At 45.3% G+C, this 135,089-nt stretch overlaps 3 protein-coding genes across 5 annotated transcripts in view; 1 reads left to right on the top strand and 2 right to left on the bottom strand.

Moving 5' to 3' along the window:
• Positions 1–35,819, bottom strand: part of Pcp4 (Purkinje cell protein 4) — a 59,796-nt gene extending 23,977 nt beyond the window's left edge. The window contains exons 1-2 of the mRNA XM_031364532.1: positions 35,635–35,819; positions 6,796–6,847 (exon numbers count right to left, since the gene is read on the bottom strand). Of these exons, the coding sequence (XP_031220392.1) occupies positions 6,796–6,847; positions 35,635–35,643 (61 nt within the window). The 5' untranslated portion in view covers positions 35,644–35,819. The remainder of the gene's footprint in view (positions 1–6,795; positions 6,848–35,634) is intronic.
• A 30,188-nt stretch (positions 35,820–66,007) lies between these two features.
• On the top strand, positions 66,008–82,483 carry LOC116086631 (integrin beta-2-like protein). The gene is made up of 15 exons (XM_031364827.1): positions 66,008–66,065; positions 66,254–66,342; positions 67,435–67,615; positions 69,098–69,268; positions 70,163–70,320; positions 71,253–71,408; positions 72,244–72,339; positions 74,199–74,288; positions 75,767–75,907; positions 77,080–77,267; positions 78,055–78,299; positions 78,781–79,000; positions 79,947–80,134; positions 81,901–82,080; positions 82,358–82,483. Exons 1-15 carry the CDS (start codon positions 66,008–66,010, stop codon positions 82,405–82,407), a joined length of 2,211 nt encoding a protein of 736 aa, XP_031220687.1. The 3' UTR covers positions 82,408–82,483.
• Positions 82,484–82,962: 479 nt separating this feature from the next.
• Igsf5 (immunoglobulin superfamily member 5) lies at positions 82,963–133,664 on the bottom strand. Of its 3 annotated transcripts, none has more exons than XM_031364825.1 (9): positions 133,578–133,660; positions 131,243–131,320; positions 124,276–124,593; positions 119,297–119,596; positions 108,675–108,815; positions 103,592–103,616; positions 100,286–100,386; positions 98,784–98,857; positions 82,963–83,355 (listed from the first exon to the last, which is right to left on the bottom strand). In XM_031364825.1, exons 2-9 carry the CDS (start codon positions 131,298–131,300, stop codon positions 83,269–83,271), a joined length of 1,104 nt encoding a protein of 367 aa, XP_031220685.1. In that variant the 5' UTR covers positions 131,301–131,320; positions 133,578–133,660; the 3' UTR covers positions 82,963–83,268. The 3 variants fall into 3 exon arrangements, with proteins under 3 accessions (XP_031220685.1, XP_031220683.1, XP_031220686.1); XM_031364823.1 differs by lacking the exon at positions 82,963–83,355 and adding an exon at positions 92,619–93,362 and having other exon boundaries at positions 133,578–133,664; XM_031364826.1 differs by lacking the exons at positions 82,963–83,355; positions 119,297–119,596 and adding an exon at positions 92,619–93,362 and having other exon boundaries at positions 133,578–133,657.
• Positions 133,665–135,089: the final 1,425 nt, after the last annotated feature.

Below are 135,089 nucleotides of genomic sequence, written 5' to 3'. Positions count from 1 at the left end.
GAGAGAGAGAGAAACAGGAAACACTATTTCCATACAAATTGTAGGATCAGATACAGAGGAGGCTCTGGTCTGGATAATGCCTGCTGTAGCCCAACATGCTTGTAACATGGAAGATGATCCATGTTACAAGCAAAACTAAGGTATCATTTAACTCTAAACAAGAAGAGGGCAGTTGTCAGGCTAGTTCTGGGTACAGAGTGAGGGGTCCCCTCTGTTTTGACCCTTATGGGAAAATTAACATAACACAATCAAGCTACAGTGGTCTCTGCTTGTGTTAGCCCCTCTGTGCTGATCTGCTCACCCAAAGCATGTGCTGTTTCATAGACAGAGGTGGTGCCCAACCCTGGAGCTGCAAATGAAAGTCCATTAAGGTGTCCAAATTATTGCATTTTTTTCTCATTGACAAAATAATTGGTAAGCAGAACTTGAAGCTGCCCTGCCTTCTGTTTGAGAAGGGGATCTAAAGGGTAGAAGTCAATATCTCCCCAGATTATGATTATTTTCTGGGCTTTGTGGGCTTAGAAAGATCTCCAACAGCATCATTTACCACATCAGATTTTTTTTAAAGGCATCTGAGGTGGGTTGTAGCTTCATATTCAGCTGGTCTTGTCTCCATATCGAATGTTCAATGTCAAAAAGGAAAGACGAACAAAAGAAGGGAGGAAAAGAAACAAGGAGAAAGCTGGTGAAGGAAGGAGGGAAGGAAGGAAAACGAGAGGAAAAAAGGAACATAGACAGAGGAGGGAGAAAGAATGAAGTCTGAGAGGTCAGCACGTTCCTCATGGTTAATGCATGTCAAATACACTCATGCCAAAGACGAGAAGCATTGAGTTTCTCTAAGATGCTCCTTGTGTATCGAAGTCACTACACTGCTCAACATGAAGGGCAAAACAGCTTTTTAAAAGCCATTCTGCTAACTCAGATTGATGGCAATAAATCCAGTCAGTACAAATCCCCTCAACAACACTCTAAGTGAGGCAGGCTTATTTGCAGACCCTGACGGTTTAAAGGCCTTGGCTTAATAAGCAATTTCAATTTTATTCTTTCCCCATCTGGATCAATATTAGAAGCAACCTTGGGCATCCATCCCTTCCTCCCGGAATGCAGATTCTCTAGAAAGCTCAGAACCAACAACACAAAGGACTCATCCCTGCGTCTCAAACACTCTCCAGTGCGTGAGTGCGTGCGTGCATTTGTGTGTGTGTGTGTGTGTGTGTAAAGTGATTGTTTCAAATAGAAAGAAGAAAATATAACAAGAAAGCCTAGATGGAGACCAGCGTATCCCGATATTTTAATCCTGAGAGCTTGGTGTGTTTGTGGTACGCACAGCTGCACTCTCAGTCCATCTGCAGGGGCTCCCAGCTTCTGCAGTTGCAGGGCTTGCTGCAGTAGCAGAGATAGAAAAGGCTCGATGTCCTAGGAGACATCACACACTGTGGAAATTGATGATCTCATAGGCAGGTGCAGCCTGAGTTATAAGTGACATGTTTCTGAGGTGTATCTCAGGCTGGTACCGGCCCTTTTGGAGAAGCTCGGATCTCAGCACAGTATGGAGATGCTTGTGGAGCCTGCTCCTTGGTAGGAACAAGTGATCTAATCACCATCAATCTTCCAAATGCACTGATATGCTTTCCCATGCTCCTAACATCAAAATGGCATCCCAGGCAGCTTGTGCCTTGTGTAAAGCCCATCACAACCATATTACTACTCATAGAAGCACCCGGGGTCACAGACATTTTATAGCCTTTCCAGATCATATTCTTTCCTCTTGCCTTCCATGCCAGCCATCCTAGAGACAGACTCAGCATCAGTTGGGCAGCATCTTCCAACACTGGTCTTCTCTCCTGAGCATGGAAATGAGCCCTCTGTCACCTCTTGCCTATCCCTGCATATGAGGCCTCACACCACATACTTGTACAAACCAAATAGTGATGGGTTGAACAGATCCCAGGCACGATCAGCCCACGTCAGTATGTGGGTCTTGATAACCTGTCATGCACCAAGAGCAAAGAGAAGACTGTTGACGGCTAGTGGGCGACAATGAAGCCAAGGGAGGCAAGAGGGCACAAGGTGCCAGGTGTGCACATTTGAATTCTGTTCCTTATTTGAACCATCACACTCAGTTTAATAGTAGTATACCTTTCTGTGTGTGTGTGTTCAGGCAGGTCCCCAGTCACTCTTGCCACCTACTTGATAGTGGAAAAATAAGAAAAGTATGCCCTTGTGTATGGGTGGGTGGATTCCCTCAAAGCTAAGGTAAAATAAACTTGAATTCTTATTGTTTGGATTTTATTTAAATGGGGAGAAGACGGAATGTGATATAACAGAATGCTTCCTTCATTATCACTGACCACTCAATCATGCCAAATCTCACCTTCTTCCTTCATATCTTCACAACTGCTAGAAATTTCTCACTGACAGCATCTACCCCAAAGAAGAGGTGTGCCTACAAGGCACAAGCCTGGGGTGGGGCTGCACTACTTCCTTTCATTAAAACAAAACAAAACAAAACAAAACAAAAAACAAACCCTGCAACCTGAGAGAGAGCCCAGAGTGAACAACATGGCACTGCTCTTCAGAGCAGAAAGCAGCTCCTGGCCTGAAAGATCTTTCCTCTGACCAGGCGGGTTGATTAGCCTTTCATTCTCAAATCAGAGTACTTAGAAACAATGTATCATGGCTCAGTAAGACAGGAGAATTCTGTCCCAGTTTTAGAAACTCAATTTAGCTTGGGCAAGCAGCAGAGCCTTTCAGAAGGGCCATTACTCATAAATCTCTTCTTTGGATAGGAAGGCCCCCGACTCCCCACCCCCACCCCCAGCCCCACAGCCGCTCTTTTCTTGCCATCTCTCAACTTCCATTAGTCAATACAAACATTTAACCAAAGTCTCTCTAAGTGACCAACATCAGGTTACACACACATCAAACACCCAGAGGAGAGAGATTCTTTAGCAACAGTAACAGGTGATTAGTAACAAGCTCTGTGCTTCCGTATTTATAAACATGTTTGGATTTGATTTTGCTGTCTAGACTGCGAAGATCTGTCACTGGGGCCATGAACTAGTGTTTCACTGAAGTGGAAAATTACATCAGGAGCAAAGTTTCCCAGCACCTGATTCAGCAGACAGCCTAGGATGTCTTGGCCACAGAGCCTTGGAAATCTCTGGATCACCCACATTCTAACGTCCAGGCTGAAGAGATGGCTCCTTGGGTAAAGGTGTTTACGGCATACGTGTGAGAGACTGCTGAGTGTAATCCCAAGGACCCATGGGAAAGCTTTGGGGCTCGGGGGTGGTATAGTCTGGTCCACAAACCACTGGGGAGATGGAAATGGGTGGAGCCCCAGGGCTCGCTGGCCAGCTGGCCTAACAAAATCAGTGAGCTCTAGGCCAGGTTCAGTGAAAGATTCTGACTCAAGGAAGAAAAAAGGTAAAGGAGGATGCCCTCCACTCACGTGTACACATGTGCAAGTGCACTTGCACACACAGGAGCATACACACACGCCAAAGAGATCGTAACTCTAATATTTAAAATAAAAACTGCCACCACCATGGGCTGGTGTGGTGGCTCCCTGGTTAAGAGCACTTATTGCTCTTCCAGAGGATCTAAGTGCAATTCCTAGCACCTACATCATGTGACTCACAAACATCTGCAACTCCAGCTCCAGCTGGATCTGTTGCCTCAACCTCTGCAAATACCTACTCATGTGCACAACCCCCAACACACATGCACAGTAAGAAAGATAAAAGTAAAAATAATAAAAATAAACATTTTAAATTAAAATTTGCCACCATACTTTAAATGACTATGCAAACTCTAGCAATATGGGAGTGAAGGCGGGGAGGTACTGGGCTACACTGGGCCGATACCTCAGGAGAATGAAGAGGACTTTGGGGGGATGTTCAGGGCAGTAAGAAATGTATAGGTAACATATTTCACATCAAAAGATGTTATGATGACAGCTACAGGAATCTCCAGAAGCCTGATCTCTAGGCAATAGCCCTCTAGAGACATCCTTAAGTATCAGCATCAGCAGAGCCCAGAAGGGGCTCTTCTTGGTTGCACCTGTGTTTTGTGATAGAAACTGTTCCAAGACCCATAGATCATGTCTGTCGTGGCATTATGTCCAATGGAGGCCTCAACTAAATCCGTATTTAGAACAACAGCATGTTGGCTTGTAGGCACTAACTGGGAAATGCTGCTTTTAACAGTATTAGGGACTTGTGTGCAATGCTCCCGGCCTTTAGCTGCTTCATGCTGCACGTGTCTGCTCTCAAGGGTCCTTGCTCCCTTAACGCATGTAGGCAGCTTTATTGGATATTAACAGGAAACATACATTAACATGATAGATGTCCCTTGATAATTGCTCTGACAGGGTAAAATAACTTGAATTTTAGTGTGATTTAATATTAAGCTAAAACAGAAATTCCAAGATCTAGGAGCTTGCGAATAAGAAATTAAGTAACTTTGATTCTTTGGGGAAATGTGTTCTGATTCATGTCTAGAACATTTTTGGTGCAGTCTTTTTTGGGCTATAGCTAGCCTTTGTCTTTGCTCATTTTTAGAGAGAGAATCCCCCTCCCCAAAGACTTACTAATACAACAATGTATCATATACAAATATACATCAGCAGTGTTTCCTGAAAGTAAGGCATACCTTGTTTATAATAATTAGGATTTAAACAGTGCCATTACCCTATAATTATCAAATAATGTCTAATTTCTTTTTGCCACTCAGTAGCAAATTTCTTTTAATACCTAGGCTTATATAATGAAAGGCCTTATTCACAGCATCTTGAATTTTTCCATTTGATTAATTTTTATACTTCCAAAGGAGGCTCACTCCATGTCCACTGAGGCGAACCAGGCTTTTCATTGGCCAAAATTCCAGCTTCTGAATGGCAGAGATGTGCACCCTCCATACGAGCCAATTGTGTCTGTGAGCACAAAGCTCGGGGCATCTAGACATGCCCCAAAGGACCAGGGGCATGGTAGGAGAAAGCCAGTGTGCAGCAGTGTTAAGTCAGAGAAGACCTGGTGCTAACTCCACCTTCACCATGCCTCCCCGCCAGGCTCCAGGCTACTCAGGTATCCAGGGTTCATACAGGAGCAGGAGGCTCAAAGTGTGGGCCAGGGACAATCTCATAAAGTATATTATAAAAGATGTAGTAGGGTCATAAAAAGTTTTATTCCCTTTTTAAAATCTTGTTCTCTCCCAGGTACGTGGTGGAATTTTCCAGAAGCTACACATCACAGGACATTACCACAGACTGAATGCAGAAGCAGACAGAAAAACCTAGCTGGCCTCTGTTAGCAAGACGTTAGCAAGAGATATAAAATACCACCCCCCTCTTTGTACTAAATATGCTCCGGGCTTTGAAATAGGTTTTAATAAATGAAAATCTCTTGAGTTAACAAGTAGAATGTTTGTTACTACTTACTAATAAGCAAACTTTGAAAACTTGCTCCATTTTCAGTCCATAAAGAGGAGCCATCACTAGTCAAGTCAGAGTGTACTAGAGGTTTGTAAGGTTTTCTAACATTCTTGGGGTTACAGAAAAGTTACAGTAACAAGTTGGGAACTCTGAGGAGTCTTTGAACCGTAAAAGTTATGGTCCTAAGACTGGGAGAGTTTGGGGATTCAAACTTGTCAGGTGGCTATAACTAGGAAAATCAGAGGGAACCTCAATGAGGGCTGCAGAGCATTTGGGACCAAGAGCTCTGACTCTTCCTCCTCCCTTTTAAACTCCATCTTGCTCTCTCCTCAGCTTTCTGACCTCCTTGGCAGTATCCCGCATGCTCCCCAGTCCTGTGCAGGAGACAGAAATGTTTTGGACCTAACATGAGGTATCCTCAGGCTCAAGAAAGACCTAGCATCCTTCTTTCTCATCCCAACTCTGCTAAGGCCATGGACCATACAGCAATAAGATGGCATTTCTACCTCAACAGCCTCAACCCTGACCAGGACAGCACAGAGGGATGATCTACACTCGAGTCTTGTTTCTTATCTGCATCAGTTCTACCAATTTAGAGGCAACAGGGGTTTTCCACTAAAGGAGATCACATTTTGTAATTCATAAAACTTAAGAACATCCAGAATCTTTTATCCCCAGAGCAGTCCTGCAGCCCTCAGGGCTTATGGGCAAAGGGGTCACCACTATGAAGTGTCCTCAGTCTCAACCCAGTCTTCCACGTCACTCTTTAGTTTCCATAAAAATATAGAACTTATTCCTGCAACTAAGGATAGTAATGGAGCCTGGAAAAAATGGGAGGCACATGTTCCAAGTACCCTATGGTTTGATTTGTGGGTGACTGTCTGCAGTAAAAGCAAGAGTTCTGCTTTAGCACCAGCCCGAGACCAGCACTGGGTTCTGAGTACTCTGAAGGGCAGAACCTAGTTTCCCACTTTCCCTCCAGGAGTTGAGTATTTCACAGTTTTCAAAGCACTTATCTCATTTGATCTCATTTTAGCCTCACGACAACTCAGGGTGGATTCTCACCAACCCTAATGAAGGAAGCAGAGAACTATATTTGCACTGTAATTAACATGTTGCCCAAAATGAGAGTCCTCTTCTGGGAGGGAAACTGCTCTTAGAATTACATTTAGCTTGTTTGGCTTTTCTTTTAAAGCTGGACCATAGGGCACACTGTGAGCCGCTAAGAGCCTCTCTAAGTCAAAGCGATGAACGGCAAGCTGATTTGGGTGGAAGCATCTGAAGACATTGCTCAGAGTCCCAGGAGCCCAGGAAGATGCAGATGGGGAGCTTAGGTAGTGGGACTGTTCCAGCCATCTCACCATTATCTCCTGACGTCTTGTCTTTTCCATTGGTCGCTCCGGCACTTTGTCTCTATAAACATTTTAAGAAACAAAAAAGAAATGATCAGATGTATTTAGGACTGTTTTGTTTTCATTTTGGTTTTTTTTTATTTTTTCATTTCCTGCTAATTCAAATGTCTCTTGTGTCATATCACATCCGGAGTCACCATAGCTGACAGAGTTAGATCACAGTGCTGGTGAGACCATGAAACTAACTCCCACGAAGGACCTGCTGGAGTCACCTGCCACCTCCCTCATCAGTGCCCACTACTGGCTGAATACAACTAAGGAGTTGCATAGAAAGCAAAACAGCAAGGGTTGTTGATTGGGCATAACCTCATCTAAATAGGAGACAAGTAGCCAAGGCTGTATGCCAACCACAGGGCTGCTGAGGCTGGCCTCACACCACATTGTTCTCCTGACAGGCACATGGGACTCCTCTGTTCATCATTCTTACCACTGCCGATCCACTTTATCTATCACTGTCTGTGCCTGTCCTGGGTATTTCTATTTGTCCAGTTTGGAAAGAAGTACGGAATGCATTATGAGTTATTTTTAAATATACTCTTTACTATTTGACAGTTTTGTGCAGGTTTAAGGTAAATTTTAGTCATCCCTAATTAAACTCAGTATGAAGAAATAACATTTAAGGTTAGATTTGCATCAATCTGGGAGATTCTGTGAGGAATTTCTGAGACAAATGTGAAAGGTAACATGCATATAATCAGAAAGCATGCCTCTTCTAAGTTTATTATGGGAGTTATTCTGATCCAGGAAGGAAGATGTATCTTGTCAGACCAAGTGTTTGTTAATTGTCAGAATTATCAGTGATCAGAATTAACAATTATCAGAAGCATTGATTTGAAAACACAGGAAGAAACTGCAAGGACTCTAAATTCCAGGAGAAGGAAGTGAGGCCCATATGAAGCATGATCTATCCAGTTGAGTGGTAGGAACCTGAGCTCCTTTCCCAGAAAATGGTGCCTTGTGGAAGTTTTCTCTGTGCCATAACCACAGTAAAGGGGTCTTGGAAAAACAGACAGCCACCAGGAAAGACAAACCACATTAAGTGACCCCTAAGAAGCAATGGCAGCCTCAGAGTTTATACCTGGATCCAAGACTTCAGCCTAGAAACCATCTCCTAGGGGGAGGGATAAGTACCCTTCAACGCTCAATGTTGTCATAAGAAATTATGGGGCACTAGTCAATGGTGACTTGTGGGACACAGATCCAGGTTCTAATCAGTGCAAAGAGAGTCGATGGTACATATGGATGCCAGTTTAGTTAAATATCCTTCGAATGCTTACTACCCTGAGCAAATGACAACCCCAAGAGAACAAACCAAAGGGCACCCCCTCATATTTTATCAATACCCTCATCCCACATCCTTGTGAAGCAGAAAGCAGACATCCACCTGGCCAAAGATGCTGTGCTCTACCCAGTGAGGCAGGCACCTCTCTGGGTGGAATAGAAAGGAGAGGCGAGTTGAGAGGAAAGATCACAGAACTGCCGGCCCCTTCTTCATATTTAATTTGGAACCTTTGAGTTTCCACAGTGAAAGACTTGCCAGCATTCCAACGTCAGCCAGACATCAATTATCTGTGCCATAGCATCTGTCTCCTACCTGGTGGAAGCTGTAACATAGCCAGCTTAATTTCAACCAGATAGCTCATTCCTTGCCTAGAGCAGATGTATGGGCACCAATGGCCATTTCTTTTCATCTGTCCTTAATCTGATGCCACCTCGGGTCCTCTGTCATAAAAAGCTAGTAAATGCGTGTCTTCTGATAGAAATGAACTTCCCAAATCAGGGATGCAGCAGCCACCCTGGGTATGAACAAGCTCACTATCTAAGCCCTTCCTTGAATAATTCATAGATGGGTGAAGATAAAAGGGAAATTGTGCAGCATGAAAGGTGAGATTTTCCAGGGCAGAATAAAGACAAATTAAATGAAATACAAGTGCAAAGTGGGTTCAGGCTCTGCCTCGTCGTCTTAAAACACTTTAAACACCAGTACCTTTCAGATACCACAAATGCCACCTGGCTCCATGAACGATCACTTTTTAGAAACCTTAGGAAGACCAAATAAGATGCTCAGAGAGAAGGGAAAGGAGTCATTCTCTGAGGATTTGTAAGATGGGGGATTTTGTGTCAGCTCTTGTATGATAGAAGCAAAATGGAGCTGATAGTTGTCAGAGGAGATGCTGTCTCGGGTCAGAAAATGATCCTGACAGAGAAAAGCACGTCATTGAAGCATTTCATTTCAAGGACCCAGTGACATTTTCAAAGGAAGATTGAGTTCAGTGGAGGGTGCCCAGAAGTTTCTATATCCCCAGAGTCTGGTCCACACATATGTTCATTTTACTGCCCTACTGTATGGAGTGACAGGTGTCCCTGGATTAAGGAGCAAAGGGTCTAGGCCATGCCCTAGGGCCTTCAGATACCTCCAACTTTGTGATTTCTGACAGTGTCTTTAATGAGGTATGTGTTCTCTCCAGCCTCACTTTACCTATTGCATCCTAAGACACAGAACAGAACTTTGCACAAGGTCACAAAGCTGAGAAGTGCTAAGCCAGGATTATAACCCAAAAACCAAGTGGTCAGGTCCCGCTTTTAGCCATTGTATAGGTGTATCTCTTCATACTTTGTACCTCATCTCTCCTGAGCCATCACCACAGATAGGGAGACCAAAGAAGGGAATTCATGTCTTAAGGCTAATGTGGCCTCATTAGCACCCACAGGTTAGACATATCAAGAACACTTGAATTACAAGAAGAAGTAGCCTGACCAATAACAAAGGGCTGAATAGTAGGATAGTTGTGAGGGTGTTTTTAAGTTTATAGATAGCACAAGTACCAGAGTTAAGCTACACTGAAATAAATGACTATGTGACTGGAAGAATGGATGGATTTATCAATGGATGGACTTGTGGATGGATTGATGGATCCATGGATAGATTAATGGATGTGTTGTGAATGGATAGATGTATAGAATAATGGGTAGATGGATCAATGGATCAAATAGTAGGTAGATCAATGGACTGGTGGGTAGATGGATGGACAGATAGATTGGTGGATGGATAGATGGATCAATAGATCAATGAGTGTGCCAGTGGACTGACAGATAGATGGATGGATGGATAAATAGATAGATAGATAGATAGATAGATAGATAGATAGATAGATAGATAGATAGATAGATGATCAATGGATCAATGGGTGGGCCAATGGACAGACAGAGGGATGGATGGATAGATAGATGAATGGATGGATGGATGATAGATGAGTAGATGGATAGATGAGTGGGTAGATGGATTGATAGATAGGTGTATGGATGGATGAATAGATGGATGAATGAGTGGCTATAAGAATTAATGGATAATAGATAGACAGATGGTTGGTAAATAGATATATGATAGATAACTGGATGGGGAGTAGGTGAGTGAATAGATAAACAGACAAAGGTCATAAAGGAGAAGCAGAGAAAATTTTATTTCTCATGAAAGGACAGAAGAGCTCAGCTTTGGGAAAGAGGCCGCCTTTTCATTCCACCCACACTCTCATCCTCCACCAGCTCTATGACACCATCATCCTGAGACCACTTTACTCACTGAACAAAACATCAAGAGTATAATCTATTATAATTACATCAAGTGGTAAAGGAAACAAATCCAGTGAACAGGCAAATCTTGGCTTCAGATTCAGGAATTTTGAGTCCTTTCCTAGGAAATCAGAAATAGCTCCATGATATCATGTATGCCCCCACTGTTATCCAGCTTGGAGGTCCACACAACTTAATACATTAGCATAGGCAGAAGGCAGAGAAAGGTAACCCTAGCAAATACACAGTTTACCACCTCAATTGCCAAATTACCACAGTTAAAGCCAGGTATTCAAAATATACTTTCAGAGTAGCCCAGAAACCCAAACACTAGTGTGTCTGAGAGTTTTGAGGGCATGTCCTTCTACAGGCAGAAATCTGATTGTTTTCTGGTGTCTCTAGAGTCTTGGTCTAAGGCTGCAAAACCAAGAGTGGGAGGGGCTGACATGCATAAGGATTTGCCCATTGTCTCTTCTGGAGGTAGGGGCAGTGCTTCTAGGAGCCAAAAGTCAGCCTCCACCTTAACCACAACAACACCCGCATCCTTATTAAGGTCCTCTGCTGCTCACTACCTGCCTCATCGCATCCTAGCAAGTCCAAGTTCCAAAATACATATAAGTGGGATCCTCTGGTGCTCTCCATCTCCTCAGATATGGTCCTGTTCCATAGGATGAACATCTGGGAGAATGTCAGCCTCTCCCTCCTTCCGCCATCTGAAGCCAGCATCCCTTCCTTGCTACAGAAGCCAGCTCTGTGACTGTCCTCATCCGATGCACAGCTCCCTCTTCACACACGCTAAAGCCATGACCCTGCTGTCATATGCAGAAACCTTTTCTCGAGTCACAGGCCCTCTCTGGGGTACGACATTCATTGGATTCAGCTTTGCAGTTATCATACAAATAGCCAGGCTACTGGGCTCGTTAGGCTATGTAGTCCTTGAAGCCAGCAATTTTAATATTGACCTTAAGATGCAATTAGAATGTCCTAAATACCCACATGGCTTTAAAAACACACTGTGAAAGTACCCTTTTGCTCAGCCCCAGGTTAGTAGTAGGATGTGTCTAAGAAGTTTAATAAGGGCATAGAAGAACAGGGAGGCCTAGATAGGACAACTGCTTTAGGTTAGCCATCTGCAGACGCTTTCCAAGCAACGGGGAGATGAACTTTTCCTTCCCCACTGGTGCTCACTAATACAAACAGAATATTTAAGAAATTAATGAAGTCTCAATTAAAAAGAACCAAAACAACAATTGCAAGTATCAAAGAAGCTTGTACCTTTAAATGTTTATTTTGATAATTTAATATATTACTAGTATCCATTAAAAGACAAGAGAAGTAGCCTTAAGACATGACTTTTGAAGTAATTTTTCCTGACAGTCTCATTGCACCAAAATCTTTGTGAAATATGAGTGTGTGTGTGAGTGTGTGTGTGTGTGTGTGTCTGTCTGTGTCTGTGTATGTATGTGGTGTGCGTGTGTGAGAGAGGGGTGTGTGTGAGTGATGTATGTGAGATGTTTGTGTATGTGTGAGAGAGATGTGCATGTGGGAGATGTGTATGTGTGTGTGATGCATGTCTCTATGTGTATATGAGATAGGTGTATGTGATATATATATATGTGAGTGTGTGTGTGTGTGTGTGTGTGTGAATTTGTGTGTGTATATATGTCTGAATATGTGTGTGTAAGGTGTGTGTGTGATGTGTGTGGATGCATGTAGAGAGTATATATGTGTATGTGTGTGTGTGTGTGTGTGTGTGTGTGTGTGTGTGTGTTAGCCTGCATTTCCCAGAAAGAAGAGCCTGAGGCAAGTACTGTTTGTGCTATAACTTTTAGTGAAGACAATGCTGTGAATGAAGGGAAGGGTGGGAGGCAGTGGACAGAGGCACAAGCTATCAGGATGCTTTCTCAAACTGGCCATGTTTAGGGACAAGTCATCTTCAAGAGCTGTGTGGGCTGTGAGTGGGGATGAGGGGGACGGGAGGAACAGGAGTTACCACCCAGTCCTTCTTTCTCTCACTGATCCTAGATGCCCCACAGAACACCAATTCCCAATGCCTCTGAACTGTATAGTCTCATCTGGCATTGGCTGATGGGGAAGCCTCAGGGGGTAGGGAGGTGGAAATGGAGGTGTTTGGAGTGGGCAGAAATGATGAGCAGCTACTGTACATGTGCCCAAGCCCACACAGAGCTAGTGGCCACAGAGGTCTTCCCAGGTAAGATCTGTCATTGCACATGAGAAGTAAATGACTCAGCACACAAGCTTAGCTGGGTGAACTGTTGCAGCCGAACCACAGAGCTGGGAATGCTTCATAGTAGCTGGCCACTGTTGAATAGAATACATCAATTTCTAGGAAATAGTTGGCCCTGGGTTTATTTGTCCATGTACTTTGAGCTAATGATGAATATTGACATAGGTCTGACCACTTCTGAGCCACAGTCAGGAGCACACACATTGACAACACTGCCACATATAGAGTAGCAAAGCAAAGTGCTTGAAACATCACTAACACACTCTGTAAGATCCTTGATGATATCTCTTGAAAATCCCAATTATGCTTCATTTGAGCATAATAAACTTGATAACATCTCTGTTCCCTATTCTTCTCTCAGAACTCTTCTGCAAAACCACATTACTTAGAATAACCACCCTGGGCAAGATGAAGAGCCTAGGCTTTGCCTCAAGGACAAAATGTACAGGTACACCAAGAAACTTGGTCATCAAGATAGAAACTTTAATGCAAAGAAATACTTTAATGCAAGATAGATACTTTAATTCAAGAAAGCCAGCAATCCCAACAATTCAGAAAATTACTTACTCCAATGCAGTGCAGTTTGTTAAAACTGCTATTGCATCATAAACCATAGCTACAGGTTAAGAATGGATGCAGCTGCCTCCTGGGTTTTGTTACATGATTTCTGGACTCCCAATGTCACAGCCCCATCTGCCACTTTGTTGTCCATGCCTGTGACATCAGTATTCCATTTGTACTATACACAAGAGGCCAAATTAGCCAAAGTGGTGTCATTATTCATGCTAATTTGCAACTTGAGATACAGGGCCTACAGACACTCATCTGGCTGAGTGCCCACAGCTCCACCTCTGATATGAGAAGTGCATCCTCAGGAAATGACATGTCTAATACTGGAAGTCTGAAGAGTATGAAGCATGATGTGAATTCCCACTCGTTGAATCTGGGGCACAGCCCCCATGTGGGGACATAGTCCTCTAAAGCCAGCACTTGGTAGTCTGAGGCAGGAGAATTGTAAGTCCGAGGTTAGCCCAGTCTACATAGTGAGTTTTAGATCATCTTGAGCTGCGTAAGACTTTGTCTCAAAGAGAAAAAATGGGAGGTGGAAGATATCTGGTAAAGGCACCTTCCAGGCCTGCAGCTCTCACTGTGATTCCCAGAGCCCATTGGAAATAAAGAGAAAACCAACTCTGAAAAGTTGTCCTCTGACCTATACAAGGATACCATCACACACACACACACACACACACACACACACACACACACACACACAGACACACACACAGGCAAGAGGAGGAGAGGAAAAAGAAGAGGAAGGGGAAGAGGGAGAGGGAAAAGGAGGAAAGGAAGGGGAAGGAGGAGGAAGAGGAGGAAAAAATAAGGAAGAAGAGGAGAGGAAGGAGAAGGAGAAGGAAGGAGAAAGAGAAGAAGGAGAAGGAGAAGAAGGGCTTTTTTTTTAAAGAAAAAAAAAAAACCGAGAATCCGTGTTGTAGCTCAGGAATATTCTCTGAAGGTGGGCCTACAGTATTTGTGGGTAAATCAGAATTCTTTAGTTTGCTATCCAATTTGGTGAGATGCCATTTACTTGGGACAGTCATCCTTTCAAACCTCAGTTTGCTAAGAAGGAGCCTCCTGGAGAGCTAAGTACATATAGATCATCCCTAAACTCATCAGGGCTGTACAGACCCAGGTCTCCTGCCTCCTCCTTAACCACCAAACACTGGATGGAGAATTTATCTGAGTTTGACTCTGACAACTTTGGAAAAAGTCAAGTGACCCTCGTACAGGGAACAGGGCTTATAGGGGACAAGGATTGTGTAACATGGAAACATTTCTTCTCAGCTGTGTTGCCAAGCTCCTCATGGGTGGAAGGAAATGGTTCCTCATAGGTATGGTATCGGCTTCTCATTGCTGATTTCTTAGAAAAATCCCCAGTTGGAGGACTTTAATGTTATGCTAGCTCAGGCATAAAAGGTTCATTTTAAAGGTAAGATATCAGGAGATTGGAGACATGTCTCAGGGGCTAAGAATGGAGACAGCTTTTGTAGAGGACGAGGCTTTCATTCCCAGAACCCACACTGGGAAGCTCACAGCTGTCTGCTGTTCTTAGCACCCTGTTTTGCCCTCTGCAGTCAACTGCACACACATGGCATACACTCACAAAGACACACACATAAATTTTTTTTAAGAAAGTAAGCAAGCAGATATGACCATCAAGAACATTCCCTGGCAGGCAAAGCCAAAGTTAGTACACAGCGGGAGCCCACCCTGGGCAGTGAGTGACTCTTCCCAGATCCGTTGCTTTTGCCTTTCCTGAACCAGGCCTGAGTTGGGACCTGGAGATTACCCCATTTTGTCTGGCCCACAATCTAGGGGGCAGGGTTTGGTCAAAGAGAGAGAACCAACCAACTTAACATGTGAGAAGAGTTCTGAGCCCAGAACACCTGAGGTCGAAGGTCTGGGCATAGGTTTCTCATTCACAGAGGACACAGTTTCCTGTCTACAGCAGATTGCAGGCAGAGGGCTACCCACCAGCTAGCATTTCAGTCTCAGTTCCCACCCTCCAGGGATAAAAGATATTCATAGGCAGTCCTTGCTGGCCACACTTCAAGGACCCAGATCTTGAGTGCTGCCATCTATGATGGTATCTCTCCAACAACCATCATCCAGGTCCATCCAGTAGATAGGTTCCCCATGCGAAGAGAATATGAGTTCATGTTGCAAGGCACTCTTTAGCATTTTTGCCTTTCCTTCTTGGTCTCTGGTCTCTGTAGACCTCTACCAAGCAGTTGCATGGATTCTACGTAGGAAGGAAGGAAGGAAGGAAGGAAGGAAGGAAGGAAGGAAGGAAGGGAGGCAGAAAGGCAGACTGACTGACTGACAGAAAGACAGAAAGAAAGAAAAGACAGATGGATAGAGGAAGGAAGGAAGGGAGGAAGGAGGGAAGGAAAGAAGGAAGAAACTGTCTACATCATTGTTCCAATGCCTTGGAAGCTCTTGCTAGCCACTCTGTACCATCCAGCACCCCCCACCCAAGCACACCACTACAATTCTCTTTCTCATTATTTGTCCCTGTGGTACTGTCTTCCTTAATGTCAGAGTCTTGATAATCACATTTCTTAGAGCTTTATGGTCTCTGGCTCCCCTACCATAGCAGCATTTTCACAAGCCATCCCTCTCATGAGTCATATATAAAGGAAGAAGCTCAGATGTGCATGCCATTATAGCATGCCACACTCTGAGGCAATGGAGGTTCAGATATTACAACCTCTCCGCAGCATCACAACCCCACGCTGGAGAAAAATGAGATGAGAAGCCTCTCCAATTATCACAGTAAGCCCTTCTAAGAGCCTCTTCCCTGCTCACGCTTTTGATCACCCTGTTTATAAGGGAACAGAAAGGCGTGTTTCTGGGGTATTACACTTAATGTTTTATTGATGAAGGATCAGGAGCCCCTTAGATGTTCAGAATCTAAATGACCTGAGAAGTAAAGCCTGCGGTGACTGAAATGAGACCCAGAGTGACAGCAGCTGGACCTGCCAGCAGGTTGCTCATGAGCACTTGGGGGCACCTGGATCATTAAGCAAGTGGCTTCTCGGGAACATCAAAAGCATGTCATTAAAGGCACCTTTCCCATCAAAGTCCCTGAGTTTGTGTGAAGAGCAGGAGAGACTTTTATGCCCACATTTTATGACGAGGAAGGAATAGCTTTAATTTCTTGCCGCTGATATTTTTAAGTCATAATTCCTCTAGCAACATTCCAAAAATTGAGCATTAAGAGCTCTGCTAATTTAATCCCTAAAGGAGTAGAAATTAATGTCAAAAGAAAACTTTAGCTGGAAAGGTTTTTCTTTTTAAAAAATGGTTTTAAAAAGAAAAATGAGGTGGGCATGCTCACCTTTGCTGTTCTTTCTCTGTGTCCTGATTCTCAACTCAGAGAAGGCTGAAATTTGCCTCAAATACCAATTCTATTCCAAGCACCTGCACCTGACCTTTGTGTAAGGGACTTAAATTCACACCTGTAGTTCCAGCAAATGCCTTCAAGGAGACCTTCATTTACCTCTGCTCTTGAGTTAGCACTCATATGGTGTGTACTCTATCTCACAGTTTGTGGTTTTTGTCTTTACTTAGCACTTTCAGAGCTACACACACCTTTAAAAACTAGTACTTTCACCACCCCCACCACCAAAATCTTTCATTCTGCCTATCTTCTGTTTTCTATGTGTAAAAGTGGAAATGGTCACTTCGAACTTCCTGGGTTTTGTGTTCAAAGAAGAAAGCGAAAATCTCACTCACAACTCAACTAAGCACAGCCACAGCGATGTTCTGGGGATATCTCAGGATATTTTAATGTCTTTTGTTTGTGGGCACACCTATATTCTCTCTTACTTTAAAGCAGCTGCATGCTATATTGATATCATTTTGCCATGGGTGTGCATTGCAATAATCTAAAAAGAGCAGATACAAGTCGGCGCTCTCTAGGTGGAACTTTCTAATTGCACAGATCTGACCAGGTGAAGAGTCTGGACCATGCCGCCAATCTCATTCGGAGTGCATAGCCCCAAGCTGCCATGCCCATGTGTCTTCTCTGTGCCCATAAAGCCACCTGGCTTTGTTTATTCAGCTTAGCTTGACAAAGATTCACAGTGGTGAGCACCGCCGGTATCTTCACCGAAAAGAGACGGCATAGAAGGATCTGGGTGGTCCTTCATGTTCCATGAAGTTCACCATAATGTTTGCAGCGATGTGTATTCAATGCTGTGTACCTCAGAATGTGAGCTTTTTCAAGGTGAAGGCCTCACGAGAGCTACATAGAGAGGAGGTAATCCACATAGAGCCCAGACCAGTGCCAGTCCCAAATCCCGTTCCATGCCTGCTCTAAGGTGTCAGATGTTTCTCCAGATAGCTGCAGAATGTAGCTACACAGATCTCTGGAGAAGGGGCAGGCGATGAGGTTTCATATAAAGGGGAGGAGCCAGGCATGGCAGCCTGCACCTATGATCCTACTCCTCTAGAGGCTGAGGCAGAAAGATGAGCTCATGGCTAGAATTAAGTAAAGCAAGACAACCCATCAATACAGAGCAGAAGAAACCCACTGCCCTGACTTTGATGGCCATTCGCAGTCAGCATAGCCCTGCTTTTGACGTTCACCACACTTCCAGTATTTCCACTATTCCTTTTGCTTGGGAGGGGTTCAGACGGGGTTTGGGGAAGCCCAGGTTGGCTTCAAACTTGCTTTGTAGTTAAGGCTGCCCTTGAACTTCTCCTGCTCTTGTCTCTGCTTCTTGAGTACTGGGATGACTGGTGTGTGGCCCTGTGCCTGGCTTAACTCCCACTGGTCCTTATAAATCACCATTTGGAAATCGCCGAGGCACAGTCCCTTCCCTGAAGTTTATTCTGGGAGGATTCAGTCACCACTCCACTCCAGTTAACTGAGGTCTGAAAACATTAGTGTAGTGCAATGATAAAGAGACTCACAGAGAGACAGAGGGGGAGAGAGACATACACATAGTGAAGAGCAGAGACACGGAGACAGGGAGAGAGACAAAAACAGAGAGAGATGCAGAGACAAGAGGCAGGGAGTGAGGAATATGGAGAGATAGGGAGACATACACACAGACAGACAAAGAGATACAAGACAAAGACACAGAGACAGAGACAGAAGGAGACAGAGAGATAGACATACACACAGAGAGAAGCAGAGCCATAGAGAGACACACAGAGACAGAGTGAGACAGAGAGACAGAGAGACAGAGAGACAGAGATATATACACACAGAGAGAAGCAGAGATATAGAGAGACACAGAGACAGAGTGAGACAGAGAGACAGAGATATATACACACAGAGAGAAGCAGAGATATAGAGAGACACACAGAGAGACAAAGAGATACGAGACAGACACAGACAGAGACATACAGAGAGAAGCAGAAACAGACAGAGAGAGACACACAGAGACAGAGGGAGACAGAGAAAGACACACATGCACACAGAGAGAGAACCAGAGATACAGAGAGACACACAGAGAGAGACAGAGATAGAGAGCACACATTTACTCAGTCAACATTGATTACAATATATTAATATAATTGCTCTTTTCCATTATTCAGCATTAGTCTCTTAACTGTGCCAGATTAACAAATTCATACAAAGTATGAATATACAGAAAGCATGTCATGCCCAGGGTCCAAGATATCAATAGTTTTAGGAATCTAAACAGGCAAAAATGTCTGCGTAAGATTTAATCCTTCCCAGGCCCACCAAGGTTGTCTATTCTGTGATATTGTAGGCTTCTTTGGGTACACACTGGAGCCTACTTCACCCAGGGATCACTGGTGAAGGGAGAAGGCACTAGACCTAAAGAACAGGGAAGGAAACAACCCAAAACACACAAACGAGGTTTTTGGGAAGATGCAGTAGCCAGGACCTCAGTGATAACTCTGCAGATGTGCAAAAACCATGTTGGCCACACAAGGCAAAGGGGTCGATGCTATTGTATGTAAATTATCTCTTTGAAGGCCTGGCTTTAAAATACAAATGAACACAGAAAAAAAACTGTTAAAACAAAAATGAGGTCATAGACGGCCCAGTGCGACCCAGCCACTCTCAGAGTTGTGACCCTTCAAGGACAATGAACTTGACAGGCCACAGTCTGGTTGTCTACAAAATGGGGACAAGAGGCAGCTCTCTTCTAGTAAGCCATGAGAACTGACGCCTCACCCCACAGGAATCACTCTTTAAAAGGAGCTGCACAGCTTAGAAATGTGAAGCACAAGCTTCTACAGAAGTGGAACTGTTTCTATTCAGTCATATTGCCTTATATTTACAGTCACACAAAAAAAGGGGCGCATTTGACTCTGCCCCTTTTTTTAGTCTCTGGAAGACTAAAAGTGACTATGCATGGCTGAATGAGGCTAAGTGTGAGCCTTAGCAAAGTGGCTTTGTTATCTTGTCAACTTCTTCAAGGAGAATCAAAAAGCATGAAATTCAGCATGTCCCTATGGCTACTGTGAGAATCCCAAAACAGAACACTATCATTCAGTTGTTGATCCAATCAAGTTTTCCTGGACCCTTGATTCTGCCACAGATATGCTTTGGGATCTTGGTGCAATTTACAGATTGTATTTTTTTTTTTTCTAAAAAGGGACAAGGCAGGAGGGAGATGTACCGATGGTCAGAATGCTGTTACCGGTAGCAAACTAGAACAACTTATGGTCCCGTCACATGTGTCCCACTCAACTCAAACTCAAGACTCAAATCTGAGGTTGGAGGAAGGCCACATGAACTGTCGGATTAATCCACCCTTGGCTCTCCTTGAAAACCCCAAGGTTGTGTAATATCACACTTTCTGCATCCAAAGAAACCCTCCCCCTCCCACCCACTTCCCCCATTGATTGCCTGCTTTTGAGTCATTTCCTTAGATCACCCTCATGATGGAGCTCACTGGGATGCTTGTCACAACAGTTTCTGTGCTTGACAAAGGAGACAGAGGCAAGGAGATCCAGAAGTTTACAAATGTCACAGAACATGCAGAAGGCCCCCAACACCCATAGAGGAGAGGACCGACTGGATTTGCTCTCTCTGCCTGCTCTGAGAAATCATAGCTGACCAGACAAAGGGCAGGCATAAGAAAGAGGATAGACAACCGTTAGCATAAAGGCAGGAATGAGGCACACCTACCGCTGTCTCCTTTGAGGACACCTTGTAAAGGTGATAAGGAGGGGAAAGCCAACCGGCAGAGGCAGTTTTCAAGGACTAAGTGAAACCCACACTGTAAGGTGATCAAGACAAGCATCACATGCACCTGTCCCTCCTGAACAGCTGTGATTTCTCTCCATCCTTTTACATTCCTAAGACCCAAGGAGCCAAAAACTCACATGGGTCAACAGAAAGTAGCCAGAGAGAGAAATGCATCTTCTCTTTCCTGTCAATAGTACCATCACCATTCCCTGCTTTTGCCATAATATTCACACCCTGTGAAGTGCTGGGCCCTGTGCACTCAAAGGACAGAGAACAACCAGAGGCCAGTGCATCAGTTACCTCTCCTGTTGCTAACCTGAAGGAAGGAATTTATTTTTGGCTCCCAGTTTTAGGGCTCCCAGTTTGAGAACACAGTCCATCAAGATGGCAGAGGTATGATGGCTGTGGTTTGAGGAAGCTGGTCACAAGGATGGATGAAGAGAAGGATGAACCCTGGAGCTCAGCTCTCTTTCTCCTATTTTGTTCATGGGTTTCACCAGCCCATGGGAGGGTGCCCATGACACCAACATTGACAGTGAGTCTCCTTGCCTTAGTTAACCCAGAAATCCCTTTCTGGATGTGCCTAGAGCTCTGTTCCCATAGAGACTATAATGTCATCGAGTCAAGAACCAAAATCAGCCACCATAATTTCTGAATGAGAATGTCCACACAACTGGGAGAATCTTTCCCTGCCAGTCCCTGAGTGAGTGCCCACCAACCAGGTTGCTGGCAGCTTCATACACAGCTATATCAACCCTCCTGTGGCCGAGCCAACAGGACCAACTACTACACTCAGTTTTTTCATCAGACAAACAAATAAGACTATGAGGAAAGAAAGGACACAAGCCAAATTCATCGCTACCCAGGAGAACCCACAGGTAAGGCTGAGTAAGGGAATCATTCTTCCAAGTCTGGCAAACACATTTTTAATTTGAACCCAACATTCTGTCCTCAGATGCAAATGACTATGTTTTCCCTTTTACAAGAGCATCAGCGCAGCAGTGCCAGCGGAATGGTCCTGAGGAAGGTCTCAGCTAACAGATGCAAAGCTTGAGCAGGGAGTGGTTTGGAAATACGCCCAAAGATGTTACTGCCAAATGGGGTGATGGAATTTAAGCAGACCAGCTTGGAAGTCCAGCACTTGACCCTTATCCTTGACTCTTTAGAAGAGAAAGCTTTGACTTGGAAGATGAAGGTCCTGGCTTTGAGGATGCCCTTCTACCTTCTCTCATACAGATAACTCAGTCTATCTTCATACAGACTGGGGGACCATCTTTGCCCCTTCTTATTTTATCAACAAAGCAACTGCATGGGAATTGCTGATGTCACATATGGTCTCACATGTGGTGGTGTCTGGGATGTTTTAGGAAACAAGACGGGCTAAATGTGAGCTTCTCTTAGAACCCAGTGGTGAAACATCTGTGGGCAGAGTCAGTACGGTACCAGAGTGGCAGGCCTTTGTCATGCACTTGTGTGAACAGGGCCGAGACTGTGGAGCATGGCCTCCACATGCACACATGCACATGAACAAGCACACAGGCATGTATGCATGCACAAAGACTTTGGTGAGTCATGACCTATGGGCTATGAGTTGATGAACCTCATAACTCCCACACGAACACCATTCCTGCAGAGCCAAAGCCTCCTGAACTCTTGTGGAATGCAGACACTTACTTGGCACCATGTGGTGCTAAATGTTCTTCTCTCAGAAGGGTATGCCAAGCTTCCAAAGCAGGAAACTTTCTTTTTTGTATTAAAGAAATCGCCGGATTTTTCTTTCCCCACTTAAATGAAAATAGCTTCACAAAATGGTAGAAGACTGAGGTTGTATACTTTTGGAAGAAAAGAAAATGTTTTGTCCTAAATTAGCTATCCACAGTTCAAGACTTAAAAATTAAGACAGATTAGAGGACAGGCCAAAAGCTGTGAAGATGGACCAGTTAGTAAAATGCTTAGGATGCAAGCAAGAGGACATGAGTTCAGATCCCTGGAGCCCACATGGAGAAGCCAGGTGTGGTGATGTATTTATAGCCCTTCTGCTGGGAGGCAGGGAAAGGAGGATTCCTGGAGCTCACTGGCCAACCAGCCTAGCCTAATTGATGGGTCTCAGGTTGAATGAGGGACTCTGTTTCACAGGAAGTGGACAGCATTCCTGAATATGACACCCAGGGTTGTCTTCTAGCCTCCACATGCACATGAACATGCACACAGGCACGTATGCATGCACACACAGCCTTTTAAATCAATTTCATAATGTCATTATTCAAACAATTCTCAGGGTCAGCCAAGTGACTCCTGAACAAATGATTTTTTTCCTTTGAGCAACACATGCTAGGTTCCTCAGAGTCAGCCTAGAAGTTTCTCCAGACTGGGGAGAAGGATCCTGTCTGCTCCCTTCTAGGGTCATACATGGGTCATGTCAAAGTCTTCCAGTTCACATGGAAATAACAGACCACATTCACACTCTCATGCTCACACACGCACACATACACATACACATACATGTTCATGCACCACACATGCGCACACACATGCACACAAACATTCTTATACACACATGTTCATGTATACATACACACACACGTGTTCATGCATACCCACATGCACACACACATGCTCATGTGCATGATTATGCACATATAAACATATGTATACTATATATACATGCTCATGCACATGCACACACACATGCGCACAGATGCTCATGCACACACATATTCATGCACACACAGATATTCACGTATACCCACATGCTCATGCAGACACACATGCACACACAGGCTCATGCATATGCACACACCTGTGCCTAAGTCCCTTACACAGTCAGCATGACATGATCACATTTCATTAGTACAGCTTCTTTCCTTTTTAATTTTTGTTTGTTTTGTTTTTGCATTCATCAAAAACCCACCAAGACTACTGTGTGTACCCAGGGCTGTTCGCAGGTAAAGTGATTTAGGCAACTGTGTCAGGTACACCCTAAAAAGGAACCCAAATTGGGTCTTGGTAAATGTCATACCTGAGACAGATGGCTGAGGTGCCTATTTAACAAAGTGGACCTGGCCTCCAAGTTCTCCCAGCATCCCTCAGTCCCTACTTGCTAGAGGGTATGACCAGCATACCTGGCCCTCTACCCGCAAACTCTGCAGCCCAGGGCTGGAATGCCCTTCCCCTAGAGCCTCTTCCCTGTAATCCACCCACTTTGGTTACCTGTCCTTTTGTACCTTTGACATCCTGGCTGCTGCATCTTGGCCAAGCTCAGTCTGGTCATGCCCACTCTGGACTCTCCCAGATGTCCCTGACTCTGGCTATGCTCCCTCACACATCTACCATAAACCTTGTCTTCCAGCACTCCTAGGAGCAGCATGTCCTCCCCTTTTCTTTTTGTTTCCATTTTCATTCAGATCCTAATGTTCTGCTATCAGCTGGCAACATTCTTAAGAATGTTAACAAGTGTAACAAGTGCTTTTTTCCCCTTTTCTTTTCTTTTTCTTTCCTTCTTCCTTTCTTTTTTCCTTTCTTTCCTTCTTTCTTTCTTTCTTTCTTTTTTTTTTTTTTCAGATTGTCACTACTCTGATCGCAGTCCTCTTAGATCAGGCTCTCTAGTTGCCCCTACAATACCTCAAAAGAACCATGGGAAGGAAAGAAGGGGTAGCAGCAGGCTTAAAACAGTTGATGTTTTTAAATAGTCTCCTTTCTGTTGGATCTGCTGGTCACTCCCATCGATAGCCCCTGTCTCCCATCCCCATTGTGATTATGAAGGGACCCAGCAAGCCAGAGCTAGGGTTCCCCACCCCTACCCTAGTCCACTCTCACAGCTCCAAAGTAAGGTTAGGCTATCATGAGAAAATCTAAAGTCTTCATCCAGAATTCAACTGTAGAGAAATGTTGCCTGAATCTCTCCCAGAACCGACTCTCAGCAAGAGCTCAGCAGAAAGACGATGACATGGGGAATTATAAAAAGGTTACCTCTGGAATGAAACAGGCCAGTTTGGAAGATGGGAGAGATTAAATCCCAATGTGTGGTGAGGAGGCGGCGAAAGCTATGAACTAGAAGGAGGTATTTGGCAGAGGTGTTTGAAAAATTGCTATATCTATTTTAAGAAATTTATTTCAAAAAAAGGAAAAATAGCCTACATTTCTAACGTAAAGAATGCCACCAGGAAGAGAGAGAGAGAGAGAGAGAGAGAGAGAGAGAGAGAGAGAGAGAGAGAGAGAGAGAAAGTCTTCTGTTGGCCTGAGATTTTCACAGGACTAATGCAGACGCGGGAACTGAGTTATATATAGAAGCTGAGTCCATCCGAGGGCAAACTCTAAAAAGAAGAGAGTACTAATGATGGCCAGGAAGCCACCTGGGGCCCTAAGACTCAAAGAATGCAACCATATGCCTTCCTGAATCAACACTAGTGCTCCTGGAAGATAAACTGTAGACAAGTCTAAATTCACCAGATTTCTCACAATTAAAATGTGTAAACTTTACAAAATAAGCAATGTTAAAATTCCAAGAAAAATACCATTGACTTCGCTCTCATGACCTATTTTCAATGTCTCACAGAGAATTTTTCCCTCTTCGTGTTTCTTAGGTGATGTGGAAATCAATGGAGCTCCAATATTACTAGTAAGAATGTTAGTGTGTACCATGTGTTTTAGGATATTCTTGACAATATGCCTGTAATGATCCATGTTAACTGTCTAGAATCTCTTGGCTAGTGAGTCTTTGCATGTGCCTATGGAAGGATTTGCTGTGTTAATTGATTTGGGAAGACCCATCTCCAACATGGGTGAGACCATTCCCTAGACAAGGAGTCCTGGATTATGTAAAAGGGAAGCAATTCACCCCTTTCTTTCTTGACTATAGATATGGTGTCACCAGCTCCCTTGAGCTCCCTTTACTATGACTTCTGAATTGTGGTGGACTGTATCCACAGATAAACTCTTATAGTCAGAATTCTGGAATTTTGGTTTCTTTAAAGAACAGAGAAATGTCATAAGGATATGTCTTCATTTTAATCCCAGGTGTGGGGATGTGGGATGGGAAAAACAATCCATAAAGAAGCAAAGGCTATCAATGAACCTTTTTTCCCTTAAGTTGTTTCTGTTAGAGCTCTGCATCTCAGCAACAGGAAAAGACACTAAAATAGGGAGCTTAAAAATAAGCACAGCATGACAGCAGGTATGTACCAATCATTCGACATGACTATTGATGGCTTTCAATTGGCTCTAAAATATTCCTCCTTTAAGATCTACTAACTGCTATTGTGATCTTTATCAGGAACAGAGTCCTCACTCCTTCCGTAGGCTCAACTGAACCTTGCCTCTCCTCTTCTTCACAGCCCTGCACAGTGATAAATTACCTACTACTTCTCTGACACTTGACATGTGTCTGGAAGCCATAGTAGAATCAGTCTTGCCTGGCTCTGTCTCTATCACCAACACTCTGAGTGGCAGGGACCATGTCTCCACAGCAGCATCTGACAGGCAACTAGATGTCCACCTGTGGGAGTTCACTGCTGTGTGCTAGGGATTTAAAGGAGTAGAAGACACGGTCCCTCATAATGCCATACTCGTAGGGGACAGGAAGTGATATGACTTATCAAATGTGTAGCTGTTAATGATATGTGCAACAGCTTTGATCAGGACAAGGACCCTTGTTCTCTGGGACTTAAAACATCCTTTCTTACTCAGAGCCCTGGGAGCCCAGTGAGGCATGGAAGTGATTGGTCTAAAGTCAAGAACACTCAGCAAGACCAAAGTAAACTTTGCCCAGGGTCTCCACAAACTATTCCATGGGATAGGAATGATAACATGTGATTTGGACATGGGTGGGGGGGGGAATCAGATAAAAAAATGAACCCTGGAAAGCCATCTAGGGATGTGGGAAGGTAGCTTGCCTTTGTCCATTCTTCTGTGGGGATCTTTTTTGCTTGCGACTAAGAAAAATAGCTAGGACTATGTTATTTCCAATTATTTCTTGCAGAGACTTAAGTGGAAGTGAGACTGGTATAAAAGGTAGTGGGTAGCTTCCAGAATATGACAGAAAATGAGAAATTTAATAGGATGAGAAATGTGGAAGAGAAAACAAGCCTGCTTTTTGCTCAAGAGCACTGGGATTTTCAACAAGATTAATTTCAGGTCACTCAGTTCCCTAATGAAAAATGAATGCTTTCAAACCAGTAGAAAGTGCCGATAAGTCCCAGGTACTTGGAAGGCTGCAGCAGAAGGGTCATTTGTCCCCAGGAGTCTGAAGCCAGTGATATCAAAAGGACCTGCCTTGAAGGTTGATGGATGCATGGATAGAAGATAGATAAACAGACAGACAGATATATAAGTCAATATAGACAAATCATAGATGATAGATAAATACAGATAGATAGATGAATAGATAGATAATAGATAGGTAGATGACATGATAAGTAGATAGATGATAAACAGATAGATAGATAGATAGATAGATAGATAGATAGATAGATAGATAGATAGATAGACAGACAGATGGATAACAGATAAGATGGGTAACAAATGGAAACTTAAATGAGCACATTAAGGATACTGTGCTATTCACATCAGTCAAGTCTTTGACCTCTAGGTATAGCTACAGTCTTACCCTGGTTAGTAGCTTTTAAACTGACATGAAGCCCACAGGAGCAGAGCTACCACATCCAGCTGTACAGGTTGTACACAGCCAACTCTGGGGGCATCACCGATACAGGTCACTGTACGAATACTTCTGGGAGTGTAAGATGAGTCACCATCAGAACCTCTCAAAGTAAAGAGAACTGAGGGTTTATGTTTGTATCTGCTTATGGTGAGAACCGCTAGAGATTACATTTCATAAACTGCTAAAGTCAGGACTAATATGGACTTTCCCCTTTCTAAGGCTGTTGTGAGACTCTCATAACTGGAAATTGCCTTGATACCCTCTCCCTAACGGCATGCCTTGAAAGTATCACTATGCTATATCAAATGCCTCTCACTTCATGAAGAGGACTCAGAGAGTGCAATCTGTCTTTAATTAATCGCACCTCCCTACAGCAGGTAACTGGCTTTTAACACACATATGCCACAGCACAGCTAAACTGTCTTAGCACATAGGCATAATCTGGAAAGGAACAAAACTTAGGACGCATACATTTTCAACATTCTTCAACAGTGGGTTTAACCAGATGGAATATTAGAGACCCCAAGGTCGTGTGGGCATTAGTCTATGGTCCTGTCAGGATCCCCAAGTGGCCTGAGAAATCCAACAGAGCTGTGGTGATGAGAACATCGTTGTTAGGCCTGTAACAGCCAAGTGTGGAAAGTCAGAGAAAGGAGGGGGAGACATGGATGATGGCAACTGGGTCCTCAGACACAGGGACAGCATGGCACCAAACCACCTGGCATAACAACTCTGAGGTGTTTCTGCTCCACTTGGAACCCTTTAAAATGTGGGAAAAGACCAGAACCTTTAAAGGAAGCCTCCATGCTCTCGCCCCGATGGGTGTGAGCAGGTTTCCGTGCCTGCTGCTATATTTTGAACACCCAACCTTCAGCAGTGCAAACACAAGCTCTGGAAAAGGCCACACTCAGGCTCAGGGTGTGACTAGCTTGTAGACTCAGGAATGTCTCTGCATGTACAAGCAGAACAAGAAAACCCCTTGTACAATTAGCCTGTCTGCCAGGCTCAAGGAAGCAACCTCAAATGCAACAGTTACATGTAGACAACTTCCTTGTTAGAGTAGGTATAATTCCTTAATGTTTTGTTTGCTGGCCTCAAAGTTGCTATACAAGCAGAGATGACCTTGAACCCATGGTCCTTCTGATTCCATCTGTCTATCTGGGCTGGCAGTACAGGCATGCACCACTATGTCCCATTTATGTGTTTATAGCAAAGCTTGGTGTACGTTTTCAGGCACTGTACCCACTGAGCTATGTGCCAAGCGCAATCCACTTTTCAATATTGGAATCTTTTCACATGACAGACTTGTGTATCAGATTTGAAAAAGATCCTAGGAAAGGGGAAGATATACTTTCTTATTATATTTTTTCCTATTTTATTTAGTCAAATGTTCATGTGCATTGTCATTTCCAGCAATTATGTAAAAAAAATGTAGCTAGTCACTTTGCTAAGCATTTGGGGGTTACATGACTGTTCTTTGGTCATACTCCTTTAAGACACGTGTCTTAGTCAGGGTCTCTATTCCTGCACAAACATCATGACCAAGAAGCAAATTGGGGAGGAAAGGGTTTATTCAGTTTACACTTCCACATGGCTGTTCATCACCAAAGGAAGTCAGGACTGGAACTCAAGCAGGTCAGGAAGCAGGAGCTGATTCAGAGGCCATGGAGAGATGTTATTTACTGGCTTGCTTCCCCTGGCTTATTCAGCTTGCTTTCTTATAGAACCCAAGACTTCCAGCCCAGGGATGGCACCACCCACAATGGGCCTTCCCACTTGATCACCAACTGAGAAAATGCCCCATAACTGGATCTCATGGAGGCACTGCTCCAACTGAAGCTCCCTTCTCTGTGGTAACTCTAGCCTGTGTCAAGTTGACACACAAAACCAGCCAGTACAACAGGTTTGGATTTTGTTATCGGGAGGAGCTTTTTTTTTTTTTAAGTCAGCTCAAACCCAAGCCTAGTTACTGGATGGTCAGAAACAGATGAGTGGCTGGATGGTTGCAGTGTGTCTGACACCTCACCCTTGTAATAGCCAAGACTGTCTGAAAGAGAAGGCAGAAGCCATGTGGAGAGAGATGCTCCCCTGGACCGAGTCTCAGGACTTTACACCGTGAAAATGGCTTCGTTTGTGTGGTATGAACAATTTACCCTGTTCCCCGACCAGATCTCTGTGAAGGGGTCCTGATGTACATGGGGGCTTGCTTCTACACCCTGTGATTCTAGTTTGTCTCTGTTTTGTTTTGTTGAAGGTGGCAGGTTAAGAACAAAATAGAAAATATAGGAGTTTAGTGGGTGATTGATGTCCCCATGGGCAAAGTCATAAATCTGGGCAAGTGCTTTCCCTCTCTGAATGACCATAGAGATTCAGAACTATTTGTGAGGCACAAACAGGAACGGGCAGATTAATGCCTAACGTGCCACTTAGGCTGAACTGGTCATGTAAAATAGCCCTGAAATGGGTGTTAGATTTATGGGTTTGGGCCACCAAGGGATGTGGTGGGCTAGTTTTGTTTGTAGTATAAACAAAACTATATTTATACTATATTCTAATATTTATACTCCATTGAAGGTAAATGTCTATGTACCTCACTTCATTTTAAAGACTAAAAACAGAATAGCCAGAGTCCAAGGCTGAAATCAACATGGTAGGGGAGTCTATCACAGGGCTGGGGATATGGCAAGGGTACCCCAGGAAAGTACATTTGGGTTGGTCACCTTCCATACATTAATATAGGACTATTTAAGATATTTAAACACCCAAACATATTTTGGTACCTAAAGTAGCCAAATAGGTAGGCCGAGGAGATGACTCAGTCAGCAAAATACTTTGCAAGCAAGCATGAGGACCTGAGTTCAAATCCCAGGCACTCACATAAAAAGCCAGGTATGACAGTAGGTGCCTAAAATCTAAGCACTAGGAGGTAGAGACAGCTAGATCCCTGGGGCTTACTGGCTAGCCAGCATAGCCAAGGTATAAGCTCCAGGTCATTCTCAGAAGTTGGACAACTGAAAAGCACCACTGGAAGTTGTCCTCTGGCCTCCACCATCTGCACACACAAGTACACGCACATACAAGTACATGCACCCCCACACATGTGAACACACACACACAATACTCATAAGGAAATAATAAGTAAACCAGTCAAACATTTTAATTTAAATACCTGTTTTCATTGTCTTAACAATATGATAATTATTGATAGTCAATTTTAAGTGTTGATTAAAATATTTACATCTACAACCTGCTTTCCGTCTGTTTAGACATATTTTTCCTCCAACAATATGCTGTGATTTACATCTTGGCTGCCTGTCTCCATGCCAGCAGCCCTACTATGAAAGATCTGCCTAGACTTTCTCCGTTCACACAGCCAAACTACTTCCCTGTGTCAGTACAGCAGAGCCGATTCCAGCTGGCCCGGGCTCTGCCTGTCTGTGTCCTTTTGTTTAGATTCCATACAACAGTTCTGAAGTGAGCAAAGATTCGGTCTGCCCGCGCAGAACCCCCTCTCTCAGCTCTCGTACTTTTCCTAGCATTTCCCAAATGCTCAGTGTTCTTCCTCTTGAAGATTCCCCCACCTTTTCTCCTTCTCCTTTGTTTCAGTGGGAGCGCGTGTTTTGTGTGCCTGGCCGTACCATACCCCCATTTCCCACTTAAAAGGTCTGAGTTGTACACTCAGGTTTTAGACCAGGAGCAAAGAACAGAATGCAGGCTCTGTCCCCAGCTCACACATCCTATCGCAATATGAAGCCCGGAGACCAGACCTCTGGAACATCAGTCATAGCAGCTGATCCTGAATGCCACTGATTCATTTAGTTATTGGGCACAAACCAATCTCCACCCCTGGAGCTTAGCATCCTCCTCAGCAGGTTGATGGGCCAGGAAGGGTGCTTCCATCCATACAGTGTACATCTAGAGGGGGTTACCAGCATATTGGCTCTAACTGGACTTAGGGAGCCAGAATTTGAATGGAATACAAACCTATACACCCACTGCCTTTAAACTCCTTGCAGAAAGCCATTTGAAATTAGTAGGAAACCCTGAGCCTGAAGCTGGTAATTCTGCCTGTGTGTTTAAATAGTTCCTACACCCCACGGACTGAGAACCAAGGAAGCACAAACAAATTTCACTGTAACAAGACCTCTCGGGGCACTGAGGGAAGAAATTAATCTAAACGCTAACTCGGGGACTGTGTCCATCACAGACTCAGGAGATTTGCCCAACACAAGCTCGGATCTTCTTTTCATGTTGATCACGTCACCACCACTAAACCTTTAATAAAATCAATGGTGAGTCATTTATTTTGCTTTTCTGTCTGGAAAAAAAATAATACTGCACTTCGCCTTCATTCAATCTTAAAATTAAAAAAAAAAAAAAGGAGAGAGACAGAGACAGAGAGACAGAGAGACAGAGGGGCGAGGGCGAGAGAGAGAGAGAGAGAGAACACACTAGGTGCTTTAATCCTGAGCTTAGTTAATGAGATAGAGGCTGGGAAAGTGAGTTTTATGACAATCCATTATGATTACCAGGCCCGAAAGCATGCTTTCGTGTTTGACCTTAGAACCTAAGTTGTAATGACAACCCAGCAAGTCTTCATATTCCCCGTTAGAGGAGAGAATAATGTCCATCAGTGTGTGGTTTAACATGAGCCAAATCCACATTTGAAAATGACAGTGCGAAATCTACTTGTACTTCTTTGTACAAAACAGGCATGGTAATAACATTTTTCAAAGTGGATCTCACTAGATCTTTCCATCTCCCTAGTTCATGGGCTCCCCTAAATGAGGTTAGAATTACATAAGAGATCAAATTGCCATTTGGCCTGCTACTGAAAACACCATAGTTGCCTGTAACTCTCAGAATCCATGCTCAACCACTGTCTAAGCTATGTGGCTCTTGCACAGACCCAATCACACACACACACAGCACTGGCTCCAGCTCGCCTTGGCACTGGGGCCCTAAGAGCCTACTACAGAACTGATTCTCACCTTGGTTCCTGTCATCTGACTCTCCACTGAGATCCCAAGAAAACACACTGTGTGATGCCCCGAACCACTGCTGCATGATATTTGTAACTAGTATCTACATCTGATTGTAAAGCCCATGTATCTTCTATCCATCTTCCCTAGCATTCAAGTGGGAGATGGTCAGTCCCAGCTTTCTTCTTACCTCCAAGATGATCATCTTCAGATGAGAGGCAATAGATCTGTGTTGGTACCTGGGATACATATATGTGTATGCACATATGGCCTTGAATGTCTTTGATCTTGTCTCAACCATGTCTTCACTTGGCATAGTGGTTTCACTGTGGTCAATGTCTAAATGGGCCAAAGATCCTCAGCCCTGACCCTGGGTTAGCCCATCTCACCTAAATCAAAACAAGTGGGGAGCTCAAGACAGAGCTCTGGGAAGGCTTAGGGTCTCATGTTTAAGGCAGAGCTTTTGCCAGACATATTATGTAGTGGGATTGCCTTCTCATATACTTTCCAAACATGGCAGTAGGTCATGTCATGTTTTAAATCCACTCTCCGTTAAAATCTCATTTGTAGCTTTCCTAACTGAGTTGGTTATGTTTTGAAAAGCCACTTCGAAGCTACCCTCAGGTGTGGCTCTAGGGCAGACTTGCTCTCAGGAATCCTCTTCTTCCTTGGGCATGGCACTTTGTAACCTTGGGCCTTGCTAGGAGAACTTCAGATGTGGTTACTGGACTTAAGCCTACATTTTGATTCCAACTCATCTCCTAGATTGTTCCAAGCACATCTGACATTCTATAATATGAATGTGAAAGTCAGGAGCACCCAGACTGTCACCACTCTCATGAGGCCCCAAATTTGGACTTTGTTTCCAACCAAACACTATACTTAAACTGTTCTATTTGACCACTTGTCATTCCCTTGCCAAATACTACTACTACTACTAAGTTCTGAGGTATGAAAACCACATCGCATTAAGTTGTCCAGTTTAAAGCCAGCTTCAGGACCAGTTTACTGTTCTCCCTTCACCTTCAAAGCCAAAAGTCCCCAAAGTACAGAGCTGACCCTAGGGATCATTTAGCCTTTCAGAGTCTTTTCTGCCCAGCCCAAGTTTGTATTGACTCAAGGACCTCTGGACTTTCTGCAGCTTCAATGAGCCCTGAGGGTTCCAGAAGGAGACGTTACACACACACACACACACACACATACACACCCCTTCCTGCTCCAGCCCCAAATAACCCTGAGGACAGAGGAAATCAATGTCTCTGCTTTGACCAACCACTACTCATATAAGCACATTAATGACCGTGTGCGTGCCTCCAATCCTGCCTGGAAGCCATTTGTAGTTCCTCCAACTAAAGAAAACCTTGGGGACTTGGTGCCCTCCCCAGTTCCTTGGCTGTTTGTCCCTTTTATTAAATGTTTAAAGCAGATTTAAGTTTTAGTCTTTAAGGAGAAATTCCTCTTTTCCAAAGAACACCGGCAGCCTAGGGACTTGGAGATGAGCCAGCAGGGGGAGCTCAGGGGCAGTGGTGTGAATGAGAAGCCAAGCTCCCTACAAGGGGAAGTAGGAGTGTAGAAGGACTGGAGACACAGACGCAGGGTCTGCATCTTAGGGAGTTTTACCACAGGGTTTAAGGAATTCACACTTTGGCTGTGACACTAAGTGATGGACAGCTGGGGGAGTGTAGGGAGTTTGAGGCTGCTCTAGCTACAGGGTCAACAGAAAGGAAGTTGTGACCCTAAGTATGGGTTGAACTCTGGGACAAGGCTCCTTCCTGGAGACCCACACAGTCCTCTGCTCAGCTGGGTGCCCAAGGAGGTGCTGGAGAACTTCTCTATACATGACCCTCAGTAAGGAATGAGGGATAGGGCACTGTCTCAGGTCGCTGACTAGACACAGGGAGGGTCCACGTTGTGAGGTCAGTCTGCAAGGCCTGTGGGTTCTGGGCCCCTCCTTGATGAGAATCCATTGAGTTCTGAATGGGAAACATTGTTCACACAACCCTCCCTTCTCCCTGTAAGCAAGGTGAGGTGTCCATAAACCTCATGCTTCTGAAACCTTAATGAACCCAGAAGAAAACCCCTCCCCAACACGTAAAGGAAAAGAGACCTTGTCCCCAGTGCCCTTGGTCTTCAGACCCCTGCTTCCTTCCCCTGGGTTCTCTACCTCCTCCTGCCCCTCCCTCTCCAGCTGTTCAAAGAGCCCCACATGCATTCATTTGGACAGCACCAGGCACTAGGCACCAACTACTCCAGTGTGACAAGGCTAGCCCCAGATCTAGCTGGTGGTCTTGAATCGGTTGGTCTACTTCTCTGTGCCTCAGTTTCCTCCTCTGTCACCGACTGCCCAGGATAGGGAGAAGCTCACAGAAGGGGACACGTGTGGGAGTGCTTGGCACGGCTCTCAGCATTTACACCATGAGGCAACCAATGGCTGCCGCTGTGGCTTCTGTTCCCAGGGTTGCCAGGAGACTCCCATCTCCCAGCCCTCCTCCTCCTCTGAGCTCTTGGCTCTCTCCCAAGTCTTCTGCCTGGGTGCTGCACCACCTTGCCCCTTCTGCCTGTTGTTAGCCGTTCATAGAGGAGAGAGGAGCTGCGAGGAGGCATTGGATTTCTGAAGTTGTTAATTCTACTCTAGACTTCCAAAAAAGGATCACCCATCTGTCAAACATTTTTTTTTTTTAAATAAAATACAAAGAAGATAACAGATCTTTCAAAGTAATTAAGTATCGACCGAGAGGAAATGAAAACAGACTTGGCTGGGCTTCTAGTTGAAGAGGATAGCACTGAAGAACCACAAATCTTCTTGTGGGAGAGATTACAATCTCTTTTAAAAAGAAAAATATGCAAGCCACCAGTTTGCCCCAGCATGGCATATTCTATATACACTTAATCAGAAAAGGGTCTTGGGTTTGAAATGAGCTCTGCCAACACTCCCTGGTGCCTCAGAGGTAGCAGTCTCTGTCTCTCTTTCTGTCTGTCTCTGTCTCTCTCTCTCTCTCTCTCTCTCTCTCTCTCTTTCACACACACACACACACACACACACACACACACACACACACACACACACTCAAGCTTGGACTCCGCATGTTTCCCAGGGCTCTGATTAACTGATTAACTGCAAGCCCCGTCACAGACAATGATTCTGCAGGAGCTGCACCCCAGCACAAATCCTTACCCCCTTCCCCACCTCTTTTCTGAGACTGGATTTCCCAGGTGGCTAGCACTGTCTGCTAACATTCAGATTATGTCCCAAGGAAACACGTGAGGACACACTCCCTGGAAAAAGCACAAGTATTCATGAGAGAATCAAATAACTGGCTTTCTCTTCAGAGGTACAAAACCTAGTCATAGAACAGAAACAATATACCTATATCCCTTTCTCTTTCTAAGCTAATTTCAAAAGTTGCAAACTTAGCAAATTTCTACACTGCATTCAAACCAAGCTATCAGGACAGTCTATGCTCAAAGCAAATAATAATAGGATCCATTTACCCCTCAGCCCCACTGGGCACCCTTCAGGTTTCTGAGAATCCTATAGGGGCAGAGGCGTCTCACTCTGCAGTTTCCTTGTGCGAGTGCAAGGATTGCTCACCTCACTCATGTTGGCCTGACTCCGCTGCTAGGTCCCACAGAACAGCTCAGAAGGCAATGCTCAGGGGTGGCTGCTTCTCTGGTTCTGGCTTTTCTCTTAAAAAGAGCTGCTGGGTGGCATCATGCCTCCCGCCAACCAATGGGATGCATTCACCTGTCTGAACGCCTGCAGACATCTGAGAGCGCAAAGAGCCACCTAGTGGACCACAGTGGAACTGCGAGGCAGGTCTCTGCTCCGCTTCCATTCAGGAACCAAGGAATTTGCGGCACACCAGAGCATCCACCCTAAAAGGATTCTACACCCTACCGCAGAGATACTTGCTCATCCATGTTCATGGCTGCTCAGGTCACAATAGCAAGGAAAGGGAATCGTCCTAGATGCCCATCAGCAGTCAAAGGATAATTAATTAAGCTGCAGCACAGAAGATTTTAAGCTATTAAAAAAAAAATAGGAATCATGACATTTGCAGCAAAATGGAAGAAAATGGGAAAGATTACAGTAAGCGAGGTAAGCCAGACTCAGAAGGACAAATGTCCATGCTCATATGGAGGTACTAACTTTAACTTTTTACAGGTATGTTTATTCCAATGAAGGTAGGTTCAAGGTATGGCGGTGGTGAGGGTAAAATAAGACCTGTGATATGAAATTGGACAGGAAGTACTGGGCGTAGAAAAGCATAAATAAGGAAGAGGGGCAAGATATAGTGGAGAAGAGGGGTGGGGACAGCCAACCGAAACTCAGGATGTTTGAAATGCCACAAGGGAACCTGTTGCTTTGGAAGGTTTTATTTTATTTTATTTTATTAATTGAAAGGAGAGAGAAGCATAACAGCCCCAGGCGCACAGCTGGTCACAGGATTGCCCCTGCTGATGGATTGGAAGGTACAGGAGTCACACCCTCCGGGGCTATATCTTACATGTCTGTAACTGACAGACTCTGTTTCCCAATGAAGAGCAATGGGAAACCTTGTATGGAGTGGTTCTTGTCCCTCTGGGCTCCCAGTTGTTCCCCCGCCCCCTTTGGGGACACCAGCCTCAGACTTTAGACTTGACCACCTCTGTTTGGAGTCCACCCTGTCTGTCTGTCTACTTGGACCCTAGGGTGAAAGGGCATGTGTGTTGTAACCTTTCGAGTCCAGCAGTCTTGAATCCCACTTGGCAGTGACATGAGGGAAATAGCTTTATTCGCTTAGGGTTGTGACAGCCCCACCTAAGGACAGGACCCCATAAAAGGTCTCCTCACGTCAGCCCTGACTAGCCTTTGAGGAAAGCAGCTCTTTTTTACCACCACCCCCCCCTAGTCCAGACCTTGGGAGCCAGGAAGTGTTAGTAGCTTATGTCCCCGCTGATCGTGGTGAACATCAACATGACTAGCAAGACCATGTCCAAGGCCCCCCCCAAAACCTTTCGTGGTGCCCCCAGTACCCATCTTAGTGCCTCCTGTACCCAGAAAGACCTGCATGACACCCCTGTCTACTGATTCCCGCTTCTTGGCTCAGCTGTGTTCTCCTCCTCAAGTTGTTGGCTTCCTGTTCCCAGTTCTAATATCGTGGCATCCTTCTGGACAAGGCCAGAAGAAGCTCTACACACATGTGGGTGTGTGTGAACAGGGAGCAGATGGCCAGAGCCTCACCTACTGCTCCTATGGGTGCCCAACCTCCTAACCCAGAGCCACTGTTATGGACATCATAGCTTCTAAGTGGAAGCACTGGATGTTCACCAGGGTGCATATTTCACAGAGTGAATAGGTGGACAGTATGCTATACAATATGTGAATACATGTATGCCCCTATACATATGTATTACATGTACATATTATATACCACATACAAGTTAGTTGCATGTCCCAACTGTATAAATAAAGACAGCATCTTCGTCATCCTCTCCTTCTTTGTCCCTTCTGTGCTCCCAACTCGTCCTTATGAAGGCTCAATATCATGATATCCTTAGGTATCCCCAAGTCCTGAAAGTGGACCCAAGACCTTAGTGCTAACTGCTCTGCAAATAGCCCAGATAAATGGAAGTTCACTCATCCTCAGAGGAGAACCATGTAGCTCCAAGGATGCAACTGTTCCCTCCTCCCAGGAGATATTGGACTTGGGAATCTGAGCTCCAGGCACCGTATGGTGGAGTACACAACCCCTCAGTGGCAAACCTGACAAAGTTCCATCAGGGTTTTTACAGCCTGGTCTCCTGCAGGGAAGAAAAGCAGAGATGTCACAAAGAGCCAGCCTTTATCTGTTCACCAAATGTTGCAGCAGGCCTGAATTTCCTAACACACAAAAGAATGTATAAGTGCTTACAGCTTCCTGGAGCTTGGGAAGGAGGAGACAGATGCTAGGATTTGAAGAGAAAGGGCTTGGATTGGACACTCCAAGCAGGGCTACAGCTTTGATTGCTCAAATGCACGATTGCTGAGGATTAATATGGCAGAGAAGGTGGGAGCTGTTATGGCCTGAATTGGGGCACTACTTCCCAATCCCCTAGAGCTTGAATCATAGCTGTTTGGGCACAGTCATTCATAGAGCTAACCATCTTAGGATGGCCTAGCCCCAAACTTCTGGTGTCCTCATGAGATAAGACTCAAGCAGACAGAGAGCAACCTTGGGAGGACACAGGGAGAAGTTGCCATCTACAAACCAAGGAGGGACCATGGAGGGAGCTTTCAATGAAATGTCTTGGTACCCAACATCCATCCTCAGTGTCTGTGATGTAAGCTTGCTGCTGTGGTGGTTTGAATAAGAATGCCCCCCATAGACTCATATATTTGAGTACTTGGTTTCCAGTTGGAACCATTTGGGAATTTCTTAGTTGTGATCCACAAAATCCCACATCATTCTCTCTCTCTCTCTCTCCCTCTCCCTCCCTCCCCCTTCCCCTCTCCCTTTCTCCCCTTCCCTCCCCCCTCTGTGTTTGTCTCTGTGTGTGTCTCTCTCCCAATATCTCCTTCTTTCTCTCCCTGTCTCTGTTTTTCCCCACCTGTCTCTCTCTCCCTCTCTCTGCATATCTCTCTGTTTTTCTGTCTCTGTGTGTCTTTCTCCTTTTTACTGTCTCTCCATCTCTGTCTTTCTCCTTTTTACTGTCTCTCCATCTCTGTCTTTCTCTATCACTGTTCCCCTCCCTCTGTCTCTGCCACTCTCTCTGTCTCTCTCTCCCTCTCTCTGTCTTTCTGTCTCTGTGTGAGTCTCTGCCCCTCTTGCTGTTTCTCCACCTCTGTCTCTCTCTGTCTCTGTCTCTCTCTTTTTTCTCTCTGCCTTAAGTTTCTGCCTCAAGATGTAAGCTCTCAGATACTGCTCCAGGACCATCCCTGTCTGCCAGCTGCCATAACCCCTACCATGATGCTCATGGATTGTAACCTCCTGGCACCACGAGCTACAAATAAACACTTTCTTTTCTAAGTTGCCTTGGTCATGTTGTCTTATCACAATAGAAAAGTACCTTGACAGGCACTCTGTTTCAGCAAGCTCTCCCACTCAATTTCATGACATGGGCCCTGGAGGGACTTTTCAGAGAGCAGGAAAGCTCCTTATGGAGGAATGCCATGTCCGTTTGCCACTTGGAGGGCATCTTAGCCTTCCTTAGTAGGACAGCTGCCTCCTGTAAGTGTGCAATTGCACCTATTGTTTTTGATATATACATAAACACACACAACACAACACACACACACACACACACACACACACACACACACACACACACACACAGAGCAAAATCAGGCATGCCCATGGAGGCACAGCTACACTCACCTGTGAAAGTGGAGGGAGTTGCTTGTGAGTGAGTGAGCATCGAGCACACAGCCACCATCTCTGAAGGTGGCCAATGAGACTTTCAGGGCTGTGGGGCCCCTGGAGAACTACCCTTCAGTCTGAGAATTAAAAGAACTCCATAGCCAACATCTCAGAATCTCTGACACTAGGTTTGAGGACTAAGCCTAGCTACACTAGGGCTAGCCTTTCTGAGTGGCTCTAATAAGCAGTCAAATTTGAGAACCACTTGAAGCAATGATAAGAGACAGACACATACTCATGTGTATACACACATGTCCTTGTATATATATATATGCATATATATACATATACATATGTATATATATATATATACATACTCAAACATGAGAACACATACTCAAACATGTTTGCACACATATATGCATATTCATTTCTATCCACATGCACACACACCACCACCACCACCACCACCACCACCACCACCACCACCACCTCCTTCATCCAAACCTTCTAGAATTTCTTCTACCACCCCTGCCTAGCTCCCATCACTCTTTTAGGCTCATCTTCATTGTTGTTTGTTTTTTAAATACTGATGTCCTTCAGCATCCAATGAGAAGTATTTCAGGATTCCCAATGGATGTCAAAATCTACAGCTGTTCAAATTGTCTAAAATGGTAAAGCCTTTGCAGAGGACCCTCTGTGTCCTTTCCATCATCCCCGGGTCCCCTTTACACGATGATAGTTGTACAGAAATTATCAACAAGGAGAAAAAGCCAGAAATCCCCTCAGGTACAATGCTTCTTCAAATAGCCCCATCTATCTCTGCAGATCAGGAGCCTATGGATGTTCAATCAGCTTTGATTTCTCCCCACACAGCTTCTCACAGATCACTCAGCACCATATTACACAGCAGATGTCACAAGAGGCAGGAACTTGAAACTTGAATCCAGGATGTGACAATTAGTTTTGTAAATGACTTTGTCAAAAATCTCTGGTCCTTAGGGTCCATTCCTCTACTAAAAACAGAAACATTAAAACTTTGCCTCTGTTTATTTAAGATAGATAGATAGATAGATAGATAGATAGATAGATAGATAGATAGATAGATAGATTTGCACATTTATGTGTGTATGCATATATGAACTAAGTATATTGAACTGACCTGGGAAATAAATGTTGGAAGAACTTCAGATTTATAGCTTTAAGTGTATGTTTATATTTCACCCTTGCTTTGTTAAATATAGTCAGCTTTTATAATTTATAGTTTATGAAATCTCTTCTCTCTCTCTCTCTCTCTCTCTCTGTGTGTGTGTGTGTGTGTGTGTGTGTGTGTGTGTGTGTGTGTACTCATTCAGTAAAAACATGCTCTTGCCTGAGGGAGTGTGCCACAAAACTGATGAAACTATAGGCATACTCTAATTTTGATTGAGCTTTTAATCAGACTTTTATGCCAAGTGCATCATTTTTCAGACACAGTAGAGAAGGATTTTTTAAGCCTATTTTAAGCCAGACCTCATGTAATTATAGCTACCTGCAAGCCTGTTGCAATCCCAACTTCTTGGGAGGCTGAGGCAAGAGGATGCCAATTTTAAAGCCAACCTGGATAATTTAGTGAGCCTCTGCTCAAAATAAAAAAAGGGGAAAGGGAGTCAAGGTGTAGCTCAATGGTAGATACCTTGCCTGACATGTGCAAGGCCTCAGGTTCAATCATCAGAGAGAAAAGAAGGGGAGGAGGGAGGGAGGAACAAAGCTACCTTGAGTCTCTCTCCCACTTTTGACTTTGCTGCTTGGCATCTTCACGTTTTACAGTCCAGATGCCACCACATGGCCATACAACACTCTTAATCCCTACACGGGAGGCATTGGTACTAACAAAGAATACAACCCATCTTTCAAAAGGACTGCAGCAGGACTTGGCTTATAGCTTCCAGCTTCCATAACACCTCTGCTTTTTCTGCCTTGACTGCTCCCCAGTCAACTTCTGGGACAATCCTGTGCATCTCTGCAGCCCATGAGTCCCAGCATTCCCCACCCTGACAGTGACCCATGGGTTCTCACATGGCTTATCTTTTTGCTATTTTGAATGCTACCAATCTGCAGAATGTTATTGGGCTCCATGCCAGGGGTCTCTTTGGTTCTGAACTCTGCAGAGCTCTCCTAGAAGCAGATGCCATTGGTCATAACATGCCAATGGTGGCCCCTGCCTGCAAGTCTTGTCTTTCCACCTGGGGTTTACAACATTTAAAAGAGGGAGAGGGCATGCTTCTACTGTTCTTATAAGTCACATAACCCAGCAAAGAACAGACACCCAAAGTTATTTCAGAACACATAAACATTCTAGCAGTCACCTAGTGTGAAGGTTAACACAAGAAAGAAAACTCAAGACGAGCCTCCCAAGGACGTGGAAGAATTTTCTCCTTGCAAATGATGAACAAGAGTCTTAAAAATCTCTGTGCTGTTGATTTGGTGGCTGCTTTCTAAAATTTCTTAAAAAAAAAAAAAAAAAAAAAAACTTCTAGTAAAGTGAACTTCCAACCATAGTTTATTGCGTTTCGCTGCCTTTATGAAGAGTTAGCGAAAATAGGAGGCTGTGGCCTTGTAAGGAGTTGGCAGAGGATGTGGCCCAGGAGACTGCTGTCCTGCTCTGTCCTCTGTCTCCACATATTATTGGTCCCATTTATGCACCTGCTCTGCATAATGTGTGTGTGTGTGTGTGTGTGTGTGTGTGTGTGTGTTATTGCTCACCGCAGTCTCTAAGAGTTCATTGTGCTTCTCTTTCTCTGTACTATCTTCTTCACTTTCTCTTTCCACGCCCCCATACCCCCTTCCCCTGGTTTATCTCTTCCTCCTCTCCTTCCTCCTCTATGGCTCTCTTATCTAAAACCATGTACTGTTATGTCCTCAGACTTTCATTGCACCTTGATTCTGGGACCTTTTTTCCTAAGCTACCAGGATCAGGAGAGAAGGGACTGGTTAGGCAGCTGAGGAAGAGGAACATGGCTCCTCTTCCAAGCTCCAGTGCAGCAGACTTACCTGACGCCACTGTCTTCTTAAGCTTTGAATTATTAGTCTATGTTTTTAGAGGAAAAGGTCATTTTATGACCTGCAGTTGCTTTCAGCCCAATTAACTGAGCAAGTCTGTCCTGGAGACTAGGGCTGTCTGTGATGCTCACAGAACCAGCCTGTCACCCCTGTAGCCTTCTCTGTGATACAAAGGTCAGTCGCATTTGCCAAAGCCTGCACTGTGGGCTTGCTGGCAGGACTCCTGATCCCCTGCATCCCTGGCAGCTCGCAAAACTGTGCTTTGTTGAGTTTTAATTATTTTCCCTATCTCAATTGTGGAGCAGGTAGAGTCTTCTAGTCCACTCTTCACAGTGCCGTCTCCCCTCAGCCTGTTCACTCCTGTGAAGAGCCCCTGTTTCTATACATTTCTCTGAATTTCACATGTCAAATACCTAGCCACCAACCTGTTTTTAAAACCAGGACTTTAAAGAGATGAGCCAGATCAAACAAGTCCACAAGATGGGTCTTAGCCCATTATGGCTGGTGTCTTTACATAAGAGGGGGGTACAGACATGCCCAAAGTAATGAGGCTGGTATGAGAAGATGCTGTCTGACTCCTTGACCTTAGAGTCAAAAGACAGTAAATTCCAGCTGTTTGTCCTCCTAACTGTGAACTGACAAGACCGTCTGACCCACAGCCAAGACTAGGTTTTGCCCCAGATTCTGTAGTAGGTATTTCAATCCCCACCTCACATACCAAGGACAGGTTCTCTTGGTGGCTGACAACACCAGCAATGGATTCAGTTCTCAGCTCAGCATCGCCAGAGACTATGCTCAGCTGCAGGTTGCCTCCTGCAAGACACCGTGCCATGTAGAGAAGGTATCTCTCCTCTGAAAGCCTGGCTCTCTTGTCCCAGTTCAAGACAACTCTACCATTCAACACAGCTCCAAAACCTCCAAAGGAAATCAGAGGAAACTGCTCTTTCAGGGTCAGGCCAGCCTTTCATTTACCCCACCCCACCTTTTCATTCACGCGTGGCTGTGAGCCAAGACCCTTGCCATATCATGCTGTAGTCTGACCCCCACTTCATCTTTCCTTCCAAGCAAACAGACCAACATGAGGAGTAACAAGGGCTGAGAGGTGAAGCAGATCCTGAGTCTGGTCATCAACCCAATAGCAGGACCCAGACCCCTCAGTGGTCACAGATAGTGTCCAGGCAGCAGACAGGAGGTTGATTCATTTTCCTCAAGGGAGGAAAGAAGCATGAGAACAATAGACATGTGAAGGGAGCCATTCCAAATCAACATAAAGGCAGAGGGCATGCAGCTGTAATGGATAAGTCTAGAAAACATGATAAATGCATCCCCTTCACAAGGGTCACAAGGGAAACCATGGTTCAGAAGACCAAAGACCAAGACCAAGACAGCTGCAGAGGGAGTTCCAGATATTTGCAAAAGTTTCCCTGGGACCTTTGACTGCACATCGATCTGTACAAGAAAATTCCTCTAGCCAAGGTTAAAGAAATCGCAGAGGGTAAGGGGAAAGCCCCAGAGTAAATCCCAGAGGTTCTAGAGAACTGGAAAACATTCTCTGTGGAGCAGACTCAAAAGCCTGCAGTAAGGTCTCCACCCAACCTATAGGAATGTGCTGGTGAAAGGAGCCATGTTCTTAAGAGGCTTTCAGGGGCCTGTCCTCTGCAGCCAGGACTGGGACCCAAGGGAAGGCCATTGCAGAATTGGCTTCCTGATAGAAACAGACATAGAAAGACTTGAGAATAACAGAGGTCAGGTGACAACACTCAACTATCAAAAATGAGCTGATGGACCCTTCAAAATGAGGGAAAGATTGAAGGCAGAAAGTGGTCTGAGATGGCCAACAGCTGTTAGTAGATACTAAGAGAGCACAAAGCCCATAGAGTGGGATGTATGGGTGGCCATCATGAAGAGCAACAGATTGAGACTAGTAGGCCTCAAAGGAGGATTCTTAGCCCTCCCTAGGGGATTTTTGCAACATCCAGGGACATTTTGGTTGTCATAGAGGAAATAATTTCAGTTGTCAAAACCTAAACAGATCTGAGGTCTCACATAGATCTAATGTGTAGAGACCAGGAATGCTAGTAAATATTCTGTGCTATTCAGCAATGCCCTCACAATCAAGAATAACTTGGCAGTGGAGTCTGAAGAATTAGCTCAGCAATTAGGAGTACAGGCTGCTTTTACAGAGGACCTGGGTTTGATTTCTAGCACCAATATGCTACTTACAACCATTCGTAACTCAATTTTGAGAGATCCAAAGCCCTCTTCTGGGCTCTACAGGCACCAGACACATACATACACATATCTACACAGAGATATAACACTCACTCATAAAATAAGAAGAAAGAGTGAAATAAAAGAAGGAAGGGCTATCTGACTCAAAAATGTCAACAGTGCCAAGTTGGGAACACTGATCCTTAAGAATATGCATACAGAGATCCACAGGAATTTATACAAGAAACCACAGGTGGGTCTCAAGAGACTGACCCAGCTTTAGAAATAAAAAGTAGATTTCCTGGCTTGGTGTTTTGAGAAAATCCATGACAGTGGGGTTGAGTGTCTCTGAGTCTTTTGCCTGTTCTTGAGACCCTTTTTCTCCTACTGGATTGCCCTGCCCAGTCTTGATGTGAGGGCTTGTGCTCAGTTTGAGGACTTATTGTATATTATATTATGTTTGGTTGATGTGCCTGGGAAGCCTGCTCTTTTCTGGGGGGAAATGGAGGGAGGGAGTGGATCTGTGGGAGAAGGGAGGTAGGGGTGGGGAACTGGGAGGAGCAGAAGCTGTGATCAGGATGTATTGTATGAGAGAATAAAGAAAAAAATTAGAACTCCTTTTCAAAAACTTTGTTTCTTCTTCTGTGTATTACTAGTAAATTCCTCTGAGAAAATGCATATACACAAAAGAAAAGGTAAGCTTCCTTGTCCAGTTTTCATGTGGAATCCAGTTTGAAGACCCTGAGGCATCTAGTCAAAAGGTCTGCCAGCACACAGACTACAGCTCTTTCAATCAGTTCTCAAACGACCAATGGCCATTTCACTTGAGTAACGGTAGATCAGAAGAGAAAAACAAGAAAGCATTTGGAAGGCTGCCAACTCACCCCAGAAAGGGAAGTAATGATGGCAGTAAAGTCCAGCCTGGTCAGCCAATGAGTTTTCATGGGGGTTACTGACAGGAATCTGGATGTGGAGTTATTTAAGTGAGCAGAGATCTCTCAAAAGCAGCTATATCACTGAAGAGCCTGTCATGGACTGGGTTGCTTATTTTGTGTGGTGATAAGAGTTCTGGCCTGGTGGGCAAAGAATTTGGTGCGTGACAAACAGAGATGACACAAAGAAGTGTGGTATCTGAGTGCAATTTGTACAAAGTAAAAGTCAGGCTTATATAGTATACAGAAAACAGGGCAAACGACAGAAGTCACATAGGCTCCTGCCACATTAAGGTCAGTGAGAACAAGCAGCCAGGTACAAGGCAGAGGAGCAGTGGTGTCCGTCTTCTTGGGCTATTTTGGTAGCCCCAAGATAAATTCTCTGGGTCTGTCTGAGGCAAGTAGCTGGAGGTCTTTGAGAATATCTTTGGTTGTAACATAGATAATTAGTGACGGAAGCCCTACAACTTTTCTCTGGTTAGTAAAGCAATTTTGCCCTGTGTGGGACTGCTCTGATAATAAGTGCTTGACTGCTATCTCTAACTCTGGAGACACCCTCTCTAGTAAGCTTCTTTGTAAAAATTCCAAGCTAATTACAGCTAGGAAATCTATTAGAATCATTGAAACACTATGGAAGCCAGGAAATAATGTTTAACCTCAATTTTAGCTAATAATGAAATATTTTTTAGGGCACCATTTTGCTTGAATAAAGAAAGCATACAGATCTCTCCACAGGCTTTAGCAGAGACCAATCTGGAACACATCTGAACTAGGAGATGTCAGCGATTGAATACCTCAGGAGACTGACTCCCTTTCAAGCTTAGGCCTCATGTCTGTGATCAGGTTTTTAGGCCTGACACGCAGACATAACTGAAGTAGATGAGTGCTGCATGACAACTCTCCCTTCCTTAATATTTTTTAGACATGGAGCCCTACTGAGAGCCTATTCTTTGCCTGAAAAAAGAATAAAAGAAAAAGAAAAGAAAGGAGAATAAGAGATAGCTTACCTAGCCAGAGCCACCATATGAGAGCCAAGAGCCCACCATAGCATGCATGACAGCTTGAGGATGGCTCACCTCTGGGGCTTTCAGCCCTACTTGCAGCTAAACCAACAGGTATAAGAACATCCTCTCTCCACTCAGGCTTCTCAGAGTCTTCTCCCCAGAAGTTGTTAACTCCTACAAAACTGAGGAGGACCTTCCAGAATCTTCCAAGGTATCACTCTCCCAGATATGTGAGGGTATGAGCCTCCCTCTTCTTGTATGAGCTGCTGTATAACAAGAGTTCAGGTACAAAGAGAGGTACAAATCATCACCCTCCCTGCTAGGGTTAAGGACACTGTGGGCAAGTAGAGATTGCATCTAGCCTGGGGCTGACACAGTGAGCACCCCCAAAAATACACCTGTGGGGCAATGGGCAGAACCTCCACACTTGGCCTATAGCCTGAGCCCTCAGAGTAGAGAGGGTAGCATGGCTCTGGAAAGTAATGCACCTCAACTAGTAAATAAACACTATATACCATCCTCGTGGTCAGTAGCTCTTGATGCCTCTCTTAAACTTAGAAGGTTTGTTTTTAAAGCCAAAGCTGTGTGCACGTGACTGTAAAGCGGTGCAGGTGACAGCTTGCCTGGACTCACTGGCACCCAGAGCATATTAGTTCCTTTCCTATTGCTGTGACAAGAATGCTACTTAAGGAGGGATGATTTAAGAAGAGATATGTCCATTGTGGCTCAGAGGCATGGAGGCAGAGGAGTAAGAGTTACAGCCACACTGTGTCTGCCATCAGCAAGCAGAGGTCACACTGGATTTTAAAACTCAAAGCCCACCCCCCAATGACACATTTCCTCTAGCAAAGTTCCATCTCCCAAAGGTTCCAAAACTTCTCAGGACAACTTTGCCAAGTGTTCCAGCACACAAGCCTGTGGAGGACTTTCCATGTTCAAACCACAGCAAAAGGAAATGTCTGTTCAGGAGTATTAATAGGGAACGTGTGTGTGTGTGTGTGTGTGTGTGTGTGTGTGTGTGTGTGTGTATGTGTTAGGTGTATGGTATGTCGTGTGTGTGTTATGTGTATGGTATGTCGTGTGTGTATGTTATGTGTATGGTATGTCGTGTGTGTGTATGTGTGTGGTATGTTATGTGTGCATGGTGTGTTACGTGTATGTAGTGTGTTATGTGTGTGTCTGTGTATGTGGTGTGATGTGTTATTGTGTGTGTGGTGTATTATGTGTATGTGTGTGTGGTGTGTTATTATGTGTGTGGTATGCTATTGTGTATGTGCTGTATGTGTGGTATGTGTGTGTATGTATGTATGTGTGTGTGTTCAAATGATCTAATATTTAAAGTACCAGTGAAGGGGCTGGGGAGATGCTTCACCAGTCTAACACTTGCCATGCAAGCATGAGAAGCTAAGTTCAGATGCCTGGAATCCACAGAGTTGGACATGGACTAGGATTACATATGTAATCCCAGTACTCTAAGGCAACATGGGAGGTAGAGACAGGAGGATTCTTAGAAGTTCATGGGACAGTAACTCATGTTCAGCAGTGACTAACAAGAGATACTGTCTCAAACAAGGTTGAAGGAGAGCCTACACTTGAGGTCTCCCCTGATCACACACTCATCATGGCATGAACATGTCCACATGTATACATGAACACACAGAGACTGAAAACACACTGATGAACATGTAGCATTGTTGTGGTACTTACCATGTTAGCACACCACTCCCTAGATTCAGCAGCCCCATTCTTTCCCCCCAGGAACACAATTTTTATGCCCAAAGTAAAGATGTTTAATTCTGGTTTATTTCTTAGCTTATGTTGTAAAAAACCACTGCTCTCTCATAGACAGAGAATTTGTGGTTATGTCAGGCAAATGGGCAAGGCAAAGGTTTGGGGGAGGGGTTATGATGTCTGAATGTCTAGCTGCCCATGTGTCTCTGGAGCTGAGGAATAGAGGACCAAGAAAGGGTGGTGATGAAGAATAAACAGCTCTGGATGTTGGCAGAGACATGTCTGACAAGCCTATTGCACAGTGAGGCACCACAGAAGAACTCTAGATGATTCCCACTCTCCAGCCCTAGAGCATATGACAATGAAATGCTGAGAAACTGCTAAAATTGTCCCAAACAAAAGCAAACATGATGTCTAAAGAGAATATCTTACAAAATGATTCCTATTACTTTTGATATTTAAAGAATATAACTATTAGCATAAAGCGTGATGAATGTATTCCATTTAATGTGAATAACTGACTTAAGCAGTTTGAGCTGCTGAATTGTGCTAAAGAACATTATCATCAATGTGACAGTGACAATGACCCCTGTAGACCACACAGCAAAACATAGTGTAGGAACAAAAGTAAGAAAGAAGAAGGGCAGAGGTCACACTATCACCTTCAAAGGCTGCTCCCTAGTAGTCAGAAAACCTCCAAATACACCCTGCCTTTTGAAACAGCCACCATCTTCCAGAAGTACCAGGCTGGAGAGCAGCTCCTAACATGGCCCTTTATGGAACACTTAATCCACAGCACAGCATCCCTTTCCCTGGCCTGCGTGACTTCAGGATGTGATCCCAGAAAAGCCAAGAGGGGATTTACCATGGAACCCCACAGTTGTCAATCAGTCACCCAGTGGCTCCTGGTACCACAAAGAGAGGTTTCAGCTAATAGACACCTTGCATTAGTTTTTAAAACACTCTCATAAAACACTCATTCCTGCATGAGCTAAGCATAAGTAGCTCCATTTTAAATGTGTATATCCCTTTAGTTCAGCAAACTGTGTGTTAGTTTCCTTCTGGGGCCATAACAGGTCAGCACAAGTTAGCTCCTTACCACAGTGCCTTCTTAGAGTCCCAGACATCACAAGCCTGGGGCACAGGACTGCATTCATATAAATAAAAGTAAATCCTTGCAGGGGGTACAGAAAACAAAAACAGATTTCCAGCTTCCCAAGGTCATCCCCATTCTCTGGCCTCTGTCCCATGTTCCTTAACCTCTGTTTCTGCTGTTTCATCTCCTCTTCTGACCTTCTTGACCTTTCTTTTAACACTCAAGGACCCTGGAATGACATTGAGCCACCTGGATAAGCTAGGGATCTTTGTCCATCCCCAAAACCTTAATGTAATTACAATAGTCAATTCCCTTTCTCACTATGTAACAGGGCATGCTCAGGAGTTCCAGGGATCAGGTCATAGGTTTGAGGAAACTATTATTCTCCCAACCACTCGGCCCAAGTCACACAACTTAAGCACGAAAAGGCCAGAGCAACAATGGCCCAAATTCATAATGCTTGAGAGGGTGCTGCATAGAGGTCGGTTATTTCAGTGTCTACACAGAGGTGGGTTACTAGAGTGTCGGCATAGAGGTGGGTTACTGGAGTGTCTACACAGAGAGGGGTTACTGGAGTCTCTACACAGAGGTGAGTTACTGGAGTCTCTGGGCAGCAGCAACACCATCTCACCTCCCACATACCCTCTCCATCTCCCATCACATATACATAGCCAACCAACTCACACACCTTGACAATAAGCTTTAGACTATACTACTATTGAACAAGTCTACTCTCACCCCAAGAAGTACAGGGGCAATGCATGAATGAAGTTATTCTTGTTTTCTTTTTGTAGCTGTGATAAACCTCACCTAAACCCAGGAAGGAAGGATTTATGTTACATCTATCCATTTACAGACCATCCTGAAGGGAAGTCAGAGCTGAAACCTGGAAGTAGAAACTGAACCAGAGACTATGAAGGAATGATGCTTTCAAGCTTGCTCTCCAGGCTCACATCAGCCACCCTTCTTATACTTCCTAGGACTAACTGCTCATGTGTGGCGTCACCCTTCCACATCAATCATTAATTCAAAAAATACTCCCCATAGTCTTCCTTATAGGCCAATCTAATGGAGGCATTTTCTCAATTGAGGTTTCTTCTTCCCAGATGACTAGCTTATGTCCAAGTTTATAAAATTGAAAAAAAAAGCCAGCCGGCCAGGCCAGAAGGGGGTTGGCCATGAATAATTTAGACTGAAAGCTGTGTAAGGCCAGGACTCTCCAGGGTCAGGTTAGGGCACCAAAGAGCTTGGAAATTTCTAGAATGTTCATGAGTCACATTGGAAGTCAACTCTGGGAAGAAAGTTCCGGGAAATTCTCTCTTTCATCTCAAAGAATTTCCCCAAGTATCTGATGAGTTGAGAATCTGATCTTCATTGTGTAAGAAATATAATACATTTTCTTTCTAATAAGTTAAATGTATTATTTTTTGTAATGATGAGATCTGTCACAAAAACAAAAAGAGAGCAGCTGCTGTCTACTGCTCTCAGGGCTTCTTCAGCTTTGGGGCTGGAACTTTCTTTCAAGCCTAATTCTAATAGTCTAGGCTGAAGCAGTTTTGTCTTTGATAAAGTTAAAACACTGATGATAGTTCATCTGGAATAGTTCGGCTTGGAAATCCAAATACAAGGAAAATAACCATTCTTGTCATTCACAAAAAGACACAGGCAAAGTCATACACAGTAAGAGGTATTTGATAAAATGGCTTCCATGTTCTAACTTTCAAAGGTTATTATGATGTTGTGAATCCAGCATATTAAATTAAGATAATAATTAAATGGATCTTGGTTACACCTCCAATAAAATTATGTGACCTGTTTCAAAGTAAGAGTGAAGAAGAAAAATTATGAATTAGGCTATCAGAGTCTAGAGGTGCAGGCCTGACACCACCCTGGCTTAGGAGGCAAAAAGGTTATAAATTCAGTGCCACAAAGTAAAACTCACAAATTACCTGAGAAACTTAGTGGGAGCCTGCCTCAACTTTAAAAAAAAAGTAACAAAAGTATGGTAAGATGTAGCTCCGTAGATCTCTTAGTGCTTGGCTGGAAGGCTTGAGTCTCTAGGTTCAATTCAAAGCACTGAGGTTGGGGTGGGGTGCAGAGTCGGAGTGGCAGGGAAAGAAAAAAGGGAGAGAAGGAGGAAAGAAAAATTTTAATTATTAACAGATTTTGGCTTCACTGAATACTTACCATCTTTTAATTATCACAAATTGAACCTTGAACAATAAAAGCTATATTTTCCTGCCTCAAAACCACAAAACCCCGTGGAGTCAAATCAAGATGGACAGCTTCACATTTGTTCAAAGTGTGAAGTTTAACTTCATTTTCTAAAGAGGAGTTGAAGCCCAGCTCTAGCTCTACATTCTGTCACCTATGAGCAAGGGCAGAATACACAGGGTCTCCTCACCGAGGCTTGCTCTGATTTCAAGCCCAGAAAAGAGTCTCACCTGACTTAGACCCAAGAGAAGAGAGAAGTGACTGGTGGCTTCAGGAAGCCAAGGCTGCTTCACAGGAGCCAAGCCAGCACAGGGCAAGCAAGGGTCCACTGGGCTGGCGGAGCTTCACCTTGAAGTATTGGGGATCCAGAATTCATGAATGTCTGCATCCCTGTCAGCACAATGGTCATCTCAAGCTCTTAGGCTGGATGCTGGAGAGTCGGGAAGCTCTTGGGTGATGGTTTCCATAGAAGCACGTGATTAGGTTTCCCAGAACTTTAGCTGGTGTGCTGAGCTGCCTGTCTGTAGTCAATGGACTGGCTCTGAGCCACAAAGGCACATGGTAGAGTGACTGCCCCAGGGGTCAGTCCTGAGCCTCTAGTGGTTTGTGGAAACCACTTCTCAGGCCTGCTGGGAGCTCAGTGGAGGCTCTTCACAATTCATTCCTGTTGTCTGAAGAAGTCTAGGTGTGTGTGGATGTTTGCTGGAGAGAGAATGATGGGCGCCAGGAGCAGACACTTGCTCCTCAGGAGGGATGTCTCACACATGCAGGATGCTTAGGACTTCTAAACCACCCCGTAACCACCCAAGTCTCCACACCACACACCGTATCACTGGGACCTTTCTCACCTTCCTGTCTTTTGTGTGTCTCACCAGAACACCCATGCTCTCCTCTGGCAATGAATTTTGGGGAGCAGGCATAAATAGTTAACAACTAATCTCTATGCAGCTGAGGGAATTGAGTTTTCTACTGGCTTCAGCAACTATTTCTTGAAGTTTTGAGGAGTAAGGGTGAAAGCAAGCCTCTCTCTTCCATTCCTTCTTGATTTGGGGAGAGCCTGGCAGAGGACAGACATGCCCTCAGTACCTGCTTGCCGGGTCTCTGGAGCTAAGGGACTCATGCCAACTAAACAGAGCATGGATCCTAGCCAATAGATAAGGGGCTTGGCTTGAGGCCAGTCTCGTCTACATGCTAGGTCCCTGAGCGAGACCTATCCTGCATCCCATGTCTGTCTTCCTCTTTCTCGGTGAGACTCCTGAAGCATAGCTGGCAGTGGCTCTACCCGCTCATGCTCACCTCAGGTGGATTTGCTTACAGTTAACTTTTCAGTGAACCATGGGCTAGAGTAATTGCCTAATGTGTACAAGGCTTTGGAGTCTACATCCAGCTTTGAAAACTAGAGATGAGGGGAGAAAAGAAGAAAAAGAGCAGAGGGGAGGAGGAGAGGGAGAGAGGGAACAGGGAGAGAAATTGAGAAAATGGATATTGAAGGTATTCACAGTTACTGATAAAACTTTGGAGAAATACAGAAAATTCCCTAGGTTGATCGCTATATGTGCATGAATCAAAGTAGGCATTGAACAGAGGATATCTGTGCAAACACTGTCAAGCAGAAGCAAAGAATAAAAATAATGAAAAGTCAATAGAACACAGAGGGGGAAAAAAAAAACGTTTCCAAGGAGGAGGCAGTTCTCTGTGTTGGCAGCATAGCAGAATGTCTTGGTGGGCTGCCATGGTTTTTCATGGCTCCTGCTGCCTTGTTTGTACATTCTGGGTATGCCTCACTTTTATAGGTAGACAGTTGACTATTTTCCAGTCCACAGGGTACCAATGTATATCCCAGCACAGTCACCATGGGAACAAGAGAAGCCCTACCAAGGTGCAAATTAAAAGTGAGCTGTTATATCAGACCCTATCTGTGGCCTTGTTCTTCATTTCAATGCTAATCAGATAAAACAGAAGTTGTTGCTATGCTGTGTGAGTGAACATAAGCCACTGCCTGGCCTTTTTTCTTCAGAGCTTTGTCTTCCTTTTCGCTATATTAGACTTTGCTCAGAATCTTTCCTTCATAAAGTAGAAAGAAAAAAAAAAACATTTGGCTTAATGTCTTGAATTCTAAATATTACTCTTTCTAGATTTTTGAAATCAAACGTTTTCAGTAAAAAGTTTCTTACTTTATTTTATTATATTAAGAAGTTAAAGAAAATGTAGGGTTATGTACCCTTACCTGTTCATTAATATCAGAAATTTACCATAGTATTTTAAGAGCATAGTAGGTTCTAGCATACCATGTAGTTCCTACATAGTATTGTGAGAGCGAATTGTTGGAGATGAGCTGCTTTTCATTTTATTCTTCAGTTTCCATTGTTGGTTTATTGCAGATTTGTATCCTATGTCAAATTCAAGGTATTATTGATAAACCTTTTCAACCAGCAGCAAGGAGTTCAAATTTTTTTTTGTTGCTGTAACAGAAAACACAGTATGTATAGAATATTTATGTAACAATAAATGTGTTTTTAACATTAAAAAAAAGTGAGCTGAGTGATTACAAGTTAACTTCTGAGATGCTCTTAGACTCATTTCCAGAACTATCTTTGCCTGCCTGCCTGCCTTCCTTTCCTCAGACAGAAAACTGAACTGGGATGTCTGCTTGAATTATTCAGCCACAGCCAACAAAAAGTAGAATAGAATTGAAGGCTTTAAGCCCTCAGATTAAACATCGCTCCAAGAAAGCTATACCAGATGGGTAGCATGCTCTGGGGTCACAGGCCCCAGGAACTCGGTAAAACATGGGGCAAGAATTTCAGGGAAAATAATAGGTTTTCTTCTCTCATTGGAAGGACTCTGGTGTATGGTTCCTCCTGCCACAGAGGCACCAGACACCAGAAAATTCTAAGGCCACAGAACCAAAGATCAGCCAGGGCTTGAAGTCTACAGGGCAGAGGGCACAGGTTGGTCTCAAAACAAAGGCTATACACGGATGTACCACCGTGTAGACATGTTTGTTTTGTTTTGTTTTGACTGCAGAAATTTGGAGACCATCAGACCTATAGAAGTCTAAGACAAAAAGTCACCTGTGAACCCTTAATTTCTAACATGGTCCCATATTTGCTTACTGGCTTTCTCCCGGCTCCCTGCCCCCCCACCCCACCTCCACCATCCTCCTTGTTGGTGAAATCATTTGGGAGTTAGTTGAAACCATTATAAATAACATCCTATCCCAGAATGGTTCTTCAAAAAAACTGGTTATTTTTTTAATATTTTGATTTTATTATACCCAAGAAACTTAACATGGGCAATAAATAATCTTGCTGAATATGAATATGTAAGTCTGTAATCAAATGCCACAGCTACTGCAAGACTTAATGCAGGATGCTTGATCCTTAAAGGTCTTTAATCTTTCATTTAGAATAATCTTTGGCTACATCTCTTTACATGTTTCCAGGTTGTTTTCTGATTTTGTTTGTTGTCAACAGATTTTTTTTGAGAGTTCTACACAGTCATTTTGTAGACTGCTCTGCAGTGTGGAGTCCCCTGATAAAGGCCTTTGGTAATGGTAAACTCAGGATAGGCCCCGTGTGTCCTCATTCTGAGCCTGGGAAGAAGTACAGAGTCCTGAATATTTGATGCTTAGCTCATCCCTGTGCATCAGAGCAGGCAGCCCATGATGTCAGAATCTCCAGTGACTGACATGCAGACTGATGGCCACACTACTGCCAGATATCTCCACTGATGTGGGAAGCTTCATGCTATGAATAAGCAACTTAGGAGGAGGAGGGATGCTCTAAGGCCATGTGACTATTCTGTACCCCAGTGATTTTCCCCCCTTAAATTTCACCTGCCTTAGTTGTAGCAGTCCCTGTAATGACTGTGTAGTTCCATCACCTTCCATCTGACTCCATCTTTTCTTCCCCTGTGTTCTGTTCTTGTTTCTGTGAGCATTTGTAGAGGGGAAAATCTGTCTCTAGCTGAGGTCATGAAGGAACACCCATGGAGAAAACAGCACCTAGAGATGGGAAATGAGTCCTCAAAGCTGAATTTGATGTTTTATATTAAGAAACATACCCTAAAACCCTACCCTGAGGGCCAGGCCTGCAGGGGAGGAGGGTCTTAGGTATGGAGTTCTCTTCACATCCCAAATTTCTGTGGCTATATGTGAGGTGCTATAGGGAGCCAGTGGGATTATAATTGCATCCATGAGCCAACAGACTGTCAGTTTTAGGTTAGCTCAGGTCTTTTCCCTCAGAGGAGAAGCACTCAATTAGGCTACAGTAACCTCCTCTCTTGACACTGTTGCCCATCCAGGATCAGGAGCCCCAGGTTTCTCAGATACACAAGCAAATCCCAGAGCCTCAATAATGCTTAGAGGCTGGACAAGAATGTTTTATAATAACACAACCAGGAATGTGATTTGAATTCAAATTACAAACAAAATGTTAAAGGAAAACATTCAATTTCATTGAATTTTTGTATGCTTTGCCCACAGTTCCATGCACGGTAAGAACACAGCATCCCAGGAACACAAGCCATCTGTTGCAAAGACAACCTTGAACAGAACTTTAGAGCAAAGCCACCCAGCATCCTATAAGCAGGGAGGGTTGGCCAGGAAGGCCAGTGTTCAGGAAAAAACAAAGGTCTTGGGCTTTCTGCACAGGACAAAGGGGCCAGAGAATGGTGGCTGCATATTGACTTCTTTAAAATCTTGGTTTAGGTATAAGCTGTCGCCAAAGGTTAGAGTGTTGAAGGTTTAGTCCACAGAGCAACAGGCTTCAAAGGTGGCACTTTAGGGAATTGACCAGGTTCCTAATGGCTCTTACCTAATCAATGGATGTATCTTGGTTGATTGTGTAGGATATGGGAAAATGATGCAAATTTAGCAAGTGGGATCTAATTCAGAGGAGTTAGACCCTTGGCATTTGAGAAGTCTAACTCATCATCATCAGCATCTAACTTGCCCCCCTCTTCCTCCCTCCTCTTCCCTTATTCTTCTCCTTTCTCTCCCTCCTTTGCCCCTCTCTCCCTCACCCTCTCTCCCTTTCTCCCTCTCTCTTCCCCTTCTCTACTTCCCTCCTCCTTTCTTCCTCCCTCTTTTCCTATCCCTCCCTTCCTCCCCCTCTCTCCCTCTCCCTCCCTCTCCCTCCCTCTCTCCTTTCCTTCCTCTTCCTTAGCAACACCCAAGAAGGTAAGTAGGTTTCCTCTACCTTACCCTTTCACCAGGTTCTGCCCATCACTGACCTAAACACAATCAGGTGACCATTAACTGAAACCTCTGGAAACATAAGACAAAAATAAATCTTTTCTTGCTTAAGTTGTTTTCCACAGTATTTTATCCTAACAATGCAGAGCTGACTTTTAATTTGCTTTGTATTGTTATGACAACACACTGACCCAAAGCAATGGAGTAGAGGGCATCTCATCTTCACACTTCAAATAATTGTCCATCACTGATGGAAGTCAAAGCAGAAACCAGAAAAGGGAGCTGAAGCTGAGACCACCAAGGAATGCTGCTTACTGGCTTGCTCTTTATGCCACCTAGCACCACCTGGCTAGGGGTGGCCTTGTGCACAGCAGGTCCTCCCTCATCAGTCATTCATTAAGAAGATACCCACAGGCTGGCTGTCTGGCGGAAGCATTTTCCCAACTGAGGTCTCTTATTCCCTCATGACTCTAGCTTATGTCAAGTAGGAAAAAAAAAAATGGAACAGAAACCAAACCAAACAAAACAAAACATTTAATCACCATGATTGATACCTTGTCAACTTGAAACACAAATACATCACTATTAAACCATAACTTCTTATTTCTTGTTTATCCCCAAGACATCACTCACATTAACGTTACAACATAAAACATAGTAAATTTGAAAGTTCCATACTTTTAAAAAATTCAAACACTTTAAAAGTTTAGTCTCTTTATAACATCTAGTATCTCCTTAAAAAGTCCAAAGTCTCTCAACTGTGAGCTCCAGTAAACTTAAAAATAAGTTACATGTTTCCTTTTTTTTGCTTTTTTATTAGATATTTTCTTTATTTACATGTAAATTTCTCCCTTCCCAGTTTCCCCTCTAAAAAACAAAGAAACAAACAAAAAAACCAAAAACAAACCCCAGCTGCCTCCCCACTCCCCATGCCTGCCACCCTACCTTCTCCTGCTTATTGACCCTGGCATTCCCCCACACTGGGACACAGAACCTTCACAGGGCTGAGGTCCTCTCCTCCCATTGAGTTACATGTTTCTTATTTCGACAAGGAAGAATCAGAACACAGTTACAATCAGACTGAAACAAACCCAAAGCCCAATGTTATAAATAGCTTAGTATTTGATATCTGGTACTTACTCAAAATCCTCTGGGTGCAAAGGGTTTTGGACAATCCCTTTTCTCTGGTGCTAGCATTCACAGCAAACTTACTTCATCTAAAAGACTCTACCCTACAACTGCTGTCCTTGGTGGCCATTACTGAACTGGAGCTTCTTTCCTTTACCAGTGTCCTCTCCTGGCCTGTCTGAGAGTGTCAGAACGTTGTCCAGGAAGAAATTCATGTGAGGAGGATTCTGAGTCCTTGACTTCAGCTTCTTCAAAACTCAGAATTGTTCTTGGAATGTTTTCTGTTTCCTCCTAGGTGTAGCGGATAGGAGTAAGTTTACTTCTGAGGCTCTGAAGAAAGTTGGCAATTGCAGGAACTAGTCCTCCTCAATTAGTGGCTCTGTTCTCCTGGGTCCCGCCTCCACTGGAGCAGCAACACCCAGGGAGACTCCAGCCCTACTACACAGTGCCAAGCTTCAGCTGCCCTTCATAACCCTTTCATGCCTTCAAAACAAGTACCACCTGGGAGATTCTTACCAAATCTTGCTGCCAGCTCTAAATACAACCATGGCCTCCATGGACTTCAGATTCTCTGTGCTGACCCTGAGAAAATACACCCCCAAAAGATTTCCCTATAACAATGCTGGTCTCTTCTTAATCACCGCTAATTTCTCAGCCCTGGCTGACCAGCACTGGTTGTCCCATTAAAGCAAAGGTTTAACTTTAGACATGCTGGTCCCTTATCAATCCCAGCTGACTCTCTAACACCATCTGATAAGAAACAACACTCTCAATTTGAAATATAAAATGAATGTCCCTGAGAGAGTCTTCCAGAAACTCTCCAACTTCCCTCACAATCTTCCCAAACCAGGGCTCTACTGTCTGTAATATTCTCAGCATTATCTTTCAAGATCTAACAGAATAACCCATTGAACTTTGAGCACTAATGGATTTTACAGTCCAGAGTTCCAAAGAGTTCCAGAATTCTCTGCAAAACAACATTGTCATGTGTGTCACAGAATAATCCACTCTCTGGTACCAATTTTTATTCTAGTCTGTTCTCTATGTGATATGATACTGACCAAAGGCAGCTTTGGGAGGAAAGGGTTTGTTTCAAATTACAACTCTCAGGTAACAACATTCCATTGCTAAGTAAAGTTGGGGCAAAAACTGAAGACAGGAATCTGAAAGCAGGAGTAGAGACAGTGGTCATGGAGGTCACTGCTTATGGCTTGCTCAGCCTACCTTCTTATACTACTCATGACCACCTGTCTAATAGTGGTGCCACCCACAGTGGGATGAGCCCAGACACATCAATCATTAATCAAGAAAAGGCTTCCACAAACTTGCCTAAAGGCAGTCTAGTGAAGGTATTTTCTCAGTTGATGTTCCCTCTTCCCCACCACTATACCTCATGTCAAGTTGACCAAAAAAATAAACAGCACAGATGACTAACACAGGTCAACATTATAGCCATATGAAGATGGATTTGTGATGAACCACTAACTGTTCTGCTTCCTGTGATATCCTTATTAACAGAAAAGCTTATATGCAGGCTCAGTACCATATCTACACAAATCCAAAGTCCATGGAGGACTGCATCAGCAAAGAAAGGATAGATGATAGATAGGTAGGCAGACAGGCAGGTAAATAGTTGAATAGTTGATAGATAGATAGATAGATAGATAGATAGATAGATAGATAGATGACAGATAGAGATGATAGGTAGATAAGTTATTGATTGATACATAAATGATAGACAAGCAATTTATATGTGATAGATAGGTGACTGATAGATGATAGATAGATGATAGATAGGTGATAGGTAGATAGATGATAGACAAATAGACAGATAGATGATAGAGATGATAGATGATAGATAAGAGATAGATGATTGGATTAATCAATAGATGACATATAGATAGATAGGTGGTTGATTGATAGATAGATGATAGATAGGCAATTTATAGATGATATATAGGTGAATGATTGATGGATGATAGATCATAAATAGATAGTAGATAGATTGATAGATGGTAGGTAGATAGATGATTGATATATATGATAGATAAGTGATAGATAAATGATAGGTGGTTGATTGATAGGTGATTGATAGATGATAGATAGATAGATAGATGGTAGATGATTGATTGGTAGATAAATGGATAAATGATAGAAAGGTGATTGATTGATAAAAGGTATATAGATAGGTGCTGATTGATAGATGATAGATACATAGAGAGATAGATAGATATAGGTAGGTACACAGACAGGCAGATAGATGGATGATAAGGCTAACAGGCAGACTTGAAGGAAGACAGCTTCCTTTTAAGGCTTAATTGTTATGTCCTTACTTTAGAATTCAAATTCTCTATGAAAGAAAATACATGCTCAACAACAATGCTGAAATGTGTTAGCCTAAGAACCCCAGAATTTTATCAGGATTTTGACCTTGGCCCATCATTTCAGGAAGCAGGGCAAAGAAATTAAAAGTTTGGAAAGAACATAATAAGGTTACTGTTTATGGTATTTATAAGAATCAAAGCTCCAAGGACTCAGGCTAAGCTGAGTCATTTATAAACCTGGACACAAGACAGAAGACACATAAGTCCTGTAAGCACATATTTTTATAAAATACAAACTGTAATCATTTTTATAACTACAAACAAATGGACTCCTTTGGGTCTGAGCATTGGTTTTAATTCTAGGGATCTCTTAAATACTGTGTTTACTGACTTTTTGGGACTAATGTTTCAGTAGTGAAAAATATAACGACGTTTGAAAGTGTAGTCTAGGGCATCATACAGTCTGTGTTGTCAGCCATGGCTTTCAGGAGGAAAAGGACCAATGGGATGAATCTATGCCATAAAAGGAATTCATTAGAGGGATTCACACAGTAGGGCTCAATCGCTGTCTACACATTGGCCACTGCTCAGTCCATGAGGCTAGCTGCTCAGCAGTTCTAACTGGGCTTGAAGGTTTGTAGGATTCCTAGGGAGTTGCTGGTCTTTCATCTACACTGGAGGCCAACTCAGTCCGCTCTCAGACTGGAGGGTGGAGATGGGCAGAGAGGAGGGAACTGGCAGAGCTGTGCTGTCTTCATGAGTTGTTGTTCCCTTCCTGGTACTCAGACCTTCCCTATCTGTCGCAGGGATCTTCCAGAACCAGCCCCTGCTCACTGAGCTCTGGATCCCTACCCATCCTTGACATGTTGGGGAATTCTTTTGCGTCTCCAGAGAGTGCTGTCCAAGCAGCTGCCCTTCTGCCCACTGGTCCACTTCCCTCTATGAGAGTGATTCATCACTTTCAGGACCAACTCCTACCTTGTAGCCACTGAGAGCAAGTGTGCCACAGAGGGCTGAGGTAACTAAGGCTCCATGAGTAGGGCAACCAGCCACAAGCCACTCCACTTCCTCCCAGGTGCTGACAGAAGAGGAAGCACCAGGCTAATAAGATGTGTCTGTCAGGCGTCCAGAGAGCTATAAGGAGCTGAAGAATCGCCAGCCTCCCTGAGCCAAGGCCTCCAGGAAGCAAAGTGGTGAGTGGGGGCCCTGTGTCCCTGTGACTCTTACAAAGGACACCTTAGTGTTAGTCTTTCCCAAGCAGCAGGAGAAAGGGTCTATCTGACTCATGGAGTGGATCCTGTGGCCTCTTCATAACCCTAGTCCATGGTGTCTGGAAGAAAACGTATTTGAAGACTACCTAGTCCAGGACCCGTGTACTGATACCCATCCATGAAACCTTCAAGCAGAACCATGGAGTGGGATAGGAACACCCATGGCTGGGGACATGGGGCCAGGGTGGTGGAGAGCAGGCACAGATGCACAGGCCTAGAGCTTTGGGTCCAGGATCTCATACACCATCTGGGCCTCCAGAGGCATGGTGGCTGCAAGACCCAGCAGAGATGGGAGGATCCTCTTGGGGGAAGGCTTCCAAGACCTGGGCTGGAGATGGAGGGTCCAGATGTGACTGGAGCCTTACGGAAGACTTCCCAGGAACGTGTCCAGGACTCAGCTATGTCTCCCTCTTTCTGCTCAGCTGATCGCCACCTCTCTCTACACCTCTATCTCCAGTGAATTTTCCTTCAGACTTGTATGGGGCACTGTATGTCTGGGTGATATGCATGTCTGTTTGTGCATGTGTGCACATGTGCTATGTACATGTGTATGTGTGAAGTAAGCAGGTATGCACACACATACACCTTGTGTATGTGCACGTACAGTTATGTCTGTGTTGAGTATGTATTACATATACATGCCTGTGTGGTGTGTGTATACATGTCTATGGTATGTACATGTAGAATATATATGTGAAGTATGCATGTGTGTCCAGCATGTGCCTTTCCTGGTGGTATTATCACGTGACTCCCTGAGCATTCAGGCTTTAAAAGGGCTGGCCTGGTAGATGTCATGCTAGGGTAAGTATTATGTTTATGGGAACAATGTTGGTGTGGGATTCTGGTCCAGATGGGGCTAGCCTCCCCACCATGGTCAGGATTATAAGAGCTGTTCTCAAGGCCTCTGGCAGGCAAGAGGAAGACTGAAATCATGCCTCTGGCTGCCAGGTTCATCTGGAATCTTCTAGCATCTGAAGCCTGTCCCCTACCCCCATCATCACCCCAGAAATTGGCTTGGCTTATCCCTACTATAAGGCTGGGTTCCTACACTGCTGTCCTTTTAGAAGTGGGAAGACAGCATACATAGCCTCTGTCTCTGATAGCACCTGAGGCAGCAGCCATGACAGGAGGGGACTGGAGTGAACTATGAGAGAAACACACAGAAGCCGTAGTACCATCCACCTCCCTGGAACAGGGACTCCACCCTTGTGACATGGAGGCCCACGCCAGACTGTCAGCCATGAATGGAAAGAAGAGCTGCTGGGACTCTCAGACACTGTCATCAAGCCACCTGATGTAGTGCAAACTGTGGCTGTATAGGAAAGGGTGGCCAGCTGCCAGGGTGGACACAGTGGTACTGGGAACTCTGTTTCTACTGGATCAGTGACCAATACCCCAGGTTGTTCCTGAACCCAGTGGGCCTCCTGTAGCCCCAGCCCTGCTCATAACTTGGTACCACAGGTCTTATCATTTCAGTTGTGGACATGGTGCCAGAGGACAGGCCTCTAAGATGCTCAGATCTGGCCAGTATGAAATGCAGAGACCTCTGTGCCTAAATGCTGCTGTTATAAAAGCATCAAGGATGGTTTTGTTGTTGTTGTTGTTTTGTTTTTTGTTTTTGCTTTTGTCCAAGCCCTAGGCAGAGCTCTCTTTGTGCTCTAGAGTCTGAGAGTACAGTCAGCTCCAGGAGAGCAGCTGGCTTTTAAGTAGCATCCATCACGCCTGGAACATTCGGAGTGGAAATGTGGTGGGAGTGGGAGTGGTGCAGACACTGAAGGGACCAGCAGAGGCAGAGTCTGATAATCTTTAAGAATAGCTAGATGTTTCCAGTCTTGTACCAGGAGAGACCAAAAAGCACCACCTGCTAGAGAGTGAGTGAGCAAGAGCAATTCGGTGATTGATAAGCAGGGGCTGTACAAGTCTATGAGGTCACCGCCCCCACGGCTGCTGATATCATGGTATAAATCTCTTCGGGGACATATATGGTGCATACAAAAGAGCCAATGGGTTTTAGAATCTGCTGTCAAAGGCAATGCATCAGCTAGTACAGAACTGGGAGCTCCTCTAAGACTGGCAGTGGATCAAGCCAGTTAAGGATTTCCTTGTGGATTGGGGCTGGCCTTCCAAGGCCCCACCTCAGCTGAGGAGCTATTGGCAGTTGATGGCTGCAGGGGGCAGGGAGGGGAAGACTGGAAGGTTGCCCACATTCCAGTGAATAATAGCATGGTTGCATGCAAATGAGAAGCACTAACTGAATTCAGTGGGTTAAGAATAATAAATAATTAAAACAGCCATTAAGAATGCTTGCTGCTTGTCTAGTAATCCCAGGTCAGTCCCCAGGGCACACATATACATAACATCTCCAGGGGATCCGACATCCACTTCGGGCTTCTTCCAGTACCCACACACATGCGGCACAGATACATAAGCACATACACATAAATTTAAAAGTTAGGTAAATATTAAAATATAGAGGGAAGGAGGCATGGGGGATGTGCCAGGAAGTAGAGGCAGATATGATGAAGTTACACTGAATATATGTATAAAATTCCTAATAAATAAAAATGTTATCTTTAAAAGATGTCGCTATATACAAAGACATAGAAAACTAGGAAACACAGACAGGATTGCTGGAGAGACTGGGAATGCTGGTGATGTAGTATTTTGTCCCCTGCCCAGAGCTCTGGGGTCTCAGAACTGTGGACCAGTACCCTGAAGCCCATCTGCACCTGGTTCTTTTGTGAATGAGCCAAAGCAGAAGCACCTCCATCTTGGCACTGGGCACGAAGTTGATGTTGGGTGAGCACTGATCATTACAAGCCCTTGTTTTTATTTTCCCTAAGACAAGGGTGGCCATGAGATCCCACTTGCTCTCCCTCCAAACTCCCCTGGGGCTCTCCAGTCTTCCCCCTGCTCACTTCCCTGTGGCATCCTGACACTGGGTACCTCACTCAGGGAGCCTCTGGCTTCTCTGGGGTCTGGTGAGGGATTCTGCAACTAGGGAAAGTTTACAACAGGAAGCCACCTGCTGTTTCTAGTTAGCCTCAGCCCTCCGCCGTGCTTAAATTGCCCGTCTGCTGTCTGGTTCTCCTCTTCCATGGTGTAAGCACTGTTCTTCATAGGAGCATGTGAGGTGGATGGGATCCATTTCTCCTCAGGTCTCATAACCCACATGTTCAGAGCTTGATTTCTCTGGAAGTAGGGGGTCATCATTCAATGCCCTCCTGGTGTAAGGGGAGGGAACCCAGGGCCTCAGCAGGATCTCCACAAAAGGAAAATTGCCAAAGCCCAGAGCAGAGGTTGTGGTCACCTTACCTTCACCATTTCCTGCGAATGTGCTGGGTTGTGCCATTACTTCCCGAGTGAGCCCATAGTCTTTGCTACAGCTTTCCTGTGGGTTGGTGGGTCCTGAGCTTCCTTGTGTGGCCACTTAGAGTTCTGCATTTTCAGCGTTGTGAGGGGACTTCCTGTCATCAGCCTGCAAGGGGAGCCTCCCTGGCTATTCTTTGTAATAGTCACAGTGCCCACATAAGCAAGGGGCTGTGTGGGGGAGGGGAGGCGCAACCACTCCCCACCCTATCAGACTACCTGTCATCAGGATATAGGGACACTACTGTCTGTGTGGGTCACTCTTGCTATAACTTGCGCCTCTTCCTGTGCTCTAGACAATGTAGGGTACACCCAGGTCCATCCATATCCCTGTCTAGGGATACGAGGAGTTTTCATGCTGTCACCAGTGGGGTTCTTTTGGGTTTTGGTTTCTGCTGGGGGAGGGAGGAATCCAGTCAGTGGCCTTGGAAGGAGAATAATTCAAGGAGGTCCTCAGAAGGAACTGGTGTGATCCACTCAGTCCCTAGAAAACAGCTGACTTTGATGCTGTTGACTCTCAGACACATTAAGGACAAGTTAGAGGCTGTCAGGGACGGGGTAGGGGAATATCTAAAATCAGCAGTGATCTACAGCCACCATTCACAGCCTGCAGCATCATAGGGTCAAATGGAGTCTCAACTTGTAGCCCAGGCTCCACACTTTGAAGACTTAACTTCACAAAGTTTATAGCTCTGTCTTCAGCAGTGTGGAGCACACATATGTGTATGGCTGCAGGCTGCATTTGTAACATGTGGTGGGTGTGCTATGTCTGTGATGACATATGGCATGTGCTATGTTTGTGTGAGTGTGTGTGGTAGTATGGCATATGTCTGTATAAGTATGTGCCCAGTACATACCGGGTACTCTTGGTACCCAACCCAGTTTTCTACGCTTGGTGCCCCAGGCGCCTCAATAGGTATATGACCCCACCTTCATCCTTCCCTGAACCTGAAGACATTGTTGTCTGACTTATATGGAAACTTTCTGATTCTTACACCCTGTGGTAGCAAGGACAAGATCCTCTCTACTCTGCCCTCAGTAGACATTTACACCCTGCAGTTCAGACAATTCAGGAGGGGCTCTGTAAGTAGACTCCTAGAGTCACCACGCCCTTCCCCCTACAGGACATGCTGGGCCAGTGCACCCCGCTTCCCATCCTAGCTGGGCTGCTGTCTCTGGGATCTGGTGAGTTCTATGATCTTCACATGAGGTATTTCAGAAACAGTAGGCACACCTAGTGGGCATAACAGCTCTGAGCCACTTAGGAGCTGTAGATCCTGACCTAATCTTTCCTGGGTCTCTTCCCACCCACCCCTATTGACTCTGAATCAGCTGGGGTGGGGAGAACCCACTCACCCAACCTGTCCCTGCAGCCCTGTCCCAGTTGTGTACCAAGGACAACGTGAGCACCTGTCAGGACTGTATCCGGGCAGGGCCCAGCTGCGCCTGGTGCCAGAAACTGGTAAGAACTACAGGGGTTGACTGGCAGCGTGGGCCATCTATTCCTTCTTTATTTCTCTCTCTCTCTCTCTCTCTCTCTCTCTCTCTCTCTCTCTCTCTCTCTGTCTGTCTGTCTCTCTCAGTCTCTGTCTCTCCGTACCCCTGTATCTGTGTGCGTGTTTGTGTCTGTGTGGCTATCTGCCTGTCTCTCTTTCTGTCTTTTTCTCTCTCTGTGTTTGTGTGTGTGTGTGTGTGTCTATCTGACCATCTCTCTCTCTCTTTCTCTGTCTCAATGTGTGTCTCTCTCCATGTTTCTCTCTGTGTGTCTGTTATCTCCCCTACTGTGACTGTCTGCCCTATGACTGTCTGTCTTTCTCCTCTTGGTCTCTCTCTGTATGTCTCTCCTTGTTTCTCTTTGTAATATCCTCTGACGCGACCATGACCAGCTGCCTTATCTGTCTTTTTCCCTTCTGTCTCTACCTGTCTATCCCTCCCTCCTTCATTCTCTCTCCCAATGAATACATGCATCTCTATCTTGTTCAATATTCTGTGACTATCACTTGCCCAATGATGTGTCATAGTCTCAGGCCTGCCCATGGGCCCCTCTAAGCTGCTCTGGATGCCACCAGAATGACTTTCCCCATTTGTTTTGAGTACTTTGAGGGAAGGGAGGGAGGGAGGGGGTGTAGATGTAGATGCATGTGCCCATGCACACAAGTAGAGAAAAGAACAGAAAAAACACTCTCTGCCTTATTCCCTTGAAACAGGATATCAATGAAGCTGAAACTAGGCTGGTGGCCAGAAGTGCTTGTGCTTGTGTTACAGACAAATGTGGCATTAATTTGTAGGTGCTGGGGGATCTGAACTCAAGTACACATGTTGGAGGGAGTAGTTCAGGGGCAGGAAAGGACCTACAGCTCATAGCTCTGCATGACTTGGATTCCCTAAGGAGAACAAGGCTGTTTCCAAGGCCAGGTATTCTTTGGCAGACTGTCCTGATCCACAGAGATTTCTATGCCAAATCTTAAGGGCAAGTGAGGAGGAGATAGGCCAGGGGCTTCAGTCCTTCATGGTCAGTAGCTTCCTCCTGATACTAAATCATTCCTTTCCCCAGAACTTCACAGGGCAAGGGGAGTCCGACTCAGTTCGCTGTGACACTCCAGAGCAACTGTTGCTAAAAGGCTGCACATCTGAGTACCTTGTGGACCCCAAGAGTCTTGCCGAACCCCAGGAGGACAAGGAGAGGGACCAGAAGCAGCTGTCCCCACAAAATGTGACAGTTTTTTTGAGACCAGGTAGGTTGGAGCTTGGGGTGGACCAGGCACATAGCATTCACAGGAGCTTGACCAGCATCCCCCAGGCATCACTGTGGACAAGCGACCAGCATCCCCCAGGCATCACTGTGGACAGGTAGACTGTAACTCAGTTCCCTTTTCTGATGGGATAATAAAATACCTGCTCAGACAGCTCAAAGCAGAGAGGGTTTGGTTCACAGTTCAACAGTGCTGTCCCTCATGGTGAGCAAGTCCAGGCAGCAGAAGCTTTAAGCAGGCAATCACATCACATCTATAGTCAGGAAGCAGAGGGTGATGGGTGCAACCACAACTCAGTTCCCTTGTCTAACTCATAGAGCCAAGGATCCCAGCCAGGGAGTGGTGCCACCCACAGTGGCCAGATCTTCCCACCTCAATTAGCAGAATTAGGATGATTTCCCCCACAGGCTTTCCCAGAGGCCTGTCTCACAGGTGATTCTAGATTCTGTAATGCTGACACTCAACAGGCAGATTGCTGAGCTCCCCAAACCCTCAGAAGGCTGAAGAAAGATCACCTGAACTCAGGAGTTGATTTGAGGAAAGGCACACATGCACACACACACACAAACACACACACACACACCATGCACATCATAATTATATATATATATATATATATATGTATATATATATATATATATATATATACACACACATACATACATTTAATTTAAAAGACTGACCTTGTCCATAGCTTTGCCTCTTGCTGCCTCCAAGCAAGAGAACCCAACCTCCATTGCCTGCAGTCTATGCTGGATGTCTCACCTCATCTCTCTTATCCCTAAATTGTGTTTTTGCTCTGCTTTGCTTTGTTTTCTAGAAGGGAGAACAAGCCATTTGAAAATGATGTTGCATTCATTCTCAGAAGGCCAAGGTACTCTTGGCAGGATAAGGGCTATGTTAAGTCCTGCAGCCAACAGATTTAAACCAGCCTTACCCAATAGATTTGACCATGAGCACAACAAATATTTCAGAACCGGGGCTCCAGAGTTCCTATGAGGCCTGGCCCCAGGGAGCCTGGGTAACAGATCAAACCTTGGGCAGGAGCAAAAGTCTTCACAGGCTGAGCAGCTCACCCACCAGATGGGTCTGGAGAATAGAAGTTCAAGAGCAGGGTGCTCACAGGGAGGGGCGCTGGGCTCCTCAAAAGCCTCTTCGGCCATTTGCTCAGTATCCCCAAATAACAGACAGAGGCAGAAGAGTTCTTGTTCCTACCCCCGCATCTTTTGTTAAGGCAGGGTCTCACCATGCAGCCCAGGCGAGCCTCAAACTCACAGAGTCTCCTGCCTCGGCCTCCCAAGTGCTGAGGTTAAAGGTGTGCAGGCATAGGTATCAGTACCTTTTTAGTGAAGCTAACCCAGGCAGCAATGGCTGATCAAACTAAGGGGACTGAGGAACTATGGGTGAGAGCTATCCATGTGCAGCACATGCTCGGTGGCCCAGCCATGACCTCTTCTCCCTCAGGTCAAGCGGCAACATTCCAAGTGGACTTCCGGAGGACCCAGGACAACTTGGTTGACCTGTACTTCCTGATGGGCCTCTCTGGCTCTGTGCAAGGCCACCTCTCCAATGTCCAGATGCTGGGAAGTGGCCTGCTCCAAGCCCTCAATGAGATCTCCAGGTCAGGCCAAATCGGTGAGGAAACCCACAGCCACTGTAGGCTTCTAGCTTAGCTCTTCCCCATATCCTGGGCAACCCCTGCCCCCACCGACCAGAGGTAGAGATCTGTGGGTTCTCAAGCCATTGGGAGTGTGAGTGGTACTGGGCCTGACTCCCCTCCAGAGGTCATGTCTAGTCACTTGACCCCAAAATTCTGCTATACACTTCTTCTTTCCGCTTTCATTTATCTTCTGGTGTGCTCAAAAAAAGACAGAAGTGCTAAGATATTAATGAGCTTCAAATATGTCTATTTAAGTAGTAATTACGGCATAAAGGTTGTAATCGCAGTGAGCAAGGGTCACAGGTCAAAGGGTCAGCACTCCACAAGCACCAACAGGTTCATAGAACATAGGCTTGTGCACATGCATGTGTGGTATGTACACATAAAGGCTTGTGTACATACATGTGTGGTATGTATGTACACATACCCCCCCACCCCCAGAGCAGCACTCTCTCTTTTCTGAATAATGATGGATGCACTCCCTCGTACTTGGACATATGTGTGTCCAATTACACACTTGTATGTGTGTGCATAGCCAATACACACCTGCAGGCATACTCACACACATATAAGACCAGATGTGCACATACATTCCCAGATACATATCTGGTAACACACATGAACCAAGTATATCCATACCTAGACATGCTCACATACATACAGGAACACACATGTGTGTACTGCACCCACACATATACACAATTTTGGATGTTCACATGTGCACACATGGACAAATACCCACAGGTACCATACTAACCTCTCCCTTGCTTTACTACAAGACAAGTATCTCCCAGGCTCACCTCCCTATCTTGGACCCAGCCTTCTACCTCCCACAACACTGGCCTCCCAGCCTCATCTGTCTCCCTCAGGCTTCGGATCCATCGTGAACATGACCTTCCAGCACATCCTGAAGCTGACTGCAGACTCGAACCAATTTCAGAGGGAGTTGAGGGAACAACTGGTTTCTGGAAAGTTGGCTACACCCAAGGGACAGCTAGATGCTCTGGTGCAAGTTGCCACGTGCCTGGTGAGCCTGCTAATCCCTAGCGAGGTCTGCAGACTTCCTCAAGTCTGGAGCCTCGTGGTGTGCTGCAAGCTCCTTACACTAGCCAGTGTTCTCTCAAAGGTGCAAACCAATGGGCTTTTTGCTTGCTGTCAGCCTGAGAAGAATAACTGTCACTAGACTCCTAGAGAGCCACTGGAGGCAGGCTGGGAGGGAGAGAGGGAAGGAGGCAAAAGGACCTGGAAGTTATCTATAGATTTTACTATTAATCTGTGATGTCACTAACTCGCCTGAAGCCTACGTAGACCTTCTCAAGTGACCACTGTAAGCTGAACCACACCTATGTCGTGAGTCAGGGGCCAATCTCACTTCCAAGCCAAGACAGCAATCCCTGTCCAGAGTTCACTCCTGACTCCTCTCAGACACACACCAGCCTTCCATCTGTCCCAAGTTCCCTTTATAATATCACTGCTGCAGTAAGCTGACTCTGCCCTGGCTCAGCTCTCAGCCCTCCAGCCTCCCTGGGGCCCTGAACATATTGCACTTAGATCATAGGCACATACCTTTTTCATGGTGCCAGACTAGAGCATGCTACAAGCACACACTCCTTTGTAGGGATGGTCCTGGAAGATGTAGTCCTCTGTGGCTCCTTCCCTGAATTCACCTGTCATGATGGACACCACAATATTCTCCTCCTTTTGGGAGAATGTTTTTGGGAGTCTGGTCTTGGAGGGATGGGCTGTAGAAGTTTCAATGTTTTGGAAGCAGACATGCACTTTGGGCATCTTAGCAGACACATCTCAGAGTCAATCCTGACTCCCTCTTTCTGTTGTCTGGATGCAGTGAAACCCCAGAGGAGAGGCAGCTGCTCCCACTCTGCAAGCTGCCATACCTGGCTCCTTGGAGAGCCCAGCTGAGAAAGCACAGCAGGTAACTCCAAGACATTTCTTCCCCAGGGAGAAATCGGCTGGCGCAATGGGACCCGGTTTCTGGTGCTTGCCACTGACAATGATTTCCACTTTGCTAAAGACAAGACTCCAGGTACCAGACAGAACACCAGCGATGGTCACTGTCACCTGGAAGACGGCATATACAGGAGCAGGAGAGAACCTGTGAGAATCCTTCCTGCCCTGGCATCCTCTGGGGCTCAACCCTGCATGACACAAAACAGGGGTGGGGGAAGCAGGAACAAAACAGCCCTCTTACAAACTTGCCCCCATACAATGGAGGGGGAGAGAAGGGGCGGGGTCATACAGGTCTACCTCTCCAGAGCCTTGGAAACCTTTTCCCAACCTAAGCAACATGTTTGAGAAAAACTTCCCATTAGGTCTCTGGATATTGACCTCAGGACAGAACACAGTGGTAGGACACTAAGACACACTGAAGAGAGTCTCCCTGTTCTGCAAAACCAGTGGGAATTCACCAAAAAAAAAAAAAAAAAAAGAGATGAGATAACTGGGGGGCCCTGTGTTCACATCAAGAGGCCAAGTCCCTAGGGGATTGGGTGGGCTGGGAGGAAGAACTCCTGCATACAAGCAACAGCAGGACTAATGCGAAGTTTGGAGAGACTGGATTGGAGGACAAGAGAGGTCTCCTACCTGAGTCCCATCTTAGCATGACAGCTGTAGGTCCCTGATAAAGAGGTTCTGTGGATCACAGATGGATATGGGCTAGGATGTAAGGCAAAAAAAGGGCACCCAGGAAGAATTCAAAGGACCCTGGGTCTGCACCAAGAGGCCAAGCACATTGCAATTTCTGGTGTTTTCTTACCTGACTTTCAATATCATCCATTTCTGATTAATTCTGTTTCACATACTTAAACATCTTGTTCAGAGAAAGTACTGCCACAGGACAAGGACAGCCTGGATTTGAACAGACACCAGAGTTCTCAGAGCCCTAGGCACCTGCTTTGGATGGGCAGCCTGACAGAATGTCTCTTCTCTCCAGGACTACAAGTTGGTGGTCCAGCTGGCTAGCAAACTGGCTGAAAACAACATCCAGCCCATCTTCCTGGTGCCCTCGAGGATGGTGGAAACCTATGAGGTGAGAGAAATGGTCTTGGGCAAGGGAGGCACTTCAGCTGCAGGGTGCAGAAACCCAGCATTCTCACAACATCACCAAAGTTCTGTTTCCATGTGCCAGATTGAGGGCCTGGGGCCAGAATAGGACACATGTCCAGTGGTCTGAGACAAAGAAGATGATGGCCATAATCTACTTGTAAAGTCTGATGACCAGTTCTGGGCCAGCAGGGTCCCTACAGGAGAACCTCAGACCTAAGGTCTACAGTGGGACCACTGGGGACCTCAGCTTCCTCCTCTTTCACAGACAGTGATGACCACCTGAGAGGACCATATAAGGACCCCTGAGCTGATTCATCCAGAAATCAGCTCCTCTAGGAACAAATTCTCCCCATCTGTGAGTGACAACAGTGTCCCCTGACATCATCCATTCTCAGAGCCACAGACATACATTTTCCAAGTCGACTTCCCTTCTAAGGCTGTGCCACCTTACACAACAGGCAGGTGCTGGGCTAGGCTGAGTGTGGACCTGAAACCTAGAAAGGCTGGTAAAGTGACATTTGTTGGCTGTGCATTGCTGAATGAAGACTCAGGGTTGGGTCACATCACAGGTCTCAGGCAATCCTTGGTTACCAGGACAACAGGCAATTCTTGCTGTTAGGTTTCCAGGCTCTAGTGAAAGGAGGCTACTCTACAGAGACACCAAGAAAGAAGAGGAGGCAGCCCAGAATACCTCCATAATGGCCAGCCACAGAGAATAGTGGGTTGGCTCCCCACAGGTTGCCAGCCAGGGGATCAAAAAGGAGACCACTCTATAGTCAGGATGGCATAACCCCTATGTCCTCATCTGTAACAGTCCCCCTCCTCATTGGGTTGTAGAGGGTCCCAACTCTTTGCTGTTGGTGGCAGGCGTCACACTCCCACAGACATCGTGACAAGCAAGGATGCCACAGATAGGAGACTTACTACTTTCTTTGCCTTGGGAGGCCTCCCTAAGTCTGTTTCTTGGAGATTAGTTAAGGCCACAGGAAGCAGATGAGGATGTTACACATAAGATCCTTCATTGTGCATGCTCCTGGACTTTGGAGAGAGCAACTTTCACAAGGCAGAACCCAAATTTTTGGGGGGCAGTAGTCCCAGGGCCAAGACAAGTGATAGTGAGTTGCAGAGGTTAGTGGCTCACATGTAGCAAGCCTTTTGTGCTTCACAGAGAGGACAGACTCCATTCTAGAGAGTCATAGGACAACGCTGGGTAGAGAAGTGGCCTGACTACCAGTGGTTTGTCCCTGGAGAGGGTAGTAACATTCCTTCTTCTTTGTGAAATATACCATCTTTGAATGACACTAGAGCAATTGTAGGGAAGATACCAGCCTGTATGTTATCAGGGGCTCAGGCTAGGCCACCTCCAGGGACACTCTGGAAAGTGGATCATTCCTGCCAGAGCTGATTGTCACAGCGGTGTGTAACATTGTTACCACTGAAATGAGATTGCTCAAACTAAGTCATGCTCAGGACTTCCCTCTTCCTATGATTTCACCACATTCTAGTGTTGTCTGTGACCTTATTGCCCTGTGTGGGATTTCTGCCCACCACACTTACATGGTGAAAATACTGTCCTGTGGTAAGTCAGGTGCATGGTCCCTGTCAGTGACATCATCAGCTTGTCACTGGAACTGACTGCCAGGAACATTTACACCACAGACATGATAGCACTATGAGATGGATGTTGGCACTGGGCAGCATGCTGCTGGTGCTCTTGTTCTGTGACTAGAAGTCAGGAGTCAGTTGAGTATCATCCTAACCACCTGGAGAGTCCAGGAGCCCCTCTGGGTGTCCCAGGCCCTCGGAAACACCAGGTGCCAGCTTGATCTTCTCTCCCTACAGAAACTGACTACATTCATCCCCAAGCTGACTATCGGGGAGCTGTCAGATGACTCCAGCAACGTGGCACAGCTCATCAGGAACACCTACAGTGTGAGTCTCCTGGAAAAACTGCATGAGATGATCAGAACTCCACAGTTAGCAAAGGCCTGACCTGTGAAACCCCACCGTCATCCCCTGCAGCCCTTCCGGGCATCTCATAGTCTTCTGGACAGATGCAGAACACAGGGAAGCTCCTCTTAGTCGTGTATATCACCCCAGATCTCACCTAGCTCTCCCTGAAACATGAGTTCCCAGCCCTACTCAAATGGGGCTCTTCCTTGTCAGCCATTATGGAGATATAAGAGGGCAGATGGCCAGGGAGGAGCACATACACCACAGGATGGCGAGACCTCATAAACCACTTCAGTAAATATGCACCCTGTGTATTCAGCCTTGACGAGGGGGAGTTCTGTCCATTATTCTGTTAAAGAAACTTGGGGGGGGGGAGTATGTTATTTAGCTTAAACCTTGCTGTCTGTCATTAAAGGACAGCAAGACAAGAACTTAAGCAGGAACCTGGAGGCAGAAACTAAAGCTAAGGCCATGGAGGAGCACTGCCTACTGGCTTGCTCCTTGTATCTTGTTCAGATACTTTTCTTATAAAGCCCAAGCCCACCTGCCCAGGGGTGACACCACCCAAAGTGCATGCAAGGCCCTCCTGCATCAATTAGCAATTAAGAAAATGCCCCACAGATATGCCCAATCTGATGGAGGCAATTCCTCCATTGAGGTCGCTTCTTTCAAGGTGACTCTGGTTTGTGCTAAGCTGACAAAAAGATAATCAGCATAGAACCTCACACACACCAGGCCCCAACCCGGCTTCAGCCAAACCCTGAGTCCATCCTCCTCCCTGGTGTGTAGTCTGTACAGCTGCATCCTGGTTCACTCCCTTAGAGTCCCAGGGTGGACACTGGCCATGCACCGAACACTGCTCACTGCTCAGGACCCATTTAGTCCCTAAAGATACAGAAACCCACAGGTGACAGGTATCCCCAAATTCTGACTTAGGCTCCTATGGGGGCTGCCAGCACAAGTGTGTGCTATTACTGACCAAGAGAAGATCTCATTTCCTTCCCTAGCCTTGTGAGCCTCACATGTCTCAAGAAGGCTCTTGTACCTGGTCACTGCCCAGTCATGTCTAGCTCTGTCTTCACAGGGATGACTCCCACCAGAGTCCCACATCATCATTACATACTCACCAGATGTCACCTGTCCCTTCTCCTTGCCCCTGTGTCCCATCTCTCATCGCTTTAGTAGTCTATCCCCCCTCTTCTGCTAACCCTGGAATTGAAGTGGCAGAACCTCGCAGGGATCACAGTTGTGTTTATGCTGGTCACCTGCCAGCAGCCTGTCTCAGAACAAGCCATGGCATCAGCCTGCTGTCCCATCCTGACACATTCACTGAGCTCCCTACTGGTTGGTGTCTGTGTCATCAACACAAACAGGAGGGGCATGAGAATTATCATAGTACTTGGGGACAGGGACAGCTGGAGCTGTGACTCCTGAGTATGGCTTCTGTCTGCTCACAGAAACTCTCCTCCAGAGTCGTCCTGAACCACAGTACCATCCTCAGCATCCTGAAAGTTACCTATGACTCTTACTGCAGCAATAGAACATCAAGTACAGGCAAATCCAGAGGGGACTGCAACGATGTGCAGATCAATGACCAGGTGAGCCTGGGGTTCCCATCCCAGCATGCTACAGGGCCCATCAGATATCTCAGTAACTCAGTCCTGGGGCATATAGGAGGAAACAAAGACTCACACATGGGGACAGGCAGGAGAGAAAGCTATGGTGGCCAGCAGCTAGCTCCTTCTCCCTTTAAACACCACTTAGCAGAGCCCACGTAATCATTGTGGTAATTTTAAGGAGCTGGAGAGTACCTCCCCAGCAAACTTCAGACCCCTCCTGGAATAGCCCAGATACACAGACCAGCCATGCAATGACAGCACCCCTAGGGGCAAGTGATAAACTCACAGAGAGATTCAAACAATACTGGATTGGGTCAGGCTTTCTTACTTTTGTTTCATTGTATCTTTTGATGGAAACATCAAAGCTCAAGGCACGCAGGTGAGCAGAAACACGAACTATTTCCCCACTGTGCCAGATCTACATTTGTTACTCAACCTTTCCACTTTTCCTTTTGCCTATGAACTAACATCTCACACCAGACAGAACCTGTGCTTCTTTGCCAGTTCTTAGCATCCGTCCCTTCCTGCCAGGTGATCCACACAGGAATTTGACCAATTTTATTCTAATTTTCAGATGTTTGCTCTTCGCCTTTATTGACATTTCTACTCTTTCTTCAAGTACCATGTGGTTTAAATTTATTTTAGATGTGGCTTAACTTGGCAAACCAGTACGTTCTGCAGTCAGAGCTGCCCTCCTAGTGCTATGACGTGTGTGTGCTGTTACTGCCTGGGACCCTTACATTTATTCTGGGTTGGATAAAGGATATCACCCTCCCTATGACATGCTGGCATCTTAGTGCCATAGACTTATGGGTACAACCCAAGGGAAAATGTGCTCCACAAATTCACTGTAAAATCTCCTGCTGTGTATATAGTGAAAACTTCAGCTCCCTAGTCTGATTTGCAGTAGAACTTAGATGTGGTTAATAAGGGCTGTGGGTTGGAGCAGGAGTCTGGCCTCCCTACAACCTGGTCTGTAGGTCACCCCAAAATTCAGCTCCCATCCTCTTGCCACTGCTTCAGAGAGAACCCATGCCACCCCTCCCCCGGCATCATTCTGGTTCCTCAACACCTCTGGGGGGGGGGAGGAGCAGGGCTGTGATCCTGGTCACATTAGCCCCCACCTGAGCCCCATCATTCCCCTCCTATAGGTCACCTTCCAGGTTAACATCACAGCTTCACAGTGCTTCCGGGAACAGTCATTTTTCATCCAGGCACCGGGCTTCACGGATTCAGTGACCGTGCGGGTCTTTCCCCTGTGTGAGTGCCAGTGCCAGGAGCAGAGCCAGCAGCACGGCCTCTGTGGAGGCAAGGGTGCCCTGGAGTGTGGCATCTGCAGGTGAGGCAGGCCAACCCATGGAAAGGCATCTGTAAGTGAGGTGGATCTAGAAAGCCTACACCAAAACACCTGCAGACACCTGTCCCAAACCAGGACAGGTGTCTACAGATAAGGCAGGAATGGGCCAGCCTGTGACACACCAGCCCATGGGAAAGGTGTCTACTGGTAAGGTAATCATGAACAACCCACAGCACATTTTCCCACTAGATAGCTCCTAGGCTCCATGGTGTGCGTGTAGCTGGTGAGGAACCTGGGGTTCACACCCCCAAAGTCCTTGCTGTCATTCCCCAACCAGGGTCATCCTCAGCAATCCAACTTCACTCTCTCCTCTCTGGTTGTGAAGGAACTGGCTAACAGGAAACTCCACTCAGGACGAGACAGGGATTCTTAAGCGGGCAAGGACTGGGGACAAGGCAGGTCAAAGCTGAGGTGTGGTCCCTCAGCTACCTGAGATCCAGAGACATTCAGAACCCACAAGTGGAGGACCATTTGCCCCACCTGGTCTGTCTGTATGATTAACTGCATGGCGCCCTAGTAGCCTGTCAGAGCAAGTGTGTTCATGACCCAAAGTCAAACTTATGCTTGGCCGCTCTACTAAGGGCAGCCTCAAGAGGGACCTCAGTGCCTACTGATCTCCTATTCACGGTGCTCAGGAGACCACTGAGGAAAGAGCAGATGTGCTGTGACACACTTTCCAGGTGTTTGGATGTGTACTGGGTCCCAAGGGGCTGAAAGCATCCCCATCCCAGGAGAGATCCTTAGCACAGCTCTTCCTACACTGCCCCAGGTGCAACTCTAGCTACGTTGGGAAAAACTGTGAGTGCCAGCTGCAGGGCCGGAGCAGCCAGGATCTGGAGGGAAGCTGCCGGAAGGACAATAGTTCCATCGTGTGCTCGGGGCTGGGGGATTGTATCTGTGGGCAGTGTGTGTGCCACACCAGTGACACCCCCAACAATGTGATCTACGGACGATACTGCGAGTGTGACAATGTCAACTGTGAGAGATATGATGGCCAAGTCTGTGGTGGCCCAAGTGAGTGACAAGGGCTACTGGAGGTGTGGAGACTTTCTTGTTGGTTTGCACCAGGAGACACTGAGTGGAACAGCAGGACAGGTGGACAGATGAGTGCTAGATTTACTAAGCCATGCAGAAGCAGCAAGCCTAAGTGGGCCTTTTATCTCGGTGAGGGTAGGGCATTGTCCTAGGAGGGTAACAGGTAACAGTCCTGACTTAGGAGCTATTTAGACACCGAAGAGGGCCTGGTCTGGATGAAAGGTGGCTGTGTTGCTAGAGAGGTGTGTGTGTGTGTGTGTGGGGGGTCTCCCTGGTCTCTGTATCTTTGCCCATCTATCCTTGCAAGGTGTTGTGAGATTTTATGAGGAGATACACGTATAAGTAGGCAGCAGAGGACACTGTAAATACAACACTATCCAGCAAGGGCCCAGGATGGTGGGAAAATGATTCCTACCTGCCTTCAGGAAGGTGAGTCATGGCAACCCCAGTTGTTTTCCAGGCAGGGGCGTCTGTTCCTGCGGCCTATGCATGTGTCGTAACAGCTTTGAGGGCTCAGCCTGCCAGTGCCCGACGTCTACTTCGGGCTGCCTGAACAACAGGATGGTGGAGTGCAGTGGCCACGGTCAATGCCACTGTAACAGATGCTACTGCAACCCAGGCTACCAGCCACCATTGTGTGAGGAGCGTCTTGATGGCTTCCTCCGCTGCTCCAAGTACTCGTGAGTGTCCCCACTACCCACACTGACCTCACTGCCAGGCTACCTTGGAATGCCCAGGGACACCACCACACCATAGCCCTCAGCACTTAGTTTGAGGGGAGTCTTACCTCGCTCGGGCCTTCGGATCCAGTCGACTGGCTCTGTCCTTTGTCTCCTCCCAGGACCGATGTCAGTTTCCATCCTCACTTGCACTGCAGGGTGACTAGGAGTCTCACCACAAGATTAACTTGTATGTGGACATCCTCACATGTTACATGCTGAAGATTTTGACAATCCTATGTACCCTGGGATACCTGTTTACCCTTGCACACCTGTTCCCCTTAATCATTAGGGCAGCATGACATGCCGGTCTACAGTCACACACTATGCACTGTGGCATACCTGTGAAGTCTTGCACACCAGTACATACTGATCCAACAGTGCACCCTAATATACAAGTATATACTCACACAGCATGCACCCAGCCCCCCCACATACACATACACACACAGCCTTACACATCAATACAACTTATTCATCAATGTGCCCAGACACACCAGTATGTACTCACATAACATGCACCTTGACAAATTCACACAGCCTTGAACATCTGTTCACCCTGATTCACCAGTTCACCCAAACAGACAAGTATACATTCACATAGCATGCACCCTGACATATACGCACCCTTACACACCAATACACACTTACTCACTAACTCTCACATAGTAGCATGCACTTGTGCATCACTCACCCTAACACACCCATGCAGCCTGACACCTGTATAGTCTTGCACATCTGTGCATCCTGACACACCCAGGCATCTTTGCATAGTGCTGAGACCCCAACACACCCGGGTGTCCTCACACACCTGTGCACCTTGCCCATCCATGTGACATTTGTCTCATGCTCTTGGGCCCTCCCTCACTATCTCATTCCATCAAACTCATTCCCATTTTCTCCTCAGCTCCTGTGCCAGGTGCTTGAAAGACAGCAGTGCAATAAAATGCAGTGTGTGTTGGAGTCTGCTGTTTTCCACATTAAATGACAAGACCTGTATGACTGAACGGGACTCAGAGGGCTGCTGGATGACCTATACTCTACATCAGCCAGACCGGAGTGATATCAATTCCATCTACATAAAGGAAAATCTAGGTGAGGCTGGACAGTGCCCAGATCTGGTGCAGGTAGGACATGATGATGAGAGCTCTGGCCACAGAGGTCTCTGCAGATAACAAGAGGGCTGCAGAGGGGAAGGTCTCTCTCCAATGGATAAGGACACCCAGCAGCAAGAGGAGAACTATCCAGGATACCTGGGCAGGTATATAGTGCAGGGAAGCTGGCATCCATAGCCATACCTAGCCCTGCATTGAGAGATGGACAACAGACAGGGTCCTCTGGGGGTAACCCTAGTATGTGTTGAGCAGGGGACCACTGAAGCATCGCACCACATAGTGAGGGCATCTCCCATTTGATGGGAGGGCCCTAAGGGCTAATGCCTGTTAACTATTTCATGACACCTATGGAGAGCCTCAGAGAAGGAAGGGATGCTTCTGCGCATAGCTCTGTTGGGCCCCACTAAGCTCAGGTCCTTGCCTGCGAACTGGAGATCATGACGTGGTCTTCACGAGGTTCATGTTCCAAAGAGAGAAGACTCCGAGCATGGTCCTGTCAGACAGTGCCCTGCTCAGGGTGATGCTACAACAGCAGTTAAAATGATACAAAGACCCCGTGGTAAGGGGCCCCTTCTCCTAGGGAAAAAAATGGGATCATTGGGACAAGGAGGGAGCACGCCAGGGAGCCATTAGGAGTTCCCAGAAGAAGACCGGCAACATTGTCTTGTTTAATCCAAGCTGGCATCCAGGATGGACATGGCCCTTTCAGTGACAGAACTCTCAGGAAACAAGGTGGACATGATACTGTCAGGGACCAGGTAGATATAGTAGTGACATAGTCCTGACTGGGTATAGGGTCATACAGTCCTAGCAGGAGCCAGGAAGTAGTTCTCTCAGGGTACCAGGTGGTTGCTTCCTTGTCAGGTGTACACTGCCCTGTCAGTCAGTACAAAGTGGGTCTATACTGTCTAGGACCAAGAGGACATGGTCCTGTCTTGAGCTGAGGTAGGCATGGTTCTATTCAGTATGGCTGCTTGGTCAGGACTAACAGATTGGAGATGGACAGGCTGAGTCTGGAAGGATGGGCACTGTACTTGGAGGAAGATGGTAGAATAAGAAATAGAGGACTTGGTAAGAGTTTGAAGATCCAGGTCCTCTGGCAGATGGGATGGGAAGTCTGGGATTAGAGTGGTTGGGAGAAGTGTTAAATAACAATGACCAAAGATGTTAAAGATGCTGTATTTGAGCAAAAATCAAGATGTCCTCATAGGTCTTGGGCGTGTAACCCCAGAATTCTAGTTCCCCGTGCCACCCATGCTTAGAGATCTGAGGGGACAAAGGTAGCAAAACCACTCGGGTAACCACAGAATATGCAGCCTGCAGTACATGATGACTCTTACAGGACAGAGACCTGGAGTCCACTGTTCCCCAACCCTCCCTAGAGTTGGGAACCCATGAGAGTGAGGAGGGAGGCACAGACGCTATGTGGGGAAACTGAAGCTGAGGGCCTACCCTTCCTCAGGCTATAAGCACGGACCTCCCCAGGATCCCCATTTCCACTGTGCAGAGAGATGGCTTAGGGTCCTTCAGGCATGTCCCTAACCTTCTCTGTGAATAAGGGGCCAGGCTCAGTGGCCCTTAAGTACTGAAGGCTACAGGACTGGCCTTGATTCTGATGGCAGCTGAGGCTATATTCTCTTGTCTACCCATGTTGTGGGGTAGTCTCTGGGATGGGGTTCTCTTGAGGACTGGGTATAGACTTTTGGGTAAGAATCACACTATTGATGGCCTGTGCTTTCTCCTTAGTGTGTGCAGAAAGCTCCAATGCCAACATTTTACTGGGTGTTATAGTAGGTATCCTGCCGGCCGTAGGTTCCCTGCTGGCCGTTATCTTCCTGCTGGTTTTCTGTAGGGCTTCCCTGAAGGGAACCCAGAAGGCTGCCAAGATCTCCAGAAAGGATGGGGCTCAAAGCACACTGGCACAGCGTAAGTGGCTAGGCTGTGTGAGCCTATACCCTCCTGTCCTCTGTGACTTCTCACACTGTGGGTTGTGGCTGTTTCTGAAGGTCTGCATACACCCTGCCCCAATAGCTCAGCTGAGTGTGCACACTATGAAATCTCTACCCTTAATACCTAATTGATGGGGAGATTTTCCATTCTGTCTTGGTCCTCAAAGTAACGTCTTTAAACTGGACATCCACAGAGGACAGCCCCAGAAGCCCTCCCTGTACTAACAAGCACATGTTTGTTTTCTCCCCAGAAGAGCCTCATTTCCAAGAACCCCACCATGAGGAGCCAGTGTGGAATCAGTAGAGACAGGGTACCCAATGAAGGTGAGGCACCAGGACCAACTGGATGGGACCAGCAAACCATGCCTTCTCCACCCAATGACCAATCAGGACAATGGCTTACACTCACCACAGAATCCCTAGCACAACAAAGGGTGTTATGGTATTCCTTTCCACAGTGACCAACCTGCCAGGTCTTCTGTGGACTTCTATCCTGGGACAGCATCCCCTATGGACTTATTTCCAGAGACAGCATCACTTTCTGGCCCATGTAGTCAGTCATAAAGCTTGAGAAAGCAACTACCTAAGTCTTAAAAATTCAGACACATGTTTTCCTGTGTGAAAATTAAAAAACCAGTTCAATTAAATATAAGACTAATTTATGTGTTAAATCTCTCTTTGGGGGGTGTATATTGCTGTGTATGCACAGAGTACATCTGAGTGCATGTGTGGGGGGCCACAGGTTGACATTAGGTGTCTTTCTGATTGCCCTGGACCTGGAGCTCACCAGCTAGTGAGACTGGCTAACCAGTGAGTTCTAGAGACCCTCTCCCCAGAACTGATATTACAGACACACACTGTTATGCCCAACTTTTATATGGGTTCTAAGAATACAGGTCACCATGTTGGGAAGGTCATGATAACCAAAGCATGAGGCATCTGATCACAGTGCATGTAAGGGAATCAGGGAGCAGAGATGAATGTGAATGTTCATGCTTTCTTCTTTGTTCCTTTTTTATTCAGCCTGGACCAGCCTACAGGATGGCGTTGCCAATACCTGGGGTTCTTTCTACCTCAGTTACACCTCTTTGGAATTGCCCTTCAGAGTGTCTCCTGGGTGATTCCAAATGTAGTCAAGTAGTCAATCAAGGTTAAACACTACAGGCTACAGCCACATCATCAACTCCCCCTGGTTTTTCAGATTGCTACGGACCTTGGACCTCTCAGCATTCACCATTCCATGAACTGACTTCTTAAATAGAGGAAAATAGTGTAGAAGGAAAAGGGAATAGAGGAAGGAGAGAGAGGGGAGAGAGAGAGAGAGAAGAGAGAGAGAGAGAGAGAGAGAGAGAGAGAGAGAGAGAGAGAGAGAGAGAGAGAGAGAATACCTGTGTGTCTTGTTTCTCTGGATAGCCTATGTAAACACATAGGGTAATGGGAGTCACATGTCTGATCTAATGGTAACTGATGTTTTAATCCAACTTTCATTGCCTGGCATAGTTTGGATATGAACCTGTCTCCACAGGCTCACGTGTTTGAACACTTGGTCCCTAGATGGTGGTGTCATTTAAGAAGGTTGTGTGATCTTTCAGAAATGGGGTTTTGTTGGCAGAAGTGGGAATTTATCATGGGGATGGAGTCTTGAGGTTCTGAAGTTAGGGCCTAATTCTTGTTGACTCTCTGCTTCCTGACTGAGGATACATTGTGGCCATCTGCCTCCTGGTTCCTGTGCCCATGTCTTTCCTACCATGATAAAATGTATCACCCAAATGTGTAAGCCAAAATAAGATTTTTCTTCCTTGAATTGTTTCTGGTCAGGTAGTCTGAGAAAAATAACTAAAATTACCCGATGCAGGATACTTTATAATGAAGCCAACATATTTAACTGGTAATATCATTGAAGGCTGGAAGTCAGGCAGTGAACTCAGGCTGTGGTGAGCTTTTTTGCCTCAACCAAATCATATCAGTATCAGTATCAGTATCAGTATCAGTATCAGTATCAGTATCTCTCTCTCTCCCCTCCTCCTCCTCCCCTTCCTCCTCCTCCTCCTCCTCCTCCTCCTCCTCCTCCTCCTCCCCTCCCCCTCCTTCTTTTTGATTTTTTTTCGAGACAGGGTTTCTCTGTATAGCCCTGGCTGTCCCGGAACTCACTCTGTAGACCAGGCTGGCTTCTAATCCAGAAATCCATCTGCCTCTGCCTCTCAAGTGCTGGGATTAAAGGTGTGCGCCACCACTGCCTGGCTCTCTCTCCCCCTCTTGCTGCCATTAGCATGGGATTTGGAAGTATGAACTCCTGCAGGAATTTGGGGAGCAAACCAGCTTCAAACCACATGTGTACCCCTATTTCCACTGTGTGTTCCAGCCATCAGTGACTGGATTTTACTTTTAGTGTTTTGCTTCCATAGTTCAGTATAGGAGCTAGTACATGATCAAAGCACTTAGAGGGGAAGCTGGCCTTGCAAGCTCCCCCTCAGAAGGTCCTCAGGGATGCTCATCCATGCTGGGATGAGCTGAGGAAGAGTTGATGCAAGGCTAGGCACATTCAAGACATTTCCTTTGACCTCCATTCTGGTTTACCTGCTCCTTACTAGGCCACCTGTCCACTGTTTGGCCTTCCTCAGGCCCACCCTTTGCAGAATGCTGGGTTTTTCTTTCCTCTTTTTCCATGTCTTTCTCCTTGATGATCTCTACCACCAGTGTAGAACAAATACCCAAAAAGTGTTCTTGCAATCTTCTCCTGATTCTATATTGCACATTTTATCTCTCTGTACTCACTAGTTAGGCACTCAATGACAACAATGTGTGTTCTTCCATATAAAATCCTCAGTCTACCCTTGACCGTGCCTGCCTCTCTGAGTCAGCTTTGGTGTCCCAGGATACCCATTCCTTGTCTTATCATAATCTCTTCCTAGATTTAAGCAGACTGAAAGAGACAAATTTACAAAGGATTTAGTACCATTAAAAACAATGTCCCTATTCTCCTGTCTTAGTCGGTGTTGTATTATTGTGAATAAACATCATGACTATGCAACTCTTAGGAAGGAAAGTATTTAATTGGGGCTGGCTTACAGTTTCATAGATTTAAGCCCATTAACCTTGCGGCAGGAAGTATGGTGGCTTGCAGGAAGACATGTGCTGGAGAGGTAGCTGGGAGTTCTACATCCAGTTTGGCAGGCATCAAGAGAAAAGAGCCAATGGGTCTGGCTTGGGCTCTTGAAACCTCAAAGCCCACTCCCAGTGACACACTTCCTCCAACAAGGCCACTATATCTCCTAGTCCTAACTAGTGCTACACCCTGATGATTAAGCATTCAAGTGTTGCACCCAATGGGGGCCATCCTTATTAAAACCACCATACCACCCCAGATCAACCAGTCTCATCACCCCACTCACAACCTTAATACTTGGTAAGGATGCTAAGAGCCTCCTTCTTAAAAGATTTACGTAAACATGTGAGCAGACAACTCTCTGTTATTCAGTCTCTCAGCTCTAATCTGTTCTGTATTTTGGACTTTTAGATGGCATAAACTCCAGATTTGTTTTAGGACCCTACTCAGAACATGCCACTGTTTTTATTTCAATGATAAAATGAGAAGTCAGGAGTCTGCAGCGCTATGCTAAACCACAGCCGGCTCTAGCTCATATTCTTACCATCATGTGCTTGGGGCTTTTAGGTTACGGGTTCTGTATTTTCCAGAGAAGAGGATGAAACCTTGCATTATTTTTTCAGGTCCCTGCTGTGCCTGCTTTGTCCTGAAGAGGTAAATGAGTGTGAAGAAGATCCCTCATTATTTTGTTTGTGTGTGCCATTGCTCCTATGGACCTGTAAGAGAGAGCCCCTGCACATCACCTGCAGTGGACTGCCCACTACTCTCTGGCTTATTGGTGAATTTGTGTCCCTGTAATTGTCAGAATCCAAAAGCAGCTGCAATGTCACACCATTCCTCTATAAGCCACACAGTTTGCTATAACAGTAAAGTCTAAAGCCGCCCAGAATGTGTAGCTTTTCCTGCCTCCCATTTCAGCTCTTCCCCTGATCTTTGTTTGCCTGACCAACAGTCAAATAGAAGAAAGTGGGGAGCCATCCCTGGAAGCAGAAGCACCTGGCTCCCATATCCTGACTCTTCATCTTTCTACCTATGACTGGGGCAAAGCATTCACTCTTTGCACTTTGTAGCCTCTCCCTTGACAGCCATTTTGTGTCTTCTCTCTCTGCTGCAGATGCTAATGCCTCCAGTCAACAAAAATGGAAGACCATCCTCCATGTGGCCTCCAGCCCTTAACACAGACCTGCCTTAGAAGCAGTCTGTATTCCTTGCCACGGTGCCACTGGCTTTGGGCTCACCACACCTGCATTGACAACTCTTACTGCCCCTGTGCGTTATGCTGATAGCCTACACATCTGCATGCACCTTTCCTGTCTCCATTTCCCTACCGTGAGCTCTTCCTTATCGGAACCACCTTCTTTGAAGGAGAAGAAGCTTACACTGCTAATCTCATCAGTCCTGCTACCTTGGAGTCACATAATCAGGACTCTGGGTGGTGAAGTAACTAAACCCAAGTGGCAATTCTGATTCTCTAATAAATTTCACCAATATCTTAAAATGTCCTTATACAGTCCACACACCAGAGAAGCAGCAGCAGGTCACTGTGGCTCCTAAATGCAAATTCACAGAGATGCAACTGTAAACTAAGCCAAGCTTTAAATACTAACAAAACCAACAACTTGGACATTCTATACAAATAGGAATATTCTTTATGTGCAAAAGAAGCTCTGACAAATAGGGCTTATTGACTAACCTTGATGCTTCCGTGAAAGGTCAATGAACAATGGTGCTGAAGCATTTTGGCTTTTATTAGTGTGACAGTTCTGAGGTACCAAAGAGGCTACACCCCAGGGAAAGTCAAGAGTCTATCTCAAAGCTCCAGGCATCTGACTGGGAGTACCTGTGGGTAGCCTTTCCCGAGTGCAGCGCTCTCAGGATGCGACAAAATGTCGCATAAAGGTTAGCTTAAGGGGCATTTTGTAGAGCATGCTACTACTCTCTCCTTGGCTATTAATTTTTAATTTTTATATAAACTTCACTTACAGTATTTGCAGGCTCAAATGACAGAAACATATTTTATTGACGCTTTCCCTTGCTTTCTAAAATAGCACAGATCATTTCAGCAGCAGGCACTTAAATCAACTGTCTTGTACTGTAAGACACATATTAAATATGTTGAAAACTATTTATAGGAGTTGGGCCTGGATTCCTGTAACTTTTGGAAGTATTTTTGGTTTAGTTAGGGGTCTGTTTGCTTTTCTTTAATCATTTCTGTTTTGTGTTTCCTAACCCATGACAGGAGCAAGGGAGAGAGAATAATCAGAATCACTGATAGATTTATAGAGACAAGTCCATGATTCTGAGCATGATTAGTGCTAGGATGTGGCATGTAGGATTTAAATGATGGAGGTGAGATGAATCCTCTAGGTTCACAGATGACAGAAAAGTGAATTCAGACGAGAAAAGACAGAGCAAAGTTTGTATAAATATCTATGAGGAAAGCCACCATCTAGACAAAGGTAGGGGACAGAAGAGGGTGAGGCCAGGGGACCTACATTTCATACCAGCAGATGTCTCCAGCAGATCCTGGCGATTCTCAGTAAATCTTGTTAGCAACTCAGAAACTTCTACGGCAGGGCTGTTAGCTACAGTTTATCAAAAGGCTCAACAGCTTTCCTTGAGGCTACTTACAGCCCCAACCTCAACTCCCCCTTGTTTTTTTTTTTCTTTAATTTAGTTGTATTTGTAGAAAATTCAAACATGTGTGTCCAACATTCTATATTTGTATACACAGCGAGATACGTGTGGTTATGAATAGGCTCGCTGCCGTTGTAATGTCTTTGGGACATAAGATGAATTTGCAAGTATTTTTAGGTGTTCGAGTCAGAAGCTTCCTTCCAAGGAAGTGACTACTAGCACTGTTAATTGTTAAGAAATCTGTCAGGTCTAGTGATACAAGCTTGCAGTCCTGGCTATGCAGGGAGGCGTGGGCAGGAAGGCTGCAAGTTCTAGCCCTGTCTCGGCTGCAGTATGAGTTCAAGGCCAATCTGAGTGATTTAGTGAGACTATGTATCAAAATAAAAAGTTAAGGGGCTAGACAGATGGCTTGGAGATGAACACACTTACTGTTCTTGCAGAGGACTTGGGTTCAGTGCTCACAGTCACCTATAACTCTAGCTCCATAGGAACTGATGCCCTCTTCTGTCCTCCATGAGAATCTGCTTGTCCCTGAATGGATGCACACACAGACCTGCTCACATGTAGATGAATAAATAATAAAGTAAATCTTTAAAGAATAAATAAGTAACAAAAGGTAAAAAAGAAATAGGTGACTGAGCTCAGAGGTCCCATTCTTGCTCAGTTCATGGGGTGTTCTTAGTCAGAGTCACAGTTCCATAAGAAGAAAGGGAAGGAGGGAGGGAGCAAGGGAGGGAAGGAGGGAGGGAGGGAGGGATAAAGAAAAGAAACAAGGAAAGAAAAAAAGAAAGGAAAGGAAGGAAAGAAAGGAAGGAAGAGCAAATATCAAACAATCTTGAATCCACGTGGAGATGAACCAGACCTCTGCCAACGATAGGTCATGTTTCTCAGATGCTCAGACCACACAGGGAGATATCCCCAAGCTCAGTCACTTCTCTCCAGGCTTCCTCTGCAATATGCTCTTGCAGGCCTCCTGACTCCAACACTGCAATAACCTCTAAAGAAACATGCTGCAATGACCACTCACAGGTATAACTTTCAGCCCTGTCTGTCCCCTGGCTTAAGATGCTTTGGTAGCTAAGGACCCAGTGAGTGGCCAGTCCTGAGCAAGCACAGAGATTCCTAAAGCAGCCAAATCACTGCCGAGAAGTAAAAGAAAAAAAAAAAAAGGTTCACCTGCCTTGGAGCTTTTGTAGTGAATCTTTTCTGTGAGTGTTCACTGGTGAGGCAGAAGGTACCTGCCTCAATGCAAGCATCAGAACAGGCAAGGAAAGGCCAATGTGAAGCCTGCCTTCCTGCAGGGTATTGAATAGGAAAACATACATTGAATACAAAAATTGTCCAACATTGCATTTATGCGATTAGCTACCAGCTCTAGGGAGGAGATATATTAACGTGCCAGCCAGGGCTGGTTCAGGGCACATTCCCATGATTTGGGTATGTCTCTCCATTTAAGGCCACAACAACCATAAGGCCTGCTCTGTATAAGTCTAGCCAACTCTACTGCTCTGTTAGTCCTCTCAGGCCTTCTCAGTTTGCCTGCTCCAAGGCCACCAGAGCCTTTCCTTGTCAAGGCCCTTGGTGTGCTCCATCTTCCTGAGACTTTATTTATCATCTCACCCTTGCCTTCTCCCCTCCTCAGCTACCATCTGTTTCACAGAAGAGGGGATTTTTCAAACAGAACGAACTGCCCATCCCCAAGGTGTCCTAAACACTTCAACCTCAGGGGCAAAACACTGATAATAAGGCTCTTATCTACCATGGCCCACACTCACTTTTGATGCCATCTGCTTGCTGGGATCATGCAATACAACTTTTACCTCCCGTAGGACAGACCTCTGAGGTCAGAGCCACACACAGAACAGAAGAGAGTCTCCTAGTTATCCTCAGGGATTGGCATCACCACTTCAGTCTTGTTGCTCTAAGTCAACTACAGGAGGCCCTGGAATGATCAGACAAGCTCAAAACCAGCCAGAAAGTCAAGTGGGGTCATTTCCTAGCCAGGATTTGACGGCACAAGGCTTTGGGGGACACTCTTTTAATTAGATTTGCACCCCCAACAGTCATTCATCACTGAAGACCCTCATCTTTGTTTTGGAGAAACGACCTTGTCTCTGTCATTTGCTGATTGCCTCCTCCCACCCCAGGCCCCTGAGACTGCCTCAGCTGTCTGCAAAGTGAAAGACATTTTTACCATATCAGCAAAACACCATGTTGAGCTGAGAGCTGCCTTGAGGTTTGCAAGATCCCTAAATAGAAACTGGTCGACTGTGAGCTTTCACACTGAAGGAAACACAGAATGTGTTTGTGAGAAAGAGCCCATGACATGTCAAGGTCATTTATAAGTCTCTCTCTCTCTCCTCTCTCTCTCTCTCTCTCTCTCTCTCTGTCTCTCTGTCTGTCTCTCTGTCTCTCTCTCTCTCCCCTCTCTCTCTGTCTCTCCCCTCTCTCTCTCTGTCTCTCTGTCTCTGTCTCTGTCTTTCTCTCTCTCTCCCTCCCCACTCCTCTTGTTCTCTCTCATCTCTGTCCAACAGAGTTTGCTTCAACAATGAAAACCTGTCATCTGACTGTCCATACAGTAGCCACTAGCCATGAGTGACTATTGACCACCTGAAGTGGGCCGATGTAGCTGAGGGTAAAGATCTCGTATCCTGTTTCGTTTTTAAAAACTTAAGTTTAAGTAGTGTTATGTGGCTCTGCAACAAGCAGGAGTGCTGAGTGACAAGGAATGCCATCATGACCCCTGGTTAAATAACTTCACAGAATTCACTAGAATCTATGGTTGGGTAGCAGTCTCCTCCATGATGAACACCTGCCATTTTAGAAGGAAGCTTCTTGAGACAGGACGTTGGCCGAAGGGTGAAACACTCCATCCTGCAGTGAAGCTTTTAAGACATGAAGTGAACAAAAGAGTTCCAAGGAGTCCCTGAAATTGACCAGCTTCACTAGGTCCTCCTTCCCATGAGTATCTAAGCAGTAGAAACTGCCAAGAGTTACCCTCAGAAAAGCCTGCAAGAGGTTCAGGTCAACTGAGCCATCCAACCTGGAAAGGATGCAGCCTCTTGAGCTTGTGTAGTGTGTCTCAAGTTTCCCAATCTTGTGAGCCATCATCCATGCTGAGGTAGGCTTTTGTGATGCAGCTGTCTTAGAGCGATTTCTGCTCATGTAAGTAATCTCTCATTCATAGTTCTGTAAGTAGCCCCAGTAAAAGTCATTGGTCCCCTAAGTTGGACTGTGGTGCTCTCCATGCCTTGGTCGGTTATGGGTTCACTATCTAAGGTGAATAGGCATTTGTTCGGTCTTCACAGGAACAGTCTTGACATATGTCAAAAGTCAAATTCTACCTTACCAGTAGCATAGTTAAACACGGGAGTGATTCTGGCTGGCAGAGAAATCTGCACCAACCGTTTGGATTGCAAGATAATAATGGTCCTGCTTCTGGGCTAAATGTGAGTGCACTAGATGCAGGCAGTGAAATTCACTGAGGATACCTAGATGTAAAGGGGATTTGGAAAGGGCAGAAATCCCATGCAGAATCCTAACCTCCATGTTAACTTTATATGGGACGGGAAGGTCTCCTGACTTCCTTCTTGAAAACTGCTTCATTTCTAAATGCTGTAATTCTTGGAATTACCACCCAAATCTTAACATTGAGAAAGGCAGCACCAGGGCTGGAGAGATGGCTCAGCGGTTAAGAGCACTCGTTGCTCTCCCAGAGAACTCAGGTTCAGTTCCCAGAATCCACATGGCAGCCAACAGCTCTCTTTAACTCCAGTTCTAGAGGATGCAATGCCCTCTTCTGGCATCAATGGGCACCACATACATGTGACACACACACTTTAATGCAGGCAAAACACCCATATACATAAAATAATAATTTTTAAAAGGTAGCACCAACTCTCAGCCTTCCCCAACCAAGGGTATATCCTCATTCAGTGGACAGCAGTTAATACTGACAACATCAGAGAATCAGTCAACATGCAGAGAATAACGGACTGTGGAGTGCTTACCCTAAACAGGAAACTGTATCTTCCCCTCACTGGCCAAGGCTCAGGCACCATCACAGAAGAGGGGATAGAGAGACTGTAAGAGCCAGATATCAGGGAAGACTGGTAAAAAATCATTGCCTTCTGGACCTAACAGGACCGCTGTACTCATGAACTCACAGTAGCCATGGCTGCTGGACAAGGCTTGTGTAAGACCAAGCCAGTCAACATCACAGCATGGAAGGTGTCCAGGACAGTTTCATGTCAACTTAACACAAGTATGGTCATCCAAGATGTGGGAGCCTCAATTAAGAAAAAGTCACCATGAGATTAGGCAAACCTGTAGGGCATTTACTTAGTGATTGATGGGAGAGGGCCCCCAGCCCATTCCATCCCTGGGCTAGTGGTCTTGGGTTCTATAAGAAAGCTGGCTGAGCAAACCACGAGAAGCAAGGCAGTAAGGAGCACCCCTCCATGACCTCTGCATCAGCTCCTGCCTCCAAGTTCCTACCCTGTTTGAGTTCCTGTCTTGGCTTCTTTCAGTGATGAATTTCAATGTGGAAGTATAAGCCCCTGGTACAGTGGACAGCCCCATACCCATCTATATATAGCAGAACTGGTTGAAAAGGAAGAGGGCATGAAGTTGGAATGGGGGTCTTGGGAGATCTGGAAGGAGTCAGAGGAGGTTTTAACATCACAGAATGGACAAAAATACATTGTGTCCATCTATGAACCTCTCAAAGGATAAATTAAAAATACAACAATAAAAAAAGATAATACAAGGTGTTTGGCTTTCTGTTTGTTTATTAAATAGTATATATCTCTTTCCAGCTCTTTCATAATGCTGGTAGAATGTGAGCTTTGTACCTCATCAGGCAGAATCCACACCTAATTCACCTACAACTGGTGACGAGGGAGCACACGGAAATGACAGTCTTTTGGAGAGCATCGGGACATGCGTGCTGACATTGCCTCTCCTCTTATGGCATCCCTGAGCTCCAGTTGCCAGTTCCTTACAAGATACCGTTGATTCTAATTGTTAGGCTTTTGGTTCTGTAATAATGTTCAGTAATGTCCCTATCTGTGAAGCGCACATAAAGACCATATTACCATGGTCTCAGACAACAGAAGCCCTTCTGAAGGTCATGGCAGAATCTTTATCTGTCCTTCATTGCCTTAGCAGGAGTGTCAAGTCATGAGGAATGTCACCATGACAGACCCTCAGGTTTTACTCGTCCACCTTGAGGAATTCACCAAAACCATGATCCATCTCAAAATCAAATTCTTCTTGGAATATAAGAAACTGATTCCTCCTGTCACTAGAATTATTCCGATGCAGCCTCTTTGGCAAAATTGAGACCCAGTCTCAGGATACGGAAGAGAATGGCATTGACATGGTGGGTGTGCACAAAGTACAGCCATGAGAAGTCTTTATTACACTATAGTCACATTTCTGACCTTCTGAGGACTGGCGATGTCAAAGGAAACCCGCGGATGAGTTGCTGGGCTGGGCCGATGTTTATTGAGTTCCTGGTAACAAAGGCAGAAGAGTCAGTGTGCTCACTCTTTGGTCCTCAGGCAACTGTGCTCACCTGAGAGGCGCTCACCTGGGAAGATGCACTAGGGAACAGGGATGAACAACTCTACAGAGACATGCCCTCTCCTTCTTTTACTTCAATAACACACTCTGGGTGCTTTCCACACCCAAAGAACAAGCTCATTCCAAGAATCCAAGACTCACTTTTACCAAACCAAATTACAGATGCAAAGATTCTGTGTTTTGTTTTGTTTTCTAATCTTCCTGTGGAAGTTCTTGCTTTACTTGGTAGGTGTTTTTCTTTTTAAACATAAGATATTTATGGACGTCTTCAAATAACATACATTTGCAAAAGCAAAACGGAAGCGCTGACCTGAAATCCGCCACCCCCGTACCTCCTGCAGCATTGTGTAGTGCTGGTTTCTCATTCAGAAACCTTCTACACTAACCCTGACTCCTCTACAAAGCCAGTGACGTTACCCCAAGAGGATGTGAGTACAAGCCTAACATGTGCCCGTAAGCCCACCACCTGGGAGACTGAGGCAGGAGGATCATGAATTCACACTACTCCGAACCACACAGTGAGACCCTGTCTCAACAGCAAAGAAGTTATGTGCAACCCATTCTCCCTGCCTGCCCTGAGGGTAGAGTTCAGACTGCAGGGCACAGTGAGCATATCGAATATCTTAAATAATGCAGCAGGGCAGGATGAATTATTCAGCTGCAGTGGAACGTTTTGTGGATCTTGAGTGGGAACAGTCTCAAGCTGCTGTGTGGCTTTCATTTACAGACTCCCAATAAGGAAAGGAAGCCTGCATGTTAGGTGGAGTGTCTTGCTGGGGGGTCTCTCTGGAGGGCTCCTTCTGCTGGGAGTGTTGGAGGCTTTTGCAGTCGTTTGCCTCTGTTTACGCTGCTGGGGTTCACAAATGCACTGCCGCTTTCTAAATTTATCACGGGTTTATTTCTGTTTATCTCAACAGGGGGAATGGATTAGTGGGGAAGGCACAAGCTGGCTTATGAAACATTCATATGCCCTCGAAAATGGAATGGTAAAGAGACTGCATTGCTAAAAACCACTGGGAAAGTTGATTGACCGCAAATGAAGGCCCCAGAAGAGGAGGACAGACAACCATTTCTGGTGTGCGCTTATCTAGGTAGAAGGTATTCATAAAGCCCATGGTTTTAGACCAAAGTAGAAAAGGCTCACTTGTCCCATGAGCTGACTGTGATTTGTAGCAAAAATTTAAAGCCTTGTGAGTTCCATACTAAGACATGTCAATCATGGTACACCTGAGCTCCATCTACCACCACAACAAGTTTCTTACTTAGTAATCAGTGGCCATGTTCCATACCCTAACCACACACTCCATCATGACAAGAGCCAGCCTTGAAGAGGGATCATGCTTGGCATGTGTCCATTTTGATAATCTCTCTTTTCCTTCCAGATTTTCTAGACATTTAATGCCTGAGCTAGGCTCTGCAGCCTAAAATCTCATGCTTCTAGCCATATTAAATGTGGTATGTCTTAGGATACAGCTAAAACACTGGAGATTGAAAAAACAAACTTCTGCTGTAGATGGGGGTATTTGATTCTTGAGACCTTGTCTTCATGCTGATCACTGCACCCAGAATAAGAAGCTCATCGCTGTGGGCACACAAGGCACATCGCAGGCAGCCTCCTAGAACTCAGAGAGGACACTGCCTTAAAAATAGGCTGCCTGTGTCTACAAGAACATTTTCCCCAAGCAGGTCACCTGAAGAACATGTGAAAATATAAGTTCTTAGGCCTGCTCTTGTCTAGGCACTCTGGAAGAACCCTAAGGGCCTGCATAAGCACCCCAAGTAATTCTTGGAAATGCTGCACTGACTTAGCAGGGTACTAGGCACGGGTTTCTATTGGTACCATGCATCCCTCATATTCAGCCAGCATTCTTCAGGAATTCCAGCATTTGGAAACACCCCCCACCCCCATGTTTCTATCATGGTATGGCATGAATTAGGAGTACAAATTCCTATGACAAAACGCCCCTGGGGCTGAAGAGATGGTACAGTAGTTAAGAGAATATGCTGTTCTTGTAGAGGACCCAAGTTCCATTCCTTACAACTATATAGTGACTCACAATCATCCATAACTTCACTTCCATGAGTTCTGACGCCCTATTCTGGTCTCTCTGGTGGCCCTGCACATATAAGATACACATATATACATGTGGGCAAAAACACTCATATACAAAAAACAAATAAATCTTTAATATTCCAATACTCTAGGAAGACTCCACATGGGGTTGAACAAAAAGGAGCTCCAGGCAATGGAGGGTTACATAGTTCTGAAAGCCTTTTTTTTTTTTTTTTTTTTTTTTGGTTTTTCGAGACAGGGTTTCTCTGTGTAGCCTTGGCTGTCCTGGAACTCGCTCTGTAGACCAGGCTGGCCTCGAACTCAGAAATCCGCCTGCCTCTGCCTCCCAAGTGCTGGGATTAAAGGCGTGCGTCACCACCGCCCGGCTGAAAGCCTCTATCTTATACCATTGATAGAGGTTACCATCCTCTGTGGTGATCCGCAGCAGCCACTGTCCTCCTTAAGCTTCTGACCACAGTGGCTGGCTTTCTGGAGAGCACACCTCCAGCCCCCTAACACTCTGTCCCTGTGACAGTCGTCACCCTTCTGGAGTCTTGCAAGGACTCTGCACTGAATCTATCAAAAGATGATGAAGGGTTTGACCCAAAAGCATCACCCCCACCCCCATCATGACTTCTCCATGGCAGCATGGACACCAGAACTCTAAACCTCAACTGGAAAGACATAGAACAGTAAAGAGTTGTGAGAGCTGTTCCATCAGAAGATAGGGTCTCCCAGCCTTCCAAAAGTGAGCCTGCTGCAGGGTAACTGCTGGATATAGGCTGTGATTAGAATCATGCCACATGGTCCAGGATGAAGATGCATATGTAGCAGATCTCACCAGCCTGGAGATGGAGACTCAAGTGTGTGGAGCTCAGAGGTACTGGAAGCTGGAAGCACTGACAGGAAACTTCCAAATAGCTCCAAACGCTGCCATCTCTTGAGCTGTACGTAGCCCCGAGCTCCCGCTTGGCAGTTGCCATGCTGTTTACAGCATCAAGCTTTGCCTGCTCCAGGTCCTATTAGCAACAAGCAGGAGCCTCTGTTGCCCATGGCACCCTGTGTCTCTATGGATAAGCCATTTATTTGGCCCAATGAGCTCCCCAGCAATCCAAATGAGGAAGAGTACTGGCTGCAGGCTGGCTTGTAGCTAGAGAGCTCAGTTTAGACTACAGCCTTTTCAGACTATGATCCGGATGAAAGAGGGGTCCTCAAAACAGTACAGCTTGTGGTCAACAAGACCTGAACTCTAACTAGTCAGCATCCTAACCTGGAGAAGAGCCGGAGGCCAGGGCTTGTACAGAAATGCCCTCGTAGTAATATGAGGGGGCCTATGACAAACTGGAGCCACACTGAAGCCTCAGAAGGGAGAGTAAAAAGACAAGGATACACTCTCAACCACCTTTCCTACCTTTCCAGGGTCACAGATCAGTGCAGGGTGGAAGAGGCTGGAGGCTGGAGGGTACACAGACAACACATCCTTACAGGAGACAAAAACACTCTGAGAAACACAGCCCATCACCCTCGGGAGACTCCCAGACTGGGCTGAGATGAGGGACCTAGCCTTCATGAAGTACTTCAATGTTTGAAGTACTACAGTGTTGGAAGTGCTAAGGTGTTCTGTCTTTGCTTTTACCGGGCATTCTGTCAAAGCAACAACAAGAGTATCTTACACATCACACTTGCAGCTGGGTGGCAGGGAGCCCCTCAGCTACCTGTCCTTTTCAACCCGCCTGTGATCCTACCTAGGTCAAGCCAGCAAGACTGGACATACAACACTCCCCACAGCCTGCCCACAGTTCTCTTTAACTGCCACCTCTTGGTTACCAGGTCAGTGCTTCTAAAGAGACCCCTTCTCCTTCCCCTGTTTCTAAAGCTCTAGATCCATCCAAAGATAAACAAGCCCAGGATCTGCTTTACTGAGAAAAAGTGACCTCTTGTTTTCCTGCCACTTAGTCTGAGGAAGTGGCTACAGTGTGTACTAGGAGCTAGTACCCTGTCACTGAGACCCACCTTTATTTGTGCCACAATTCCCCTGACCCCCACACCCTGCTACCTCTTGTATCCTCTGCTGGCTTCCCCTGTCCCCCTAACATGATTTAAGTGTCTAAGCTATATAACAGCATCAGAGTCTCCTACCCATTTAAAGCCTGAAAGGTCTGTGCCACTGGCAGAATATAGGCAGGCAGCTAGATCCCAGAGACAGGGAGACAAAAGACAGTCAAGAGCTGCCTGGAAATCTAAGTCAATCCATGTGTCCAAAAAGGATACTCAGGGACCACAAAGGCAACACATTCAATGCCACCACCACAAGCCAACAACAGTCACTGCAGAGATCAAAGCATCCAGTGAGTGATTTGGAGATCGGAGGCAGCTTCCCCAAAGGGGATGAGAAGAGAATTCCTTCTAACTGGGACTTCAGGGCATGCATCTTTCTAGGAGTTTCACTTGTACAGATCAGAGAAAAGTTGCTGGTTATGTTTTGCCAATCTTTCAGGTATATTTCCTGCATATTAACTCCAACTCACACATGTATGGCAGCCAGTGCTGACTCTGTATTAGAAAAGGAGGATGGTGTGTTCTCACAGTTCCCAGTTGGCAGTTTAATTATTGTCTTGTCCATCAAGTACGACAGACTTGCACATCCAACTGCACACTGAACCTCCATGATGATATCTAATGGAGACCTCAGAAGCACTCTGCATTTGCTCTTTATACCCAAACCCTGTCTCTCAGGAATCTGTCAGTGACAGCTCCAACCTCCAAGAGGTTCCAGACATATTCTTAACCAAGGGCTCTTCCCTTCTCCACCCAAACTCCAGTCTCAACAGGATCTTCCCCACTCTCAACCTCATGGCCACAGACCTTACATACACAGCAAACCACACGTATCCTCCTGTCTTTCAAACCCAGCACCCAGCATCCTTCCATGAGACAAAGGGCCTAAGATCCCAGTGCAGGTGTACATTATGCAGATTCCAGGTAGCCGGACAGCAGAGCCAGCTCAGGTCTTAGAGACTCCATCTTAGAGAACAGCAAGTTGCATGTTGCTCATGACTTTGTTGGCTCAGGTCCATGTTTCCCCAGTCAGAGTACATCCTTTCAAAGCACTTGACTAGACTTACAGCCACTGCTATAGGAAAGCAAGAGATAACTTCCTCTCTGCGTCCCATTCCTGACAGGCTTGAAATGGGTAAGGAAGAGAGCCCTTCTTCCACTGTGAATTTTCAGCATGTGCCTACCACAAGGTATGCATTTTTAAATGGAAGAAAAAAATGTACAAAATGTTCTACATCACCTGATGAGGAAGGCTACTGTTGCGCTGTTCTGGAAGGCTGACTTTGCCAGATTTAGGAGGGATAGAAGCAATCTCTGAAAGAGAAGAATTCTTTTCAATGCAATACATGTTTTTTTTTTAAAGATGTATATTCTAATAATTAGGATTGCTAACTAAGCACATTTGCCCCTATGTAGTTCTGGCATAAAATACTCTCTATAGTTTAGATCTGGAATGTCCCTCCAGGCCTGTGAACTAAAAACTTGGCATTACTAGAAATAAAGAGTCCTTCAGAGGCATAGCCTAGTGGGAAGAGGCTAGGTCATAGAGAAGATGGCCTTAAGGAGAATGTTGGGCCCCTAGCCTGCTCCTGTCTCTCTCTTTGCTTCCTAGCACCACAGAGTAAGCACTCTACTCCAAGATACTCTGCTCACCACAGAGCCAAGCCTGTGAAAGCAAAATGAGTCTTTCCTCCTCATCTTTGCTGTTAAGCACAGAATTCCACAGATGATGCAAAGATGGTAATGGTACTGTGGATATATGGCTATTTCCCTCTATATTACATAAGTCTAGAACCTCAGTGCTTTATGCATGTACTGTAAAAACATGGAAAACTGACTTAAAAACTCAGTTCCTTTCTTTACCACATTGGTCTTATCTAGACACAAGATGGTCCACGGCTTTGGTAGCTGACCAAGGAAAATAAATGCAGGGCAAAGCAGGGGTCGGGAGCAAAGATGTTAGATTTAAGGCATGATTTTGATCATGTTTGTGAAATGCCCAAAATATTAATGAGTATATAATAGCAAGAAATCCTGGAAGAAGCTGGCCGTTTTCAGGTGCTGAAGTTCATGCTTTGGGGAACTTCTTAATGTGGCATAGAATCTCAGATGCACAAGGGAGGCAACCTAAATGAAGTCAAAGAATGGGGATAATGAAAACCAGAGCCCCAATCTCAGCAAGAGCCGCCTGGCTAAGGGTCTTTCCGTGGGTTTTGCCAGCCCACGTGGCTGAGACTCCCTTTCTAGGAGCTAAGGAATGGTTGGTGTCTCCTTCTCTCTCGCTGCCCCCTTTCAAAGCCTACTACTGTGACATTGCCTATAGAGTCCCCACCCCATAGTGACTAGATGCAAAGAGACTCTGAACAAAGACTTCTCAAAGAAGTTTAGCCTTCCAACAATCATCGCATCTGACTGATGGGAAGCAGAGTTCTATGTGCCAGTTGTACTTGAATTGGGTCGAGTTAGGTAGAAGTTACCCTAGGGCCATCTGATAATTTTAAAGAAAAAATACAGGCAAGGAAAAGCCTCAAAGTTTTATTTTTTAACATTCTGAGAGGAAGCTCTTTATTGCTAAACCTATCCCTAGACTACTCTTAACTCTAAACCTTTTCCTTTAAAAAAAAATCCCAAAACTATCTAAACACTGATTGCTCCAGTCTGGCTTTTCCTGCTTGAGAAGCTGGTGGCATCAGCCCACACACCTTCCTCTGTCCATCTTCCTGCACCCCGCCTGGTACTCACGTGCAGCCCTTGCTTCATCCGAACTGTACCCATAGTTTTCCTTTCCACTTTTAAAACTTGTCTCAGGATCCGTTTTGTTTGTCCTCACATTTGCAGACTTCCTGGAATTAGACCATTCTGGTTACAACCTCTGAGCAGAGGTGACAGCCTGTGCATCCATGTGTGCCAGTGAGAGGGAGAGACAGGTTCATCATGGCAGGCCTGTGGCTCAGCTCCACAGTGAGTACTCAGCTCCCAGAAGCCACTAAGTCAAGCAAGGGGGTTGGTAACCTATGACCCCTTCGTCCATCCATTCTGCCATCTGTTGCTGGCAGATGTGACACACAGGGGCACAGTTATCACAGTTTCTGGTGTTGTCTTCATGTCACAACCACACAACTCAGTGGTTGTGGCAAAGACACGGCTGGAAAAACCCAAAGTATTTACTCTGTATTTCTTTATATACAAAGTAGGCTGGTCCCCCAAATAAGGTAGAGTCTGGCAAAGCTTTATAAGGGAAGAAAGGTGAGTAATGGAGAGCCAGATAACAGAGACTGCTCAGACTCAGCTCCTAAGCACATCTGCTGAGGAAACTAACAGTGATACATACAAAGGTATGCCTGAGAGACAGCCCATACCCGAGCCACAGACAACACAGGGGCCAACATGAGTCAGTGATGGACTTCCATGCTGTCCATAAAATTGTGATAGATAAGAGTTCGCTCATACTCAGGGAGACAGTGGACATTGGACTCTCTTGTGATAGATAAGAGTTCGCTCATACATTGGACTCTCTTGGACTCTGGATTCTCTCAAGAAGGACACACTCACCTACCCTGTGGCCTGGCTTTCATTGCTTCAGGGATGGCACAGAACTCTGAATGAAATGGGCACTCAAGTTCTCTACAAGGACATTGAAACACACTGTGTCCAAGCCCCACAGAAAGCTGGGAGAACATGTCCCACATACAGCAAGAACACAGCATTATGTCGTTGGAAACTATTCCCATCCCTGTTACACAATGTAGATAGGCCTCACTGTAAAAAGCTCTGGGAAGGAGGCATGTTTGAATGACTACATGTGACAATCGTCTCTATAACATTTACATGAATCTAATCTTAAGGTGTGGGAATAGATGTCAGAAGGATGTTACCTCTAGGGGACGAGGAGACAAGGCTCTAAGGGAAGCCTGGGAAGAGCTTTGTGGGACTGCAGACTCCCTAGTTGTGAATTTGGGCAGAGACCACAGCATAGGTGCTTGAGGACATCGGTCAGACTGTGTATGTACACTTTCACCCACTTACATTTGTGAGTAAAAATGTCATGAGATCTATTCACTTTGTAAGACAAATCTATACTAATAAAAATGTTTAAAGGTGTTTCAAGTTAAGTGTATATGTGTGCGTCTATGTGTGGGTATGAGCATGTGACTGCAAGTGCTCATGGGGTGTAAAAGGGGTATCTAGAGTTGGTCATGAATGAGCTGCCTGGAATGGGTTCTGGATTCAGGTCCTGTGCAAGAGCAGCAAGTGCTCTTAACCTCTGAGCCATCTCTCCAGATCCGCTAATAAAATTGTTTTAGCTCCTATACAGATATACTGAGTTGTTTATGTTTTTCAGGCAGAAAAAGAGGATAATAAAATGACATATATTCCCCTCATAAAACAAATGAAATAAAACCATCTGAAGAAAAAGAAATGACCAGAGTGAAGTGCTGTTTGTTAGGCAAGTATCTGTAAACAGAAATTATATTCAGAACAGTGTCAGGCAAAAAGAACACACTGTAAGATAATGGTTGCTGTGACAGAGAGGGGGTCTTAGCTGTCATCCTGTTGTCATGGCTACCCATGTGGTTGTACATGCCTATTGCTATTCTTCACCATCTTGCAAAATAACTCTGGGTTGCTTTACTGTGCCTTGAAATCCTGAGAGCTTAAGAACAGAATCAAAGGCTGTGTGATAATTGACCCTGTTCTGCCTGTGGTCCAAGCTGTGATCACCTGGTAACCACTGTCAGGAGAAATGCAAGAATATGCACCAAGATCTGTTTTCTTGTTCGTCCCTAACCTCAGGAAGGCCCCAAAGGGCAGTTTTCAGACTATTGCTGGATGATGCCTCAGAATGTAGCTGCCTCTCTCAGAACTTGTGTTGTTGTTGTTGTTGTTTTAACCAGGACCAGAGGGCAAATGGAGAGAACCTGTCATTTGGTAACCATTATCGATTCATCCATCCATCCATCTATCCATCCATCCATCCTTCCTTCCTTCCATCCATCAATCTATGGGACTATACATAGCCAAAAATTCAAGTTTCAGAGTCCTGAAACTTTATATTATCTAATAAATACCTACTGCTAGATGTGGCTGCAGACATCTTCAGCTAAACTGTGTGTCTAAAACCCCCTGGATAACTCCATGATTCTGGAAGTGCCACAGACATCACAGACTATATTATATCATGTATTCCTATGAACACACTTGCTACCTTGTATTCCTGTGAACACATCTGTTTTCAGATATTCCTGGGAACACACTGGCTACCATGTATTCCTGGGAACACACTGGCTACCATGTATTCCTGTGAATACACTGGCTACCATGTATTCCTGGGAACACACTGGCTACCACGTATTCCTGTGAAGACACCTGTTTTCAGATATTCCTGTGAAGGTGCCTACTACCATGTTTCCTGTGAATATATTCCTGTGAACACACTGGCTACCATGTATTCCTGGGAACACACCTGCTATCATGTATCTCTGTAAACACACCCACTACCATATATTCCTATAAACACACTGGCTATCATGTATTCCTGTGAGCACACTGGCTATTTTGTATTTCTACGAATATACCAGCTATTGTGTAGTCCTGTGAATCTGGACTTAGTTCCACTGTGGATGGTTATGGGGATGGGAGGAATTTTTCAATCCTGTCTTCTCAGTGCTGGGACAAGCCACTGACCATGCCTAATTTTTTCTACTAGAGCAATACCACATTCCATATAGGCATCTGTCTGGCTTGGCTTGCTGTCCTGCAATACCCCTCAAGTCCAAGTGCAACCTCTGCAGGTGCCTGACTTAATGCAGGCAGGACAACAGCCAACAGTCACAGTGCACAGTGTCCTCTTGTGGGGAGAGGTGAAAATGTCAGGTGATCAGGGGACAGTTCACTTACCTGTATTGGTCTCTGTTATTCTATAAGTAGGGTTGCTTTATGAGTTTTTAATTGGCATGTTTTTCAGAGTATTTGATATCAACACTTATTGAGTGACATAAACCTATAGTCCCCCGCTTCTGACTCACCTTTCCATTTTACCTTTCTTACCTTATTTCATTTTGATAAGTAGATTCTGAAAAATAAGGAGGGAAAGTCCCATTAGCAAAATGAGGATAGGGGTTCTAAAAATAAATTCTCACTGATTTTTTTAATTGACTCCCTGACTTTGAAAAACCTCACTTAGACCCAGTCTGTATTCAAAGTGACCCTGTACTGAGTTACTAAATGATTAAGCCCAAGGAAAATAGATAGGTTCAATATCAGAAAAATACTCTATAATTCTCGAAAGGTAGTAGATACCCCCCTGTGTAACTAGTGAATACTAATTGAGTTTGATATCCGAGGTTATATAAGTTCCATCACCAAGAAAGGCTCTAAGTAATCGAACCAGCCACTAGTTTAGAGACCAGCATCAACATGCAGATCTGCATTTATTGCACAGCACATAAGCCTAAATACAGTATTTGAACCAATCTGAAGACCCTATATCGTTGGCCAGTCATATCTCGCCACACCATCACTGGTTTCTCACTGCATGCCAGCCCAGCAGAACCATATTCTCAAAGCATACTTTCATCTGACTTAGACACTAGTGTTAACGGCACCTTAACAAAGAAGGAACCTTATGTTGCCACATCTGAGTTCCTTAATGCTATGATCCATTTTCAGTCAAGTCCATGTGTACGAATAATATCAATTCTGACAATTGCCACACATTGCACATACACACACATGTGGGGATGTGGAGGTCAACCTCGTGAAGGAAAATGTGCGATGGAGAGCACAAGCTCCTGCAACTCCTCAAAGAGTCCTGATCTACCATGCACAGCATTAGATCTAAGATGGCTCCTGGAACATGAGTGAGACAGCAGAGAGAAACCGAGGCCAGGGTGGTAGCTGCTTCCCCATCTTCATGGAAGTCCTAACACGGAAGTTCTAACAGGTGAGAATGTTCTCTCCACTCCTTCTGAGCAACTCATCAGGCAGGGCTTTCATTGGTCACAGTGATGGTGTGGCAAGATATGACTGGCCAACAATTAGGGGGTTGGGATTAGTTCAAACACTATATAAGTTTGCATGCTGTGCAATAAATTCAGATCTGCACCCTGATGCTGGTCTCCAAAGTCTGGTTCCTGGGATTCATCACGTGACTCTCATGTGCCCCTCAACCCCCCATCCTTGGTCCTCTGGGTAGACACATACACACACACATCAATACTACTATTCCTTCCCTAGTCAATGGTCCCAATCTATGGACTTTTGAACTAGAGGGAATCTGGAATCTAAAACTTTATTTAATTCACACACCAAGTCTATGTGCATAGCCCCTGTTTCTTTACAACCTCACTCTCATAGCCAGGCCTTCCATTTGCCAAACTCTGCTGAGGTCTAGAAAATATCCTTTTTTTCCCCCTAGGTAATAGCCTACCTATTTTTGCTCTAATAACATCATCTGATTCAGGTGTCAAACTAAACTCAGAAACTCTTTTATCTGCATTGCAAGGATCTCTGGTCTCCCTCCATCAAAACCCTCCAATAGTGGGACAAGGCACAGGTGCAATGGGTGTGGGGTTTGGGTCTTTATCTCCACGCTGCCATCCCTGGGTGTCTGTGTAGAATGAGCAGTACCCTCAGCCATCCTCGGTCAGTTTTCAGCTAACCAGCAGAGGGCAGGAAAGCACATTTTATTGACTGGAATTATTATATTGGGAAAACTCAGAAGGTCATTGAATTTTACAATTATGTTAATATGCAGCATAATTTCACTGCAGTCACATCTGAGGTGGTGGCCTAGGGCAAGCATTGTAAGTGGGTTGTGGCCAGTCTCTGCTTACAGCCCCAACCTAGACCTGTTGCAAACAAGACAAGGAAAGAAATATCTCACTTTGACATGAGCCTCTCGCCTTAAAGTTACATTGTCAGGAGCCAACATAGGACAAGCTAAAAACTAGTAAGTGATCTTCCTGAGATGATCTACCTTGGATTAATAATCCATGATGGATTTGATCCGATAGACAAGGCCCAGGAGAAATTCATTTTATGAAAGATTCCTGCTATTAATATGTTTCCTGTTATTACTAAACATATGTAACAATCACTCAGTATTAGCCCATTGTTTTGAGCAGATTTCTGCAGAACAACAACGATGCACTGTCTTGGAGTGATGCTATATAGACAAATGAATGACTTCTGAATTCTTAATGATGATCCTATAAGAATTCCTAAAATTATATCAGTATTTATTAAGCTCTTTCATAGTGGGACTGCTATTAGTTCTTTTCTGATAGTCAAAACTGCATTAAGAACACTGCCAGTCTTCCATGTTAATTGCTTCTGAGATAGCAAGCAGACATCTACTATTCAGAGCACATTCCAAAAGGTGGTAAAACCATTAACCAAAAGTCATAAAAATGGAACTAACAATTTATTATAGGTGCCAGGACACAAGATAAAATATTGACTGGGTCTATCTGTACAAACTTCACTAATAACTTAGTTATGGTTTTTAGCTCTCCATGAACCTGTGGATCCGTGACAGATGAATATTTAGCCAGATAATTACTCCTAATGGATATGCATGTAAACAGTCTCTGTTGTAAATTCCTATTTCAACTTATGATTTGAATTTATGTGTAAACTTATGATGAAGTGGCATGATAGCTGGCATGTCTCACGGAGAGAAAGATCAATGGAAAAGAGTCAGTAGATCACATCTGGTGCACACACTAAGTGCTCACAAACTTAACAACAAAAGACAAGTGACAGAAACCCAAACATCAAATCTCTGTTCTTACAAAAAAAAAAAAATTTAACTGCAGAAAGTATTCAAGTCAGAGAAAAAGACAAAGATTCAGCACTTAGAAAGTTCTGAGCTATCACATGTCAAATCATGCTTATGACCTCAAGTTTCAAACTGTCAAACTCTAGGACAAACCGTCCATCATTGCAGAGCTGACTTCCAAACCAGCATCAGCTTCCACATCGCTGGGGGTGTCTCTGCAGACTCACTCACAAGCCCACACTGGAACATTTAAAACACCTCAGAATAGGAAACTGCCTTGAGGCATGTTCTGACCAATGTTATTTTAGAAAAACCATTGCATGCTAAATGACACATCCCCACAGCTGCCTGTCCTTACAAATAAGGACAGGAGTAGAGTAACCCAGGCCAACACACAAGTCTGAGCCCTCACCTTCTCAGGCAAGGGAACAGCCTGGCCTCTGGGCAGAGTTCCACAGGTCCTAGTGCAGTGGTTCTCAATGACATTCACCCATACACACATATATACACATACACTTACACACATGCATATGTGTCCTGCAGCCTTTTATTCAGGTTCTCATGTTGTGGTGACCCCAACCATACAGCCATACATTATTGTTGTTGCTAATGCATGACTGTAATCTTGCTATTGTATGAATTGTAATGTAAATATCTGATATGCAGGATATCTGATATGTGACCCACCCCTGCACCCCGTGATTTCTTTCCAAGACTGAAGGCCTCACTGCTTTGTTTCAGTTCTGTTTTGCTTTGTTGCCATTACCTCTGCCCCAGCTCATTAAGGCAGAATGAGAGCTAAAAAGAATATAAATCTGTAGGCACTGTATGACAAGCTGATAGGAGCAGGTCCTGGGGAATTATGAGATAGAGCTGATCCACATACCCATCATTCCATACACCAGTCACCTTTTACACAGTACACATTTAGGATCTATGTTCAAGCCGTGGTATATCATGACTAATATGACTCTCCACAACACACTTGCTCTAACCAAAGCCTTGTGCCCTTTAACCAGCATGTCCCAGTTCCTCATCCCCACCTCTAGAAACCACCATTCTACTTTGTTTCTGTGCATTTGATTGTTCAGTGTGCCACAGATGAGCAAGATCACACCACACTTCTCTTTCTGTAACTGAGTCATTTCTCTTAGCATATTCTACATCATCGTGTTGTCCCAAATAACAGGATTTACACATTTTAAAAGTCTAAATGATAGTCCCTAGTGTGAAAAGAGGTAAGTATGAATGTGTGTGTATGTGTGTATGTATGTATGTATGTATGTATGTATGTATGTATGTGTGATTGTTTGAATATGCTTGGTTCAGGAAGTGGAACTTAATAAAACTTTCTAATGAAGGTGTGGCCTTGTTGGAGTAGGTGTGGCCTTGTTGGAGATGTGTCACTGTGGGCATGGGCTTTAATACCCTAGTCCAAGCTGACTGGAAGCAGTATTCTGCTAGCAGCCTTCAGATGAAGATGTAGAACTCTCAGTTCCTCCTGTACCATGTCTACCTGGATGCTGCCATGCTCCTGCCTTGATGATAATGGACTGAACCTCTGAACCTGTAAGCAAGCCCCAATTAAATGCTGTTCTTATAAGAGTTGCCTTGGTCATGGTGTCTGTTCACAGCAGTAAAGCCCTAACTAAGACAGTGTATATATATGTGCATATGCATATATATATATACATATTTGTGTACATGTATATGTTTGTGTGTATACATATGTATTCATGTGTATATGTGTTTATGTATGCATGTGTATATGTATACACATATGTATATATGTATGCATGTAAGTTTATGTGTATATATGCATGTGTGATTTTGTGTGTATATATGTGTGTGCATAAATATGGGCATGTATATATGTATATGTGTATATATGTGCATTCATATCTGTATATACATATGTGTGTGTATGTATAGAATGGATGAAGCACTGCCTTTACACAATCATCAGTTGATGGACACTCAACCTGTTTCCAGATCTTAGCTATCATGAACATGGGAAGGCATATGTGTCTCCGACACACTTGTTTCATTTCCTATGCATGTCCACCCAGCAGTGGAAGAGCTGGATCACACATAACTGCATTTTTAGTCTCTGAAGAACCTCTATACTGTTCTCCATGGTGGCCATACCTATTCACATTCCAGCCAACAATGTGTAAGTTTCCCTTGCCAGCTCTTGGCCTTTGCCTATGTGACAATAGCCATCTGCCAGGGCTATGACTATTCACTATGGTGGAACTCATCTTCTGAAGAAGCTGATAAACTCATTCACTTCAACTGCTTGTATCACAGATTCAAAACTCCATAGAAACATATGTAAAAGAAGAATACCTTCCTTTTCTTTCCTGGAGACACAACAGCAACAGAATATTATAATCAGAGCAATGATCAAGATCAAGAGCAAGGAAAAGGCCACTGCCAGCAGGATGATGGCCCAGGTCGGCAGCACTGGGCCTTCCTCACCAACACTGTCTACAAGAGCAAGAGAAAGAAAGAATTAGTGACTTCTGTACCTAGTGGGCTCAGATTCTACGGGTCCCAACTGCCTTATGTCTTTAGTAGCAACTCTTCAGCCTGGCGCAGCAGGATATTCTCTGCCAGCCTCTCCTGTGTGCTCAATGACTCAGTCCTCAGCAGCGTCTCCCATCCCAGTATTTATTGGTACATGTGATTGTTTTGTAACCTGGATCCAGTTATCAGCAGGTTGACACCTCTCACATTCCTGGGAGCTGGATACAGGCAGGCCAGCAAGGCAACTCCCAAGGGTTAGAGTTCTGAATAGCATGCTGTGATAGCCTTAGGTCAACCCAAACCATGGACTAGAGAGTCCATGTGTCCTGGCATCCATGTTCCCATGTTTTGTGACTCCATAGCCCAGAGGTAATTGGAGCACCCTAGGGGGATAACACGACCCTGGGTACATAGCTTTCCCCAAGGACCCATCAGAGCCAACTACTAAATGCATTTCTCTTACAGTCATGTGAGCTTTCCTCAGTTCTTCTGGAGTCAACACCACTAGTATCTACTTTGCCCTCTTATACAGTAAGCCTGGAGTTAAGAGACAAAGGTGAGGTGAGGCAGAGCAAGCAGGGAATGAGAGAAAAGTAGGGAAGGAAATTAAAAGGAAGAAAAGTGAACTTGGTTTTGTTGTTGTTGTTGTTGTTGGTGGTGGTGTTTTGTTGTTGTTTTTTTATTTTATGTGTTTTTTAAATTTTTTTCTTTTTTTGGTTTTTTTTTTCCAGCCAAGTTTTAGAATTGATATGCTGGCTTTGGGTGGTCATGCAAACCCAAATTCACATTAAAACTGTGTGTAATTAAATATACAGTTCCTTAGTTGTGTTGTCTACATTTCAATGGCCAAATCAATCCAGATGGAGCATGTCTACCATCTTTGAAAGTCCTGTTGGGCAGCACATCTGCTGGCTTGTGGGAACTATGTGGATGATTCCCAAGGGAGTCTTAAACAGCATTTCACTCCCCAAGAATCATCTCAAAGCCAAACCACAGACAACCACATTGATCCATGGAACTATGCATTGTATTCAACAAGGTCTATCAGCCTACCTCACTGGTAGCTCAGTGAAAATGTAGTAGAGGCTGGCTGTCACTAGAAACTTTAAAATACCAGACTTCCTCTGAAGGAATACAAGGTTTGCTTTAAAACCAATGGCAGAAGAGGCTAATGGTGAAAATCTCTCTTGGATGCTCTCCCCTGGTAGAACTTTGCTTGAAGATTGATCCAGCAGCTATGGCTTACTGTTCCTATGCCAATGTCCAGTGGCCAAAATATGAGTAGAATGTTTATAGAGGATCACTTCAGCTCAGTATTGAGTCAAGTGAAGCAAAAGCTCACCTGCATAAAGAGCAACAGGCAAGCAAGAACTCAACCTCATGAAGAGCCACAGGCAAACTGAATCCAACTGCATAAGGGGCCGCAAGGAAGCAAGAATCCAGTTACCTGGCAAGCCATGAAAAAGCAAGAATCAACTGCATGGGGAGCCACAGGCAAGCAAGAATCCAACTTCATAAGGACCCACAAGCAAGCCTAGAGAGGCAGCTCAGCAACTAAAAATGCTTGCTGCTCTTACAAAAGATCTGAGTCCTGTCCTGTGTCAGCAGTTCACAAAGATCTGTAACTCTAGCTCCAGTGGTATCTGAGGCCCTCTTCTGGCCTCTGTAAACATTGTACTCATGCACACACACACACACACACACACACACACACACACACACATACACACACACAAATAGTTTTTTAAAAGAGTGTATTGGCTTATCTGAAAACAAACCAGGGGATTCTATGCTTTGAAGAATCATATATTTTAAAAGATACTTGGTTTTGCTCTTCATGAATTTTTTATATTTCTTTATTTTTTAAGAGAATTAGAAAATGCTGGACAGTTTTGGGTGGTTATTTTTTTTAACATTTTACATTTAACTGTCATTTTATTCTTCTTATGTATCTTCTACCATCTAAACTTATCCTAACTCCTTAAAGGTCAAGAGTTGTGTATTATATTCCTTATACCCCATATACCCAGAAGGGATGGATGAATGGATGGATGGATAGATGATGGATGGATAATGGACAGATAGATACTTGATGGATAAATGAATAGATGAATAGATGAATAATGGATAATGGATGATGGGTGGATAGATGGATGATGAATAGATGGTTGATGGATAAATGGATAGATGATGGATGGCTAATAAATGGATGGGTGCATAGATGATGGATGGATGCATAAATGATGAATGGATGATGAATGATGGGTGGATGGCTAGATAAATGGATAGATAGATGGATGATGAATAGATGGATGGTGGATAGATGGATGGTGGATGAATGAATAGACAGTGGATGATGGATGGATGGATGATGGATGGATGGTTAATGGATAGATGGATGCATAGATGATGAATGGATGATGAATGATGGATGATAGATGGATGGATGACTAAAACAGCTGATTTCTTATTTGTCTCCTACACTAGAGAGTCAATTACACTGAAACAGGCTCAGCTCTCTTCTTTCTCCCAATATTTAGCTATCCAGAGAAGAACTGCAGGATGCAGGAAGCCCAAACTAGTTTCTAATAACATCTGTTGCCACCTCTCACAATGTCTTCCTGAGATAAGATGGGAAAGAGTGAGCCCTGCCCAATGTGAAGAACTATAGTTTGCAGGTAACTAAGGAATGCTAAGAGCAGGAGAAATAGTCTTCTCTAGGGAAGAACACACAGATTGAATATCCAAAACCAGATACTCAGCCCTGAGAACATACAAGTAACACACAAGAAGACACAAGCAAGACTATTCAAACTGAGCAGGTTTTATTTATATATTTGGGAGAATATATATAAAGGGGCCATGATTTTGAAAGAGAGAAAGAGGGAATATATGGGAGGATTTGGGTAGAGGAAATGACAAAATTATAATCTCCAAAACAATGTAAGAAATGGTGATGATAGAGGAGACAGGGTTGTGCTTTTGCACATCATACCACCCCAATCCAAAACTGGGGAGTTGTAAGAAGGTGGTCCTCACTGTCAGAGAGCACAATACTGAGTATCACTAGTAATACCTACAGAGCAATCAGATCTAAAGCCTGCTCTGGTGAGGCAGAGCCAAGCAGTCTGCAAAGGCATCCCAGGTGTTTTGAATGCAAGTGATTGGTGACCCACAATTCAGGAATATTATTCAGATCACTTTGCCCCTCTATTGTATATGCCCACGCTTCCCTTCCCAAGAACACAATTATGAGATTATGAAGGCCAGAGCTATGATCTTGACTCCCACAGTTCAACTGGAAAGCAGACCTCTGTGTGGAAGTCTCTCAACTGTCAGGGTGTAGGTCTTCCCACACGAGGAACTAGTTGCTCTTGTGGCCCCTGTTTACTTTCTGGGTTGTCTTCGGTCTCTGGCTCACTTGCCAGTCACAAACCTTGATCAACCAGGTTATTCAGACTCAAGAAATGTGTGTGAAAGTTTCTGAGATAGGATTCGTGTTCACAACCATCATGGACACCCTACATCAAGTTAGATTCTCTCTCTCAAACACAAGTTTGCAAATGTCATAAGTTTTTATGATAAGGGAGCTAGCTTGGGTTAGACACAAGGCTTGGCTCCTGATATAAGTGATAAGTCTTGAATTCTCCTTGCCTAGGAAAACATGTTTATTGACTACTCAAACATTCTATGCCCATGGCCTTTATCTTCCCCTACCTAACATTCCAACTTCTGTGAAACCAGGCTGAATCCAACAACTTTCCTCCAGCTGAGTAGAGAGAGACTGCATTCTCCTTGAGTGTGCATGTGTAGAGGGGGAAAGGCCACCTCTTGGGGCTGATGACTGAGTCTGGAAGGGAACAGGGGCTTCATGGGTGGTATGTTACTGTCCTGTTCCTTAATTCATCCATCAAACCCAGCCTTTCTCTACGGTCCCACATTGAACCAATATGGGTATCAGCAGCCAGGTGGTCCCTGTTCACTTCCCCTTTATGGCAACCATTCTCCCCTGGAAGTCCTTCCTCAGAGCCTCACATTAGGAGACACTTCAGCCCAAGTAGCCTTTAATCCAGTTGACCATGTTTGAGATCTTCAGCATAGCTACTACTGGAACTTTACAGGTGTCTTATTTTAATAATGTTTTTCCATTTATTACTAGATAGATAGATGATAGATAACATGGATGGCTTGTTTAGAAGAAAGTTATTTCTAGAACAAGTGCATTCACAGCTGATTAAAAAATAAATAATAGTCATATTGTTAAGTCAAAAATGATAATAGATAGAAAAACAGGTTCTTAGAATGGTTCATGATCCAGTCTGCTCATAAATGAGACAGGTGGGGGAAAGATCCCTTGCCTTCGCTCAACACAAGAAAGCCTCATACTCTGCCGCAGGTCCTCTCTTTGGGGAACAATCCCTCCAGGGAGGCACCACCCAGGTCACAACTGATATAAAACTATTTTCAGGGCATCTGGAAAGACGTGATCATGCTGTGTGCAGGGCAGAGGGTATGTGGCTCAGGTGACTGACAAGAGCCCTAGTTACAGCAGGCATACTTCACATGAGCAACCCACGGGGACAGCTAACAGTGAAGGTTAGGTCCAGGTTTCTGGTTCAAGCCTTTTCCCCTAAGCTCTTCCCACCGCGCATGCTCCTTGGTGCCACGTGACTGACTTTACTGAGTGCTTGGGGACTGTCCTATCCCGATCTCTGAAGGAAAGAATCACTTTCCCAAATGTTCTGAAAAGAGTTAGCAGAGCTCTACAGGTGTTGCATAGAATTTCTCAAAATCAGCTACACTGCCATAAAATGCCCCCACCAGCCTGTACCTATGCCACCCAGAGAGGATATGGGTGTCTGGTCTGAGTCACTAACATAAGCTCACCCGTCTGTTCCGCATGCTCTAGGGCACAGATCACATTAAGGGATTGTCTTAGACATTTCAATACACTTCTCCCAAGATCAACAGCTCTGGGGGCGGGCACTGAAGCTAGTTCAGCTTCACAGATGACAGAGCTGGGGCTTAAAGAAGTTAAGTAACTTCTCTCAAGTCACAGAGCTAGACAGCAGATGCGCTATCCCATCTAAGGTCTGTAGAGACTGTGGAACCTACCAGCTAAAGTAGAAGGTGGGGCTTTAGATTTTAGGTTAACTACTCTTTTTAAAATTCTGTTATTTTGAAACTTAAAGTCAGAGATACTACATTCCTTGAAAACGAATTAAATGAAGAGCTTATGGAAAGGGCTGGTCCACAGCAGAGGAGTTCAAGATCTTCCAAGGACTGGTTCAATTAATTGCCTGCCCATTCCACCTGCAGGAAAACTGAGCCTGGGAAGTCAGTGATATCCCCAGGGTCCTGTCATCAGGGAGGCCATGTGGATATGATGGTCTGAATAAGAGGGCTGCTCCTCAACCCAAGGAACATCTAAGATTGCCAGCGGTCGCCAGAAACAACATAAGGGCACATAGTAGATTCTGCCCTATAGCCCCTCCCCCCATGGACCCCAGAGGAAGGTACCCTTATCGCTGTGACTTCAGACTAGACACAGGATCAGACCCACCGCCTTCTCTATCCCTGACCTTGTCACTTTTCATGGAAATGAACTTTGCCCTAGATCATTGCACCCCACAAGATGCTCATGTGTCCTAGAAATGCAGCCTTATGATCATCACTTCACAACCTACACAAGAGGATAACCAACACAAAGGTTCCCCCAGACAGGGACAGGGGGGCATGCTGCATACCTGAAGATTTCTCTGTTGGGTAGATTGGGTGTTGTGTAGCTATGTCCTCCCAATAGAATAGTCCCTCTTAGAGGAAGCGAGGAGATCATAATGCTAAAGAAGGTGGGGAAAGCTGTAAGGTTTACAAGGCCCTTCGCAAAGGCTATAGAAGCTATAAGAGCTGTGGGCAGACTCTTTGGTGGAACTGCCTGCAGATTGTTCAGGGAGATGCAAGGACATGGTATTCCTGCATCATCAAGATGCACACTTGAGTCATTTGCATCACCCACTTCTGTACATCCATGTTCCTGTAACTAACCCCAGTGAACTCCTTGATGCTCCCAAGTAACTTGGGTAAAGTGAGTTTTTTGGTGTGTCACCCATGTCTGACCTGGTATGAGTAGGTGTTCACTCATGTCTCTTCCCAATACACAACAAAGGGGCTGTGTTTTCTAATGTTATGCTGTTTGCCACCCAGAGGTTTGCGATTTCAGTAATTGTGATGGTTTGTATGTGCTCAGCCCAGGGAGTGGCACTATTAGAAGGTGTGGCCCTGTTAGAATACACTTAGTCTTGTTTGAGTAGCTGTGGCCTTGTTGAAATAGGTGTGCCACAGTGGGTGTGGGCTTTAAGACCCTCATCCTAGCTGCCTGGAAGCCAGGATTCTGCTAGCAGCCTTCAGATAAACATGTAGAACTCTCAGCTCCTCCTGTACCATGCCTGCCTGGATACTGCCATGTTCCCACCTTGATGATAATGGACTGAACCTCTGAACCTGTAAGACAGCTCCAATTAAATGTTGTCCTTATAAGAGTTGCCTTGGTCATGGTGACTGTTCACAGCAGTAAACCCCTAATTAGGACAATAACTAAGAAAACTTGGCTTTCTGTAACTGAGAAACCAGCTCTGCAAACAAGCGGTGGCCTCCCACTCACCTTCCTTTGGAGGAGTTTTGACCTCTAGGGCAGCATGCATGCACTTGGTAGCCTGAGTCTGTTAGACTTCCTAAGCTCATGTAAGGGATGGAAATAAACCCCAGCCTTGTGGGCGCAGAATGGAGTTTCCCCACCCCTGAGGAAGTCTAGCAACTCTCGAGAGTGGTTCACCTGTCCATACTCTGTGAATGGACCCCAGCTTCCCTAGTTCCACAGCCAAGGTTGAATGAGGTCTACAGCTAAAAAACTCCATACAACACGGAGACAGATACCAGCTGCTCTGATCTTGATGAATAATTTAAAAACAATTTGCTCTTTTGCAAGTGAGTCCAATAAAGCAAGGTTCCCTGATGCCCACCCTCAGGGTCTTCCTTCCCAGCCCTCTGGCCTACAGGTGCTGTAAATAACGTGTTGTCCAAGCTAAGGAGAATTCACTGATGGGGGTGAAGTAGCCTGCCTTCTGCTTTCACCTTCAGAAGAAAAAGGAGGCAGAGAGCTAATGAACCCACACACTTATGGTCACTTGATCTTTGGCAAAGGAGCTAAAAACCATCCAGTGGAAAAAAGACAGCATTTTCAACAAATGGTGCTGGCTCAACTGACACTTAGCATGTAGAAGAATGCAAATTGATCCATTCCTATCTCCTTGTACAAAGTTCAAGTCCAAGTGGATCAAGGACCTCCACCTAAAACCAGATTCACTGAAACTAATATAAAAGAAAGTGGAGAAGAGCCTCAATCACATGGGCACAGGGGAAAATTTCCTGAACAGAACAGCAATAGCTTGTGTGCTAAGATCAAGAATTGACAAAGGGACCACATAAAATTACAAAGCTTCTGTAATGCAAAGGACACTGCCAATAGGACAAAACAGCAACCAAAAAATTGGGAAAAGATCTTTACCAATCCTATATCTGATTGAGGGCTAATGTCTAATATATACAAAGAACTCAAGAAGTTAGATTTCAGAGAATCAAATAACCCTATTAAAAAATGGGATACAGAGCTAAACAAAGAATTCTCAATTGAGGAATACCAAATGGCTGAGAAGCACCTAAAGAAATGTCTAACATCCTTAGTCGTCAGGGAAATGCAAATCAAAACAACCCTGAGATTCCACCTCACACCAGTCAGAATGGCTAGGATCAAAAACTCAGGTAACAGCAGATACTGGCGAGGTTGTGGAGAAAGAGGAACACTCTTTCTTTGCTGGTGGGATTGCAAGCTGGTACAACCACTCTGGAAATCAGTTTGGAAGTTCCTCTGGAAATTAGATGTAGTACTACCAGAGGACCCAGCTATACCACTCCTGGGCATATACCCAGAAGATGCTCTAACATGTAATAAGGACACATGCTCCACTATGTTCATAGCAGGCTTATATATAATAGCCAGAAACTGGAAAGAACCCAGATATCCCTCAACAGAGGAATGGATACAGAAAATGTGGTACATCTACACAATGGAGTATTACTCAGCTATTAAAAACAATGAAATTTATGAAATTCTTAGGGAAATGGATGGATCTTGAGAATATCATCCTGAGTGAGTTCACCCAATCACAAAAGAACACACATGGTATGCACACTCTCTGATAAGTGGATATTAGCACAGAAGCTCGGAATACCCAAAGTATAATCTACAAACCACAAGAAATTCAAGAAGAAGGAAGACCAAAGTGTGGATACCTCATTCCTTCTTAAAAGGGGGAACAAAATACCCATAGAAGGAGTTGCAGAGACAAACTATGGAGCAGAGACTGAAGGAAAGACAATCCGGAGACTGCTCCACTGGGAATCCTTCCCATATTCTATCATCTAATCCAGACACTGGAGGCTAGCAAGTGTTGGCTGACAGGAGCCTAATATAGCTGTCTCCTGAGAGGCTCTGACAGTACCCGACTAATACAGAAGTAGAGGCTCACAGCCATCCATTGTACTGAGCATAGGGTTCCCAATGAAGGAGATAGAGAAAGGACCCAAGGAGCTGAAGGATTTGCAGCCCCTTAGGACAAACAACAATATGAACTAACTAGTACCCTCAGAGCTCCCAGGGACTAAACCACCAACCAAAGAGTACATATGGTGGGACTAATGGCTCCAGCAGCATATGTATAGCAGAGGATGGCCTAGTTGGTTATCAAGGGAAGGTGAGGCCCTTGGTCTTGTGAAGGTTCTATGTCCCAGTGTAGGGAAATTGCCAGGACCAGGAAGTGGGAGAGGGTGGGTTGGTGAGCAAGGGGAGGGAGGAGGGAACAGTTTCTTGTTTTTTGTTTTTCAATTTTCTTTTTTTCTTCTTTTTCTTTTTTTGGAGAGGAAACCAGGAAAGGAGATATCATATGACATTTAAATAAAGAAAATATCTAATAAAAAAAAAAGATTCATGTCTAGAAGGCGCCATCCAGCCAGAGCTCTGGGCTACCCCACATTCTTGAAAGTTGAAAGGTGGGTTTTCAACAGTCAGCTCTGGGCTACTTGGTGCCATCAGAATTTTGGCACCAGAATTTCAATCTTCCTTGTCAAAGCCTGGACCAGACTCCATTGTCTCTAAGTAGCTTATAGGAGAGCTGGGTTGGACAGAGGTGATACAAGTAATTCTGGAATATCTGATTGAGCAAGAACCCAAAAGTTGATAGGGAAATGTCAGAAGGACACTTGAGGGGGCAGGAAATGCTGGACCAAGCTGAGTCTCAAGGATAAGTATGAATTATAAGAGACAGAATAAAATTGAATTTATACCAGACAGATAGACAGGTAGACAGACAGACAGGTAGAAGGACAGACAGGTAGAAAGACAGAGATTTGGACAGACACAGGTGCAGGAAAGCCACATGAAAATGAAGGTTTAGGTCAGGGGCTACTTCTACAAGCCAATGAATACCAAAACAAGAAGGGGAACTGAAGACACTCTCTGCACTCCATCCATGTTTCCCCTCCTCTTCTCTAAGATGAGCAGTTTACTGTGAGCCTCCAGGGATCCCTTACCTGGCATATATGAGGTCCTGGACTTATGCCCAGCATTGTCTCTTTCAACAACTCTCTCTCTCTCTCTCTCTCTCTCTCTCTTTCTCTCTCTCTCTCTCTCTCTCTCTCTCTCTCTCTCTCTCTCTCTCTCTCTCTCTCTCTCTCTCTCTCTCTCTCTCTCTTTCATGCACACACACACAAAGTCATGTAATCTTCATGTTCTACCATGTGATCCATGTACCCTCAGACCTCTACCATGTCAACTCAGAGCTCACAAGCTCCACAGGGCCCTTTAATGCACAAGGCTAGAGTTCTGCTATGTCACAGTAGATTCCTCTGAAAGGCAAAAACTTCAAAATCTTGCTCCCTATCCAACTTAGATAATGTGATGTTGTTTTGGTTTTTTGAAACAGGATCTCACTTTGTAGCCCAGGCTTCCCTGGAACTCACTACATAGCCCAGGTTGGCCCTGAGCTCTCAGCTATCCTACTGCCTCAACTCCCAGGTGCTAGAATTATAAGCATGAGCCACTAAAAAGATTAAGTCAAGTATTTGTTTCTGAACCTGCTGCCTTCTTATCTAAGTAGTGGACAAGGCGTCTCAATGGTTCATTTGCAATTAGGGAAAGGAGAAACTCTCAAGAAGGAACTGTAAGAGCATGTGAGACCGAAGAATCGCTGAGGCCATAGTGTCGAATTTGCCTCGTCGCTGTCTCCACCCCATGTCAAGGTGATTTTCCAGGTTGACAATGAATACTGACCCTCCCAGGAGCTCAGAATAGTCACTCCATGGCTTTCAGGGTAGCGAGGCTCACTTACCAGGTGGAGGCGGAACCACGGTCAGGTTGACAGTTAAGGACTTGCTGGCCTGCAAGTCCTTCAGCTCTGCCACACAAGTCAAGGTCCCGTTGCCCAGTGGTGTGAGATCCAGGACACTTAAGACCCTCATAGAGTTGCCTGGCTCCAGAAAGGAACTGTAACTCGAATGGCTTACAGGAACCTCAAGCTCCCAGGAAATATCCGGGAGTGGGTCCCAGCCCAGGGCATAGCAAGTCACGTTACAGGGTTCACCCTCAGTGACTATGAGGTTGTCGGTAGGGATGTTCAGGGTCCCCATGACTAAAGAGAAGAGAGACACAAGCTAAAGAATGATAGTTGTCTGATTTTTCCAATTTTAGCCTCAAATTACATCTCATGGGACTACCTTCCCAGGCCCCACGAAGGCTGTGTCTGTCCCAGGAAACCACAGTTCAGGCTTTAACTGTCATAGCTTTCTTTGTGCCCCTGCTGGGCTCTACAAGAAGGTGAGGTGGCTCCCAATGGCTCCCAATAATAATGGAGAAATAAACACCAAGGGCCACTGGCATTAGCTACAGGATTCTCTCAGGAAGTCCTGGAAACAGAGGCAAAGAAGGAAATAATCTATATTCTTTTCCCAGAGACTCATGAAAAGCAAATCTCTCCCCTTAAGTTTGGTTCAATCACCTTCATTTTATAATTCTGGGGTCATAAACTGTTTTGTTTTGTTTGGTGTTTTAAGGCAAAGTCTCCTGTACCCAAGGCTAGTCTCATACATTACTGAAAATTGGCTTTGAGCTACAGATTTTCTTGCCTCCACATCCCAAGGTCAGGGAAGACAAACACGTGCCACCTCACCTAGCAGTGAACTTTAAAAGTTAACTGCCTTGGATATTCCTTTAAAATGTTTCTAGTTTTAAATTACATCAAAATGAATTTATTATATACTGAATTAATCCAATTAAGTTTCAGAATTGTTAACTTAAGTCAATATTTTTTTTAAAGAACTCACCTGACCCTGGCAGCATTCACACTGCAAGGAATTCATCTGAAAATGATGTTTACGTGTGCTAACATGACCAAAATAACCTGAAGGTTGGCCCCAGCAAAGACACAGCCTTAGTGACATGCATATGCATTCAAATTTTCAAACTCAAACATGCTACAAGGCACATCCCACAGCTGCTTGGTATAATAGAAAGAACACGGGACTAAGAATCAAAAACTCTACTCATTCATGACTTGGCAGCATAACTCCATCACTGAAACCTGCGGGTCTTGGAGCCCCCCCCCCCACCTCTGCACTCCCCATGTCTTAAGAAGATAGTTTGACCGGGATATATGATCTTCAAACACTTTGGGTTCAATTCCTTTTTCAAAGCCACTGGTGATTCCAAAGAACTTCCTTTGTATGAGGAGTAACTACATAAATTATTATGAAATATTTACTTAAAACTAACCATCGTAACTTATTACATGTTTATGTAAATGAACACATTGACACTAAGCTGTATATTTTTAAACTAATAAAAACATAAACCAAGTGGCAATGTTTATCTATGCAAATCTCTCTTGTGTTCAGCTAGATTTTCAAGCAGGAAGGTTCATTTATACGTTACAAGGTTGCTTTGTTTGAGAAGAGCAGGGGGAAAAAATCTGACTTCCCCTAGAAACACAGCTAAAACTGCAGAGTGTTCAATGGCCTTTTTAAGTAAGCATGGGTATTCTTTGATGCCATGCCAAAATCGAAAACAGGAATGTTCCCTTGGAGGTAAGCTCAGGAGGGTACCTGAAACCTTAAACCACTCTGAGGGCTTTCCCTCTCCTTCTAGAGATGGCAGTAGGCTGGCTGGATTTTTGCCCAACTGTGTGTGTGTGTGTGTGTGTCTGTGTTATTATGCTCAGTCTTGTGGATGAGAAGACCTCTCTAATGTACAGCACACTGCTCCCCTGTACTCAGGAGGCTGGAACTGGAAAGGAGTCACTACCATGTTAGCATCGCCTTAGGTCATTATGAGAAGTCATAGCCTGGAGCGGGGAAGGACCAGAGTGGGTATAAAGACCACACCCCTTCACTCTGCTATACTTCCTGGATGCCACTTAGAATAGGTAAGATGCCAGTGCAAACCTTAAACACTCCTGTAAATGGGTCAATGAGTAGAGAAAGGGTTTGCTTAAATCTGAAGGGCTTAGGTTTTACATGTTCATTATTTTGCCAACACCTCTTTTGATGAAGAGGAGGTCTAAAATAGATAATGGAGGCCTCCAGATACATGTTCGTATGCACACTGGTGTGTGTATATGTGGGCGTGCACGTGCTCACATACGTGTGTGTATGTGCATGCATGTGTGTTTGTGTGTGTGTACTTGTGTGTCTGTGTTTGTGTATTTTTTTGTGTGTAAGTGTGTATACATACGTGTGTATGCTCACACACTCATATGTGTGTGCATGTGTGTGCTTGCATGCTCATGGTGGGGGGTTGTATGTGTAGCCAGAGGCCAACATTAGGTGTCTTCCTTAATCACTGTCCATTTTATTTTTCAGATAGAATCTTCCACTGAGCCTGGAACTCATCAATTTGATTAGTCTGTCTGTCCAGCAAGCCCAAAGGACCCACCTGTCTCTACCAGCAGGGACTACAGCATGCACTACCACACCCAGATTTCCCATGTGGGCCTTGGGAGAATCAAACCCAGGCTTTCACACTTGCATAGCGAGCACTTTACCAACTGAGCCAGCCCTCTTCTAGTCATCTTTTGGTCATAAGTATCTAAAATAATATGCTTTTTCCATGAATTAAAAAAATGTTAACAAGGTAATTTCTATGAGCCAGGCCAGGCTTTCTATTGACCCACCCACCCCATGCTACAATAGCCCTGGGATGAGAGGTCTAGAGCCCAAAGTCACTGTGTGCTTTGTTCAAGACCCTGCAATTCTAAGCAACAAAGACAGAATGGAAATGCAGGCAACCAGGTTCCCAAGCCTGTATTTTTAACCTCTAGACTGCTCTGAATGCCCAGCTGGATGTAAAACAAGCTAAACTGGGCAGTGCTAACCACTAGACTGCTCTGAATGCCCAGCTGGATGTAAAACAAGCTAAACTGGACAGTGCTAACCACTAGACTACTCTGAATGTCCAGCTGGATGTAAAACAAGCTAAACTGGACAGTGCTGACCACTAGACTGCTATGAATGTCTAGGTGGATGTAAAACAAGCTAAACTGGAGAATGCTAACCACTAGACTGCTATGAATGTCCAACTGGATGTAAAACAAGCTAAACTTTGGAGTCTTCAGTGGTTTTGTCACCTGATCCTCACAGCAGAGGTGTGAGCTGAGAGAGGATTCCCATCCCCACATTACAGAGGGGAGGGGAGGGGAGCCATGTGAGCTGAGAGACGAGCCTCATCCCCACATTACAGAGGGGAGGGGAACCAGTGCAGACATCTCACTGGTTGACAACTGATAAAGGAAATCCAGAATTCATGTCTTTGATTCTGTCCCCTGTGTTCTTTCCATTATAACTGAATTATTATCAGAGAACCTGGGCATGAAAACCAGGCTAAGATTTCTAAGTGACCCCATAAAAATCACAACTTAAAAATGGTAGTTAATTACAAGTTAATTACACCCCCCCACACACACACACAAAGATACCCCAAAGTAAAGAACCACCAACTAAATTCAATTTCTAGAGTAAAAAATCATTTTAAATACATATACAAATACATAGACATGCTTTTCTACCATATATTATTACATTTGATTTGACAGAATCTGGGATTTCACTGGAGAGAGGAAATAAATGGCTATGAGAAATAATCTTAAAGACATAGCATGTTCTCATGAGAGTTGCTGTCACAGAAACCAGAACTCTAGAGAGCTGGGAACAAAGTCCCTGGATAGAGACCACAAGGACCTGGGTTAGGATCTACTAGTCACAGCCTCTGTCAATAACATTAGTTTACTTTCAAAAAGTGTCAAGGGGTCTTGATTTGGGTACAACTATCTAAATCATCATAAAACACATTCTGTTTGCCTTTATCATTGTGTGAAGATCTTCTAAAGATCAAATTATTTTTACAAATGAAAATAAGTTATGGTAGAATAGCCTAGTGGTCTACCCTTCTCTCTCAAATACATGACGTATTTGGAGAACACACACCTTTGACTGTGCTGTGGTCACTGGGGCAAAAATAGATCAGAGAAATTCAAAGAGAGAAGATAGTTAAAGCATGCTTCTACATCGATGATGTATATTACGAAGTATAAGCCAGTTGTGCAAAAACCTAGAGAAGATGTGACCACCAAATGTCAAAAGCAGAGTTGGGAGAGGGGCTGTGCAAGTACATGAAGAAGTCCAGATGTTTCCAGAAGGGCAATTATACACCAGATTAGATTAGATGGGAAAGTGATAAGCCCATCTCAAAGGGGAGAGGGGAGGGAAGGAAAGGGTTAAACAAGATGTCTAACAGGAAAGGAAGGAGGACCGAAGGGAGGGAAGGAGGGAAGACGGGAGGAGGGAGGGAGGAAGGACAGAGAAGAGGAAGGGAGGGAGAGAGAGAGGACAGAAGTAAGGGAGGAAGGGAGGGAGGGGAAAGGGAGGGGGACAGAAGAAAGAAAGAGGGAGGAGAGAATAAAGGAAGGGAGGGAAGAAGGGAGGGAGACACAAACAAAGTCAACATTAGCTCAGAATACTCAGAATAATGAAATCTAGACTATGTGGGGGAAACAAGGATGCTGGAATGGAGAACATCCCTGGACAAGAGCCAGACAGTGACCTGCTGCCAACCATCTGCACCTCTTGATCACCCAGAATGCACTGCTTCCTTTTTCACAAATGGAGAGTAGGAACCCAGTTGGCAACACAGTAACAAATACACACAATGCAGTCAGCTCAGAATTACAATAAGCACCACCAAACTTAAAGGTGGGCCCCAAGTATCACCGCACAGTGGGTGAGCCGCAGAATGTCCTTTGCAACCCTCCGGCTGACTCACCTTGCACCGAGAGGAAGGCAGATCCAAACACATGGCTGTTCTGCAGGCTGCACTGCACAAGTCCCGAGTCACTGGGCTGCACATCATGGATGATCATCTCAGAGATGAAGCTGTCAGTGCTGTTGTAACTGGCATAGGTGAAGCGGTTGTTGGTGATGATGGGTCCCTGGGAGGTGAGACTCAGCACCACCATATCGTTGAGAGTCCACATGATAAGCTTCCAGCCGTGAGTCACAGTGCAGTTGAAGCGAGCATCTGAGCCCTTAAGGACCGTTACATTCTGAGGACCTTCTATAATCTGATAACTTGATCCAGAAGCTAGAAGGCAATCAGTATTTCGGGGCAGTAAATTAATTAGCGGACACAAATCAACAATGTCATTTAACCCTCTGTTTGCCAGCTGTCGTGCTGAGTGACCATCTGAGAGGCCCAGCCTCTCTGCCTCATTGTTCCTAAGGCCAGGGACCAGGACTTCTGGTAGACACATGGCCAATGCAACCCTCCTCCCACTTTCCCCTAGATGGGCAGCACCAGCTTGAACACCATTCTCTAGAAGCTCACAGTTACCAAAACCACAGAATGTGGCATTTAAAAGTAGAGGTTTTGCAGATAAACTCTGTCAAGGATCCTAGCATGAAGTCATCCTGGATGCAGAATGGACCTTAAGTCCAATCCTGGATGTCTCTATAAGACAAAGGCGGGGCAGGGGGGAGACTAGATTCTCCTTCACAGCCTTCAAAGGCAGCCAGTCCTGTCCATAGGACACACGAGAGTTATAGCCACATCAGTAGAATTGAGACACAAGTTCAGACCTTGCCACCCTGAATACACTCTTCCCCAAATCTTGTCATTTAGAAGTCCCACTGAAACAATATATACCCTGGTTTCTTCTGGATCCAGTTATCAGATCATAGAAGGCTCTAAGAATGTAACAGTCTTACAGGGTTCAGAGGCTCACTTCAACTGCACTGTGACTCATGGCCTGACTGACTAACCCACCAGTCAGGATACTCCTGTTATCTTTTGGTGTTATATGATTCCTACAGGTCAACACACTAGCCCTCCGTGTATACTGAGGAGCTCCAAATAATACCAGCTTTCCCCTTCTCACTGGGAAGAGCAAAAGTGAGGCAGTCCCTAAAGGAACTTGGTTGAGCCCTGAACATCCCCAGGCAATAGCCAGATAGTGACCTGCAGCCAAACATCAGCACCTCGTGATCACCCAGAATGCACTGTGGGCCAGAGTTTCCTTCTCCATGATGGAGAGAAGGGTTACACACACACACACCAGGACCAGCAGAGAGAAGGGTGCTGGGAAGACAAGAAAAAGCAGAGCTAGGAGAAGGCACCTCAGCTACTTGAGTGGTTGAGTGCACACCACCCAGGGAATGACAGAAAGAAGAGAGAAAACAAGTTCCTAACACCCTTTGTAGTGTAGATCTTCTCTGTAGCCACTTGGCCAACTCTCACTGATCCACACCCATCTTGATCTTCAGCTACAAAACAAACAAAAGTTCTCAAGAAAGAAAAGAAAACAAAACAAAACAGTAGCAACAACAAAAAAAACTAGAAATGACTCTGTCTTTACTTTCCAATGCCCTGATGAAACACTGACCAAAAGCAACTTAGAGAGGGAAGGGTTTATTCCAATTTGCACATTCCAGATCACAGTTCATTAAAGGAAGCCAGAGCAGGAGCCTGGAGGCAAGAACTAATAGAGAGGCCATGGAAGGGCACTGTTGATTGACTGGCTCTCCATGGCTTGCTCAACCTGCTTTCTTATACCAAGTAGGACCACATGCCCAGAGGCTGCTCTGGCCACAGTAAACTGGGTCTTGCTATGTTAATCATTAATCAAGACAATTGCCTAGGGGTCAGTGAGTCGGGAAAGGCATTTTCTCAGTTGAGATTCCCACTTCCAAGATGACTCCAGCTAGTGTCAAGTACACAAAACTCAATCAGGTCAGACACCAGATACTGCGGCAACTCTAGCTACAAACCTGGAGTCACTCTGAGGAAAACAGACTAACTTACATGCCACAGGAAAGAGGAAATTCCAGCTTCTATACACACTGCCCCCAGTATGGAATTAGTGGCAAGCACATACAGACTGCAAGGCTGACCGAACGGGGTGGGTGAGAACCACAGAGCCTGCAAGGTTGGAGGGTAGTGTGAGTGTGTGCACCTCCTTTCACTCCAAAGACAATCTGCAAAGATGTCACCCATGCATGCCCCCAGGGACTGAGGAGCCACAGGACATTCACAGGCCATGGTGACCCAGCCTTACATTGCAGGTGGACAGGTAGGAATAAAGCCAGAAGCCTAGGCCATGGGGGTAGTCCTCTGAGTTTGACGCTACCTGTTTTTGCTACTGTTTTGGTATTGGTTTGTTTTGAGGCAGGATCTCATATCTCCCAAGCTGGCCTTACATTTTTAACATAGCCAAGGATGACCTTGAACTTCTGACCCTCCTGCCTGAAGCTCCTGAATGCCAGAATTACAAGCATAAGCCACCATGCCTGGATATATGGTGCTGGGAAACAAACCTGGAGCCTTGTGCATGCTGGGAAGACTCTTTACCACCTGACCTTCAATGAAACGGGTGACAAGCCTTAAGCACAATTCCGGTGAATGCAGCCCCCTCTGGATCCACCAACTACCCTCAGCTGCACCTGTGACAAGGGACGTGTGGCCACTGCACTTCCTCCTTCCTCTGTGATTCATTAGTGTTGAGGCCCTGTGTGACCTCACCCCACACAAACATTAGAAAACACTTGCAGATAAGACCTCTACTCAGCCACATACCTCAGCTCTCACCTCTCTCTCCTCTCCTCTCTCTTTTCCTGGAGAGCAAAGCAGCACAACAGAACAGAAAAATCAGGATCTGCCCTACCTGAAAGCTGTCTGCAGGTGTCCCTCAAGAAACCTGAGGTGTGCGCTGTCTGCAAGATTCCTTGAGGAGTTTCTTTTCCTAGAAGGTTTGGGGCATCCGCACCCTTCAGCTGACAGAGCCGGGCTTCTCACATGATCTTTCTTACACATCTGTAACTGCTTGCTCCCTCTAAACTTGAGCAGAATCTGGGCTTCTCCAGTGCTCTGTAGAGTGTCTGTAACTGCTCGCCCCTCACAATTTCCCACTCCCTATTCTGACATTTATGTCATTTAAACCACTCTTGTGGGAACCAGGGGTCAGCCAACCTCTGCACCTCTTGCTGATCCTCTGAAATGATTATTGAGCTGAGAATGTGGCTTGATCAGAAAAGTGCTGGCTATGCAAGCATGAGGATTTGAGTTTGACCCCCCAGAACTCACACAGAAAGCTGGGTTTTGTGGTATACATTTGTAAATGCAGCATAGAGGCTCACTGGCGAGACAGCCTAGCAAAGGTGTCAAGTTCCAAGGAAAAGTGAGATATCCTACCTCTGGAAAATAAGGTGGCAAACATCCTAAAGAATGACCTAAAGAATGACCCTAGTATAATGTCTGACCTCCACATGCATGTGCGCACACACACACACACACACACACACACACACAGGTGAAACAATCTCCCTGACATAGGAAACTTAATGGTCCTCCACCAATCACCTCTCCATTTTCCTAGTCCAGTGTGGCTTCACACTCTATCCCCACATCACTGCTACGTCTACAGACCCCACACTTTCTTCCTCTTACTCAGACTTCATAGTGAATGGGAAAGCAGGCTGGACATGCGGCTAGAGGCCAGGAAGGAATAAGGGATGGAGAATAGAGTGCAGAGAGGACTGCCTTGACGATAGGCCTTCAGATGAAGAGTACAAGTCAACCACTGGGACCCACTGAGGAAAAGCAGAATGAGGAGGTTCTGAGAGGAGTCCCTGAGTAGGTCTGAACTGTCTGCTGAGCTCCTGGGATGATACAGAAAAAAGCCAATGTCACTGCTGGGCCACCAGCTGGGGAGCACCTAAATAGGTGCTGCTTGTGTCCTTCCCCCGCCTCCATCCTCCAGATATAAGAGTCCCATCACTTCAGATAGAGCAGAGAGCCTTCATAGGATTGTACTCTAACACCAAACTCTCCCCCACAGCAACTCTCTCTCCCTCTCCTGTTTGTTCTAACTCCACACTTGAGGCACCCAATGAATCTTCTTAAAGTGCCAAATTTATCAAGTATTTCAGGACCAGGGTCTTTGCACAGGAGTAGCTTGGAATCCAGCCTCACCTGCTCCTGGAGTCCTGGGTAGTCAGAAGTCTGCCTGGGCCACACCTTTCCAGACCATTCTGTTTATGCTAAACTGTCCTACCAAGGGCTCTCTACTGTGAAGCTTCTTCCAAGCAACTGTCACGTGGCAATTTATTTGTTGTTGTTGTTTTTGTTCTCGATGACTGTTTTCCATATTAGACTCTAAGCTCTGGTACCTATGCCTCAACTACATGGAATATAATGGGTTCAGTGAATATTTACTGAGAAAATAAATGAGGTGACCAAGGTCTACGTAAGCCATGATACAATGGACAAAGTGGGGAGAAAAAAGAGGGGATGAGAGAAGACAAGAAAGGAAGGGTAAGAGGAGGGGAGGGAGAGTCTTGGAAGGGCCCTGTGGGTATCTGGACACTTCCTTGGGCTACAGAGCTAAGTCTACAAATGAAGAGACTCAACTAGCCACAACACTTTCCTAGATGAAGCAAGTAAGGGGTCCAGCATCCATTATAAATTCTTTGTGGGGATTCTAAAACCAGCTCATAATACTTGGCCCTCCTGATGCAGCCATCTTAAACCTCAAACCAGATCCATCTTGACTCAAGCCAGTACTTAAGGCTCAATATCCGTAAATAAATCAATACAAATATATATGTATATATAGTTATATATTTTTCTGATTATATATTTCTGATAAATATTCAGAAATATATTGTATATATTCTATATATTATAAATTTTATATTCTAGTGTATATATATACATATATATACATACATACACACACATACACAAATAATAAATGTATATTTCTTATTTGACATCTGAAGCTGAGAGCACATATTCTAGGGATTTTGAGACCTCCAGAATCGGCTCAGCCCATCCTTTTTGGATCTGGGGCAGTCCACCCCAGCTGATGCCCTGAAGGACTCCTGGACATATGTCCTGGATATATGGTGCTGGGAAACAAGCCTGGAGGAAACAAACATATATATATATATATATACACACTCTCTGAGCTTCAACATAGCTTTGTATATGTATATATATATATACATACATACATATACATATATATGTATACACACACACATAATTTTTTTTAAAAAACTAAGCCCAGAGTTGATCCAATTCTCTCTAGTCTTTAAAATACTTTTTTAACCTCTAAGTGTCCCTAAAGCATGGGTTAAAGTGGCCTGTTAGCCTCTGGCTTAGTCTCTAAACTGCTCCCAGGCCTGGCTTTCCTCTCCACTCTACTGGGAAATGTCCCATGGGCCCCTCCAGGCTGCTTTTCACTGTGTGTTGTTAGAGGGCTCCTCACACCTTTACCTCTGAAGTCCTCAGTCAGGAGTTTCACATGTAAATACACCCAGAGGTGGAATTTCACCAACCTGCCCACCTGACACCGCTGTCTCCTCCTGAGTTTCACTTCAGTTAACACTGTCCCAGTCAGGCTTTTAAAACTCAGTGTCTACCCATCCAGCACACAAGCTCCTGAAGCACAAACAATCATGGCCACCCATGTGGCTCATAGAACTGTGGGCATTTGGGGAGGAGGGAGACAGACAGACAGAGCTTTTCACTGGGTGTCATGTCTCCAAGTTGATCACAAGGATGATTCAGTTTGTAACAAGTTGTCCAGGGCACCTGGTCCTGCAAATGTCTGTGCATCCGTTCTGACTTTCTATTACAGTAAACCTTCATGTTGCCATTATAGGAGACACAGAGAAATGAGAAGCCAGAGGCAGTGGGCAAGGAGTCAAGACCTAATTAATTCCAAGCTGAGTGCACAGACTCTGGGGATTTTGAGGCCTCCAGAGTCAGCTCGACCCATCCTACTTGGATCCACTGGAATCCACCCAAGCTGATGCCCTGAAGGACTCCTGATGACAAGCTATGGTGAGGTTCAGAGAATTGCCATACTCTTAGGGAGGCTTGGAGATCCCACCCTAGATACCACAAGAGTCAAGAAGGCTTCCAGATAGAGGAGACACCTGAGCATTCCTTGAGAGATACAGAGACTGAAGAGGTAGGAAGCAAGTGGGAAAGATAGTTCAGTAACTAAATCAATTCATATGACAACCTCATAGACCTAATGGAGTAAGCCTAAAGAAAGCCCTAAGGGGACCATGTGGAGGTCAGAGGCATAAGGTCCCCAAGGGCAGAGTAACGATGGCAGGAATAGTAGCTCCTGAGGAGGTGGCCATGAAACAGATGGCAGGAAAGTACCTGAGGATTGCCTATAGGGGTTACCTGAGGAGGACCACCTGGAGGGAGTGTTTGAGGAGGACCACCTGTAAGGAGTGCCTGAGGAGGACCACCTGGAGGGAATGCCACAGGAGGACCACCTGGAGGGAGTGCCTCAGGAGGACCACCTGTAAGGAGTGCCTAAGGAGGACCACCTGTAAGGAATGCCTGAGGAGGACCACCAGGAGAGAGTACCTGTGAAGGACCACCCAGAGAGAGTACCTGTGGAGGATCACCTGGAGGAAGTGTCTGAGGAGGACCACCTGTAAGGAGTGCCTGATAAGGACCACCAGGAGAGAGTACCTGTGGAGGACCACCTAGAGAGAGTGCCTGTGGAGGACCACCTGGAGGGAGTGCCTGAGGAGGACCACCTGGAGGGAGTGCCTGAGGAGGACCACCTGGAGGGAGTGCCTGAGGAGGACCACCTGGAGAAGTAGCTGAAGAGAATCACCTCTAGTCTGCCCTGCTGCACCATCTGGTCATCTATCCTCCTGCCTTGCTTTTAAAGAATGTCAACAGCCTACCCACCTACTATACCTACCTGTCAGCTGAGCCAGGATGACCAGCACAGCCAGGACATCTCTCCAGCTGCCCTCCATCTCAGCATGATCTTCCTTACCTAGAAGAAGGCAGCAGGTGATATTCAGGGCCAAAGGGACCTACCTTGCAGCTCACACACTCTGGATACTTCTAGGGCATTGCATCCTAGGCAAAGCTTGCTCTCTCAGAGTCTGCATTTTGGGGCCCATCACAGAAACACTGGGTGGAAAACAGGGCATGAAATGTGCTTTCAGAGACCTCTGGGAATTCTGGTGCAGCTCACCTCAGAGAATCCCTGAAGGACAATGACCTGACCTTGAACCTAGTGGTACTCAAGCCTGGGACTCACTCCTTATAGCTGAACTTCATTCCCGGGTACCCCATCTCAGGAAGAGAAGAGGGTGGGGCTTCACCCTTGGCCCCTCTGATGCCTTCCAAATCTCAGGATGCACACTGAACACTAACTGCCCATATCCCTACTTTACGGTACTGTCCTACCGAGGGCCTGAAGCACTCAACAGAGCTGGACAGCGTGCCTCCTCCATGGGGTCTCCTGGTAGCTAAGATGGTGCTGGAGTCACTGCCTTCTGAGACTGAACCCTGAGCCCAGATCCAGTCTCACAAAGTGGCAGATAAATCATTTGCTAATTTTCAAGCTCAATTAACACAGGTTTGCAGGGAAATTGCTCTATCAGTCACCTGGAATGCCCGGGTCAGCAGGAAAGAAGGGAAAATTGAGCTGCCCAGTTCTGAAAAACCACACTGGATTTGTTGCGGGTTTTGTTTTGGTTATTTTGTTTCAGTTTTGTTTTCAAGATAGGATCTTTCATAGCCCAGGCGGGACTCAAAGACACTTTGGAGCAGAGGCTTGCCCGCAGCTCCTCACCCTCCTGCCCCCCTCTCCCAAGTGCTGAGATTATAGGTGTGTAGTAGTCCCAGCCTGAATGATGCCTGTTTTACTGAGAGCCACTCACCATTACTGAAACTACAATAAGGGATGGGCAAAGTTCATGAGGGCAAAGGTCATGAGGAAATACTTCAAGCACTGATAGGTGAGCTGGAACAGCTGTGGCATAATGGCACATCTTCTTGACCCAGGAAGAACTCTCTTTGGGAGTGCTTTCTGCCTGACACCTTCACATCACTCTGTCTGTCCCATGGACAGCTGCTCTACCCCAGCTGTCCCCCACCCCCACAAGTTGTCCCAGGCCAGAAGCAGAATCCAGGAGCCAGGAGTGAGACCACTGCCACAGAAAGTGATACATATGGACACAGCATTTGAGAGTGTGTGTAGCCATTGACAACATCAAAAAGGGGATAGTTACAGTGTAGCCAAAAGTCACATGTGTGACTTTAATTAAGTAGGGACTTAGGTCAGAAATCCTTAGATAATAATACCTCTGTTGGAGGTTGACCCAAACCTGAGACTCATCTTCTCATTCATTTTGCTTCAGAAAGCTTTGAATAACCTACTTTTAGTTGAAAAACTGTCATCTTTCAAAAAATATTACTTATTAAGTTCTGCTAACCTCCTACCCACTCCTCACTGGCCTGACAAGGGGGAAAAAAAAAACTCAGAAAATCTGACATGTCTCCCCCATAGCTTGACGGAGAGAGAGACCATGAATCTGCTGTCTCATAACTAACTCCTCGTTTCTGAGCTGCTGAAAATATTTTATACTGAGACTTCCAAAGGCTCTGAATATGCTGTTTCAGGCAGAGCAGAGACCAAAGGCTTCTCGGGGACAGTAGGCTTGGCTGGAGTACCCGCTGAGACAGGGGCTCCCTCCAATCCCAGCGTTTCTGCTCTACTTTGGAATCTGAAACTCTGTGCACCTGCATTCAGAACTGATTCTTTACTGTGGTATCCCTCACTCGGATCCTGCCTCCTCACTGACCAGGGCCTGCCTCCTTACTTGGACAGGCCTTCTCTTGGAAGCTGCCCTCTCAGAATCCCCAGTGGTAACAGAACATCCTGCTCCCCATGAAGCGTCTCATCAGGGGAGAGGGCACTTACAAGTTTGTCTAAGGAATGCAGAGACTACTTTCTCAGCTTCTGGGTCCTGAGACCCTCCCCTGAATTCCGGCAGCGCCCTAGCATAACCCCAGAACAGCTCTGTGCAAGAGGGGCACTCTATGACAAATTACTGGGATTTTAAAACCCTGAGAGCACCCTTCCTGTTTAATTTTCAACTCGGTGGAAGCTGAAAGGTAAACACTCTGTATTTTTGTCCAGAGCCTCACCTGTGGCCTACCAAAGTACCCAGAGAGCCCGGAGGAGAAACCCACCGGACACCCCTTTCAGGAGAGCCTCCTACTGGCGTTGCCTCCCTTACCTCAGGCAGGTAAATCTCGGTATCTCGTTCATGCGGGCTTCCTGGCTTCTGGCTGCTCTGTGTAGAAACACCGGAACACTTCTGACTGGATACTACTCACCCGGTAACAGGAAGTTCCTTGCCAAGTGGCCCTATTCAGTCAGTGCCCAGGCTATAAACCAGGAGGTGCAGGCAGGTGTAAGCACCCCTAGCTGCAGTGACTTTGCTTCTTAACCAATAGCTGGCCCAAACACAGGAAGTCCAGGCCCAGGCTAAGAAACAGGCGGAGCTTCTACCCTTCCTCTGCACCAAGCATTTTTCCAGTCCTTAAGGGTCAAGGCTGCCCACATCCTGGTTCAATTGCCCTTCGCCATGAGCTGGAGTCTGACAGGCTCAGTCAGCCCCAAAGACTGTGCCAAAATACCTTGGCCTGGCCATCCACCTGCCTTTAGTAGAGGCCCAAGGCCTGGTGGAACCGGTTCCCTGTCCTCCAAGCAAACAGGACAGCCTTAGAGATAAGTGAACTGGGCTCGACAGCCTGTAGGAGTGTAAGCTGAAGTAAGCTGAAGTAAGCTGAAGTTTCTAGAGAAAGCATGAAGACTGCAGATCGATTGGCAGAGTAGAAATTCCTGATCGTGGGGAGTTGGAATGTTATAGATCAAGGGCCGATTTATCTTGGGCTACCTTTAGTCGCCTCCATAGCCATTTATCTGTGTCTGTAACATCCTTTTGGCTTATCAATGAAAACGTTTAGATTATTAACTTAGCCGACCGTTGCTTCCACCAAACTAAAACCTAAGAATGTTGTCAGATAGGGCCTGAAACCTGTAACTCGGACTTTTCAGTGTCGCAGTAAAGCGCCTACCCGACATCCCCAACAACGGGTCTGATTCATGACTGTTCTTTGTTCTGTGATTAAAAGTTCACCATGGAACCTGTCATTCAGGGAAAACTGAATCTGCTTTCCCTGGCCTGCGTCATGCACATTTGTCTTGGGAGAAACCACCCCTTCCTCCCTTTGCAAGTAGATAGAGATCCTTTTGTCTGGATCTCATTTCCTGCAGAGCGTTTGTCTGAGCCATGCAGATGAGGAAGGAGTGTAGGGAGAAGTCCCCTCTCCTGCCAGCCCCTAGAAGTCCAAGTGTGCACTGTGACCCCCACTCCTGCCAGCCCCCAGGGGACTGAACATGGACTGCAGCCCAGAATCCTTCCTGGAAGACTGAGCATGGACAGTGAGCCCTACTCCTTCCAACCTCTGTGTGACCCTCTCTCTCAGAAATGGCCCTATTACTACCTAGGGGATCTTTACAAACATGTCTGAAGGTCTGCTGTCCTGAGGTACTGTGTGTGTTTGAGAGATTTACATCACTTCTAAGTTTGAGCACAAAGAGAATTTTTGTGATATTTTTGGCCCTTGCTATTTTAAATTGACAAAGTTCAAATCTGCATAACACATATTCATGAGGCAATTCAGATCCCAGGGAGGCTTTACAGCAAAGTGGTGGTGGTGGTGGTGGAGGTGGTGGTGGTGGT

The sequence above is a fragment of the Mastomys coucha genome, unplaced genomic scaffold (genome assembly GCF_008632895.1).
Source record: "Mastomys coucha isolate ucsf_1 unplaced genomic scaffold, UCSF_Mcou_1 pScaffold12, whole genome shotgun sequence".
Lineage (NCBI taxonomy): Eukaryota > Metazoa > Chordata > Mammalia > Rodentia > Muridae > Mastomys > Mastomys coucha.
Note: the sequence above shows the minus strand (reverse complement) of the source record. Positions and strands in the feature narration are given on the sequence as shown.

What these genes read in the sequence shown, in the direction of transcription:
- LOC116086631 (XM_031364827.1), top strand. Translation starts at nt 66,008, where the DNA reads ATGCTGGGCCAGTGCACCCCGCTTCCCATCCTAGCTGGGCTGCTGTCT. An exon ending in CCAAGTCTGTGGTGGCCCAA is followed by an intron (nt 78,300 to 78,780) that starts GTGAGTGACAAG and finishes GTTGTTTTCCAG; the next exon opens with GCAGGGGCGTCTGTTCCTGC. An exon ending in CTACATAAAGGAAAATCTAG is followed by an intron (nt 80,135 to 81,900) that starts GTGAGGCTGGAC and finishes CTTTCTCCTTAG; the next exon opens with TGTGTGCAGAAAGCTCCAAT.
- Igsf5 (XM_031364823.1), bottom strand. Translation starts at nt 131,300, where the DNA reads ATGGAGGGCAGCTGGAGAGATGTCCTGGCTGTGCTGGTCATCCTGGCT. An exon ending in CGTGGTTCCGCCTCCACCTG is followed by an intron (nt 108,816 to 119,296) that starts GTAAGTGAGCCT and finishes TTGCTCTTGTAG; the next exon opens with ACAGTGTTGGTGAGGAAGGC. An exon ending in ACTTATCAAAATGAAATAAG is followed by an intron (nt 100,387 to 103,591) that starts GTAAGAAAGGTA and finishes GTCTAATTCCAG; the next exon opens with GAAGTCTGCAAATGTGAGGA.